This window comes from Neopsephotus bourkii, unplaced genomic scaffold (assembly GCF_033783945.1).
Source record: "Neopsephotus bourkii isolate Nb327-2 ecotype Australia unplaced genomic scaffold, CSIRO-AGI_Nbou_v1 NB_580, whole genome shotgun sequence".
Classification (NCBI taxonomy): Eukaryota; Metazoa; Chordata; class Aves; order Psittaciformes; family Psittacidae; genus Neopsephotus; species Neopsephotus bourkii.
In genome coordinates this window covers 1,425,310-1,541,099 of record NW_026901081.1, presented here as the reverse complement: position 1 = coordinate 1,541,099, position 115,790 = coordinate 1,425,310, and the positions used below count along the sequence as shown (strand labels likewise).

The window sequence follows — 115,790 nt, the reverse complement described above, 5'->3', positions numbered from 1 at the left end:
CTGAAGGGGAGACCTTAGAGCAGCTCCAGTGCCTAAAGGGGCTGCAGGAAAGCTGGAGAGGGGCTCTTCATCAGGGAACATAGTGATGGGATGAGGGGTAACAGTTATGAAGTGAAAGAGGGTAGATATAGATGTGATATAAGACATTCTTCACAATGAGGGTGCTGAGGCGCTGGCACAGGGTGCCCAGAGAAGCTGTGGCTGCCCCATCCCTGGCAGTGCTCAAGGCCAGGTTGGACACAGGGGCTTGGAGCAAGCTGCTCCAGTGGAAGGGGTCCCTGCCCGTGGCAGGGGTTGGGACTGGGTGAGCTTTAAGGTCCCTTCCAACACAAACCAGTCTGGGTTCCTGTGATTAACGTTATTAGACAGCAGTGTTTGCCTTAAGGAATCCACAATAAGAGTGGTTTAGGGATGCTAAGCAATGGCAGTAGGCACAGAGGCTGATATTTGCCTTGATCAAAGACAAGAGGAGGGCCACCCTGCCCTATGCAACCCCCATCATATCACAATGGAAAGCAGAGAGGCAAAGCCAGGAAGGATTTTGGGACAATCTAATGAGTGAAAATCAGCCAGCAATGGTGGGTCAGATCTCTGAGAAAGCATGGAACTGAAAACAATCAGAACATGGATGTGAATGCTCCATCCCTGGCAATGTTCAAGGCCAGGTTGGACAGAGCCTTGGGTGCCATGGTTTAGTGTGAGGTGTCCCTGCCCATGGCAGGGGGGTTGGAACTTGATGATCTTAAGGTCCTTTCCAACCCGAACTATTCTATGATTCTATGGATGAGGGTCAGATTCCCACCAGGTTTCTCTCTTATAGCCTTTTATAGCCTGTTAAAACATCCTCACGTCCAAATGTGCCAGCCTAGAAGGCATAAAGGTAACCACAGAGTAGAGAAAGCTCTGCATCAGCATTTTCTTCTTGCCCTTCCAGCTGCAAAGGGTGGTCCCATAGAGGAAGTAGGCAAGAAATTGCCCATTTGGACGATGCTCTGGATTTTCCTTTAGGAGGAAAAACCTCATTTAACTGAACTGTTGCCAAATAGCACCAGGATTCCGAGGATCATATTCCAGCATGAAACTTAGAAGGATTTGCACTGTAGAAATCCATTTGTTATTCCATTTGGTGCTGCTTCTTGGGCCAGATTGACTGAAGATTTACCCAGAGGGTAACGCATCCATTACTGCTCCGTGTTTCCTCCCTCATACAAGGCTGTTCCAGTCTGGCTTAGTGCTTTCTCCCCTGGCATCTCCCCAAAATGCTTTTCCTCTCTTGGAGTTCCTGACAGGCACCTCCTGAGGGCAGCATGGCCTCGCTTTTTATCACCTCTCATTCTGCTTCCAAACTGAAGCATAAATCACTGTGCACGTACTACAAATAGCACTGTTCTCCTTATTCGGCTTTAATTAATGAGGGTCTAAGAGCGAGCTGGTGACATCCCAGCTCATGACATGCTGGTGCTAGAGGAAATATTGGTGCCCAGCTTTGCACATAGGGAAAAAGCAGCTAAACCTAAATAAACCCATGTAACATAGAATCCCTATAGAATGGTTTAGATTGAAGGGACCTTAAAGCTCATTGAGTTCCAACCCCCTGCCACGGGCAGGGACCCCTTCCACTGGAGCAGCTTGCTCCAAGTCCCTGTGTCCAACCTGGCCTTGAACACCGCCAGGGATCCAATCCCTATGGCTGGCAGTCAAGGAGGAATAAACCCTTACCGTGGCCTGCACCCAAATGCCATGCTTTTGCCATCATTTTGGTGATGCACCCTTTTGTTCCAGTTCTGTTTGCCAGAGGCAGAGCTCTGATTTGAGGCAAAGGGGAAGGTGTCCCTGCCCATGGCAGGGGATTGGAACTGGATGAGCTTTAAGGTCCCTTCCAGCCCAAACCAGGCTGGGATTCTATGGAAATAGAAGAGAAACTATGTGAACGCATGAGGAAGAAGAGGTGACAGTGGAATGTCCCCCTCTTCCAGCCTGTAAGGTGGCCCCAACAGTTACAAAACCAGGTTGAAAGGCCCCACGATACTTTCCTTCCCTTCTTAACAGGACACAGGGGTTTGTGAGCCCAATCCCAGTGAGAAGGGAAGACAAATACATCTGTCAAGAAGGGGCAAATAAGAGAGTACAAGAAGACTGGAATACAGAGGAAGAGACAGATTTACCAGGACTCTTGCAGGTATAATGAGGAATGTTAGGAGGATAGGGAGATCTTAAAGCACTGGAGAATTACAAACCCACTTAATACCAAGCTAAACAACAGAAGAGGAGGGGAGGTTGCTGAGGTAAAGGCAAGACAGGTCCACAGGAAAGCAAAGATGCCCATGTCCCAAAGAGACTGTAAGAACAGCTTTATCAAGGCTTGTCTATCACAGGCAGGAGCCTACTTCTTATTATGGCCAAGAGAAGATACCCGGACAACAAGGTGACAAGAGCATAGCAATGCCACCCTGAGTGTTCCAGCAACATGGAGCATGGTCGCCACTGAGTCAGGGGTGCTAACTTTAACTTCTATTAACATTTAGGTTAGTTTTATGTTGTCTTGTTGTTCTGGAGACTGCTGCATCAAAGGCAGCCCCTGTGTTACATAGTCAAAGGCTTAAGTAGGAAAGCGTAAGTGCAGGAGAATGTACCCACAGTACTAGGACACCCCCAGTGAGTGGGTAATCACAATCATTGAACACACCACAAGCTAGAGATGGATTTTAGGTAAGGCTCTTGCTCCTAATATTGAGAGAAACAGCTCGCAAGGGGTCATTTGTCCATGGGCTGTGCTCAGATGGGTGGTTGGAACTTGTATGAGTCTGGCATATCCTGGGCTGATACTTTGGGTACAAGATAAAACCGAAGGAAAAGTCCCCTTTTATAGGTGGTAAATCAGTAAAAAAGAGCAACATTCAGTGGGAACCTCATATTAGACCTTGATTAAACCAAGAGTTTGCTCATGAGCAGAGTCAGTTTGACCTTGCACTATGGAGACTTGCAGGGCATTCATTAGTGCAGTGCTTGGCAGGAATGGATCCTTGCTTGAAATAACTCCCTCCATACTCTGCTTTAAGGGGAGATTTGCAAGCAGCAGCTGAGTTTCAATATAAAACTTGGTAACTGAAAACAGTCCAAGAGCTGATCTCCAGTTTGTGCCAAGGGTGGTTTCATAGAATGGTTTGAGTTGGAAGGGACCTTAAAGCTCCTCCAGCTCCAACCCCTTCCATGGGCAGGGACCCCTTCCACTGGAGCAGCTTGCTCCAAGCCCCTGTGTCCAACCTGGCCCTGAACACAGACAGCACCAGGTTTATCTTCTTTTCAAACTCCATTAGCCAAGCCTGCAAAGGGCAAAGAATAAGACTGGCTTTCACCTTGAGGAAGAGCAGTGTGAAAGTCAGCTGCACTGATGGACCACTGCCGCTGCTCATCACCCAGCCTGACAGACAACAGGTTAAATCCTCACTTGTTACTGAAAGAACCCACATGAACTTTACAACTCAGTGTGCTATTACTGGAGCACTTTGCACCTCCAGCAGTACAAAGCTGGTGGCTCTGACAAGAGTTGGAAGGATTTATAGCAGTCTTCCAGTGCCTAAAAGGGGCTACAAGAAACCTGGAGAGGGGCTTGGGACAAGGGCCTGTAGGGACAGGCCAAGGGGAATGGCTTGAACCTGCCCAAGGGGAGACTGAGCTGAGCTCTTAGGCAGAAGCTCTTCCCTGTGAGGGTGCTGAGGCGCTGGCACAGGGTGCCCAGAGAAGCTGTGGCTGCCCCATCCCTGGCAGTGTTCAAGGCCAGGTTGGACACAGGGGCTTGGAGCAAGCTGCTCCAGTGGAAGGGGTCCCTGCCCGTGGCAGGGGTTGGAACTGGATGAGCTTTAAGGTCCTTCCACCCCAAACCAGTCTGATTCCATGATGAAGGCTATTAGACAGCGATGTTTGCATTCTGGAATCCACAGTAAGAGTGGTTTTGGATGCTATGTAATGGCAATAGGGAGAGGCTGATATTTAGCTAGGTCACACACAGAAGGAGGGCAACCCTGCACTGTATGTCACCTCCAACACATCAACCCAGACCCGTCTGTTATTCCCTCAACTGAGGACCAGGAATGGAACCCAGCTCTGTGTGCTCAGCTGCTGTGAAGCCCAAAGTAATTCTCTAAAAGAAGCAATAGGGCATGAAGCTTTTCTGCTGAGTAAAGCAAGTCCATTAATATATGATGCCTTAGTTCCTTATATACCCACAGGCAAAACCCCATCCGTAAACCACAGCTATTTGCTTATCCCATCCTGGATGCCCCATGAAGGAACAGGACAGACCAATGAGGGCATTCTTTTGGACAGACAAACCAGTTTCCCCCCCCCAAAAGCCAAGGCACATCTATAATAGCAGTCTTCCAGTACCTGAAGGGGGCCTATAAGGATGCTAGAGAAGGATTCTTCATTAGGGTCTGTAGTGACAGGACAAGGGGTAAGGGGTTAAAACAACAGGGGCAGTGTAGATTGGATATAACGAAGAAGCACTTTACTGTGAGGATGGTGAGGCACTGGAATGGGTTGCCCAGGGAAGCTGTGAATGCTCCATCCCTGGCAGTGTTCAAGGCCAGGTTGGACAGAGCCTTGGGTGCCATGGTTTAGAGTGAGGTGTCCCTGCCCATGGCAGGGGATTGGAACTGGATGATCGTAAGGTCCTTTCCAACCCTAACCATTCTATGATTCTATCAGCACACAATTGTTCTAACATGAGCCCAACCCCACCCCACTGCACCCCCAAAGAGACCATAGCAGCCCCCTGGTTTTGCCCATTTATTTCTATAAATTTGTACAAAAAGAATCAATACTCTGCAATATAATAATCTATCAAATATGACAGATGAACATTTGTCTTTAGAGAGGCAAGACTCCAGGAATGTGAAGTACCATCCTCTTGCTTGGAAGAAAGGCACATTTCGGAGCTCAACCAACCATTGAAAAGGCAGGTCAGACATGCAAGTAGTGCAATGTTGCAGGTTTACACACAAATATGTTGTACACTGAAGAGATCTCACTACAGGCAGTGTTAACAACCAGGTAAACATCTGATAAAACACTTGTATAAGTCACTCAATGTCGATCCTACACGTGACAAGGCTACTTACTCCTTTACATTCACTGGACGGAATAGTTAAAAGCCATCTTTGGGCAGAAGTTACTCTTACCTTTCCCCAAATGCTTTTGAGATACAAAACCATTTACCCCTGTGGGTCTGCAACACCATTGCACCATCCCACTGCTCCCATAGAACTTGCCTTTGGAGTCTTGTGGCTGTGAAGCAGTCCCCTATTTCCAGCTATGTGCAAGCAGCATAGGGACAGACCTGCTTCTAACCTGACATTCAAAGTACAAGTGGGGAAGATACAGCCACCAAAGTATCTACCACATAATGAAGGTCCATCAGACTCATACCCTTTGGTTTCCCTGCACCATCCATGGTAGATGCCACAGCAGGCAGCTTCTGCTTGTGCTGTCAGAAAGGGTTTATCCAAAAGCAGAAATACCCTTGTGCAACATAAGCACATCCCAGCATCACTCTTGTGCAACACGCCTGTAATACTGCTGGTCAAGTCAACCAGATGGAGTCTACTCTCCCAAAATAGCCTGTGCTAGTGGGGACAGTAGCTGTGGGAATGCTTCTAAAAACCATTGCTGGCACTCCAACAGCGCTGTAGAGCAGATGACAATGGCAATCATTTCCCCCTATCCAAATCCTCACAGCAATGGGGAGTTGTGCTTTTGTCTCTGGATAGAAAGATGTTGGTAATGGGGTTTATCTAAAGTAAAGCCTTTCTTTATTTTTAAAGTGGTCTAGCAATACTTTAAACACTTTCTTGGAAAGACACATACACCCACACATGCTTTCAAGTACACGATGACAGCTTGGATTCCTGGAGAAGATGCGTTGATTCCGAGAGAAGGAGGTGATGCTCAACCAGTCCCTTCAGTTCACTTCCAAGACCTCAGTCTCTGGCAGGCCAAATTTGCTCTTGTACTTGTCAAAGAGTTTGATCAGGGAGTCCACATACATGCTGTGGTAGAAGTCCACTTCCTTCTGGGTTGGATTGCAGATTTTGGGGATGGTGATGGGCTCTCCAACTGTTAAAGAGAGGGAAAGAGCCATGTGTTAGGTTGAATGCTCCTGTACAACCTGGAGGTTTGTCCTATGGCCACAGCTATGGTCATTTGGCACATCCACAGCTAGCCATTATAGGAGATGTTTGCCTGGTTCCTGGTTTTGCTAGGCTCTGAAGCACAACTTTACCACCACCACCAACCTCATCACATCTGCAGCGATGCCCAAATCCATTTCAGCTACAGAGCAGAGCCTCTGCAGTGTAAAGGGTTGGGAAGTCCCGCTTGTGTCTGTTTACAGTGGCAAATCCCTCCTCAGTTAACAGGAACCAAGACCAAAAGCTGCAGTTCTTGTACATTCCCCTGTACACACCACATAAACCAACCAGCTCTTTTCTTTCCCACAAAGCCTTGCTGCTTTGGGTTGGAAGACTCAAAGGCAAGCTTTAGCTGACTCTTAAAGCCAATCCAAAGCATCACAGTGCCAGTCCTAGGAGGGAGAAACGGGCAGCTTCTGGCTTTGGCTAGCCAAGATCAGAGAAGGTGGCAGCTGGAGCATCTTTTCCTCCCCAAAAGAGCTTGCTTATGAAGCTCTCTGGCAATAGAGCATGATAGAAGGCTTGTAGCCTCTGCAGACTCTTCTAGCTCATTCTCAGCTTATGCTGGAAGGCTTTATATACAAGGGAAAACGGAGTTTTACAGTCAAGACTCAAGCTAGAGCAGGGGAATGGCATAAAGTATGCTGCTACCTAAGGAGGAACACAGAACAGGTTTATACTAAGAGCTTACCAACAGTGGTGATGGGCTTGGGGTAAGGTAACAACCCCCAAGTGTTGGAGGAGAAGAGACCACGGCCATGGAAGATGCATGGAGCAAAACCAATGTGCTTCTGGAACTTCTTCTGAACCCATCTTCCCCAGGAGCCCTCCTCAAAGATCACTTGCTTGTACACTTCGTTCTCCCCAAAGGAGTAGACAGGAACCAGGTCCGCACTAGAAGATGGAAAGATGTTAGGACCACTCACCCCTGCTCTGTGGTCAGTACAGCAGCATCTCACTGACTGCTGGGTGCTCTTCCAAGCTGCATATTTGCAGGTTCTATTGGCCAGAGCTTTGTTTGCAGCACAAGGCACTGACCTAAGTCAGACTTGATGTAATACAGTAGGTATAAGGCACACAGAAGTACTGAACTGGTGATGGGCACACGAAACACTTCCCAGTCAGGTACTGAATATCATATAATATCATGGGAAATGGTGGAGTTTCCATCCCTGGAAGTGTTAAAAAATCACATAGATTAGGCCCTCAGTGACACAGTTTAATGGTGGCCTTGGCAGTGCTGGGGAATGGTTGGACTTGGTGATCTTAAGCATCTCTCCCAACCTGACTGATCCTATGATTCTATACAATGGTTTGTGTTGGTAGGGACCTTAAAGCTCATCCAGTTCCAGCCCCCTGCCACAGTCAGGGACACCTTCTACTAGACCACATTGCTCAAAAATTTGCTTCCCTATATTCTCATGTCTGATTTTTGATGGACATCCCATTTCAGACACATGGGATCTCTGGAGCTGCATCAGCGCTGTCCCATGCAGGTTACAGTCACCTTGCTCTGGAAGCCGCCTGCTGTCTTAGGCATCTTCCTACCCCTGTGCCCTGCTCAGAAGCCAGAGGACAGACTCATATCTGGTGCTCTGGTCCACACAGCACAGCAAGTACAGAAAGGAGCATCCATCCAAGACACCAGTTGCTTTAGGGGATAAAACCACCCTCCACGTGCTACCAGCACTGCTCTAGGACTCAGGTTCCCTCTTACCCGTGCCGTAGGGCCAGCTTGACAAATCCCTTCCTGTTTTTCAGCGTCACAGAGTTCTTCCCTGGGGTGCAGTTCAGGGACTCTGCTGCTCCTCCAACCACGATGATGATGGCGTTGCCGCTGCCGTTCTTGGACAGGATGTAGTCTATGCTGTCACGGTTCACAGGACATATACCTGCATAGCCAGAAGAGATAGAAGGGTCAAGACACAACACTAAGATGATCCTGAAGCCGCATGTGTAGCAAGAGCTTTGTGCCTTGAATGCAAGTTGAGTTGTTCAATTCCCTATGGCCATCTAAGGTTGGGTGTGTGATCATGCAACCTGCTCCTCAGCTAAGCAAGTAGTTAACAGACCTGGACAGCACTAGACTGAGTCAAACTCCAAAACCAACCCTCAAATAGTTGCCTTAACACAAGACTTCCGCAAGGATCTTCTGAGCTTAGTGATGCCAAAGGCAATAAATAGGTTTAAGATAATCTCCCTCCAAGTAAACATTGCAGTAAGAGCTGGTTTATGCTTAGGGGGAAGCAGAGCAGTTGTATTTTGATGGGTAAGAGTCTGAATTTGACCAGTTCCTCACCAAAAGCAAGTAGTGGAATAGGCTGTTCTTTGGCTTTAGTGATACAAAGAGTAAATGGACAGATCTATTATGAGATCATTTGGAAGATGATTCATTTTCTTAGATAACATCAAGCTCCTTCATGACAATAGCAGAATCCTTGCTGCCCTGGGAAGAAAGAGATGTATAGGACAGAGTGCTCAGTAAATCCATACTCTGAGACAAGCGATTTGGAAAGGTCTTTCCCTCTATCCCAGACTGGGATAAGGCTGCACTCCCAGTCACAGCACTGCAGCTTTACAAAGCAGTCCCTACCTTAAAGCACCAGTCCCCACTCCACGATCTTACCATTCAGCCCAATGAAAGAAGATACCTTCAGTTTCTGTTCTACTGCTCTCAAAGTGCTAAGAGGTTTGATTTTCCTCTCCTAAAACTTGCGGTTTTACCCTACAGTTATTGTCAGAGCTTGCTCATGCCTCACACTTGCAGCCAGGATAACCCAGGGGAAGCGAGATGCCATCATTCCCATTCCCATCCACACGACCTGCCCGTGTTGAGCACTTCAGGTCATTGCACTAGGAAGGGCAGCATTACTCAGTTTAATTTTAGCAGCTGATTCTGCACATCTCCATTGCTTGCACCACGAGCTAAATGATGAATGGCCTCTGTGGAATTACACAGGGCAAGCCAGCAAGCCTTCATCTGTACCCGAGCATCAAGGTCACCGCCTAATCCCAGCTCCAAGCTTCCCTTGAGACAGATCAGCTGGATTTGAAGACGAAAAGCCCATTTCCTTCAGCACAGCTACACTTCTGACCATGCTTCCTTCGGAAGGCTCCGGCTGTGCTTGCTGCTCCATAGGACCAACAGAACCCTTTGGACTTCTCCCATGCTCCGCACCAAAGCTCACACTGACTGCATAGCGCCGACAGATTTATGTTCAGCCATTTCACACTTGGTAGGAGGAGATTACTACTGCCCACAGCACTGAAATCCTTCCTCCAGCAAATGCAATGAGACACGTAGACAAGGAGCAATCGCTACGTTATGCTCTTTAGCACATTTACACAGTATATAGGATTTTCTGGCCATCTAATGGCTTAGAGGGTCCCTGCTGCAGCTTTAATCTCTAGCAGGCTATAAAACACTGTCATATGCAGCAGTACTAAGCCAATTAAGGGAAATCCTAACACATATTACTGCACCAACAGACATATTTCAGTGGTTTATCCATTAAAGAGGATTGAGGGAACTACCAGCACTTCCTATTTCATAGAATTATAGAATCATAGAATAGTTAGGGTTGGAAAGGACCTTAAGATCATCCAGTTCCAACCCCCCTGCCATGGGCAGGGACAACTCGCTCTAAACCATATCACCCAAGGCCTCGTCCAACCTGGCCTTGAGCACTGCCAGGGATGGAGCATTTGATGTTAAAGCCTTTGCAGTGACATTCTTAAGTTCCAGTATAGGGAAGTGAAGACAAATTGTGGCTTTCAGACAGCTAACTGTGTCCATGAGATCACTATGAGCAAGATCACTGTTTAACCAAGATCCTATAGTCTTGCTTCAATCCTAAGCGCAGAGGAACCAGAAATTCCCACTGATTCCCCTGTAATGCTTAGGAATAGCCAAGCCAGCGCTGCCAGCAATGCTGCTGCTAACAGCTACTCCCACCCTCATTCCAAGAAGAGGGAAGCAGCTCTGGCTGCCCACAAGACTTGGTTTAAGCAGATTGAGCATGGTTTTGCATTTAAATATAGAAAGGCTGATGCTGCATGGCGATTGAAGCAACACATGGAATTTCACAGCCAATAGACTGGGAAGCAGATCCCGACTTCTCACACACTGCTATCCTGTGGAATTCCCAAGTTATGGGGACTACAGACTTCACACAGCAACTTCTGTTCAGGAAGATGGAAACCAGATGGAGATACTGCCCCTCCTAGGGACAAACACCTTTTCTGCTCTAAATCCAGTTGGTTTCCTTTTAAATGAAAGCAGTAATACTGGAAACAGTCAAACCTACCAAATCAGAGCCAAGTACAGCCACTCCTATCCCCTCCCTAGCCCGGAGTCAAGATCCAGCCAAAATATTATAGTAAGATACCTGTTTTAAAGTCATTTATGGGTGAATCTGTTCCAGGAACAGCAAACAGGGCACTGGGGGGTTCAGTTCATCGTCTAGAAATGTTACTCCCCCATCTCTGTGTAACCTATGAGCATCCTCGCTCTGAAAGGAAGCTCAGGTCATGCAAGAACAGTGTTTCTGGAGGTTGTCAACACTGTTTCCTCTGCCCAGTCTAGCATACAAGCCCTTCATCATTCAAATACTGGAATCCTTTAGAACAGACTATTAATACCATTCAGCAAACTTACATCACTGACTAATCCTTGTCATCTATAGGAGTATATTCAGGGAAAAGGCTCTTCTGAACATCAGAAACTATGTAATACCCCAGACTCTTTGCTCCTGATAGGCACCTAAAGATGTGGTTAGATGAAGAGGGTATTTGTCACCACTATAAGACCTTGATGCATGATAGTTCAATGTAGTAGTAGGCCCAGGAGCAGAGCTAACCACAGTATTCACATTTCAAAGGCAACTTCATCTACCAGAACCTCTTAATGGTAACCAGGACAACCTGCTTCCACATCTCCATCTTCTACACTGCAGATGCCTTTGGCCAGGAGCATCCTTGAGGTAAGAATGAATGCAGAGGAGCAATGGTCCCCACAGCCTAAGACAGTCGTATCTATTCACAGCTTCCTCTGGTTGACTATAGGGAAGCAATGTCTGTGATGCTACCAGAGCGATTACATGAGTTTCTGACACAGCTTTTCACTTGAAAGCAGGGAAGAGAGCTTAGAGACAAGTCTCTGCTCCCAAGGAACAAGGGATGGGACAAGAGGAACCGGCCTCAAGCTGCACCAGGGCAGGTTTAGATGGAGCTGAGGACCAATTCCTGCCCCAGAGGGTGCTCAGGCATTGGAACAGGCTGCCCAGGGCAGGGCTGCAGGCACCGGCCCTGCAAGGGTTCACACCCCATGGAGACGAGGCCTCAGTGCCATGGGGCAGTGGTGGCCTTGGCAGTGCTGGGATTGGCTGGACTGGATGAGCTTACAGGGCTTTTCCAACCTGGCTGATTCTATGCAGGACCACAGTGCACTCACCACCAGACATGAGGTAGTCCCTCAGAATGGGCATCCTGAAGTTCCCAGCCAGAGTAGCAAGGTATGGCCGGATCCCAGGGAATTTCTGGCCGACACCAGTGGCCTCTGTGCTGAAGTTGCAGAAGGCACCTAAGCCCATGATGCCGTGGGGGTGGTACCCAAAGATGTAATTCCTGGTGGTCAGCAGGTTGTGGGTTTTAACCAGCTGGGAAAGAAAAGAGCTCACATGAAGACAGGCATTTAAGAAGACCTCATAAATAGTAACAGCTTTAGATAATAAGAGATTTACTTAATAATTATGTATAATGCAATATGATAATACTAATAGATAATAAGAGCATAGGTAATAAGAGCTTTAGACCTCATAGAAGCTCTCCAGTACCTGAAGGGGGGCTATAAGGGTGCTGGGGAGGGACTTCATTAGAGACTGTAGTGATAGGACAAGGGGTGATGGGTTCAAACTGAAACAGGGGAAGTTCAGGTTGGATATAAGGAGGAAATTCTTTCCTGTGAGGGTGCTGAGGCACTGGAATGGGTTGCCCAGGGAGGTTGTGAATGCTCCATCCCTGGCAGTGCTCAAGGCCAGGTTGGACAGAGCCTTGGGTGCCATGGTTTAGTGTGAGGTGTCCCTGCCCATGGCAGGGGGTTGGAACTGGATGATCTTAAGGTCCTTCCCCAGCCAAACCATTCTATGATTCTATGAATAAGGAAAAATGGAGATAAAGCCACATTCCTTAGTTTTTGTTTCTGTTCCCATCAGGCAGAACAGCCTAAGAGCTGGGATATGGGCTATCCTGGGTTACAGAGGCTGTGGTAAGAGCAGCCACTTGGACTTCAGTTCCCCAGGCAGAGGGAGCAGCATAAACAGGCTGATTTAGCCACAAGACAACTGCCAGCCAAGCAGGAATAAGGGTTTGGATTGCAGCAGCCTGGGCCCTCTGGTTCCCTATTCCTCCCAAAGGGATTCATCCTCGCAAGCCTCTTCCCCAAACCAACCATGTTCTTCATGGCCCTGTAGCCACAGCTACGCCTCCTTCCAGGCCCTCTCTCTCAATGGCTCGCATCCCAGTATGTGGAAGGAAAAACACCATAAAAATCAGTGTCCCATAACAACATCAAGTTTGCTTAACACTTGAAAACAGACCTAACCACTTAATGTTCCTGCTGGGCACCCTCCAAGAGGGAAAGTGTGCTGAAGGGTGGCTTACCACTGGAAACCATCCCTCCTCTCACAGCAGGTTTTGCTCTGACCTGTATGCCAAAGCACCAACAAGACATCTCGAGCCATCCACAGCAGTGCTTTGATTGCTGCAGGGCTTCAGGAGCGGTGATCATATTGGCTTGGGGTTGTGCAATATTTCTAAACCCTTTACTCATCTGTTTCCAAGGCTGTTTTAGCCATGTACAACCCAACCCATGCCCTGGTTCCACTGCTATCAGCAGTTCTTGATGCTGCAAGTAGCAGCACCCCATGCATCAGAGCATCTTCCGCAGCAGCACACACGGATTGCTGCATCACCCTACATAAATCAGGACCAAATCAGAAGCTGGGATCAACTTTAACTTGTTTCATGCTGCAACGGTGCCAGTTTCACTGCCGACAACACCCCAACAGACTGGGGCAGCACCTACAAGCCCCTACATGGCACTGTTGGGATGAGGTGTTAAACAAGTGCACCCCATCCCTCAAACCACACAGGCAAAGGTCAGTCTGTGCGAGCTCCTATAGGAAAAAGTACAGCTTCCCAAGACATCACATCAGCATTACACACCCCCTGCACTGGCCAAGGAGTGCTTTGGCAGCAAGCACGTGCTTGACTCCTGTGCTGAGCAGCATGCCCAGAAACCTGATTCCCTCCTCCCCACGTTCCCTTAGCTGTGCTATTGCAGCCAGCAGCTGCAGGACAGGCATGACACAGCAGCGGGTGAAGCAAGTGGACTGCCCCATCTTCACCCTTCCCTTGAGGTCACACAGAGCTCCAGGAGGCATGTGCAGACAGATGCCTGTGGTTGCAGTGGCTCTCGAGAGCCCCATGGCTTGGGTCACACCAAGTCATCATTCCTCCCCTTTCCCTTCTTGCCTGGTTAGTAACGACTTTGCTTTCACTCCAAACAGTGGGAGGGGTGTTCCTCGACCAGTTAGGACACAACTCATAGAATACAGACTGGAAACCATGCTGCAGTCATTTCTAGAGAGGAAGAAGCAGCAATATGGAAGCAACCCCTTCATCTGTCAGCTTGACTCAGTTGTAGGAGAGACTCAAGGCTTGGTGACTACAAACACATGTATTGGATGGATAAGAGGCAACGACTCCTCCTTATAGCTCCTTAGGACTACTGCAGAGATCCTTAGGACTAGATCCAGAGAAGGGAATGGAGCTGGTGCAGGGCCTGGAGCCCAAGTGTGATGGGGAAGGGCTGAGGGACCTGGGGGGTTCAGATGGAGAAGAGAAGGCTCAGGGGGGACCTGATGGCTGCCTCCAACTGCCTGAGAGGAGGATGGAGCCAGGAGGGGCTGGGCTCTGCTCCCAAGGAACAAGGGATGGGACAAGAGGAACCGGCCTCAAGCTGCACCAGGGCAGGTTTAGATGGAGCTGAGGACCAATTCCTGCCCCAGAGGGTGCTCAGGCATTGGAACAGGCTGCCCAGGGCAGGGCTGCAGGCACCGGCCCTGCAAGGGTTCACACCCCGTGGAGACGAGGCCTCAGTGCCATGGGGCAGTGGTGGCCTTGGCAGTGCTGGGAATGGTTGGACTGGATGAGCTTAAAGGGCTTTTCCAACCTCACTGATCCTATGATTCTCCCATCAGGACAGGGTGGTGGTTTCCAGGCTCCAAGCCTCATCCCTTTACTTGCCCCAAGCACAGTTGCTTCCAAAGGAATCCGACTGAAGCAGAGGTTTGTCCTTGTCACTGGAGCACGAGGTGTTTGTGAGCCGAGCTTGGCAGAGCCACATCTCCCTCACACACAAGACACGCTGTTCTACCACCAGCGCCCTGCTCCAGCCCCTCCACCCCGTGCCAGGACACTCAGTTCCCAGTGGAGCCCATTGCTTGCATAACCTGTATGAGCCCAAGCCAAGCTCCAGCCTTATCACTGTGTTTGCTCTCCAAGACCGCCTGTTACGGAGCCACAGGGCTGGTGATGCTCTCCATGCTCGTAAGTAGTGTGGGGGCAAGGAACCAGCTCACTACATACACCCCTTCTGCCCTCCCATGGATGGGGTATCTCAGCATCACTGGAGCCTTGATGAGCATCAAGTAGTGGTTGACAGGGCTGAGAGTCAGCTTGGTGTGCATACACATGTGCTTGTACCCAGTTTATCCTATGTAGGCTGAAACTACCCTCCACAAGCTGTCCCATAGTAGATGGGTTAACAGAAGTCTTCCTCTTCCCAAGTTGAACCAGAGCAAATAAAGACTATCAGGCATCAGGCAAGTTTGTACACCTATCTGCAAGAGATTCAGGTCCTGAGATCCCTTCCGACCTGGTATTCTGTGATTCTTAGATCTGCTAATGCATAAGCTCATGGTCAGAGCCTTTACATCATCCTAAATTTATTTAGAAGGAGGAATTTCAAGTGCTGTAATAGTTTATGGCTGGTCTCAAGCAAGATGGAAGCTTTCTGTAGGAAGAAATCACTCTCCACTACTTCTCATAGAACCCCAGCCTGGTTTGGGTTGGAAAGGACCTTAAAGCTCATCCAGTTCCAGGGACCCCTTCCACTGGAGCAGCTTGCTCCAAGCCCCTGTGTCCAACCTGGCCTTGAGCACTGCCAGAGATGGGGCAGCCACAGCTTCTCTGGACACCCTGTGCTGCCCTCACAGTGTTCCCCTTGACAAGCACTGAGCTGCCTTAGGCTGGGCGAAGGGGTTGCTGTAGCTGCCATTTGACAACACCTCTGCAACTGTTCTGAGCCTTCCTTTTGCCTTCAAGCTCCCCTCCAGCCCCAGCTCCTCGAAGCCTCAGAGCTCAGTGGTTCAGAAGCAGCGCATCCCTGCTGCATCCCAGCTGGATGATTACAGTGCTGGGGCTGACGCTGGACCTTCACCCCACTGCCCTAACACGTCTGTTCCCAGCTGCTGGCTGCGACCAAGCCTGTTCCAGTGGGAGCAAGGTCCATCTTTGATCTTGTAATAGCAGATTTCTTTCAACAGATATAACCCTGCCAACAGAGGCAATAAAAGGGTGCAATAATGGTAAAACAGCGATACTGAGTGCCGCTGTGTCCAAAAAACTGCATTGCCAACTCGATTTGTAGGAACAGGAGAAGTATCACATTCAAGTGTGGAAGAAGGACACTGCTGCTCAGCACGAGGAGCCGAAGAGCTGGATGGAATTGAGTGCTTTATGTGGGTGCTCATCCTCCCTGCAAACAGAAAGTTGGATCTCATCCTGCAGGATCCAAGCAGTGAGCACGTAAGCTTGGAAAAGTAACTGAACAATTGCAATTAGCTGTGTCACACCCAACTATGGAACAAACTATCTCACCTTCCCTGCAACGCAGGCCAGGACCTGAAGACCCCTCCAGGCTTATCACTATGCTCCATAGAGTCCTAGAATGGTTTGGGGTGGAAAGGACCTTAAAATCATCCCGTTCCTACTCCATTCTATGGGCAGGGATGCCTTAGACTAAACCACATCGCCCAAAACTTCAACCTGTTGCCCAAGGCTCCATCAATCAGACACAGGAAGCAAAAGCCTCCATTTCCATTCTCTAACTCATCTACATTTCCATTCTCTAGGTTACCTACAACAGCTTCAAGAGAAGCTTGGCCACAAAGGCAGCCAAGCCACAAGTCAAACACTGAACACAAGTCAGCATCTTGGAGCAGTCCCTGCTCTAACCATCCCCACACCATTAGTGATATGGCTCAGTGATGGCCTTGGCAGTGATGGGGTAAAGGTTGGACTTGATGAGCTTAAAGGTCTTTTCCAACCCAGCTGATTCTCTGACCTCAGCATGAGACTGAGCTCTTACTTCACACATCTGAAGTGCTTGACAGAGGTGAGCCAAAGGTCTGCAGCCTTCGCTATCTGAAGTGCTATTGCCTGCGGAGATAAGCAGTGTGCACATGCTCAGGTGATGGTTTCTCTACCTAGGAGACCTTTAGATGGTGGCACTGCCAACATCACACCCTCAGATCAGCAGGGGACCTGGCCTGCATCTGTGGCAGCCCCATGCAAGAGCTTGGGCACTGCAGCACCAGGATTTAGCTCCCTGGAAGCTTCCTCAGCTGCCTCATGCACTGCTAAGCTTAAAGCACTGTTTGCAAGCCCAGCCACTAAGCAGCAGCCAAACGTAAGCTTCCAGTGCCCTAAAATAGCTGACTGCTGTCAGAGGAGCTGCAGGAAGCCCTCTGCATGTGGATAGCCCATGCTCAGGCTGAGGAACTGAGCAACATCCAGGCTGGCTCCCAAATCCACCTGGATTGGCCAGGTTGGATGGGGCTTGGAGCAAGCTGCTCTAGTGGAAGGTGTCTCTGCCCATGGAAAGGGGTTGGAGCTGGAGGAGCTTTAAGGTGCCTTCCAACACAAACCATTCCAGGAGTCTATGGAACCCAGCCATAAGCTCTAGCATATGGCTGAGGTCAACACTGATGGCAGACCCAGCCCTCATCCTCAAGACTGACTCACACCAGCCAGGTACAAAGGGGTACAAGGAGTACAGGTACAGCTCAGCCACGTACAAACCTGGCCTTCAGATCTGCAACCACTGAGGACATTAAACCAAGAGGCCTCCCCTCTCAAGCTGATGGTGCTGCAACTGTCACCCAGTGGGATCTGAGTCCCTATTGCCGGGAATGTGGCCTTAGGGCTCTGGGAAAGATGTCACCAAAACTGCTTCCTATTTATTTGCAGGAATAGGAGTAAAATCTGAGCTAATATCCTAATGCAGGTGGTACTTGTGCTGATATGGGTTCAGGCAGCACAGCTCTATACACAGAGCTTGAAGAAGCAGAGGTTAGCATTACAGGTGGCACTGGTGAGATTGTCACTGCAGTGATTTGCTCTCACAGTGCGCAGTGGACACAGGATGAGATGCAGCACATGACTACCTTAAACCATGAGGCAGGGAGACAAACCGAGCCCTAAGCCATTATAGAGACAGCTCAGGGTACAGTGAAGGTGTATTTGCAGACAGGTGATCCCCTGTAGACCAGTCTCCCTATGAACCTGATACAGGTGAATAGCTTATCCAAGTTGTTCCCATGCTCTCAGCAAGTTCCAGCCCAGGCCATTCCAGTGGTTGGTACCACTCCTTACAGAGATAATATTAATGGATCAACCTGTAAGCTCAGTCCCATGACTGCAAACAACCTCCAGCACCTCCCAGCCCCACAATCCCTATAGCAGCTTTTAACCATGCACTCATACCTGAACCTGGCAGTGTTCAAGGCCAGGTTGGACAGAGCCTTGGGTGCCATGGTTTAGTGTGAGGTGTCCCTGCCCATGGCAGGGGGTTGGAACTGGATGATGTTAAGGTCCTTTCCAACCCAAACCATTCTGTGATTCTATGATTAATAGCAGGGGCAGGAGTTATCCATAAGCTGTGAGCCCTCATGTTCTGCCTCTCCATACTATTTACCAGTGGGCTCTCAACCTTGCACAACTGTACCCCCTTAGTGACAACGGAGTTGCAGCTATAAGGGGTTCTCATGAATGGACTGCATGAAGCAGCAAGTACTTACCTAAAACCAGCAGAGAATCTGAGCCTATTTGAATAACCCATTTGTTAAACTTCAATATCTACAGTGAGCTAACCCCATGGCTGGTACAGAGCATGAAGACAGGGGCTACAGACACCAAAGGAGAGGTGAAACAAGGGGATCAGCCATTACTGGTGACCTTGATTCAAGTCCCCAGAAGAAGCTATCCCATTTTAGCCTGAAACACCAAGGCAGGGTTTGTTGTAATACTGAGGACTTCGCACTAGAAGACACCACATTTGAGACCCATCGTCAGCACTAGAGCACGCTCTGCTCTCCATCAGCTACGAGACAACAACCACTTGCTGCCTGTGCTGCTGTGCAGCATTTTTCCATGTCCACTTGCCAGGAATTACCTGTTAATAGCAGCAAGCTCACCAACACCGTGTTCAGGCACCTTGAAGGCTCAAGTGACTTGGCCAAGGAGGAATGCAGCCTATGCCACTTTGGCTTCCTTTCGGAACTGGATTCCCTACTGCTTTGAGGCAGGACCATTTTAGGGGTGAGTAGCTCATTACAAGCCCATAGCAAAGTTCCTCCCTGTTGCTCAGGCTGAGTAGCACTTGCCAACAGCTTTACATAATAGTCCTTTCGACTGGTGTCCTTCCAAAGGGGATCGAGTTCCCTCCTCCCTGAATTTGGACCCTGCGCCCTTCCAAGTCCCTCAGCTCATTCTGCAGTCCCCAGCCCTGTGCTTTGTGTGCAGGGAAAATACAAGAGAGACCTTAGAGCAGTTCCAGTGCCTAAAGGGGCTGCAGGAGACCTGGAGAGGGGCTTGGGACAAGGGCCTGTAGGGCCAGGCCAAGGGGAATGGCTTGAACCTGCCCGAGGGGAGACTGAGCTGAGCTCTTAGGCAGAAGCTCTTCCCTGTGAGGGTGCTGAGGCGCTGGCACAGGGTGCCCAGAGAAGCTGTGGCTGCCCCATCCCTGGCAGTGCTCAAGGCCAGGTTGGACACAGGGGCTTGGAGCAAGCTGCTCCAGTGGAAGGGGTCCCTGCCTGTGGCAGGGGTTGGAGCTGGATGAGCTTTAAGGTCCCTTCAACCCAAACCAGTCTGGGATTCTATGATGATAGAAGATGGGGAACTGGAGCTATTCCCATTGCTGGAAACCCCTTTGCCCTGAGCAGCCAGGCTGCAGAGCTGATTTCTCTGCTCCCTATGAAGCAGTAGGACTCTGTGCACAGGGTTCCCAGATATTCCTACCCAATACACTGCTGCCGAAGGGTGTAACTGGAAAACAGACCAGAACTAAGCTGCATTTACTAGAGGGGAACAGAGGCAGGGCCAAACACAACACAGGGCTGCTGCAGCACAACAGCTGGAGGGCTGAACATGGAGCCTCACTGCTCCAGGGCAGATTGCATCCAGAAGCCTGGTGACAAGACCATCAGAAGCTCCTACAAGTAATGATGCCATCGGTGGCGATGCATTCCATAGCCACAGCTCCAAACAGTAGTATAGTAATGGTAGGTAAGCTGTGCCCTGCTCACAGGTTAGGCTTATGGATAGGCTAATATAAGTACATCATCTCCACTGGGGTTATTATTACAAGTCAGCCTCAAACAGTCCCAACACATAAAGGTAAACTGTTACTTACTCTTATTGGAAAATAATCCCTGAAGTACCTCCATATGGCCCAGTTCCTCACCCACTGGGATCTTCTGCCCCCTGAAGAGAAAGAAGAACATGTTTTCCAAGCTCTTTCCACATGGGTGCCCACCAAGAAGCCTAAGGGCTGCCAGATTGTCTGCTGTCCCATTAGAGAAATCAGCAATCCCATTCCTCTGGGTGGAAAACCTGCATCCTTCGTTAAAATCAGATGGAAATATCCATGCTCAGGACTTCAGGGAACTACAGATTAAAGGTAGGATCTGATTTGATCTGCTGTAGTCATGAAATGGGCAATTCAACATAGAAACATCTCATTGTTAACCTCAGATTCGTTCTTTGGGAAAGGGCAAGATCCAGAGTGATTTTAGTGTCTTGGAACAGTGGAGAACTGGGCTAAACTGGCTATAAAACGAGTTGCCAACACTTATTGCCCTTGTTATAGTGGGTTCTCAGAGCTGGTTTCTACAAGGGTAGCTTTCCTACTTCATTTCCAGCAACACCAATTCCATAGGGAGCCACATCCTAATAGCCATGCCCTAAACTGAACCTTGCCAGAGCTGGAGAGGTCAGCAAGACCTTGAATCTTTATGCAGGTCTTTCTGACCTAAAGGAAGAACCTAAACCTTATAATTATGTTGCTAAAATCCACCTACGCCGTGATATTAGTGAATGTTACCCTGTATTACCCTCAGCATCAGTAAAACCTGCAATCACTGCTTATGCCAAGGGCTGACATCTGTGTGCTCCACTGAATTGTTTTGGTCAGTGATGCAGCCAGGTGCCACTGAGAAGGGAAGTCACCCACCATAAGGAAGCCCATCTAAATATGGCAACAGGGACACTTAAACAGCAAGGATCTAGTGAGCAATATTTACCTTTCTTTGGTGTGTTCCAGTCAAATACCAGCCAGGCTAAATAGAGAGCAGCAATGGCCCAGCAATCTGTGCACAGTATGTACATGAGGATTAAAGTGCAAGCAATACCTGCATAGGTCCAAGAAAGAGAAGAAAACAAGGCTGCATCAGGCTTTGGTCTGCATTTATACCCCTTGCCTTTTGACCCTTCTATACTGCAGTCTTACTCTCAACCTGATGTCATTAATCCCAAATCAAATCAGATTTAGCTGAAAACCCCTTATGGAGGAGTGAGGCAGCTTCCTCTACAGCTCTGAAGTACCCCAGCCTCCCCTTCATGGTATCTCCAGGTCTGTGTTCTATAATACAGACTGGTTTGGGTTGGAAGGGACCTGAAAGCTCATCCAGTTCCAACCCCCTGCCTTGTCCTGTCCCTACATCCAGGTTAGAGCAGCTGCTTCCAAGGGCAAGAGCATCAGGGTTGCTTTGTGACCCACACCAAGGGGGTATCTTCCACAGCTATCCAAAGCCTCCACACATTACAGCAGCCATCCCACCAGCGTGCCAGAGATCCCAATCACAGTTGGGTGGGATCCCACATGTCGCCTTTTAGCACAAACTAACTTGAGAAGGAACAGCAAGACTTGACTGACTGCAACCAGCATCTTCCTCCAGTTTAATCATCAATACTATGGAGCAGAGCAGCCTGAGGCTTCACATAACACAAGCACCCAGAAACCAACAGTCTTTACTATTTCACTGGGTTAACAAATGCTTCTTGCCCATCTCTGGTGCCTCTTGAAGGGGACCAAGCCATGAGAAAGGCATAGTTGCAATCAGTTGCATCAGTTGCTTCTAAGCAATCTCTCCTCTCTGGACATTCCCATGAATGAGTCAGGTAAGAGATTTCCAATTGCTTTAGTCCTATTTGTATGGTAGACACAGACTGAGCTAAACACCAGGAGGTCTTTCCTATGTTTGTCTGGAGCCACATCAAGTCACTAAGTGCCAAAACATCAGTGTCCTTTACAGCATCCCCACACACCCCCAGGAATTAATGCTTATACCAAACACTTTGATTCCATTTCTTCCAGAATTAAGGCAAAAATAAAGCTTTGCTTTAGGCCACAAGGTGTTGCTTACCCATGACAAGGAAAGTGAGGACCCATTGCAGCACAGAGATGATCTGGAGTTGTTTCTCTACTTTGGATTTCGATAGCCAGAACAAGTCCTGCAGAGCTGAAAGGATGCTCGATCCTGTGCCTAAGGGAAAGAAATGAGGTTACTGAGCAAAGAGAACCAACAGTTGCCTTTCTGATAGGAGATGTGAAATCAATGCTCGCACAATTTGCTTTTAGGCTTGTTGGAGGCTAATATTTCCCATGGAGTTCAGGCATCCTGGAAAGGGAAGGATTGCCATCCACAAGCATCCTGGTTTGGGGATGCCAGGGGGAATTACTGGGTAGCATCCGTTCCCACCTAAGCAAGCCTGTAGTTACTTGACCATAGAAGTGCAGAGCCATTAGCACATCATCCTAACACACCCCTCCACTTCCAAGTGCCAGTCCTTGGAAGTAAAGAGGGAAACCCATGATTTCACCATGAGATAAAGATCAGCTGCCCCAAAGCACAGGCGAGCTGTTGCTCATCCACCCTTGGCCAGATCTGTTGCACAACTCCTATGTACGTGCTTGAGCGCTGTGCTCCAGCTTTACCCAGAACAGTTAAAGGGCTGGTTGAGCAACACCTCATTCATGACCCCAAGGATCCACCTCTCTAAGGGTAAGGAAAACTACCAGTGGTTCTAAACCAGCACGTGAGGAAGGTAGAAGCTGAGATCCCCTCTTTTAGAAGCTTAAGATAATGAAGTGGGAGGAAAACCAAGTAAAAATGAAGGGATAGACCTGATTTCTGTATGGAACCACCCACTGCAGTCAGGATTTGCCTGTATACTCAGCAACCTCCAGAAAGAAGCAACTTGCAAATGGGTTTCCCTTCACTCCGTTATTTTATGAGCGCCCTAATAACTGGCTAAAACACAAACCAAGCTGCTGCCCTATGATCAAGCCAGGAGGTGTGTTCACATATTTCCTTGTCTGTTTAAGGATCAGCCTGTTATTAGAAGGGGTGTGAAGCTGCTAAGTAGATATTATATCAAATGGGTTCAGTCCTCGGTGGTGTTGGCAAGACACGGCACTGCTAGTGGTGATACCACAGCAAATGCTCACTCTTAGTCAAGTGAAAATGATGGCAAAGAGCTTTTGCTGTAGATATAGAAAGCACTGGAGGTTTTGGTAGTTTCTACAAAGCAATTTTCACTGGTGCACCCTTTAGACACATGAAGCATCTCCACAGTCTTTGCTAACTGTTGCCCTTGGTGATAGTTGAGGCAATAGCATTAATGTACTGCAGAGCTGCTGTAGTAGTTTTGCAGCCCCTTTTAAATGCCATTTACTGTTAAACCTTCACAAGTTCCTACAGTGACAGCTGCATCCCTCCTTGCTAGTAAAGGACATCAACAGGAAGCCACAGCAGAGGCTGCAGCCTTAATCTAGAGCCAGCCCTCACAGCTCAGACCCTGCACTATGCTTAGTCTACATTGAATGCACAGTCCTAGCAATGGGTTGGGTGTTAGCTACCCCAAAGATGTTGGACGAGGCTTTGGGTGATATGGTTTAGAGCGAGGTGTCCCTGCCCATGGCAGGGGGTTGGAACTTGATGATCTTAAGGTCCTTTCCAACCCTAACTATTCTATGATTCTATGTCATTGCAACTGCCAGGGAAATGCAACCTATAGCACTGATAAGAGTGAAGCAGAGTTGAAGAAAGAGTAGTACTAAGAGTGAATTCAGCAAGTATCTCTTCCATTTGAGATGAGACAGGAGAATGCATTGAGTTAAACCATCACCGTGCACTGATTGCAACACTAGAGCAGGAAGATTCAGAAGTCCCACACTGCTGCTCTTGGGCAGTAAATCCCCAGACTGGGGCAAGTGATGAACTCCATCCCATATCTTACAGAGTCAGAATCACCCTTACAAGGTTAGGACAATTCCATCATTCCTGCTGAGGGGCCACAGCTGAGAGACATCCTCCGTTGCTGTCCCAAAACCTGGCTTACAGATTTGCACAGGACAGACCTCATATGGTCTGAGGACTCATAGATACTAGCTTAAAGGAAGCTTTTAGCAATGTTGGTGTCCACGTCTATGCCCTCAAAACAAGCCAAAAGTCATAGAGGCAATTTGTGATCCATAATAAAAGCCCACCCCCATGTAATTTACCCTTCCTGCACCTACATACACTACCAAAACATCTTTGATGAATCCAACATTCCAGCCTTGGACATCCTAACTCCCTGTCTTCCTCCCCCATAGAGAACAACTGTTCATCCCTCCCTGCATTTGTACGTCAGCATTTCCTACATGCTTTAGCACATTGTAGGCATTGTTAGCCCTGTAAATAGACTGGCATTGGGTAGCAGGAGTCAACCTGGCAGCTTGTTTCCTGAACCACATGAAAGCTCTTTGTGCTGACATTCAACTCCTGCAGGCAGAAGGAAGGCTCAGGCCTGGCAGACAGGCAGGGCAGGGAGCTGAGCACCTGCCCTTGGACAAGTGGTGTCCTACGTCAGTTATGTGCTGAAAGCAAAAGCATCCTTCATAGATCGAGATACTCCAGCACCAAAGCCAATAGTTACCATGGGCTGGACACTAGCATTTAATTGCCAGTTAAGGACATTAAGTAGTCAAGGGGCAATGGAAAGGACATAGAGGTGTCACCTACAAGTGCATCTGCCTGTGGATGATGTGCCCCTGCACCAACAAGCTGTGTGCTCCAGATGGATCCAGTGCACATAGACTAGGAAGCTACAGATTTTAGTGCTGAAACAGCCATTTCCAGCCAGTCCTGAGCTTTGTGTTTAATAACACTTTGTGATTGAACCATCCCCATGCAAGCCCTGCCTTTCTCCTTCAGCTGAAGCAGGTCAGAGGCATTTTTGGGAAGACACTCCATGCTCTGCAGAGCCAGACTGGTTACTGGTGACACAGAGCAGAAGAGCTTTGATACCCCTCAGAAATAAGGGGTTTTGGGGCTCATCCACAGCACAATAACCCAACAGTGACACTTGGGTTCAGATCCCTAAAGGAAACCCTTGAAGCTCACCTGTGGGCACACACCAAGCATCATTCACACATTTAAAGCTCAAAGGAGAATTAAGCACAGGAAATACATTAGCCTAATGACCAAGTTTAATAAGGCCCATTAGGCATACCTGGGATTAACTTTGAGACAGAAGGATATATGGGACTGGAGCACCTCCCATATGAAGATCGGCTGAGAAAGTTGGGGCTGTTCAGCCTGGAGAAGAGAAGCTGCGTGGAGACCTCAGAGCAGCTTCCAGTGTCTGAAGGGGGCCTATAGGGATGCTGGGGAGGGACTCTTCATTAGGGACTGCAGTGGTAGGACAAGGGGTAATGGGTTCAAACTGAAACAGGGGAAGTTTAGATTGGATATAAGGAGGAAATTCTTCCCTGTTAGGGTGCTGAGGCACTGGAATGGGTTGCCCAAGGAGGTTGTGAATGCTCCATCCCTGGCAGTGTTCAAGGCCAGGTTGGACGAGGCCTTGGGTAATATGGTTTAGAGCGATGTGTCCCTTCCCATGGCAGGGGGTTGGAACTTGACGATCTTAAGGTCCTTTCCAACCCTAACCATTCTATGACTCTATATGGTGTACCCCAGCCTTTGGTATCCATTTGTATCAGTGTTTTCCCAAGGAAAGAACTTAAATCCTCAATCTTCTGCTGCTCAAGGCAGTTGCTTAGCCCATACTGGCCTCACAGGGAACCTGTTCTGGAACTGCACTGCCCAGATGTTTGAGATCACAGCCTTGGCAATCCATTGTGGTCAATCCAAGTGGTAAATACTCCATCTGTGTCAGTGTTCAAGGCCAGGCTGGACACAGGGGCTTGGAGCAAGCTGCTCCAGTGGAAGGTGTCCCTGCCTGTGGCAGGGGTTGGAGCTGGAAGAGCTTTAAGGTCCTTCCCAACACAAACCAGTTTGGGATTCTATGCCTACACAGTACAGATCTTAGCAACAGCTTTGCTGGTCTCAGATGAAATCCTAAGACCCTCAACTCCCACTGCATGCTGAAGCATCAGTGGTGATGCTCCATGCACTAATCCATGCCTGGCTCTCAAGGATGCTACTTGTCAACACAACCACAGAGTGACTTCTCTGGGAGACCTCATTGCTGCCGAGTGATAGGAGGCATGTGCAAGCCTCTCAAGGAAGCTCATTGAGATGACCCAGCTCTTCCCAGTAGTCAGTGATGGGCTCACTATTCCAGCCATCATCAGATGCAGAAGATGCTACTAATGAGATACTGGGGTCAATGAAGGGCTTCACCAGACTTTAGACTCATGCCTGCAACAGCATGTGGTGCACATCCAGCACAGTTTGCTTCAGATGAAGTACTCAGCCACTGTGATTTATCAAGGCACAGAGGCAGAACCAATGATCGCAGGAGTGGAAGTAAATAGGACTTCACACTCAGGCACCAGAAAACCCAATTGACAGCATTTAATTAAGCAGCAGCCAAATAAATTAGCTGAGGGGGAAGAACAAGTGTTAGAGGCAGTTAAAATACGCTGAAAGCTTGTTAAAGCCGAGCTTCATCTGCCACCTTTTCAAGACCACCAGTACATTAATTCCTGGCCCAGAGTGATACTGCATCACACAGCTTATTTAGAGGAAAAGCAAATTAGATCCTCCAAAGCATAAGGTTGAAATGGACATTTTCAGCCTTGTATTTGGCAGAGAAGCTGACACTGGAGGCACAACAAAGCTGAATTAGATACAGACCAACACTAGCATCCTTGTGAGGGCCCAGCCTCCCATGCAAGAGCAGGAGTCTGTGTGACAAGCTGCTACATCCAATGTGACACATGTAAAACCCCCTTGAGGAACAGCACTTGTTTTGTGCCTTGGGTTTACCCAGATGCCCCAGCACAAGCTCTCTTCACTTCCAGTTTCATTGCTGGTGGCAGGAGATAGTGACTCATATGTGAGAGAATGACAGATTACCAGTGTGGGGCATGGTTCTCCTGCCCTGTTTGCTTACATAGCAGTTTGCTCATGCCCCAGGAGGCTACTCAGTGATCCCACCTTATCTGTAGTTAAAAATGCCTACAACTGGAGGTCAACAACATAGTTAACAGGGATATGTGACAACAACATCCATTTCAGCCCCTGTAGGGAGAAGCTGGGATTGCGCGTAGCGAGTAAACAGATTCGATATGACGTTTATCTCATGTTGGATCAGCATTTACTCACAGCACTGAACTTGACCTTTGGACTCAGTCACCAGCAGGTTAAAGTGATGTAACCATGAGTCTAGACCCGGCTGCCCTAGGCCAGCCATCAGTTTAGATTAAGTCAACAAGGCTGAATAGTGCTCGACATGAGGAAGGGAAGCATCCTACAGCATCCTAGAGGCAGGTGGGAGCTCTGAAAGAAGGGCTCAGTCACGAGCAAGTCCAGACCTCTACCTCCTGTGTGGTTTTGTCAAGAGGAGACACTACAGCTAGAACTGATGTTCTACTCCCAAAACCAGAGCACCCAAATCCCCCCTCAAAGCAGAAGTGAGGTGTGCCAAGCATCAGGTACAGTGTAAGATTAGCTACAAGGTAGTTAAGCAAATTCATCTTCCTCACCCCAAACTTTGTAGAATAGAAACTTCAGCAAAGGACAAGCCTTCAATGCTCTGGCCACACTCGTAGACCCATAGATTAGAATCATAGAATGGTTTGGGTTGGAAGGAACCTTAAAACTCATCTGTTCCAACCCCCAGCCTGGCCTTAAAGGGATGAGGCATCCACCACCGCTCTGGGCAACCTGCGCCAGTGTTCTACCAGCCTCATTGTAAAGGATTCCTTCCTCACATCCAGCCTGAATCTCCCTCTTTTAGTGTAAACCCATCACCCGTCACCCTACCACTACAGGCCCTGCTAAAAAGTCTCTCCCCATCTTTCTTATAGGTCCCTTTTAAGAACTGAAAGGCCACAATAAGGTCTCCCTGGAGCCTTCTCCAGTCTGAACAACCCCAGCTTAGCCTGGCTCCATAGGAGGATGTAGTATCCTTCCTCAGGACAGTGAGGCACCTTCCCACTGCTCTGCCAGACATGAGGAGAGCGCCTGGACAGCCCGTGGCCAAAGTGGGTCAGGTCAGGATGAGGAGACGACAACCCCTCCTACCCAAAGGATCTCGAAGCTTCATCCAGCCCGAGGCACTGGTCCAAGGTCTGCTCTGAATTTGCAATCCTGGGTTGGTGGCCAAGAAAGCTCCCCCTGCACACACACACACAGAGGGATAAAGAGGGGCAGATGCCTCCACCTGGGTTATTTTTAACTAGGATCAGACTTAGAGCCAAATTCACAAGCCCTGGGACAAATCCAGATGCGAGGAAAGCAAGACCAAAGACACTAAAGGACAGTAGGAGCTGGGCAAGCAAGAGTGAGCACACTAAAGGACAGTGTGAGCTGGGCAAGCAACACTGAAGACACTAAAGGACAGCATGAGCTGGGCAAGCAAGAGTGAAGGCACTAAAAGGCAGTATGAGCTGGGCAAGCGAGAGTGCAGACACTAAAGGCCAGTATGAGCCATTCAGACTCTCACCCCATTAAAGCCAGCCCTTTGCATAGGCAAGATACTTAGCAAAGACATTCAGGGAGGTAAGAAACCCTAATGGGTTTGTTCTAAATGACCTGTGCAGTAGGGGAAATTACCTAGCACAATCAAGCAGCATGTGAGGTCCCATGTGCAAACCACTGCACCACATCATCCCTGCCCATCTTTGACCTATGGATACCCACATCATAATCCCTAAAGCCCAGCCTGAATGTGAGCTCCTCTGGCTTTTGCTTGGGCAAGGCAGGTTTGAAGCTGGCCCTGCACCGTGTCGCTCATGGCAGGCTGCAGAACCAGCAAGAGGTTGCGTTGGAGGATGCTGCAGTCACCAAGGCAACGTCTCCCATCTCCCCCTGGCAGAAGCACATGAAGAAATGAGTAAGGGAAGCACAAATACCACTGCAGGACACCCAGGTGGGGCCTCAGAGGAAAACTGACCTGGGGAGAGCTAAGGCAGCTTTCCATCCCTAAGCAGGATTATCTAGAGATGAGGCCAATCACTGTCCCTAAACCACAGCCCATGTTGAATTATGCACATGGCCTAGATCCATCGCTAACACACCGGTGCCAACAAGGTGGCCACTGAGGGCCAGCCCTATGTATTTGATAGGCTTCTTGAATCATTTATTCTCTGTGCTTGGCTTGCAGTTAACTCTGCAGAACAGTTCACATGCTGTTAAGTCAAATGACCTCTCTCAGCTCAAAACATCGCTTGTTTTCTGCTAGTTGCATAAGCAAGGACCAGATGCGAGCATGGATAAAAACATGTCGATCTTTCCCCCTACTTGGGTCACAACTGATCCCACAGGTCCATCTCTAATATTAGTGCTAATATCTAATTAATCAGTGCATGTCTAATACCTGAGATATGAGCACCACAGCTCTACACACCTGGGCAGGGCACAGTGTGAAAGCAGGAGCTCAGGGGTTAATTCAACACTTCAGGTCCTCTCAGCTCTACTAATGACTCCCTTGTTCAAGAGCCATTTCACAGGTGTCTTCACCCCAGGAGGAATTCGCAGCTTCCTTTGCCAAGGCAGAAAGCTTTCAGCAAGACACAGGGAGCAATCACTGCAGAACCCTCCACAGGGTAAAGGATTCAAGTGCATTGCCCTGCAGAGCCCCTGCTATTTGCGGGTCCCAACGCTTCCCCAGAGGAGCTTCAGACTTCTTGAACTTACACAAGAACCCTGGCAGTGCTCAAGGCCAGGTTGGACACAGGGGCTTGGAGCAAGCTGCTCCAGTGGAAGGGGTCCCTGCCCATGGCAGGGGTTGGAGCTGGATGAGCTTTAAGCTCCCTTCAACACAAACCATTCCGTGTCTCTATGCCTGATCCCTGGAGCTGCCTTCACACGCACACAATGGAGCAGTTTGGCCTTTCCCATATTGTCTCTCCAAGACCTTTAACATACAAGTTTCAGCCTGCAGCAGGAAGGGTTCAGTATCTGAGCAGCTCTGCCCATGATGGGTGCCAGCTACCGACACCCAACCTGCTCCTGCTGGTGAAGGAAGTGACTTTACCAGGGCACAGGGCTGTCGATACAAACCCGACTGTTCCGCTTCACATAAAACCTTCCTTTCACACCAAATCTCCAACTCCCCGTTGTAAATCAACGAGAACCAGCAGTGATTAACCCCCCCCCCCCCGTTGATGTAGATATGGGGAAACACCGCATTACAAAAGGCGGCTGCAACACTGAATTTCACATGCACGCTACCACTGTTTCCTTCCTGTCTCCACAAGGAGATAAAAGAAAGGCTCATTTGAAAGCAAGTGCCACACGCCCACGCTACACCAAGGTGCAAACTCACTTAAGATAAGCCAGACCCGTTTTGCAACAGCTTCAAGAGAGCGGCTCCGACCCTCCGAGCTCGCTCAAAGAGCTGTAATCCTCACCTTTAAAACAAGCTGCAGCAGCCTCCCCGCCATTGCACATCGCTCTTCCCCCCTCTTAAACACCCATTCCTGCAAGCAGGAAGAAGGGGGATATATATATATATATATATATACACATACATACATATAATACAGCCGATCGTTTCGCTGCTGCTCCCACCCCGTATCTTGTACCGCAGGGATGCGGCTCCCCCGCTGCAGCATCCTCCCTGGATCTGGACCATACAAACACTGCCCCCCCTTACCTCGCAGCACCCCGGAGTAGGCAGCGATGATGGTCTTCATTGCGGAGGGGGGGCTCAGGTCCCGGCCAGGGCCATGTGATGGAAAAGGGGACGCGGCTCCGCAGCACCGCTGCAGCGGCGAGTGGGAGAAGCACCGGCCGCGCATCCCTATATAGCCCCGGGAGGAGGAGGAGGAGGAGGAGGGCGGGCAGGGGCGGGACCCGGCAGGGCGCATGGGTTCCACAACCATAGGGATTGGGGTGGGGGGGAGTGTGTTGATCTTGGCTTCAGTGCTGCTGCTTGCAGCATGGGATGGGGATTTGGGAGGGGAGGACCAGGTAGGGGAATCCCTCCATCATCTGCAAGGTGTTTCCTTCCCTGTTTTCCTTCTTCTCATCGCAGGGTTAGGGGGAAGAATCCTCCCAGTCCTCACACACATGGGAGTTTTAAGACACTGTGGTGCCCTTCTTGCTGAAATGCTCTCCCACACCACTCTTGAGCATCCCCAGTGGGATGTGGGGGATCTGGGTACCTAAAGGCAGCGCGAAATCAAGACAAAATATAGCAAAGACAAAAGTTTAGGCTGAGAGAGCCGGGCTGGGTCAGCCTGGAGAAGAGAAGGCTCCTGAAGGGGAGACCTTAGAGCAGCTCCAGTGCCTAAAGGGGCTGCAGGAAAGCTGGAGAGGGGCTTGGGACAAGGGCCTGTAGGGACAGGCCAAGGGGAATGGCTTGAACCTGCCCGAGGGGAGACTGAGCTGAGCTCTTAGGCAGAAGCTCTTCCCTGTGAGGGTGCTGAGGCGCTGGCACAGGGTGCCCAGAGAAGCTGTGGCTGCCCCATCCCTGGCAGTGCTCAAGGCCAGGTTGGACACAGGGAGCTGCTCCAGTGGAAGGGGTCCCTGCCCAGGGCAGGGGTTGGTACTGGATGGGATTTAAGGTCCCTTCTGGCCCAAATCTATGATTCTATGACTTTATGAACAGAAGCTTTAATGGCTTCAATAAGTTTCACTTTCATGAAACTGAGCTGCAGTTACAGCCAAACCAGTGACCAAGCCTCATTTTCTTCTCCTAACAAGATGTTTAAGGATCTACTCAAGAGATCCCTTAGAAATGAGGTGTTATTTAGACCTGCATCAAGGTTTTCATGTACCTTACAGATTTCTATAGATTCTTACAGATGGTTCCGTCCCAGCTTCCATGGCATTAAACCAGATTCTTTATAACAGTCTCATGTCTGGCCCTATTCAAGGGATGATTTTGCTACACCCCTGGGCAAAGGATCAGGGCTCTGTCCCTTTCCTAATCCCAGTTTAACCTGCTGGAATTTGGGGAAAGCAACAAGGATCTGCCTTCCAGAAGCACTTTGACATCCCTCAAGGCAAACCCCATTGAAAGCACCAAGCGTGTATTTGCCGCATGTAGGTAGCAATCAATCCAACCCCCCAAAACTGCTTCGACTTTCAGCTGTTTTTCCAGGTGGGAGCAGGACCAGAAGTTGCTGAACCAGCATTTTCCCCTGTTGCTCCTGGGGCTGCTGCTGCTGCTTCCACTTTTTGGCACAGGGACATGCGTCTACCAGTGTGTTACACAAAATAAAGTTGTATTTCCAGCTGGGGAGAGCTTAAATCCGGGATTCGGAGGTGAAAGAGGGATTTGTTTTCCTTCCCACTCCCCCGAGGCATTCCCATAGCCATCGTTTTGAGTCAGACTGGCACCAGGACTTGTTCACTCCCCATTTGGCCCTGGGGCCGTGTTCCTGCTGTTGTAGTGGCCTGTTGAAATACCTATGGAAGGGGAAAACTGCAAGAGCTTGTCTGAAGGAAGGGTCTTGCCCAACAGCTCTTGGATGAGACCTCCAAAAGGGAGCTTAGAGCAGAGATAAATCACTGCTATAGCACTGCTGAGTGGAAGGGGAATGGGCTCCTGCCTGCCTGTGTCCCCTGTTGGCTTAAGTAGAGTTATCTGCAAGTCAGTGTAAGGCCTGAAGTAGCTTTCCTTATCATAAGCAGAATAAAAACTTGAATACATTTATCCTGCCAGGTTGTGACAGCATAAGATCGCAGATAGAAAGATTTTAGTGTGCTGGGACCATCCTCTGGCCAGATCCATCATCTTTGTACTGATGCATACCCACCTTCTCATGGATTTTGGGTGCAACTGCAGTAGATGTGCTTTGAAGGTCCCTTCCAACTCAAACTATTCTGTTATTCTATGATTTTATGATTCAAAGTATCCGAATCCTGATCATCCTCTTGCTTCATGTGCTGCAGAAGGGCCCAGCCTTGAAGGATATAAAGTAATTTTTATTATTATTAATAATTACTGTATTTAATTTTCTTTTTATTGTATTTGATATTATTATTATTATAATGATAATAGAAGCCCCTCAGTGCTGAATGGAGTATTGCAATATCTAAAGGAAAGGCTTTTTGACACGGGTCTAGTGGAAGATGTCCCTGACCATGGCATGGGGTTGGAACTGGATGAGCTTTAAAATCCCTTCCAACACAAACCAGTCTAGGGTTCTATGATTAAGGTTATTAGGCAGCAATGTTCACATTAAGGAATCCACACTAAGAGTGGGTTTGGGGATGCTAAGCAATGGCAGTAGGCACCAAGGATGTTATCTGGCTTGCTCAGAGCAGTCTGTGACCCTATGGTTCTACACCTTGCAGGAGTAACAGCACAACCCCACAGCCCCAGCCTGGGCAGCAGCTTCAGCGCCTGACCTGCAGGTTCGAATCACGACACCACCTTTCTTGGGAGGAAGGAAAAGCCAAGCCTGGTTCCGTGACAACGCACAGAGCCCTGGGACAGGCTCTGCCTTCACCCCATCGCGCAGCGCCAGGGACCTGGCTGCAGCCCAGCTCCCGGCTCGCTGGTTCTACCAGTTCTTGTCCTGCAGCATTTTTGCTGCCTTCTCCCATTCGGCTCTCTGAAAACGAGAAAATGGCCCCAAAGAATGGATTAGCAGGAACTTGGCTCTGCTCCCCACAAGGATATTCCTGCCCACCTAAAACACATGCATTGATAGATAGGTTTGGAACGGGTTTGTTTCCCTCCGTGCTTGCGTTGACGCAAGAGAGCCACCACCCTGTCTATTATTAACCCCTGTCTCTGGCACGATCATCCCTGAACAACAACGTCCTTCCAAACAGAATCATGGAATAGTTAGGGTTGGAAAGGACCTCAAGATCATCCAGTTCCAACCCCCTGCCATGGGCAGGGACACCTCACACTAAACCATGGCACCCAAGGCTCTGTCCAACCTGGCCTTGAGCACTGCCAGGGATGGAGCATTCACAACCTCCCTGGGCAACCCATTCCAGTGCCTCAGCACCCTCACAGGAAAGAACTTCTTCCTTATCTCCAACCTGAACTTCCCCTGTTTCAGTTTGAACCCATTACCCCTTGTCCTACTACTACAGTCCCTAATGAAGAGTCCATCCCCAGCATCCCTATATGCCCCCTTCAGACACTGGATATAATAAATACCCTACTATTACTTCACCTGAGCCTCAAAAACATAGATTGTGGACAGAGGAACATGGGCAGGAGGCAGTCATTCAGCTTTCCTCAGCCAAGAGCAATGCACAATAGTTTTACCCTTTATTTCTGCTCTTTAGCAGTAACCAAATCTACAGCAAAGCAACAACGTGCCCTTACACAGTTACATTGGGTGTTTTAATGCATATAATGAACTTTTAGGGCAATCCCTATTAAATAAAGCACTCAAAGACACATTTCTTTTCCTCTTCCTGCTCCTGTTAGGGATTTGAGGCTGTTTGTAAGGTGTGGAGCAGGTTTGCAGTACTTTGAGTCAGCTGTTGGTGCACAGCTCTGTAGCTTTGCTCCTCTATGGTTATTCATTGTTGGAATCAGATAATCTTTAAGGTCCTTTCTAACCCAAACCATGATTCTGTGATATAACAGGAGAAAATACCCTATTTTCAAAGCATCGGTGTTCAGTGTCTTCACCCAGAGGTAGGTGTTTGGATGTATGAATCTGCCTGTATTTAGCATGTTGGGACACATGTACTTAAGTTGGGGTTATCTGCCTTTTGACTTAAAAACACAGAATCATTTCCTTGCTTGTGGTTAACCCTCTATTTATGGATTTTGAAGCCTCTTTATTCCAGGCAGTAGTGTTTTTAGTTGCTTTTTGTTAATAGGGCTAATATAATTGTTAAAAACAGAGGTTTTACAGCAGCAGGGTTGCCCATTGATCCAGTCATCTATGCAAACCACAGCATCTGAAAAGGCCCTTTTCTCCCCTATTTCTCCTCCTGAGACCACTGCAAACATGATGGGTCCATCTGTATGGCAGAGCCCATAGCTTGGGTACCACCATCAGGTCCACAGTGTATTTCTTCTGCTGCCTGCAGTGTGATGAATTCAGGCTGGGAATAAGCTCTCCTATCATTGCAGACCACTTATAGTGCATGAGAAGCATCCTAACAGAAAGGGAAAGCCCTGTGTTGGGCAGGAGGACTTTGGAAGCACACAAATCTGGTGCTGCCAAGCTGTGCTCCACTGAAGATCTCCCATTGGACCACGGGGACATCCATCCACATCACTTCTGCTTTCATTCCTTCGTCATCCTTCGGAGCCACAATCATCCTCAGGCTGGGAGGGGTGGAAGCCTTATCATCAGTGATGTAAGTGACCAACCAGATGACAAGAGCTGTGATTGAACGAGGAGTTTGAACTCGAGTCAGCCAACCAGCAAGGTTTGCTTTGTGGAACAAAGAGGCAGAACACAGCAACAAGTCCCTCTCCCACTCCTGCTGAGGTTACTTTGCTACCTGACGTTGTGCTTACATTACATTGCACATCGCCTATGGTACTCTCTGCTTTCCCTCCAAGGCCTTGTGTCCTCTTCCTTTGCCAGTGAATTCAGCCATGGCAGCCCAGGAACTGCTCACATAGGCCGAAAAGGTAACCTGAGTCTCAAAGTGCCATTTGGAGGCACTCACAAGCAGGGATGTTGGCAAAACCTTGCTTGGTCATCTGTGCCCGCTTTGATGAAGGTCCCTCCGTCACCTCCCCATCCATCACCTCCCCACCCATCACATCCCCATCCATCACCTCCCCAAGGGTATTTTTAGCATTTGGTACAGAGGCAATGGAAAGTCATCTGTCCTTCCATCTTTTTTCCTGCCTTGATGGGAACAGTTCACATTCCAGGTAATATTTATGGAAATGTGCTGTTGGCTCATGCATCACCCGAGTGACGGACCTGAATTCCGAGCTAAGGGAGAAGAGGTGTGTTTCCACATCCCCATGCATCACCCACTTCTCCACAGAGCTTCAAATAAGCCCAAAAGCTTATTGGGTATGGAAAGGGAAACTGAGGCACAAGCTGGGATCTAAGCTGCTGTATCCATCTGAAGCAGCGTTGTGGGTTTAGGTGGTTATAGGAATTTCATGCTTGGTCCTTCACCCCTTTCCTTAGTCTTTAATTCATCCGCTTCAAAGCTCCCCGTGGTGTCTCCTGCTTCCTGCTGTGGCTTCTGGTGGAATCCTGCAGGTCCTATTCCTTGATGGAGTGGGGGGAAATGTCACAGCAGTGCCTGGACTCTCTTTTCTGTCCATGCTTTTGAGTGAGGTGTTTTGATTTCATTGGGCCTTTCCAATGCTCCATACCCACAGAAGTTTTTTCCTTATGGGCAGGAAGCAGCCACCTTTCAGACCTGCAGAGTAAGTGTTGAGCAGGATATCTCTGAACCCATCAACGAACTCTCTTCATGGCCCATCCCTCTTTGCATAAACAACCACTACAGCTCCTGTGTTTCCTAACTGGAGCGTAACAGGACAATGTGTTACCGATGCATAAAGTCACTCTGGGCAAGGCCATCTGCACGCTCCAGTGACATTGTCTTCCAAACGTGTAAAGACATCCAGCACCATGTCCAAAGCCTGAAGGAACTGAGTGAGCAGGGAGCACTGGTTGGCCTTTGCATCTAGAGCTGGATCCACCTCCTATGGCCAAAGACTTGTCAGCCAAATTGTGCTTTACACCCTCTTCAGACCTTGTCACAACAAGCTGTTATCTCATAGGTATTTATCAGGTTTGTCCTTCAAGGAATTTGCTTAGGAAGGGGATGTTTGCAAGGCAGAGCCTCACAAAGCCTTTTGTCCAGAGGGATTTCTGCAGGTAGCATGAGCACTTCAGGTGTGCATCAGCACATCCCTGGGACTTTTCCATCTGGATATCCCTAGGAAAGAAACGAAGGAAAAGCAAGCATTCAGCCTGCTTTCATCCTGACCATGGCAACTGAAGAGCAGCCCATAGGTGCAGGGAAGGGATGACCACAGGGTTAAACCCCAATGGGCATCTTCCGCCTACCTGTAGGATGCTGGTCCTGTATCCCTTCTGATGGCTCACCATAGTACAGGTACACTCTGGGGTAGGAAAACCTGTATTGCAAAGCCCCATCTGATGCTCAATGTAGACACAACCACTACTTTTGGTAGCACTGGGACAAAGACTATACGTCTTCTGCAACACACTGATGGACAGTACAACCATTGTGGAGCCCAAAGCCTGACTCAGCCATTTCCACAACACTTGCTTTTTTGGTCCTGGAGTTAAAAGTTATTTCACATTACAGAGGTCTTGACATTAAGCCACTTCTCCTCCTTTTCAGCTGCACTTACACCTCCTTTCTTCACAAGGGGAAGCAAAGTTCAGGCCAAGAATGGGAGAGAAGCTTCGGAGTGATCTTTGTGCTGAGGGTTTGGAACCCAAAATACAACATTTTAAATGCATTTTACCAAGGAAAACCTCCATCCTCACTTTCACCCACCCCACAGATAGGAAGATTTAAGCAAGGCACTGAGCCAAGCCGGATTTTGGCTGCTGGCAGCAAGGCAGGGTATAGCTGCTTAGCTACAGGCTAAAATTAGAGCGCCTAAAAATTAACTGTAAGGCTGAAGAACTTTGGTCCCTGTGCTGAGTGAGCACTGGGGAATCAGTAATAGACAGTTAACCCGCTCCTCTTGCATGCCAATAGCAAGGAGGGTGCAAAATAAGGGTAAGAAAAGGGGAAATAGAGGTGGTTGGAGGGGTTTCCTCAATTCCTTCATTAAGGGTGTGGAGAATGAGACGTGGGAAACTGGATATATATAATAGGGAAGAAAAAGCTTTTCCTTATTGGAAGGTGTGAGACTTACATATTCTTTTGGGAAGCATCGTGTTAATCTCATTATACTTCTCCAAAAGGAGCATTTTCATCCCTCCCCCATGATGAAGAGTGCCTTTTCCTCATGTGAGCACCTCAAACCTCTGTGTTTGCAACCAAACAGCCCTGAGACAGCACCAACCTCCAACCACAGTGGGGAAACTGAGGCACAAAGCTTGGAAGTGTGACCACGCAAACCTAGACCATGCATTCGGGATGAAACCGAAGCTCCTCCTCACCTCCTGCCTCCATCCCAGCTCTCACACTGGATGAATCCATCGCTGAAGCTTTCGCTTCTCTGTGCTACAGAAATAGCTGAAGGGAAGATTTAGGGGTCGTTTCATAGAATCCCAGCCTGGTTTGGGTTGAAGGGACCTTAAAGCTCATCCAGCTCCAGCCCAATGCCATGGGCAGGGACCCCTTCCACTGGAGCAGCTTGCTCCAAGCCCCTGTGTCCAACCTGGCCTTGAGCACTGCCAGGGATGGGGCAGCCACAGCTTCTCTGGGCACCCTGTGCCAGCGCCTCAGCACCCTCACAGGGAAGAGCTTCTGCCTAAGAGCTCAGCTCAGTCTCCCCTCGGGCAGGTTCAAGCCATTCCCCACTTCTTATCCCAACAGGCCCTTGTTATTGCTTCAGCTCCCATGTGCGCTCACCAGCCACCAGCTTTATGGGAGTAACACCCATTAAATTGAGGGTTACTGCAGGGAGGAAAAGAGTTCAGTTCTCAGTGACAGAACTGGAAGTTCAGCTGCAAAGTGAAAAGCATAAAACCACCAGAGCAGAGACCTGGGACCTACCTGATGTTCCTCCTCATGCTCTACCTGCTACTGGGGTTTCTACTTGGGCATCAGCTACTAAGAAAGCAGAAGACCCTGCTTGGTAGGGCTCTGCTGTTGAATGTCTCTGGGACTTTGACTCCCCTGTGTGCTTTGATATTTTATATTGGCTCTTAAATTTCAAAGCCCATCTCCAGAATCCATGCAGGGTTGGGAATGCCTCCCCCTGATGACTGAAGAAGGAGCTGGGAATAGAATTGTGGAGTCATAGAATGGTTTGGGTTGGAAAGGGCCTTAAGATCATCCAGTTCCAACCCCCTGCCATGGGCAGGGACAACTCGCACTAGACTATGGCACCCAAGACTCCATCCAACCTGTCCTTGAGCACTGCCAGGGATGGAGCAAAGAATAGAATAGAAATTCCCTTTGGAAATGGGATAACAAACCATCCCTACAGCACTCTGCAGGTCGTACAGCAGAGAGGACTTGTGGACATCTCACGTGCGGTTGTCTTTTGATTGCTCCTAGCCTGGCCAACCTGAGAGATAACCTGAGCCTTCCCATAGGAGGCCATATGAGGTGAAGCAGTGTTAGAATAGCTTGCAATGTATGTGCTATGGAAAGCACACCATTTCTGCAATATCTTTTACAGTCCTGCAATTACAGAGCTCTATGTAGAAATCAGGTATGATGGGTCATCGAATCATGGAACAGTTTGGGTTGGGAGGGTTCTTTAAAGGTCATTTAGTCCAACTCCCAATGGGATCAATGGACCCCGTGGTGTCAAACTTAGGGGACACCATGTTATTTTTGGCATCAGAGCCAAATATAGAACAACTCAGAATGAACAAACAGTGCAGGGGAAAGGTATCAGCCTTGTTTCACCACTCCTATGGCTCCCAGTGGAGCTGTTGCACAGATGCCTGCAAGCAGTTGGCACTGGCTAGACCCAATCTTGCAACCCTTTACTCACCATGGGAGTCATGTTGGCTGCTTCTGCAAGTGCTCTCTGTGCACCCCATAACCAGGATCAGGCCTGGAAATGCAGTATGAGAGTGGTACTTGTTGATGGCATCCAGAAACTGAAGGACAAAGCCTGATCTGGACAACTTAGGTTGTCTTTACTCTCTACAGAGCCCCTAAATGGCTCTTTCATCTCATCCTGTGATGATGGAGTGTCTAGAAAAGGTTTATATTAATCACAGAGTCATGGAATCCCAGCCTGGTTTGGGTTGAAGGGACCTTAAAGCTCATCCAGCTCCAACCCCTGCCACGGGCAGGGACCCCTTCCACTGGAGCAGCTTGCTCCAAGCCCCTGTGTCCAACCTGGCCTTGAGCACTGCCAGGGATGGGGCAGCCACAGCTTCTCTGGGCACCCTGTGCCAGCGCCTCAGCACCCTCACAGGGAAGAGCTTCTGCCTAAGAGCTCATCTACACCTGTGGCATCTAATCTGAATCTCCCCTCTTGCAGTTTAAAGCCATTACCCCTTGTCCCAACACCAACCCTTAGGGACAGCACTCATCACTGGTCTCCAGTTGGACACTGAGCCTTTGATTGTAGCTCTCTGAATGCAACCCTTGAGTCCACTCCTTATCCACCAGGTGGTCCATCCAACACATCCATATCTCTCCAGTTTAGAGACAAGGATATCACACAGGTCAGTGTCAAATGCTTTGTACAAGGCCAGGTGGATGATGGCAAACACTCTTCCCTTATCCAACTGAATGCAACTGAAGTAGCTGGACCTTTGCTCTGAACCAGTAAAACTGTTCTATCTTCTTAACATGTGGCTGGGAGGAGATACGCGAGGGCAGAGTTGAAGCTGGAAATGCTTTTCATGGGCTGGAGAAATAGCATCTGAATCAATGTGCCCTACCCAAACCTAATCAGTGTGGGGAGAAAAGAGATTTGGACTCCAGACACATGCTCTGTAGTCTTCAGAGAGATAAAGGCCATTACATACGTTTGAAAGCCCTAAGAGCGAAGCATAGAGTTCAAGAGTCAAGCACGGTGTTCAAGGCCAGGTTGGACAGAGCCTTGGGTGACATTGGGTTTAGTGTGAGGTGTCCCTGCCCATGTCAGAGGGGGTTGGAACTGGATGATCTCAAGGTCCTTTCCAACCCTAACTGTTCTATGATTCTATGGAGAAACGAAGAGAACAAAGTCCTCAAAGCCAGCTGCCTTCACCTCCTACACTGAAGGCCTGGATTCTGGTCCTCAGTCCACAAATAAGCTTTTTAATATTCATTGAAAGGTTTATTTTGGTAAGAAGGCCTCCTACCACATCTTCCCTTTCTATTGACCAGCGCAGAGCAGTAGAAGCAATGAAACCCAGTAAGGACAAAAACCACTGGACACTGGTGTCAGTAAGAAGGAACAAGTATTGATCACTTCCTAGCAGCTCATGCTAAAGCTGACCTCGCAAAAGGTCTACTGAAGCCTATTAGCTAAGGCACATCCTGTGGGAAATCCTCTTAGAGCAGTGGAGGTGAGAATGCAGATGATATTGCCATTCCCAGCACTGCAGTCAGAGAGAAACAGGGCTGGGAAGGGCTATTAAGAGGTCAGCAAGGCCATGCCCTTTATGTCAAGGGAGGATCAAGTCCATCCATGTCATATGTCGCTGGGCAGACACAGTGTTAACGTGCTTTTCAAGACTCTCTATGATGAGGGTGACACAATCTTTCCAGCTAATCTATTCCTAGCCCAAATCCTGGCTGCAGTTTAGCCCATTGTTTTTTTCCCATGCTGGAATACTGGACTATGGGCATGAAACAAGATTATTCCCTTCTCTGTATCTGTCTTTATGTCTTCATGTATCATGTCTTCTCAATCCATAGTTCTGAAGGCAATTCCGTGTTAGTTTCTTTGGCTGGATCCAACAAAACCTCCACAACCATCTAAATTACAATATACAATAATATATTATTATATATTATCATAATGTATGAGCATACATGTGCTTGTGTGTTCACATATACATGTGTGTGCATGTATGTATATTTTGGTGATCATCTCAACTTCTAGACCTGGACAACATGGGATTATCAGGGCTGCCACAGGTCTGAAAGTACTTCTGACATAAAAGAGCTGTTGGAAATTGGACAGTAAAAGGGCTATCTCCACTCTTCCCATTTATACCCCAAAGCTCTTGGTCTGCTCTTGGGCATCCCCAAAACACTGGTCCATTTTGGGCAAGAAATGTCTCATGTGGCACAGAAAAGTCCTGCAATGTGAAAATGGAGATGGCAGATGCAGGAAGGGATGAGGAAAGGATCATCAGGGCACACACACAGGGTATATTTCTGCTTCTTTCCTTCATATGTGTTTCTGAGCCAAATCCATCCCCATCCTCACTTAAAGCAGCCCTGAAGTTGCTCTCATTTCCATCCTGTTCTCCCAGTGTCTCCTCCAGGGCTGGGGAAGAGAAGCACTGGAGCACAGGATGCTGCTGCTGTGAGTGTTTGACACCTCAGGGACAACCTGCTACAAGCAGAGACCCATTATTCATCAGATTACCATAAACTACCCCTCATCCTGGCTCCCTTGGAGTGGCAGCCCAGGTTGGACACAGGGGCTTGGAGCAAGATGCTCTAGCGGAAGGGGTCCCTGCCCATGGCAGAGGTTGGAACTGGATGAGCTTTAAGGTCCCTTCCAACCCAAATTAAGCTGGGATTCTATGATTATGGTCACATTTAGTCAATAACATATATGCAGCCCCTCAACTTTCTAGTAGGATGATCTTTATCCTTGGAGGATTTATGGTGCAGTGGCTGGTTGTCCCAAGGGCAGTATCAGGAGCATCCTCTGGGGCTGTAGATGAGAGTTGATGAGTTAACCCAGGCTGAACATGACACTCTGTTGTGCTTATGGAAGGAGCTCATCTTGCTCTGGAGAGATGATTTCTTACTGTCTTGGGGCTGGGGGCCATCTGGCTCAATGGTTAGAGCCCTGTAGCCAAGACTTGAAGCAGGACTCAAGCTGAGGCTAGAAATGGGAATCTAAAGCAGAAGAAAACTGACATCAGTGATAAAATGAGGCAGTGAACAGGACCAGAAGACATCAAGCCCTGAAGCACCGAAGTGACCCAGGGAGAACATCAGGCCCCACTTGCTACAGACTGCAATGAAATGAATATGACTGCATATTCCCTGCCTCCAGCCCTGCCTCTATGGGCATGTCCTTGGATCAGTCAAGTGCAGCTGGGCCAGAATAGCCATCCCCACGTGCAGAGCAAAGACATCTTCAAAGGACAGGGCTGTTCCCATGGGAAAAGGGGGATTTGCTGATCCTGCTCTACTCAGCTTTACACCCAGGAGCTTGCCTTTATATAGGACTTGTGTAAGTGCCTCTAGGCATTAGGTCTAAATGTCCATCCCATCTTTACCCACACTGTGTGGCCTGTAGAGCCACAGGATAATAACTTCAGAAGACACAAGACATTTTCTGTGTTCCCATATAAAATGCTCCCTGTTTGGCCTGTGTTATGCAGGGACTCCTCCTTGCTGACACAATCACTGTTTGGAGATAGAGCAGAAGTGTGTGTTGCGCACTTTGGTCCTAAGGGCAAGTACAGAGGGAGAAGCTCCTTTGATTCAATCAGCTAATGCTGTTATTAGGGCTTACTCATCTACAGATATGTGGGATGTTAACTGGCACTGGCCATGAGTGATTAATAGCTGGAGGAGGAGGAGGTGGTGCTGGTGTGACTGGTGCTAGGGCACAGCATCACTTGCTTAGTCCTTGAGAGAGAAAACCTCTCTCTGTCTCTTTCATGGCTCCTTAGATCCAGAGATGCAGAGGATCTGGAGCAGTGTTTGTCCCATCCCTCTGGTTTATTTGTCAGGGCTTTGCAATTGGGTACCCTTCCCATGCATGATGGGATCCAGGCTGTCCAGCTGGGATGAGACCTGAACACAGAGCTTGGGCAGGAGCAGCATCGAGCACAGGGCAGTTAAAAGGATGCACTGGTTGCAAAAGATGGTTGAGTTGAGTCGGATATCTGCTCCCAGTCTTATCTTCAGGGTTTAACTAAAAGGCAGTTCTATGGTTAAGACCCCAGGACATGGGATGGGGGATTCAGGTCTCAGCTTTGTTATAGGCTTCTGACCTGCAGCAAATCAGTTGGGTCTGGATATACTGGGGATTTGGGACACAGGGGTATGCTTATTCTTGCTCTGGGTCCCTGTGACACTCGTGGTCTCAGGCTGACAGCAGCCCAGCATCAACAGAAGGGTTAAAGAAGCTCCCGCTCCATCTCTCCAGGGATTATGGATTGTATTTACTTACCAAGTGCTTGGCAGCTCTTGGAAGCAAGGCATGATGTGGGATTTGTAGGTAATGTCATGGCTCTAATATAAAACACAGCACGGAAAACCCATAGCCGAGCTCATTCACTCCGCTGAGGGACACTGACTCTGAGAGTGATGCTGGGGCTCTCAGGTCAAGATATGGGGTTACTGATGAATAAAAGGAGGTGCTTACATTTGCCAGATCCCAAGTGGCAGCAGCTTAAAGGATCTCCTTTCAGAAGGCAGAAGATGAGCACTCTGTAAACAGTTCTGAAACCCCTGGCCTTATGGTATCCCCTTGGTGTAAGAATCCTATAGGGAATTACGTGTTCTGGCAGTGCAGCGTTGTTCTCCCTGTCCAAAGTACTCTGTGATGTGGAGGTGAAATCCTCCAGCATCTACATGTACCCTTGGCCATGAATCATGTGGCTGCAATAAGGAACCGAACTGTGGGCTTGCTGATAGTGGTGAAGATAAAAGCCCTGCTTGCTTGCATTTGTTCCCCATCATTTTTAGGTGACCAGAAGAGATTAGCAGCACATAAACTGTCTTCTGCAATAATTAGGCTTGATTTTTATTCTGTGCATTATTTTTGCTGTGCATATGTATAGAATGCATAAGTCCATATGTGTTTCCAGTGCCTAAAGGGCTGCAGGAAAGCTGGAGAGGGGCTTGGGACAAGGGCCTGTAGGGCCAGGCCAAGGGGAATGGCTTGAACCTGCCCGAGGGGAGACTGAGCTGAGCTCTTAGGCAGAAGCTCTTCCCTGTGAGGGTGCTGAGGCGCTGGCACAGGGTGCCCAGAGAAGCTGTGGTTGCCCCATCCCTGGCAGTGTTCAAGGCCAGGTTGGACACAGGGGCTTGGAGCAAGCTGCTCCAGTGGAAGGGGTCCCTGCCCGTGGCAGGGGTTGGAGCTGGATGAGCTTTAAGGTCCCTTCAGCCCAAACCAGACTGGGATTCTGTGATTCTGTGTTTCTGATGCTATGTCTTTTTCTGTACATGCATTTTCTGTAAGCCTTTAATAAACCCAAGTGGTTTCAGATCATTTCCATAGTGCTTTCTGCATGCAATTTTCAGTGCATCTTGAGCTCCTTGCTGAAAGCATATTTGGGCTGCTTTTCGTTGGCCTCTTGCAATCTAATAAACCATGAATCCATTTAGTTCACAGGCATTATTTTGTACCCTGCCATTTAAAATGCTGCCTCATGACCACCCAGTTTTACAGGCATTTCCCCTCCTGATAGATCATGCTGCATGTTGAAGGTCTTGTGCTGTCTGTAGCACATGAGACCCCCCATACCCCAGCGATGTGGTGACTTCGACAGTTGATGTGCCCAAACATACCCTTATATTTCCTTAAGCCCAATATATACCCTCCTGCCTCATGCAGCCCCTTGGCACTGCAGGTTATTTCTCTTGTGGTGGGGTTTGGTACCAAAACCCTGTATCAGATGGTTCCTCCCAGAAAGACCGTATAAAGAGATGATGGGAGATGCAGGGAAGCAGCTCATTGGGCTCGAACCACACAGAACTCAAAGATCACCATAAATAAGTGTTCATATTCCTGGGCAAATCTGTGTTATTTAAATGCTTTCCATGCTTTTGAAAGCCGAGTGATGGGTTTCAGATGCATCTGCAATCCCATATCCCTTCTTGAAAAGGCGAAGGCTCTGTGGTGCGAGGGAGGGATGTTTAACATACCACAGTTAGGGCCTTTATTGAATTAGAAGGAGCAAATATTTCCCTGAATAGAAAAACCACACATTTTTCTAGTTGCAAACAACCTTTTAACCCCATTCCCAGGGCAGGAAAACAATCCTGCAGGACTAAAGCTACAGAAAGGCAAAAATAAGGCATTTTGCTTGGCTTTCCTCCTCCTGGGGAATTAGGGCTTTGTATTCATCAGTCAACGGAGGTTTCCTTCTGAGCCTCATGATCTGCACCAGCTAAGTAAGGCAAATCCAGATTAGAGCCTCTCACAACAGAAATACAGGAGAGATCATGAGGGGAGGAGCTGGAGGAAGAAACAGGCAGGATTTACCGCATTTTCCCATTTGGGATTTCAACTGAAGTCCCCAAAAAAGGCTGAAGTTTGGAATTTCTGCCAGAGATGCAATGAATTGACTTTTTCTCCTTGGACTTGTTTCAAATCAAAGCCAGTCACAGTGGCCATGCTGGAAGACAACACACTGTTGTGTTAGCTTTAAATGGTCCTTATTTGAGGTGAAAGCTTGGACATCCTCCACTCCTATTGTTTTTGCCTCCAACTGAACCAGTTCCAAGCTGGAGAGTCCAAATCCAAATGTAAGTTGGATCCGGGCACTTCTCCTTTCTTAAGGTTTCTCCTGCCTTGTGTTGCGTTGGTGGAGTTTTAATCCTCTGCACAGCTCGGTGTGAGGCTGAAATAGCACAAAAGCTTCTTGTCTTACGGTGTTTCAGCTCTGGCCTCTCGAGATGAGTCCTCTCATTGCCCTGAGCCCCCTGAGTAGCTGCAAGGATGCCTATGGATTATTATATGTAATGTTATATTGACCAGGAACCTCTCTGAGCATTGACCTCTCCTGGGTTATAGAGATCCCTGAGGGATCGGGGACATGTTCCAGCCTGAGGGACAAAAATGATCTTGAATGAAGCCTGTTATACATAGAATCATAGAATCATAGAATGGTTTGGGTTGGAAAGGACCTTAAGCTCATCCAGTTCCAACCCCCTGCCATGGGCAGGGACAGCTCACACTAAACCATGGCACCCAAGGCTCTGTCCAACCTGGCCTTGAACACTGCCAGGGATGGAGCATTCACAACTTCCCTGAGCAACCCATTCCAGTGCCTCACCACTCTCACAGTAAAGAATTTCCTCCTTATATCCAATCTAAACTTCCCCTGTTTAAGTTTTAACCCGTTACCCCTTGTCCTGTCACTACAGTCCCTAATGAAGAGTCCATCCCCAGCATCCCTATAGGCCCCCTTCAGATACTGGAAGGCTGCTATGAGGTCTCCACACTCTCCCCTGACTGCTCTTCTCCAGTTCTGCGGTCTTCTTTTGCCTTGAGTTTTGCATGCCCTTGGCCTCTGTGGGCAACTGGGGAGCACATCTTCTAATCACAGAATCCCACACTGGTTTGGGTTGGAAGGGACCTTAAAGCTCATCCAGTTCCAACCCCTGCCACAGGCAGGGACACCTTCCACTAGAGCAGCTTGCTCAAATGCAGCTTCTCCATGAGGCTGGAACAGATCCAACCCCTATGGTCTGTACCAGCACTTGCTACCCTTGCCCATTCTATGCATCCTCTTCCCTCCCTATTTTCTATATCCCCACAATATCACTGCATCCATTCGCCTATCTGATGTCCCCCCAAATCATGTCCCTCTTGCACTGCTCCACCCCAACAGCAGCACCTTTGCTCTGTTTCCCATTGCATCAAGATCTCAGCTCCTTGTCCTCACCCGCATCCCCAGAGCACCCTGCACTGTGTCCCTGAGGACATCCCCATCACTCCCCTCCAGCACTGACTCCTATCAGGATGTCTGTAGAAGGTCATGGCAGGATTCCTGGTATCTGTGGGTGGCAAATAGCAGGCAAGGTAGAGGAAGGGATAGGAAAGAGCAACTGGCATCAGGATAAAGCTTGGAATGTGATGAACACCAAAATAAAAAGGGTGAGATAGAATTATATTCCTGGTGCATAAATCTTCCTCCTGCTTAAGCACCTCCCTCCTTAAGGACAAAAGAAAAAGTCTATTAATAGAAAGCAAGAAGAAATCATAGCAGGTGACCTGCTTTATTTGACTGGATTAAGTGTGGGATTACAGCAGCGTTTAGAAATGTCGATAAGGGCTCTGTCAGATTCCTCCCTGTCGTTCCCTTGTTTTCTGGGAATAGCAGGGATTTGCAGCAGGTCATTCGGATTAAGAATCCAGTGGAGTGATTTGATGAGGGCAGGAGGAAAGGGAAAAGGAAGCGGAACACATTGAGGGAGTATTGTCACTATGGGGTATTGCCAGTGGAGAAACAGCTCTGTGTGGTTCCCTTGTTAAATGCAATTCTTGGGGTAAATCCAAGGAAGAGCATGTGTTCTGCAGGATTTCGGGGGGTTTCTTTCAGGTGGAGAATGGGATTTGGGAAGAGAAAGGAATGGAAAGGGAAAAGGTGATGGGGTAAAGGCTCTAAAACTTCCACATTGTGATATCCCATTCAGCCCAGAGTTTAGTAAAGTTCTGGATATCAAGAAGAAGCAGCTTCTTAAAGCCTTGATCCTCTGCCAAACGTGGCTTTATGTGTCATATTTCCTGCCCCAAATCACTCCTCCCTTCTCCCGTTTCCTGGCCATGCTCCCTCCTTAGGCAATAAGAGATGGCGCTTCCATAGCTGGTGACTAGTCCAAGGTGTTCCCATGAAGACGTGTCTGGGGTTAAGGAATAGTGGAGCCCAGGTAGGAAAATCCCTCTGGATGAGCCTTTGCCCTTCATGAATGCTTTATTTCTTTTGCCCTGTTGGGGTACAGCATCATGGTGCTGCTTGTGGGTACCCAGCACCATGCTACAAGTATGAGCTTTGTGATAACTGTGTTTTAGGTGATGGGAAAAGAGCCCAGAGCAACTAAAGGCGTGAAGAACACAAGCAAGCAATGAGCATTTGTTGATGTAGACAAATTGCATTTAAAAAGACAGATGTACTCAGCAGAAATTATGGCTCATCATTCCATTTCCAACTGAATATAATGCAAAGGAAACCTTGGGGAATTCCTATTTCCCTGGAAATCCCTTGAGAAACTGGCATCCAAGCCATACTGGAAGTGGGGGTTTTCTGCTGGGGTGTTTGAGTAATGCTGGCCACAGATAGGATCCTTTCTTCTTTACATCTTTTATGTGTCCTATAGGGAGAAAAGATGGAAACTCTTTCCCTATACCCATGCAAGTGATGGGAAAATAAAGTCTTTCTCCCTACACTGTACAGACCATGTGTTAACAGTGACGAAGCTGAGGTTGTTCCAGAGGTAAGGGAAAACTTGGAGCTTGATCTCCATGATTTCATCTTGCTTGAGGAGCTCTATATGAATTCCAGGTGTCTGTCTTCTGGGATGTTATATTTAGCTTTGTGCTCCTCAAAGAGCTTGCTCAATTCGTTTAGGTATTTCTCATGGACTCGATCCACCTCTTCCTTAGAGGGTTTGTGGTTCCTCTGCACTGGAATTGGTTTCCCAACTGGAAAACAAACACAGGCATTAGGAGGAGACAGTGTCAGGTCCCTCTGAACAGTTTGCACATCTTAGCACAGAGCTGGGGTCTCCAAGGATGCAGTGGATGGATTGATAGGACCAGTCATGTCCTGGAGTTTGGGGGGTAGCACAACCAAGGAGGTAAGGAGATGGAGGTTCAGATACTGGCTCTGATGTTGGTCTCGAAGGTCTCATCTATCTTTGCCTCAGTTTCCCCATCTGTAAAGCTGCTTAATGCCAAAGACCCTTTGTGTAGCATTATGAAGTAGGAAGTGCTGCATCCTAATGCGGTCCCTCCAGCCTAACATCTCAGATGTGCTGCACATAAAGACAACGTCATCCTAATGATGTTTCCATGTGGCCCTGGGAATCTGCATGTCAAATGGGGACACTGAGGCACTGGGGAGCCCAAGACCACTTAAATACACTAGTGACTGGGATGCTTCCACTTCACTCAGATTAAAGCTTCTGTGAAACATCTGATTTTTATTAGTGCCCATATATCTCTATGAAATCATGCTTTTTTCAAGGGTAAATCTAATTAATTTGATTCCTATCAACAGAAGAAGCTCCTTCCCATCTCCCAGAGCCACCAGCAGCAGGAGCAGGCACCTGCAAGGGACATGAAGTCCATGTGATGCCTCTCTTGCTCTGGTCTCTTACTCAGACTCTGTTTGTCAAGTGCAGGAGGGTTTCATCGTTGCGTAAGGCTGCTCCTCCTCAGGTTAATGAAGAGCCCTTGTGATACTGCACAGCTCATAAACCCCTTGAGACAATCCAAACAGATTGTAAAGCAATTAGAAGTAATTGCTGGCTGTCAAACATCATCAGTGGGGTGAGATCTGACCTTTCCAGACGGCCTCTTTCATTAGGCTACTTCCCACAGCATCAGTAGTGCTGATGGGTTTCAACAGCTCCATGAGGCAAGGATGGAGTTGATGAAACCAGGCAGAACTGCTTCAAAACCAAAGACTTGCTTTGAATTTGGCCTCCTATGGGCATGATCTCTGCTGGAAACTTCCTGCCATGAAATAGGTTGCGGGTTGCAGCTATGTCTGCATAGGACACTGAGCAAACCTGCAAATTGCTTAGGTGTTGCCCTATTTGTGCTTGTAAAATTGGCTTGGAAAAAGTATAACCCAATGTTATTGCAGCGGTTTTTATTACTGGGTTGTGCTGGGTTTGGCTGCATCCCACGCAGATAATGAGGTGGATGTGTATGCTCTAGGGCTTTGCTTTGATGCATAGATGGCCTGGGCTTTGTCTTAAGGCCAAGCCAGAGATCCAAATCGGTGAGACACATGAGCAGTTGAGGATGCTTCATTGCCAACATGTTTCTAGCCCACCACAGCATGATGGTCCAGCTTGGCATCTCCATCCAGGACAATAACACAACCCAGGGGATGCCCCTGGTTCCCCCACTGGCCAGGCTGAGTGTAGCTGTATTGTGCTGGCCAAGGAAGGACTTACCTACAGTGTAGATGGGCCGACGGTAGGGTACCAACCCAAAGCTGTACTGGAAGATGCCCCTTGCATGGAAGAGGGGAAGTGAGATGCCCATGATCTTCTGGAGCTGGTGCTGGACCCTCCGCAGCCAGGAGCCCTGGGGGTTTCTCACTTGCTCAAAGAGGTCATTCTCCCCAAAGGAAAAGACCGGGACCAGGGGGGTGCTGTGAGGAGTTGAACCCAATGGGAGGGCATGAAGATTAGCAAAGCCCACCCCATAACACCTTCCCCCTTCTCAAATAGTTCTTCTGCAGCGGGTTGGTACTAAATGATTGTAAGGCCCCTTCCAACCCAAACCATTCCATGATCCTATGATTATAAAACCAGCAGGAACACCCCATGAAGCAGCCACATCCCTCCCCAAGGGCCCCTTGAGCCCATCCCCTGCATCACCCATGCTCGATGGCCAGGCGGACAAATCCCTTCCTGTTCTTCAGCAGCAAGGTGCAGGATCCCGGCCGAGCATCCAGCGCCTCCTGTGCTCCACCGATGATGATGGCCAGCACATTCCCACCCTTTGGGTTCTTCAGTACATAGGATGCGCTCTCCTTGTCCGAGGAGACAAGGCCTGCGGGGCAGAGAGGAAGAAAGCATCAATATCTGTAAAACCCACACGACTGTGGTTTGCTCTGTGCCTTTTCCCCCCATTATCCAGCTCCAGAGGGGTGCTAGACACTATTGTCAGAGTTTTCCTACACTTTAGCAATCTCATCCCAGCTGCCCTCAAAGATGCTGGATTCATGGAATGATAGAATAGTTAGGGTTGGAAAGGACCTTAAGCTCATCCAGGGCCAACCCCCTGCCATGGGCAGGGACACCTCACACTAAACCATGGCACCCAAGACGGGCATGAACATCCCTTTGCTGTCTGGCCCAAGACTGAGAAACAGGGAAAAAGTAAACTGGGAACTAAGTGCTCACAATCCCCAGGGAACATCTGTTTCAGTTTGTTGTCAGATGAAACCAAGTTCGATCCTGACCAGCTCTAAAGCCAGGGAAACATCTGCTTTAGCTTAAAAGAAGCACAGATTTCAGTGGATGCTGCTGGAGGGGGCTTGGAGCAATCTGCTCTAGTGGAAGGTGTCCCTGCCCATGGTGAGGGGTTGGAACTGGATGAGCTTCAATGTCCTTTCCAACCCAAACCATTCTATGACTCTATGGATTTAAAGTGGAATTTTATGCAGAATTTGGTCCCTGGATGTTATTTCCTTGCAAAATCTCAAATCTTTCATTTGGGAAATGACAGAGCAACACGGGTTTGATTCTTTAAAGAAGCCCTTGTTTCAGGAGCAATTTAAAACCTCTTTGTCAAATGGATTCAATGGACCTGAAAATGAGCTCTGCACCCAGCTCCCACGTTGCAGTGATTAAAGCATCCCTCGCCTGGGCCAGATCTCTCCCATATCTCACTGTTATGATTCCTTGCTCTCCATGTAAATATTTTTCCAACAGCAGGAGCCAGAGTTTATGTGGAAAACAGGGTGATGACAGCCCCGGGGTATCTGAGGACCTGGATGCCTGTGTTTAGTCTATTGAATCCCACACACAGGATGAGCCCATTGAGCTGCAGAAGGGGCTGTTTCCCAAGCTCACCGGTGAGAGGAGGAGGTCATCTCTTGCTGGTGTCCATAAATCACTCCACACTCCCTTCCCCTTCTCTCCATCTATTTTTTACCTATTCCTTTTCATTTCTGCTTCCCCTCCTGCCATGTGGTTTTACAACAGTGCGAGCTGGTATTTGCATCCTCCCTTCTACACTTATACATACAGAATGGGCAGAGATTGGAAGGGACCACTGAATGTTGTTTAACCTCAGTCAGGGTCACCCACAGCACATTGCTCAGGATTGTGTCCATAGAGCACCTAAATATCTCCAAGGAAAGGGACTCCATAACCTTTCTGAGCAACCTATGTGAGCTGCTGGAGTAGATCCAGAGAAGGGAATGGAGCTGGTGCAGGGCCTGGAGCCCAAGAGTGATGGGGAAGGGCTGAGGGACCTGGGGGGTTCAGATGGAGAAGAGAAGGCTCAGGGGGGACCTGATGGCTGCCTCCAAGTGCCTGAGAGGAGGATGGAGCCAGGAGGGGCTGGGCTCTGCTCCCAAGGAACAAGGGATGGGACAAGAGGAACCGGCCTCAAGCTGCACCAGGGCAGGTTTAGATGGAGCTGAGGACCAATTCCTGCCCCAGAGGGTGCTCAGGTATTGGAACAGGCTGCCCAGGGCAGGGCTGCAGGCACCGGCCCTGCAAGGGTTCACACCCCATGGAGACAAGACCTCAGTGCCATGGGGCAGTGGTGGCCTTGGCACTGATGGGCAGCGGTTGGGCTGGATGAGCTGAAAGGGCTTTTCTGACCTCATTGATCCTATGATTCTGTGATTCTATTCCAATGCTCAGAAGTTCTTCCTCATGTTCAGGTGGACCTTTCTCTGGTTTACGCCTGTTGCCTCTTGTTCAGAGCCAAAATTAAAAGGTATGGCAGTGATTTTCAGTGCTGAACGAAATCTGAACACATATTTGTATGAAATACAGCAATACAGTCTGAGACTTCTCTGCCCCATGACATGTTTTGCAAATCACAGACCACCAGCAGAGAATCAGTGGTTTTCACTCCCCACAGTTCAAGCACTCACTTTGCACATCACGTGTTAAGTAGATCAGACAAATCTAACTACAAGAGAGAGAAGCTCCAAGAAACCCACAAGAAACCCGTTCTCAGCCTATTCATGGTACAAAGACTATTTAGTACCTTAAAAATAAACCAACAGTTCATGTTTATTGAAGGTTAGACTGGGCTTGGAGCAAGCTGCTCTAGTGGAAGGTGTCCCTGCCTGTGTCAGAGGTTGGAACTGGATGAGCTTTAAGGTCCCTTCCAACCCAATCCAATCTGGGATTCTGTGATTTTACCATGAACAAGTGTTGCTTAGAATACAGGACTTCTCTGACTGTGTATTTACCTTTTCAAGTACACCAATAAATGCTGCAGTTGTTTTTTTAGCAAACACAGTAAGTTAATGTCTTCCCACATTCTTCGCAATGGAATCCATAAGGTACATGGGATCCATTGGCAACAGATAAGGACAAACAGACCCTTGACTCCTCTTCCCCTCGTGTCTTCATCCCCTGTTCCCCCACCCATCCCACCACTTGCCGGAGGGGTTGGCTTGTGCTGTTTCCCTGCTTACCTCCACTCATCAGGTAGTCCCTGAAGAAGGGGATGCGAAACCACATGGAGAGCATCATCAGGTGTGGGGTGATGCCCGGGAAGAGCGTGGAAAAGCCCGATGCCTCCGTGCAGAAATTGAGAAAGGCTCCTGTTGCCAGGACCCCATGGGGATGAAATCCCATCAGGTAGTTCTGCCTAGGGTCCAGCTCCGCCGTCTTCACCAGCTGCACGCCAGATGGGAGCAAAAAGGGGCCATGAGTTAGTGCTGTTGTCTTATGGGGACGGAGCATTGGCTATGGAGAGCAGATGGGGGATTCTTGGAAGGGGGTCCATGGCATAGTTTTGTTCCTGCTGTACAACCAAGATGTGGATGGGCTGGAGAGGGGCCAGAGAAGGGCCACAAAGATGACCCAAGGACTGGGCAGCAGTGAGGAAAGGCTGAGAGAGATGGGACTGTTCAGCTGGAGAAGGCTCAGGGAGACCGGATCCCATGTGCCAGAGTGGCTACAGAGAAGATGGACACTCTCTTTTGACAAGGAATCCAATGGAAAAGCCAAGGGGTGATGGGCACAAGTTACTACTGGGAGATTGCAAATGGACACAAGAGGGAAACTTTTCCAGTGATAATGACCACCAGTGGAATAGTCTCCCTAGGGCAGTGGTGACTCCCCAGCGTTGGACACTGTTAAGATTGGGCTGCACAGGGTGCTGGGCATCCAGTCTAGGTCATGCTGTGCCTGGAAAGGTTGGAGCAGATGATCCTTGAGGTCCCTCAACCTGGGATTCTGCACTTCTATGACTGGATGCCTGCCCAAGGTTGCTGCAGTTTTACCGGGAAGAGGGAATGTGGAATGCCTGTGTCTAGTGTATAGGGATGGACAGCATGGATTCCAGGCACAGCCCTTGAAGGCTACCTAAGCAGCTGCATGAAACACTCGGCCAATCTGCCACTGGGTTTGAAGCCTGGGAGATCCTACATGGGACAGCAGAGGAGGGGATGATTAAAGGGAGATAAGGCACAACAAGGATCTGGAGCCTGTGGGTTACACTTGCTATGGACTTCCCAGAGGAGAGGGGCTGCTGTTCCAAACCCACCCTCCAGCTATGCCGCTGAGAAGACCCTGCTGTGCCAACACCAGCCAGCATGTGTATAACCCAACAGAAGCGGTCAAAACTGAATGGTTCCTGTGGGTGCCGAGGATGCTCACAGCACCAGGGAAGGATGAACCCTCCCAAGGTTAACCCTAACAGAGCCACCATGGATTTCCATTCAACTCAACAGCCCCTGTGCTCCAGAAGATCCAAAGCCCAGCGCCTTTTACCCTGTCACCCCTCCAGCACCCTGGTCCCATCCTCCCACAGGAGCAGCTCATGGTGCATGTGTTTTCCTAGAAGCAGCCAGAACCACAGGTTAATCACGAGGGTGCATTTTACTTTCTTACATCATGGCTAATTTCCCCTCTGGCCCGAGGCTCTGTTGACTGTACACATGTGCCCATTCAAGCGCCTGCTCCTAATGGGAGGAATGGACAAACAAGGGTTCCACCGCTGCCCGGTGCAGAGGTACCTAAGCAGGAAGAGGGGCAGATGGCTGAGTTACTGAGTGCCTGGGGCCCCTGCCTCCTTTTGAAGTCATTTCAGCTTACATCAATGTTTCCTGCATCCATCTTCTGCTTCCAAACAGCCTTTCATCCCTGTATGATTTATAGGAGGTGAGATGCTCGGGTGTGTTGGAAACAGGCTGTATGTGTGCAGCGTAGGAGAAGGCATGACAGCAGGTTCAGTGCCCGGTTGTAACCCAAGGTTGCAGCATCCTCCTTGGTAATGACGAGTTGAACTCAGGGTACCCACTGAGCTGTGCAGACTGCTCCAGTGGGAGTTCACCTGTGATAAGACACCTTAAAAACCCTCCCTAGGAGACATCCCAATGTGCTGGTGTTCTGGTTAATGTTTCCTGCATTATAACGCAAGAGTTGTCCCTGCAATAGCTCTGACCACATCTTAGTGACCAAGTTGATTTATTTGCCTCTGTTAGGTTTTCAAACTGGGCTCCTTCCAGGCATAAGGAAAGGATGGGAGAGAAGGTCCTCATTTTGTCATAGCGTCTGCTCCCATTTGGGTGACATGGGTGGGACTTGAAATCAAAGAGCCTTTACAAGGAAATCTGACCTATTTGAAGTTGTCCCTGCTCATTGCAGGGGGGATGGACTAGATGAGCTTTAAAGGTCCCTTTGACCCAAACCATTCTATGATTCTATGACCTGTAGCAGAGGAGAGACTTTGGTCAAGTGCTCTGGACTCTAAGCCTGGAAAATCTCCCTCTGGAAACTGTTTAACACAGAAGCTCGATCCTCCCACTTATTGTTCCCAGTGTTGGTTCACTTCTTCCCTGTCTTCATGCCAGAGGTCAGCCTCTGTTCCCAGACAGCCAGGGAAGTTAATGCTTGGCACCAGACAACCCAATTCTCCTGCACTGAAGAGCTCAATGGGGCCGGGGTTGAGGTGCAGAGGGGTGTGAATCCCCTCCCTCCTGCCTTGGGTGCGTTGCCATCTCCTCACCCACCGGATGGCATTTGCTGCTTTAGGTTTTCTGGGTGAGTTGAAGCTTTAATCATTGTCAAAGGACTCAAGGGTCCAGCCAGGCTGGTCCGTGAGTAAACAAGTGATTGAGCCAAAGTTTCCTTGGTGAGACAAGGCCAGTTTCTCATCTCAGGAAGCCACATTAATGTGTACCTCTGCTCTGGAGCCAGGCTGAGGGAGCTGGGCTGGGGCAGCCTGGAGAAGAGAAAGCTCCTGAAGGGGAGACCTTAGAGCAGCTCCAGTGCCTAAAGGGGCTGCAGGAAAGCTGGAGAGGGGCTTGGGACAAGGGCCTGTAGGGACAGGCCAAGGGGAATGGCTTGAACCTGCCCGAGGGGAGACTGAGCTGAGCTCTTAGGCAGAAGCTCTTCCCTGTGAGGGTGCTGAGGCGCTGGCACAGGGTGCCCAGAGAAGCTGTGGCTGCCCCATCCCTGGCAGTGCTCAAGGCCAGGTTGGACACAGGGGCTTGGAGCAAGCTGCTCCAGTGGAAGGGGTCCAGTTTGGGTGGGACTTCATCACCCTCATTCCCAGTTCTGGGTAAGGATGGCAGCTCCAAAAAGCCCAAGTGTTCTCTTGCTCTTGTGCGATGCTGCTCTTGGCGGTCTTGTAGGACCTCCTGTATCCTTATCCTTATGGATCCTTTCCTGTTAGGGTGCTGAGGCACTGGAATGGGTTGCCCAGGGAGGTTGTGAATGCTTCATTCCTGGCAGTGTTCAAGGCCAGGTTGGACAGAGCCTTGGGTGCCATGGTTTAGAGCGAGGTGTCCCTGCCCATGGCAGGGGGGGTGGAACTTGATGATCTTAAGGTCCTTTCCAACCCTAACCATTCTGTGATTCTATGATTCTATGGCAGGACACAGTCCTCTGGTGGACCTGACCTCAGCCATGGCCTCTCTCTTAATGTTAAAGAAGAGAGGGTCAAGAGCAGGACAGAGGAGTTCCTCAGGAAGGACACACTTGTGGCTCTGGGCCATTTGGCCATGTCTGGCTTTTGCCCTAAGGACCTCTCATCTCTCCTTCAGCCAACAGAAGGAAGCAAAGACCAGCAGTGCTATTTAACATCATGGGCTGTGACACAAACCCCCCAGTCACAAATAACACCATTCTTCTATGCAAAGAAGGAAAACATTCCTGGTTGGGCTGGGTTCACATGAAGTGGAGCTCTTCCCCCTCTGCATTGCCTTGTACCTCCTTAGAAGCACGATATGCCCTCAAATAACCCCCGTCATGGTTTATGCAGTTGTGAGAATGAATGAGTTATGGGATGGAGCCATCCCAAATCACAGCTCCTAGGGTTCAACGAGTTCTCTAATAACTCATTTTAGTTATACTAACAAAGAAGCCCAATGTAGCCTGTCCCCACGCACAATGACACAGGTTGGGACTCTGCCAGTTGCTATAGATATTAAGGTCCAACTGACACTTGGATAACCCCAAGGCTGGTGAAATGTGTCCTGTGGCTCTTCAGAAGGGGAAAAACAGTGCAGTGAAGGCCACAGCGACCTTGGCCACATAAAAGGCACTTTTCAGACTGCACTGAACAAAGCTGCTAAGATGGTGCCTGCTGGGGTTGCTCTGAACGATGACAGCACCCAAAGACAGAATTTGTCCCTCTAAGACCTTAATTTTAGCTTCCATCTGATAGGTTTAACTTGTAATCTAGATTGTGTGATAAAGGTGAAATGTCTTGTCTAAACCAAGCATCCAACCCTAACTTATAGCCAGCAAGAAGGATGGTGACTTCTGCTTGAGGACTACAGTAGAGATGGATCTCATCAAGCTTATGCTTCAGAATCATAGAATAGTTTGGGTTGGAAAGAACCTTAAGATCATCCAGTTCCAACCCCCTGCCATGGGCAGGGACACCTCACACTAAACCATGGCACCCAAGGCTCTGTCCAACCTGGCCTTGAACACTGCCAGGGATGGAGCATTCACAACCTCCCTGGGCAACCCATTCCAGTGCCTCAGCACCCTCACAGGAAAGAACTTCTGCCTTATATCCTATCTAAACTTCCCCTGTTTCAGTCTGAACCCACCACCCCTTGTCCTATCACTGCAGTTCCTAATGAAGAGTCCCTCCCCAGCATCCCTACAGGCCCCCTTCAGACTCTGAGGTCTCCACGCAGCTTCTCTTCTCCAGGCTCAACAGCCCCAGTGTTCTCAGCCTGGCTCCATACAGGAGCTGCTCCAGCCCCTGATCACCCTCGTGGCCTCCTCTGGACTTGTTCCAACAGTTCCATGTCCTTTTTATGTTGAGGACACCAGAACTGCACACAGTGCTCCAGGTGAGGTCTCACAAAAGCAGAGCAGAGAGGCAGGATCATTCCCCATTTCACCCTCATCCTCATCTTCTACACATCAATGGCTCTCCTCAGCTGAGGGTACCAAAACACACTGGCTGTGTGAAGGAGGTTGGTGACAGTGGGTTTACAGTATCAGAAGGTGATGGGGCTGGGAAGAAGCAGCAGTGAAGATGCACATTCCCATGGCCACGAGATGGAGACGTTTGTTTTGACTGTAATGCTGAGTGCATCCTTCCTAGGAATGATGTGCTGAGAAATTATCATGAAAGAACCATGCAAATAAACATAAGGGGGTTGACCTGGATGAGCTTTAAGGTCCCTTCAACCCAAGCCATTCCATGATTCTATTAAAAATATAGGGGGATGAAGCACAGATAACTTTCCTGTGCAATGCAATGGGTCTCACTTGAATTCTCACTGCTTTCTTGTCCTTTACCTTTCAAAACCACTCAAACTTATTCAGGTTCCGCCTGATCCTATAGCAAACCCCTAACTAAAAGCCGTCCATCAAGTGGAATAACCCAAGCAGCAGCGGTACTTGTGCAAGGGTGGTATCAGCAGAGGGTGCTGCTTGCACACGCTGTGCGCAGAGCCTGCCCATCCCTATATGCCAGACACTGCAGCACCGTGCCAACCCGTGCTGCTCAGATCCCCAGGGAACAGATGCTCATCCCAGCGCCTCTCTGCTTCCATGGCTGCAAACATGCGCAGGGATCCTTTACAGGCAGCATTTAAAGCCACTTCTAAAATGAAATAGGCAGATCCTCCTGTCTCCAGTCACTGGTGCTTGGCCAGGCTGAGTGCGCTGCTGGGACCGGGAGGATTAGGAGACACATTGCATCTCCCCTGGATGGCTGATTCTCCAGGGCTGAACAAACTCAATCTGTGCACAAGCACAGCCCAGGGAGGTGGGTGCCCACCCAGGTCCATGTCCCAAATCCCACTCCCCTTTTGCCCCTGTGCTGGATGGGGATTTGGGAAGCGGGGGTGTTCAGGCTGGAGAAGAGAAGGCTTCTTAAGGGGAGACCTCAGAGCAGCTCCAGTGCCTAAAGGGGCTGCAGGAAAGCTTGAGAGGGGCTTGGGACAAGGGCCTGTAGGGACAGGCCAAGGGGAATGGCTTGAACCTGCCCGAGGGGAGACTGAGCTGAGCTCTTAGGCAGAAGCTCTTCCCTGTGAGGGTGCTGAGGCGCTGGCACAGGGTGCCCAGAGAAGCTGTGGCTGCCCCATCCCTGGCAGTGCTCAAGGCCAGGTTGGACACAGGGGCTTGGAGCAAGCTGCTCCAGTGGAAGGGGTCCCTGCCCGTGGCAGGGGTTGGAACTGGAGGAGCTTTAAGGTCCTTTTCAATACAAACCATTCTCGGAGTCAGTGACTCTAAAGGAGAGGTCCAGCTGTGCATGTTCAGATCAAAAGCTCAGCTTAGTTCACCGTGACAGCAGTGTACAGGATGGTTAAAGCAATATTTCAAACGCTTAACTTCCATGCCTCTAGGCACAAATCAGCTCATGCCCAGTGCTACGGAATTAAATCCTTCCCATGCAAGGAAGCAAACACATTTGGGCTTTTAACTGGGAAAAAAAGCTGGCACATGTGGGATATAACAGAGTATAAAACCAGGAATACCCTGGGTATGTAGGGCAGGATTTGCATGGGCTAACCAGGGAGCTTCGAGTGAAACAAGCAGGGAGCAGGGATGTCTTCACGTTGTGTGGAACTCCTTGCTGCAGGATGCTGAGGATGCCAAATGCTTTTCCATGATATAGTGGCAAATGCATTCCAAATGGGCTTCTAAATCTTATATTCTGGCTTAGAAAGTGCAGAAGACTGAGAAACTGTCTTTGGGAAATGGCATTATGTGATTGCTTGGTTATAATACTCTTGTCATCGTGGTTTGGTTTCTGATGTCCTTTTGTGCACCCTCCTCTGACTTCTGCCATCCCAGCCATAAGAAAGGCTCCAGGGAACCTTCCTGGCCTTCAATCCCAGTAACCACACTCCCTCTATTGGTCTTACTGGTAAAGGTCTTACTGGTCTTCCTGTCTTGCACCCAGGAAAGGAAGGACAGACACTGAACCATGGGGTACATAAGGGGTTTCCATGTCCTTACAGAGGGATGGGAGGAGAATTGTTGTTGGGCTGAGTGGGCAGCCAGGATTTAGCAGAGAGGCTGGTTGGACACTGCCCAAGCAGCAGCTTATGGCCAGGAATAATTTAGTCTATACTGCATATAATCACTACAGCCACTTAAATAGCTCAAGGATTCTAGCATCTTCTAAGGGAAGCTTGAGAATAATTTATTAGGAACCCATTTTGTGTTTCCTATTAAATGTCATAAATATAACCTGTCCCTTATGACAAAACTCCCCACAAGCTTTCCTGGGATGTGTTCCCATTCCTCCTCGTAAAGTTACGATGAACCTTTTGGGGGCCTTGCTTTGAAGCTCATCCAGAGGCCCATGGAATCACCCAGGATGGAAAAGCCCTTTCAGCTCATCCAGTCCAACTGTTCCCCATCACTGCCCCATGGCACTGAGGCCTGGTCCCCACGGGGTGTGAACCCTTGCAGGGCCGGTGCCTGCAGCCCTGCCCTGGGCAGCCTGTTCCAATGCTGGAGCACCCTCTGGGGCAGGAATTGGTCCTCAGCTCCATCTAAACCTGCCCTGGTGCAGCTTGAGGCCGGTTCCTCTTGTCCCATCCCTTGTTCCTTGGGAGCAGAGCCCAGCCCCTCCTGGCTCCATCCTCCTCTCAGGCACTTGGAGGCAGCCATCAGGTCCTCCCTGAGCCTTCTCTTCTCCAGTGAACCCCTCAGGTCCCTCAGCCCTTCCCCAAACCGTATTTAAAGTTAATCTCAGAGATTAGCCATGTACAACCCACGGCAGGTCCTCGGCATCACTTTCTGCCTTGAAAAGAGCAAAGAAACCCGATAGCAGATGATCAAAGGATGTGATTGTGAAAATGGTGGTCTTCTTTTATACTGGGTCTTGCAGTAATCTGGGACCTGGGAAGATGATAGAATCATAGAATCATAGAATAGTTTGGGTTGGAAAGGACCTTAAGATCATCCAGTTCCAACCCCCTGCCATGGGCAGGGACACCTCACACTAAACCATGGCACCCAAGGCTCTGTCCAACCTGGCCTTGAACACTGCCAGGGATGGAGCATTCACAGCTTCCCTGGGCAACCCATTCCAGTGCCTCACAACCATTACAGTAAAGAACATCTTCCTTATCTACAACCTGAACTTCCCCTGTTTCAGTTTGAACCCATCACCCCTTGTCCTATCACTACTCTCCCTGATGAAGAGTCCCCCTCCAGCATCCTTGTAGCCCTCTTCAGATACTGGATAGAAAAGGGTGGATAGATGATCCTTCAACACTGACCTCCCAGAACCCTATGCCACAAGTCCTTGCCCCAAACTGCCTCCAAACACCAAAGACAAAGGCGGTCCTTATGGAATCAGTGCGTATGGAATCAGTGGTACTTACCGTGATGGGGAAATAGTCCCTCATGTACCTCCAGACGACACTGTTCCGGACGGCATGGATCCGCCTCCCACCCTTGCTGGGCTTCTCCCTGTCTTTGAACCACCACACGGCATAGAGGACGCAGAGCAGCCAAAAACGGGTGAAGAAGAGCGCAATGAAGGCAGCTGTGCAGCACTGTGCTGAGGGAAAAGCCAGTGGTGAGGTGGCAGTTGGATCAGGTGGGCTTTGGGAGAGGAATGATCATAGAATCCCAGAGTGGTTTGGGTTGGAAAGGACCTTAAAGCTCCTCCAGCTACAACTCCTGCCATGGGAAGGTACCCCTTCCACTGGAGCAGCTTGCTCCAAGCCCCTGTGTCCAACCTGGCCTTGAGCACTGCCAGGGATGGGGCAGCCACAACATCATTGGGAGCCAGTTCTAGTGCCTTAAATCCAACCTGAACTTCCTGTTTCAGTTTGAACCCATCACCCCTTGTCCTATCACTACAGTCCCTGAGGAAGAGTCCCTCTCTAATGATGCACTTGGAGAGACTCTGGTGCTGTGATGGAGCCCATCACTGGGCTTGCTGAGGGGTTACTTTATCATTGTGAAGGCATCTTTGATGCAGAGAAGGTTTCTTTCCTACCTATACCCTGGAGAGGAACCAAGCACCATCCTTCCATCAACCACCTATTTCTCAAAGCCCACCGTGTCTTCCTTTCCCCACACGAGCCTCGGTTTTCCTTGTGGATCACAGCTCTATCCCTTTGCTTTCTGGCTTTTCTCTGGACTCTGATTCCTGCAATGAAAATGTCCCTCTTTTACCCCAAACCTCCTGTTAATACACTCTGATGACACCCAGCATCTTGCAGTGGCAGCAGATCAGGGCACTGTGCCCTGTCTGTACAGTCCCCAACGGCTTTGTCCTGAGCTAATGAGTCACCATTTTAATTGTCCTTGATTTTTAATGTCTTATCTGCCCATATACGAGGTTTTACTCTTTATTGAGTTATTTCTTATTGATCTTGGACCTTTTCCTCCACTCCTTGGGTTCACTCTCAGCTCTAATACTGACCTCTAGAGGATTTTCAGCCCTCTCAGTTCTGTGTCATCGCTGATTTTAGAAGAATGATTTATTTCATTCCTTAAGACATTAATGATTTGAGACCTTCCCAAGCCATTAAAGACTTTTCTGAGCTGCTTCCAGTCACTGCTCAGCTTTTCCCTCCACCTTCCTTATCCTTCATGCCATGTTCTGGCATGGGAACAAGAGAAGAAAAGTGTGTGCAAACAGGAATCACTTGGTGCATCAAATCCAACCAAAGCCTGCAGTGATGAGGAACTGCTGCTGGCCACCCAATGCCTACTTAGTAAAGCAGATACCCTAAGAAGTGCCTGGGAAGAGCTGGGTCCTCTCCATCTGCTCCTCTGGAAGACCTGGTGCTGTAGACTAAAATGCACCATTGATCCAAGCCCTTTGCCATCCCCAGCTCATGGGTTACATCATGTGTGGTGGGTTCTATATAATGTTCTTCTCTGGGTCTTCATCACAGACCCAGCACTCAGGGCTGAAGGATGTGAGGATGGAGATGCCCTGTTCAGCTTCCAGTTTAGGTAGATGCATCCATGCCCTCATCCTCTGAGACCTGGATTGTCATCTTTGGGAGCCACCTGACTCCTGACCTCTCCATCTCATCTCAGCTCAGTCCTATGAGGGAAAAGGTACATGATGCTCTCATGTAAGACATCCTTGTGCTTCCTGTTTACTTAGGATAAATTAGTAAGTCTATTTTTTAGTCTTGCTTTTGGTGACAAGTCCCCTTATCCCAGAGCTTTGCATGTAAAAATAAATCCCTGCCCCTTTCTAAAACCTTGGCATAATCATAGGGAACATAGAATCAGACTGGTTTTGAATGGAAAGGACCTTAAAGCTCATCCAGGTCCAACCCCTGCCACGGGCAGGGACCCCTTCCACTGGAGCAGCTTGCTCCAAGCCCCTGCGTCCAACCTCAATCTCCCCTCTGGCAGGTTCAAGCCATTCCCCTTGTCCTGTCCCTACATCCCTTGTCCAAAGCCCCTCTCTAGGTTTCCTGGAGCCCCTTTAGGCACTGGAGATGCTCTAAGGTCTCTTTGGAGCCTCAAATCCCCTTAAAGCTGAAATGGGATCTGATGTCCTCATGTAGGTAGAGACACTGTGCCTGATCATCACTAGCACAGAGCATGGGGAATCAGTGCAACAGAGCAACAGGTCCAACCCACAATGCCCCTTCCCAGTCAGAACAAATCACTGCTCATGCCTGGTGCCACTCCTTTCAAACACCGCAGACACCATCGTTATAACCCTTGAGGAAAACAGCCCAGAGCATGAAACCCAGCTCCAGGGTCCACATGAGACATGAACTCTGCTTGAGGAGCAATGCAGAGGTTGCAGTTTTACTGCACATGGGAGCTGGGTCACCAGGTCTGCTGCAGAAGTGGCTAATACTCTATTCCCTCTTTATTGTACCATGCAGAGCTCAAAGAGCGCTCTGCAGAATGAAGCACTTATCACCCGAGTGAGGCTTTATCTTGCAATGATAGAATTATCCATCTCTGTTCATCACCAACTCAACTTCTGCCTTATTTCAGGGCAGAATTTGCACACAGAGACCTTCCCTCAATATTCAGCCTATTTTGCTTTCTATGCTTATAGAATACTACAAGGATGCTGGAGAGGGACTGCAGTAATAGGACAAGGGGTGATGGGTTCACACTGAAACAGGGGAAGTTAGATTGGATATAAGGAGGAAATTCTTTCCTGTGAGGGTGCTGAGGCACTGGAATGGGTTGCCCAGGGAGGTTGTGAATGCTCCATCCCTGGCAGTGTTCAAGGCCAGGTTGGACGAAGCCTTGGGTGCCATGGTTTAGTGTGAGGTGTCCCTGCCCATGGCAGGAGTTGGAGCTGAATGATCTTAAGGTCCCTTTCAACCCAAGCCATTCCATGATTCTACGTTCCCCATGATCGTTGCTTTCTTCCCTTTGAGTGTAACCCCAAGAGGCAAATGAGGAATAAGGAGGGTTTCTTGCCTGTTCCTGCCTGGCTGGGGACCATTCAGAGCTGCCTGGATGGGAGCCACATTCCCTCAGCATCTGCTCTCCTGCACATCACCCATCATCTGGGGGGCTGGCTGCCAGGCAAGCACTTTAAGGGATATCTTGAGCAAGGCATTAGGCTCCTGGCCAGGGAACCTCAGCACATCAGGACATCTCCCCCCTGGGGGCAAAGCCCAGCCTGTGTGCCCACAAAGGGCTGTTGGAATGACACTGGAAGGGATGGCAGCCTGTGTCAGGATGGGGATGGGGAAGTCTGTAAGTCATGCATTAGAAGCCCATCCTTGAAGCCCATCAGCTGCCAGGGCTCTGCAGAGCCAGACAAATGCTCCAGCTTAGCATCATGGAATACTTTGGGTTGGAAGGGGGTTTAAATGACATTCAGTTCCAAACCCAGTTTGGTCATGGGAGCAAGTTCTTTGGTAAGGATGGGAATATCAGGCACACAAATGGCAATGAGATGTGGTTATGATGAGGCTCTGCCTCGCTGCCTTTGCACTATTCTTCAGGGGAAAGGAGGGAGAATAACCTTTAGAATTCAGCCATAGCATCAGTATAATGTCTACCTTCCACTTTTCTGCCCCCATAATCATGGAATAGGTTGGGTTGGAACTGACCTTAAGATCATCCAGTTCCAAGCCCCTGCCATGGGGAGTGTTCAAGGCCAGGTTGGACACAGGGGCTTGGAGCAAGCTGCTCCAGTGGAAGGGGTCCCTGCCTGTAGTGGGGGCTTGGGACTGGATGAGCTTGATCCCTTCCAACCCAAACTAGTCTGGGATTCTGTGACTCTATGCCACGAGCTCCAAGTGAGCCACAGGCTACAAAGCATGTGGAGGACTTCCCTGGCCAAATCCAGCCAGGATTCATGTCCCATCCAAGTGCTGCTGGGCCCAGCATTGCTGCTAACCCAGCAGCCCAAAACAGGGAAAACAGCAGCCTATGGAGAGAGTTTTTTTGGCATCACAGCAGCCCCAGAGTGAGTCAGGTCCTTATTGCACTTGTCAGAAGGGTTTCCAAGATGCACATTGCTGAGGTCCCCAGCGCCAGCCCTGGCAGTGACAGCGTGCACTGAGGCTGTCCCAGGCTATGGACTACACTCAGCCTTCAAGGAGCTTGGTTCCCGCTGGCACCATGTGCCCTTTGAGCCAACCCTGCTGAGGGACAGGGTCCAAAGGCAGGGTGCTGTGCACTGGAGCTGCAGAGGCGACATGAGCAGGTCTCCTGTCTCTGCGCTGGGTTTGTCTGCAGGGGTTCAGCCGCACACTGATGCTTCTGCATGGCGCGTCTGGATTGGATGCTCTTGCCCAAGTCCATGGAGACTGGGAGTGAGAGGCAATGGGAAGCTATGTAGGAGGTTTGGGCATCACCTGCTCATTTTGGTGCCTTGTAGGGCCATAGAATCACCAAATCCCAGCCTGGTTTGGGTTGGAAGGGAGCTTAAAGTCCCCCAGCTCCAACCCCTGCCACGGGCAGGGACCCCTTCCACTGGAGCAGCTTGCTCCAAGCCCCTGTGTCCAACCTGGCCTTGAGCACTGCCAGGGATGGGGCAGCCACAGCTTCTCTGGGCACCCTGTGCCAGCGCCTCAGCACCCTCACAGGGAAGAGCTTCTGCCTAAGAGCTCAGCTCAGTCTCCCCTCAGGCAGGTTCAAGCCATTCCCCTTGGCCTGGCCCTACAGGCCCTTGTCCCAAGCCCCTCTCCAGGTTTCTTGTGGGTCCCTTTAGACACTGGAATCCTTTAGGTGTTAGAAGCCTGGCTCCACGGCATTAGGAGGGGGCACTTGTCAGTACTAGGATCCTGCAGCAGGAAGGCAATGTGGTCCCCACTCCATGCCCTGCATCCCATCCTTTCACTGTGCACTCTCCTCCAATCAGCTGCCGGCATCTGAAGCGAGCATCTCCTTTTGTCTCCGTGCCCTTTACTAGGAGCATCCTCCAGGAAACCAGCTGCAGGGACAATGCCTCTTGCCTGTTGTGAGCTGCTGCTCCCTGCTAGCACCGGGGTCAAGCTGCTCCAGTCATCCAGCACCCTGTGGGTAATGAATGAGCCCCTTACTCTGCTCTTGGCTTCTCAGGGGCTGCATTAGCACAACCATAGCAACAGCAGCTTGCAAGCAGTGCTGCTGGATCCCCAGCCAAAGGGCTGTGCAAAGCTCTGCCTTCGCTCTAATGTGTGCTTTCACGAGCCCTGTTCTAGCAGCAGATGCCACAGGCCTGTATAAAGGAGAAGCCAGAGGCCAAATCCTGACCATGGAAGGTCTGATTTCTGTGCCTGAGGGTTATAACATGGGGTTTGATGGCTCATGGGATGACATTAAGGGTATCCCATAGGATCGAGTTTCTACTGTTGCTAAACTGGAAGCTTTTGGATGAAAAGCTCCAAGCTTAAAGCAACTTAATGAAATGGATCAAACCAGCTGGAATTGCCTGGTAGGGTTTGGTTATCACATCTCTAATGCCTTTCTTATGGCATTTCTTAACCGCTTTGGCTTCCATACCACAAAACCCACCCAAAATCAAAGTAAAACTGTTCCAGAGATGATGGCAGTAATGTCTGGAAGTGCAGCTATGGAGGTCCTATGGGTTTGGGTCACTTCCTCATTCAGAGCAGGCTGCATTTCCCTGCAGGAGGCAGAGCCTGTGTTTCGAGCATCTCCGTGTTGTTACCTTTTCATTCCTCCCTCCTGATCATTTCCTGCATTTCCGCTGGCTCAGAAGTGATTTCTATCACTGAAAACTCAAGTGACAGCTTGTTGGCAACAGCAAGGAGGGAAAAACCTGAAGGACAAGTTGTTTTGCTGGAAAACACTGTAAAAGCTCTGTAAGGCCCAGCTGCATCTGAGATGGGAGCAGGGATGTTTTGCTGCATCCCTTGTTAACACTGCGGCTGCATCTCTGCTGCATCTCTACTGCATCCCATCTCATCCAGGCACCATGGAAGGAGATCCGGGTGCAGGGGCAGAGGGAGCTCCAGAGCACCCCACAATGTCCCAGTATGGAGGTTTGGATCCAAGGCTGCATGGCTTTGGTGTGATGTCACCTGCACTGTTAACAACACCCATGTCTTCTACTGCAAGGTGTTCCCCGGTGGGTTGAGTACATCTGGGATCAGTTCTGCACTGGAAGAGCCCCAGGGTCTATTAATGGCACTCTGCCATGCCATAACTCCTTTGGGGCAGCTCAGCTTCAACACTGGGGTTTCCTCATCCATCCCAGGTACCAGCAATGGTCCCTGCCCTCTGCCATTGCCCAAAGTGTGCCAACATAGAATCACATATAGTTTGGAAAAGCATTACTTAGCATGGGCTAAACCTATGCCATGAAGCATTCAAACACCTATGGCATCAGGACCAGTATGGCCCAGTGCTCCTGACCATCAGACACTGGTGCAGAGCTGACCATTCAGCTGCACGTCGGTAGCAGACTTTGGATGGAGCCATCTAAGAACCTTATCGAGGCTCTGAAGCAGAGCCTATGCCTCTTTGCAGGTATTGCTTTGCACCTATACATAGACAAAGATCTGCTGCCTCTAAGTATTGGGGTATTCAAGACCTCTCCTGCCACAGCAAAGCAAAAGCTTCACACAGATCCCATCTGAGATTAAGGATTTACATGACAATGGGAAACTCTGGGATGTCACCTTCCAGCTGGGCTCCTGATGGGCTGTAAATGGCCTCAGACTGCACTCTGATAGCTCACCTCTGGGTCTCCCATCTCCTTATTTCCCAGTGCATCCTATCCAAAACTGCCTGTTTCTCCTTTCCATCATCACCTGATGCCTTCCACACAGCAGTTTGACTGGGTCCCAGTTTGCTAGTGTGTCTCTTGGGTTTCCGTGGAAGAATCTCCTTTTGGGATGAGCAGGGACAAGTGCATAAAGCAAAGTGTCTGTTCCCAGGGTTGCAAAGCAGAGTCCTCCATGCTCCTCCCATTGTCCCACCCTCAAGCATGGGAATGCCATTCCTGAGGACAGACCCTGAGCAGGGCAGCACTTTAGATCAGGAAAACTGAACTTACAGAGCAGGAGAAGCTGGAAGTACATGGGTTTAGGAGCTGTGTGAGGCATGTAGGTGCTCCCATGCGCTTCCCTAGTGCCACCGTGCTCAGAAACAACAAAGCAACCCAGAAAAGGGGGCAAAAGTTAATTAACTCAATGAGAACAAGCCTCCCATCCTCCTCTTCATACACCGAGATGTGCAAGTGCAATGGCGACTCCTAATCTCTTGTCCTAACATGGCCTGGGATTCACTGCAGAAGACGCCTTTAAGGCCACTTTCCTTCCATTCCAGACCTTTGTACCCATACGTACCTGGGGCCGGGGAGGGAAGGAGTTGGGGTAAAGCTATTGTGGCCCCTCAGAGGAGAAGGTTTCTCTTACCTAGAGCTAGGAAGCTGAAGACCCATTGGACCACGGATGCCGTCTGAAGCCTCCTGTGCAGTGGCACCGAGAGGGGAGCGAACTCAATCTTCATCTTGGGCTCTGCACCCACGTCTCAGGAGGAGAAGGGAGCTCCACAATTGGTGAATGCAAAGTGCAAAGTCAGTGTTTACCCAGCCTTACAGGAGAGGGGATTGGGCAATGTACAGTGCTGGTGGTGGTGGTTGCACGCAGCCACCCTCCCACATAGGGAGGAGAAGGAGGCTGCCGGGAGCTGTAACCCGCTTTGTGCCAATGTGACTCAGCATGGGGCTAGAGGGCGAGGAGATCCTGCTTTACCACTCACACTTGGGAAATAAACTCCTTTCTGGACCCAACTGTGTCTTCAGATGTCCACATTCTGCAACATTTGGATGTTCATGGAGAGGATGAAGCATTCGGAGCAAGGCCAGAGGAGGCCACGAGGATGCTCAGGGGCTGGAGCAGCTCCTGTATGGAGACAGGCTGAGAACATTGGGGCTGTTCAGCCTGGAGAAGAGAAGCTGCGTGGAGACCTCAGAGCAGCTTCCAGTGTCTGAAAGGGGCTGCAAGGATGCTGGGGAGGGACTCTTCATCAGGGACTGTAGTGATAGGACAAGGGGTGATGGGTTCAGACTGAAACAGGGGAAGGTCAGGTTGGAGATAAGGCATTTGACCTGGCTCGAAAGGAAGCTGTGGCTGCCCCATCCCTGGCAGTGCTCAAGGCCAGGTTGGACACAGGGGCTTGGAGCAAGCTGCTCCAGTGGAAGGGGTCCCTGCCCGTGGCAGGGGTTGGAGCTGGATGAGCTTTAAGCTCCCTTCCAACCCAAAGCAGTGTGGGATTCTATGATCTGTGTGTGTGAACCAGGCCTTATTTCCCCCATTCCCCTACAAACAACCCTGTGCACGGCAGGAAGGGACAAGCATGGGCAGTTCAAATGTATTTGCAGGTGATAGGAGGTGAACAGATTTCAATCTCAGCCAAGGAGGTGGGGAAACAACACAAAGGCGTTGCACTGAGGGCAGGGATACGTGAGCAACATCACGCCTCTGACAAGACATGGATGGATGGATGGATGGATGGATGGATGGATGGATGGATGGATAAATGGGTGGATGGATGGATGGATGGATGGATGGATGGATGGATGGATGGATGGATGGATAAATGGGTGGATGGATGGATGGATGGATGGATGGATGGATGGATGGATGGATGGATGAACGGGTGGATGGATGGATGGATGGATGGATGGATGGGGCAGACAAGTACCTATGCACAGTTTTATGTGGTGTATGAGGAAAGGAATGCTACCTCCAACCGCAATCTTAGCCTCAGCCAAGGCACATACAAAGAGCTGTGATTTACTGAATGGAAAAACTGTAATTCAGAAATTTTGGGGAAAAGAATCCTCATGGAACACAGAAACTGCTCAGGTAAACACAGAAACCATCTCGTGCGGGGCCTGGGAAAACCAAGGGTCTGGTGGTGACCAGGATACAGCATAAGGCTGCTAAGAGGCTGAACTGAACAATGAGCCAGCCCACTGCTAGAGCACTGCCACGCATACAAAGGCATCGGTGAGGAAATGAACATGAGCCAGCTTCAGTGTGCGCTCGCAGCCCAGAAAGCAACCGTATCCTGGGCTGCATCAAAAGGAGCGTGACCAGCAGGGCGAAGGAGGTGATCCTGCCCCTCTGCTCTGCTCTCGTGAGACCTCACTTGGAGCATTGTGTGCAGTTCTGGTGTGCTCAACATAAAAAGGGCATGGAACTGTTGGAAGAAGTTCAGAGGAGACTACAAGGATGAGCAGGGGCTGGAGCATCTCCTGTATGGAGATAGGCTGAGAAAGTTGGGGCTGTTGAGCCTGGAGAAGAGAAGGTACTTGGAGACCTCATAGCAGCTTCCAGTGTCTGAAGGGGGGCTATGGGGATGCTGGGGATGGACTCTTCATTAGGGACTGTAGTGATAGGACAAGGGGTGATGGGTTCAAACTGAAACAGGGGAAGTTTAGATTGGATCTAAGGCAGAAGCTCTTTACTGTGAGGGTGCTGAGGCACTGGAATGGGTTGCCCAGGGAAGCTGTGAATGTTCCATCCCTGGCAGTGTTCAAGGCTAGGTTGGACAGAGCATTGGGTGCCATGGTTTAGTGTGAGGTGTCCCTGCCCATGGCAGGGGGTTGGAACTGGATGATCTTAAGGTCCTTTCCAACCCAAACCATTCTATGATTCCATGATTCTGTCATTCACTGGGCCAAGGTGTATTTCAGATCCCCAAACCTCTCCACCACCAGGAATTACAGAACAAAATGGAACACAGCCCTTGGCAAAAGCCAAGCAGAGATGTTAGGTGGAAAATAACCCCTTGTTTTTGTCAGAATATGAGGAATTTACATCTGCTAAACTTCATTGCTGGAGTCACTGCAAACAGCAGGGCTCCAGTGTAGCCCCAAAGGCTCTCTTCCTAAAGACACCAATTGCTTTAACTGATCTGAAACTGGCTTAGGTTTTGCATGAATCTTTCCCCATCCTTTGTTTTCTCTTGCAAACATCAGGACCCCTCTGCTCTTAAAGCAAGGAGGCTTTTAAGTCTTTCAGCTCTTTTGCTTGGAGATGAGACGTTTCCTATGAGGAACCACCAGCAATGCTGGGGGCAGATCTGCAGGTCCAGAGCTCCTCATCTTCCTGAGCTGTGCAACCCCCAATACAGTCATAAGATCACAGAATGGTTTGGCTTGGAAAGGACCTTAAGATCATCCAGTTCCAACCCTCTGCCATGGGCAGGGACACCTCACACTAAACCGTGCCAAGGGGGTTCATGGTGTGTCCAAGGAGGGGAAAACCCTTGCAGGGACACCCCTGGTCCAGAGGTGATGCTTCAAGGTGTTTTCCATCCTGAAGTCCTGGTTGGTACCAGGCCTTGCCAGGGACCTCTTCTGGTTTATTCTAGTGCAAGTGGTCATACCTGAGCCCTGGGAGCTCTGGCCCAGTTTAGCACCTCAGACTACAGCCAAGGCACTGAGCTCTCTGCAGGAACCCATCCCTGGAGGCCTCACCTTGCTCTTTGCCACTCACATTGTCCTGCTCTGCTCCTTTCCCCTTGCTTTCTCCCCCTGTCACTGTCCAAACTGTGGCAGGGGAACTGCAGATGTGGGTGATTGTCACAATGGTGCCATCAGCTCTAGCACTGCTTTACAGGTAGGTCCTGTCCTCACATCATCAACCCCATCCCTACCAACGGGTGTTGCTACTGTTGGAACACCCTTCACAACTCATAGGATCATCTTAGAGGGCTGGAAGGCAATAGAACCAAACCTCAAAACCAACCTTATGGAATAGACTAGTATAAACCTATCAGGTCAAAATAGGAAGGAGTTTAGCTCTACAGTGATTTCATATGGGTCTGGGCTGGAAATGGAGAGGGAACCACACTTCAGAGTGTCCCATACCATGTGATGGTATAACCTTTTATCACATCTGCCCTTATAATACCCCAATCCCCATCTTCCGTGCTCTGGGGGAAGTGATTATATGGGATGAGAAGGGTTTTTACTGGGAAATGAGAAGATAAGGATTTATTCCCAGGCCTTCTGTGTAATTTTCAGCAAGTTCCTGTCTGCACACGGGTGATGATTTGCAGTTTAAAACCAATGATAACAGTGGAGAAAACCTCACTTAGATGAACCTCTCCATGGCAGGACCTACCCACCAAAAGGGCCATCCAACTTCTCCTATAGCCACGTGTTTCTCTGGTCACTTACATCCTCCTTCTCTTGTTCTCTTTGCTGACTTGGGTTTCAGTTGCGGATAGGGTGAGGGTGGATGGTCCCCATGGCAGCATCAGAGATAGATCATAGAATCATGGAATCCCAAATTGGAGAGGACCTCAAGGATCACCTGCTCCAGCCTTTCTAGGTAAAGCATGACCTAGACTATATGGCCCAGCACCCTGTGCATCCCAGTCCTAACAGTGTTCAGTAGAGCATCGCTGACCTGTGACTGCAGGGATGGAAGGGACCCCTGGGACCAGCCATGATCACTAGTAATCCCTACAATCCCATGTTAGCCCATGTTTAATTTACCCCCATTGCTTAATTCTCACCTCTACGGGTTTTAAACCTCATTATCTGTAATTTTCTCACCATTTCCCCTTGTTTCCTAACATCCACTCACATACACGTGGCCCCTGATGTAGCTCTCACTCCATCCTCCTTGGCTTTTCCCTTTGCAGTTATTTATAGTCATTTATCCAATTTCTTTTGCTTGCATTTAGCCTGGAACATTAAGTTCCTTTAATCCCTCAATAGGTCGTTCTCTGTAATCCCTTTATCACTGACCTTTGGACCAATGGATCAATGTCCATCTCTGAGTACAAGGAGGAACCCATAAAGCCCTGAGTCACCCAGCTCTTGGCTTCCACAAGTCACTGAGCTTTGCAGTGCAGCACAGTGGGATGTGCCCATGAGACTTCATGAGTGGAGCAGGATGCACATGGAGACCTGGCCATGCTCCAGGATAGGGGCTAAGGAAGGCTAACACTGAGGACATGAAGGGACACATGTAAGGGGCAATGCAATGGCATGTACAGGAAGCCAGGACAAGGCATAGGTATCCTGCTTTCCCTGCCAGAGGAAGCTGGTCGTGGCTCCTTGATGAAGTCCCACCATGTGTAGACCCTATGGGACTTGATGCTCCATCAGAAGAGATAGAAGGGCTCTCAAAATCACTGCTCCTCTCTTCAAATCATAGACAATCCACTTTTTTCCCCCTAAAGCCTTTCAGTCGCTCATGGTATCATAGAATCATAGAATCCCAGACTGGCTTGGGTTGGAAGGGACCCTAAAGCTCATCCAGTTCCAACCCCTGCCATGAGTAGCTCATCAAATCCACCCCTTTCCCATCAGTGCCAAGGCCACCACAGGGACAGTGCCTGCAGCCCTGCCCTGGGCAGCCTGTTCCAATGCCTGAGCACCCTCTGGGGCAGGAATTGGTCCTCAGCTCCATCTAAACCTGCCCTGGTGCAGCTTGAGGCCGGTTCCTCTTGTCCCATCCCTTGTTCCTTGGGAGCAGAGCCCAGCCCCTCCTGGCTCCATCCTCCTCTCAGGCACTTGGAGGCAGCCATCAGGTCCCCCCTGAGCCTTCTCTTCTCCATCTGAACCCCCAGGTCCCCCAGCCCTTCCCCATCACACTTGGGCTCCAGGCCCCTCACCATGCAGCATCGTGCTCAGCTATGGCCTTTCCCAGAAGAAGCTGGAGAAGGAGGGATCTGTTCCTGCTTTCCCCCATGGTGGTTATTTAAACTCTTGTGTCCATTCCCCTCCCATCCTCCCCCGGAGGTTTGCAGCCAGCGAATCAATTTCACTGATGGGAACTGATGGATTTCGCTTGCCTTGCCTATTCCATAGCCAATTCCTGAAAGTGAACTAGCGTCAGGATTCATACATCACCGGTATCAACACTCAGCCATTGATCTCCCATTCCGCAGCTCCGAACTCCATCCAGGTCTGCAGTGAGGAGGCTCCTGACGCTGCAAAACCTCCCGGAGCAGCTTCATCCATGGCCATTCTTATCAAAAAGGGACATAAAAAGATCTGTTAAAACGTGAAATAAGGGGAAAACAGAGAAAATAGAATAATAAACTATTGATAACAAATCAAATAATGGCATGTGTATGGCTTTATCCGTGAAAACCCAATAGGGAGAGGAAATGAGTTCAGCAGGGTGATGCTGCAACTGCTCACTGAAGGTGTCCATGTGCATTTGTACATACATGTGTGTTTTGGGGTGCCCGGGTCTGTGTGTGCATGTGTCGGTGTACATATTTGTGTGTGTATGTGTGTCTGTGCACATGTATGTGTATGTATGTGTGTGCATGTGTGTATGTGTAGGCATCAAAGTGCATGGAAGAATGGGTGCGCACGTGTGTACCCATGCGTGTGTATCTGTGCATGGCAGATGAGCTTCCAACCCAAACACGTCTGTGTTTCTATGATTCTGTGTGTGTCCCTCTACATGCGTGTTCATGTGTGTGTATGTATGTGCAGCTAAGGGCATTCAGCCATGACAACGTGTGTTCTTGCATGTGGGCATGCATGTGCGTGTGTGCATATGGGTGAGTTTTTATGGTTGTCCATGTGTATGCATTGGTGCATGCGTGTGCACGTGTGAGTGTGCATGCGTGTGTTTGCATGTGCATGGATGTGTGTGCACCCATATATGTGCATATCTGTCAGTGTGTGTGAGCGTGAATGGGTGTGCACACTTCTGTGAGTGCATACATGTGTGAACGTGAGTTTGTGTGTGTGTATGTGCATGTGTCTGTGTGCATGTGCATGCACGTATGTGGTGTATGTCCTGTGTGATTACACATGTGTTCATGGGCACATATATGTGTGCAGGTGTTTGCATGCAATGTGTTTGCATTCATGTGTATGCACATGTATGTGCAGATGTCAGTGTGCATGCACTGTGCAGCATACATACATGCATGCATGTATGTTCATATATGTCTGCATGTGTACTGCGTAATATGTGCAGGTATGTGAGTGACCACGTACATGTGTATTTGTGCAGGTATGTATGCATGCACGTGTATGCATGTAAATGTGTGTGCATGTGTGTTGCCCACGTGTGTCCATGTCTGCTGTTTTGCACATGTATGTGTGTATGTACATGTGTGCATATGTGTGCATGTTTTACATGTATGTGTCACTGTGTGTGATTGTGCATGTGTTCATCCATGCATGGGTGCATCTCGTGTGTGCAGGGGTGTAACTGTGCATGTGTGTGCATGCATGTATGTGTGTGTGTCGAACACGTGTATGCAGGTCTGTGACACTGCACATATGTGCATGGGAGTATTTCGCCTGTGTGTGTGCAGGTGTGTGATTGTGCATGCGTGTGTACATATACATGCGTGTGTGTGCATTAGTGTGCACACATGTGCATAAACGTGCCTTTTACACATGCATGCAGCTGCGTGTGCATGCTCACGTGGGTGTACATACATGGGTGTGTCTTACATGTATGTGTGACTGTGCATGTGTTCATGCATGCATGTGTGCATGCAGGTGTGTGCTTGTGCATGTGTGCGCATCCAAGAGTGTGTCTTACACGTATGTGTGACTGTGCATGTGTTCATGCATGCAGGTGTGCGTGCAGGTGTGTGCTTGTGCATGTGTGTGCGTGCATGGGCATGTATTGAACACGTGTGTGCAGCCGTGTGACCGCCCACACATGTGCATGTGTGTCTCACAGTGCATGCCTTGTACATGTATATGCACACACAGGCGAGTCACCGTGCACACGTGTGCATGAACACGCCTTGCACATACACACACACACACACACGCCTTGTACATGCAAGCACACACGTGTTCACCTCCGCTCCCCCACCCCACCCAAGCCCCGCCCACTCCGGTTAAGCCCCGCCCCTCTCCCGTTACGTCGCGGGCGTGCCCTGTGCGTGCCGTGCCCGGTCCCCCCCCACCCCGCATCCCGCATCCCTATTCCCGCATCCCGCCCGGCGGTCCCGGTTCTCGGCTGCCGAGCGGGGAGGCGGCGGCGCGGGGCCGCCATGGCGTGGCCCTGCATCAGCCGCGCCTGCTGCATCGCCCGCTTCTGGAGCCAGCTGGACAAGGCGGACATCGCCGTCCCGCTCGTCTTCACCAAGTACTCCGAGGCCACCGAGCACCCCGCGGCTCGCCCCGGCCCCATCGACACCCAGCCCGGCGCTGAGGCTGCGGCTGCGGCTGGAGGTGCCGGTGCTGCTGCTGGTGCTGGTGCTGGTGAAGCGGCCCCCGGTGCGGCTCGGCCCGGCCCGGCCCCTCACGCGTCCCCCCCGGCTGACTCGGTGATGCGGCACGACTACAAGCCGTGGAAGGTGCAGCGGCCGGAGCCGAGCTGCAAGCCCAAGAGCGAGTACCAGCCCTCGGATACGCCCTTCGAGAAGGAGACGCAGTACCAGAAGGATTTCCGCGCTTGGCCCATTCCCAAGCGGGGAGATCATCCCTGGATCCCTAAACCGGGACCTTCCCCCGTGCTCGCCCTGGACCGTGGGTCGCCAGAGAAACCGGCTCAGGAGAAGCGGAGGAAGGTGCTGCCCGGCGCCGAGAGGAAGGAGGAGGATGGAGAGGCGGAGGATGAGCATCCCAAAGCGGTGCGGGCCGGGGATGGCAGGGACAAGGCTCGGAAGAAGGTGGAGGAGACGGAGGTGGGCAGGGGCAGGGCGGCTGCTGATGCCCTCAACAGGCAGATCAAGGAGGAGGTAGCGGCGGGGGTCAGCTCGTCATACAGGTGAGACCCCCCGTCCCCATCCTTATGCCAACCCTCATCCCCATCTCCATCCTCATCCCCATCCTTTCAGTCCCCCTTGCCCATCCCCGCCTTGGGAGCAGGGTGAATGCAGTTTACAAACACTGTTTTGGGGGATTTGCCCATCTCCCACCCAGAAAGTTCCTGGGGCGTGTGTGGCATGTGCAGGCTGTTCCCCAGCAGGCTCCCATCCCTCTCATATCCCCAGATTCAGATGCATCCCCAGCTTGGTTTTCATCAGGAGAGGTTTGGGTCACCTCTCTGGGATGTGCAAGTCAACCCTTGTCCTTTCCAAGTGTATCCCTGGCTGTTGTGGGGAGGCTGATCTGAAGGACCAGCATCCCAAGGGTCAGCATTCCTGCATCCCAAGGGTCTCAAGGACCAGCACCCCTGCATCCCAAGAGTCCCAAGGGCCAGCGTCCCTGCATCCTGAGGGTCCCAAGGGCTAGCATCCCTGCATTCTGAGGGTCCCAAGGGCCAGCATCCCTGCATCCTGAGGGTCCTTGGACCAGCATTTCAAGGGTCCCGAGGACTAGTATACCTGAATCCAGGGGGTCCCAAGGACCTGCATCCCAAGGGTCCTTGGGACCAGCATCTCTGCATCCCAAGGGTCCTTGGGACCAGCATCCCTGCATCCTAGGGGCCCCACAGGCAGATGGGGGTCCCGCACACGAGTGGGGTGCCCCACACACGGGAGGGTCCCACACATCCCCCTAGGCTGGTGTTATTGCCGAGACAAAGCATCCCAGGGATGCAGCGGGATGCGGTTGACACGCGTCCTAGGCCGCTTGGGTGGGGCAGCCTTCGGATGCTGCCATGTTTAACGCAGCACGGCGGGGGGTGGCACATCCCTCTGCCCCCATCATCCCCATCCGGGGCTTACAAAGGGGGTGTCCTTATTTCACCCCAGGACGAGCCCCAGTTTGGGATTCGGAGCGGGAAACTCCTCGCTGGGAGATGCTGTTGTTTGTGAAGGGGTTGGATGTGTCGGGAATGCAAAACAAAAGTGATGGGAGCCGGGAGGAGAAGGGGGGGGGCTGCTCTGCACGTACGTGTGTGAGGAGGGTTTGCAGTGATTGTGTTTTCCAGAGCTTTCCTTGGCGGATCCCACCCGTGGAGGTGGCAGAGAGCAGAGCTGGGGTTGGTGGTGATGGAAGTGGAATCAGAGCCTTTGCTCCCTGTTCCCGTGTGAATGCGGAGGGGGTTTTAATGCCTTGGAATGGTTTATTTTCTTCCCTAGGGAGATGTAGAGGTGGCTCCCTGCCCTCAAACAGGTAGTAAGTTCATATGGGTTTAAAATGAAGCTGGGATTTGACTCCTCTGTCCCACTGGATGTTGTTCCTGCTCCGTGGGAAATGGTTTAAACAGGGAGATTTTGCCCTTTTCTTGCTGCATTTTGGCATCAGTTCTGGCTCTTACTGGGGATGTGAGTGCTGCTGCGGGCTCAGCTCCATCCAGGTGTGATGGTGGGGACTGGGATGTGAGAAAGCAGGCAGGGATTTTCGGGATCTGTGTTTTTCAGGGATAGGAGGTGTAAGGAGAGGCTTTTCCAGCAGTGACACAGTCCTTTCATTGGGATCTCAGCTTCCTGTCACCTTACAAGGTGTGGGCTCGGGGCTGGTGATGGCAGGACTGAAGCAGAAGGCTGTCCTAGAGCTGCAGAGCTGTTGTGTTGCTCTCTTATAGTGGTGCAAGGGGTAATTACACTTATTTAATGTGGATTTAAACATGGATTTCTCACCTTCCCATCCCTCCAACCTTCTCCAGTCTATTTATACACCTTCTGATCCCAAGCAAAGGGGTTGGGTCAGCTCAGACCTTAAACCTAAGAAAGATTCAGCCCTCCTTGTGTTGCCCCTTGGCTGTCAGGACACCCTTGAGGCTTCTCTTTCCCCTTTGGGTGCTCATCTGCTCTCCCACTTGTTCTTCCTTGAAACACATTGGAGGACAAGTGTTTGCTCTGACGCTCAGCCTTGGAGCGTAAGCGCCTCTTCATTAATGCAGAAGTGATGTTGTGCTTAATTGTTCTCATTTTCTGTTCAAATGAGGCATCTTTTAAGTGCTGTTTGTTGTTTGGGTTCTTCTTAAAAGCCACATTCTCCAAATCCTTATTACTATCAAGGACCTCGCTGCTCACGGGAGTCCCTCCTGGGTGGGTTTCCAGCATCTGCAAGGATGGGAGACTCCATGTGGGCAACCTTTGAGGCTAAACAGCAGCGAAAATCATCTCCTAGTGATGTAGGATGGCTCCAATGCTTGCAGGGTCCTACAAGGAACCTGGAGAGGGGCTTGGGACAAGGGCCTGCAGGGCCAGGCCAAGGGGAATGGCTTGAACCTGCCCGAGGGGAGACTGAGCTGAGCTCTTAGGCAGAAGCTCTTCCCTGTGAGGGTGCTGAGGCGCTGGCACAGGGTGCCCAGAGAAGCTGTGGCTGCCCCATCCCTGGCAGTGCTCAAGGCCAGGTTGGACACAGGGGCTTGGAGCAAGCTGCTCCAGTGGAAGGGGTCCCTGCCCATGGCAGGGGTTGGGACTGGATGAGCTTTGAGGTCCCTTCCAACCCAAACCCATCTGGGATTCCATGGCTCACATGGGGCTTGTCCTCCGTTGCCTTTGCTGAGTTTTGCATGGATGAAGGCTCCCCAGCAGAAGAGACAGGAGGGGATTTCCTTACAGTCCTTTCTTACCACTGCACATCAGTGTAATGTGATGCTCCAAGGCTGGGAAGCAATTCCTTGGTGAAACCAAAGAGCACACCAGGAATGGGTTTTAAACTTGCTTTATCCACCTGAGTATTATTTCCAGGTGAGGGAACAGAGATTGGGATAGAGCAAGCACCTAGCCCAAGGTCATCAGGGAAATCCATGCAGAAGGGAGGGATCCCCTTTTCCAGCCTCTTTATATCATAGAATGGTTCTGTGTCACCCAAGGCTCTGTCCAGCCTGGCCTTGAGCACTGCTAGGGATGGGGCAACCACAGCTACCTGAACCCACACAATGTGTCAGGACTGGGGTCAGGGTGAAGCTCTGGGGCATCATCCTCCAGTTTGTTCTTGTTCTTCTGGTGTCGAGGTTCTGGATGCCACCATTGTGACTGGGGGTGCTGTGGTGTGATGCAGGTCCCAGCACCAAGGTGCTTCTTGCCTCAGTTTCCCTTCCTAAAGCATGTGCTGCTCAAGCAGTGCTATGGGGCAGGTTGCATCTCTCTTCACCCTTATCTTCTCTGCATTCTTGCTCCTGATGGCCTGTGGAGCTAGTAATGACAAAGTTGAGTGGGAACACTTGGTCTGTGTGATTGTCCTGACCTCTAGATAAGGCTCAGGACCCAATGTAGGGGTTTTTCAGCTCCTTGGAAAGCTGTTGCTGCTGGATGAAGCCTTTTCTTGTTCAGTTCTTTGATGTCCCATAGGAAGATCTGGTGGCGTCCTTGAGGGTTTTATCTGGGCACAGAGGTGGCCCTTGTGACCCCAGTTCCCAAGTGATTGGGGTTGAACTACTGAAAGGGATGGGCAGAGCTCTTCTTGTTGCACCCAAGGATGGAGGGGGGTGAAGCCATTCTGAGGGTATGGAACCAGAGGGAATCCATGCTAAGACGGACAGACAGTGGCATTTGCTGCTGGAAGTGGCAAAGAATGCAAGAGAGAATGACCATTTTCCATTTTTCATTGGAAAAACTTGTAGAATTAGGTGTTTTCTGGCTGCTTTTCCCCCCTCCTCCTTCTTTGTCTTGCACTCTTCTCCTTTTATTATATTATTCCCTGAAGAAAAAAGATATACAAGGGAAAGGGGGAGCTTCACCCCCTTTGCAGTGTCAAAGTGCGTAGCAAGGTGATGAATTTCCCCCCGAGAAGTAATATTGCAAAGCCAAGGTTTCATGTTCTTCACCCAAAAAAAAGGTCTTTTATGGGCTTTCTTTTAACCAAAGCAATTATTTTTCCCCACCAGTCTCCTTTCCTACCAGAGGAAACAAACCAAGAAAGGCTTAGATGGAAAACTTGGGCCTGCCTCTAGCATTAGTTGTTTGTTAATGTTCTTGTCATTCATCTCAAGCCCTGGAGGTACTAAAGATGCAGAGCAAATGAGAGCTTGTAGTAGCTATAGAGATGAATGAGTCAGTGCTGGGGACTTGCTGTTTGGTTTCCTGAGATACAGAGGAGAGAATGTAGGGAGGGATGTCTATAAAGGAAGGCTGGAGCAAGCTACGTGAGGGCAAGGAGTTCGTTCTCCGTCGTTATAACTAAAAATATAGGGATGGAAGGAATTCCTGTGATCCACATCCCATTTCTGGGGAAGGGAATCATATATCTGCACCACACCAGGGTGGTTTTATCTAACCTATTCCTGCAGATCTCCATTAGAGGAGATGTCCCATCTTGGTGAGATACTTGGAACACTGCTTATGCTGGCAGTTGTGTCAGATTTGGTGGGAATTTTTCCAATGCCTCCTGAAATTTCCTATCAGATCCATAGGCCGGGTCTGTATTAGTGAATGAAACGGGTCAGGATGCATTCCTGGGCATGGGAACACGATCATCGACACTCTTCATTTGTTCAAACAGTCCCTAGCCCACTTCCCAAGTTGAGTTTGGGAATGGATATGAGCCAAGAACTTATCCCAACAAGCAGTTTGGGTGCAACCACCTTGATTTGGGAGCTAAAGGACTTTAATAGTGTGAGTGAAGGGTATCCCATACTTCAGTGCCGGAGAACATTCCTGGGTAGACACCATTTCCCAGTGTTTCAGCTCCAAGCAGTGTCATTGAAGTAACCCATGTAGGCAAATGGATCCAGTTTTGCTCTCAGCTGGAAGGGAAGGGGCAGGATGTTTCCTCCCATCCAGAAAGGGCTGTTCAAAGAGCTGTTTGGTGGCTTTAGCTGAGCTCTGGCTCAGCAGTTATTTGATACCTACCTTTAACAGCAGGAGGAGACACGATGTCTGCTCATACCACAAGGCCCAGTTATGTGAGTATGTAATAACCGTGTATGGAGAAAAGCCTTTTATTTACTAAGACATGAAGAGGATGGGGTGGGTTTTGGAGACAGGCACCTATCCTGCCCTCATCTGCACCTTGATCTCCTCTGGCTATAGTCCACCAGGCTCAGAAAGGCTGGTAGTATCTCCAAGTTGGAGTAGTTGTACTCCAACTACTCGGTAGTATCTCCAAGTTGGAGTAGTTGTACTCCAACTACTCAGTAGTATCTCCAAGTTGGAGTAGTTGTACTCCAACTGCTCGGTAGTATCTCCAAGTTGGAGTAGTTGTACTCCAACTACTCGGTTGTATCTCCAAGTTGGAGTAGTTGTACTGCGGCTACTCGGTAGTATCTCCAAGTTGGAGTAGTTGTACTCCAGCTACTCGGTTGTATCTCCAAGTTGGAGTAGTTGTACTGCAACTACTCGGTAGTATCTCCAAGTTGGAGTAGTTGTACTGCAACTACACGATAGTATCTCCAAGTTGGAGTAGTTGTACTCCAACTACTCGGTAGTATCTCCAAGTTGGAGTAGTTGTACTGCAACTACTCGGTAGTATCTCCAAGTTGGAGTAGTTGTACTGCAACTACTCGGTAGTATCTCCAAGTTGGAGTAGTTGTACTGCAACTACTCGGTAGTATCTCCAAGTTGGAGTAGTTGTACTGCAACTACTCGGTAGTATCTCCAAGTTGGAGTAGTTGTACTGCAACTACTCGGTAGTATCTCCAAGTTGGAGTAGTTGTACTGCAACTACTCGGTAGTATCTCCAAGTTGGAGTAGTTGTACTGCAACTACTCGGTAGTATCTCCAAGTTGGAGTAGTTGTACTGCAACTACTCGGTAGTATCTCCAAGTTGGAGTAGTTGTACTCCAGCTACTCGGTAGTATCTCCCAAGTTGCAGTATTTGCCTGGATCTTCGCTGCAGTCACATTAAGGTGGACAATATCCAGCCCCAAAGGTCAGCTGGAGGTTGAGCTGACTGCTCAGCAGTGTAGACAACACTGAGTTTGCTACTTCAACTGTGTGCAAGCTGGAGCTGGGCTGTGTATGTTCTGGAGACCTCATAGCAGCCTTCTAGTATCTGAAGGAGGCTTATAAGGATGCTGGGGATGGACTCTTCGTTAAGGACTGGAGTGATAGGCCAAGGGGTAATGGGTTAAAACTGAAACAGGGGAAGTTTAGATTTGATCTAAGGAAGAAGTTCTTTACTGTGAGGGTGCTGAGGCACTGGAATGGGTTGCCCAGGGAAGCTGTGAATGCTCCATCCCTGGTGGTGTTTAAAGCCAGGTTGGACAGAGCCTTGGGTGCCATGGTTTAGTGTGAGGTGTCCCTGCCCATGGCAGGGGGTTAGAGCTGGATGATCTTAAGGTCTTTTCCAACCCAAACTATTCTATGGTTCATGTTCTATGTGTTCAGGATGGGGCTGAGCAGGAGGAAGAGATGGAGGTGGCATTCAGGTGATGGAGTCAATGTACTTGTGCAGTTTTTCCTCTGCTCCTGCTCTGCTGTGTCACCTCAGCAAGGACCTTTAGGCACATGAGACTGGATGGGGCCATCTGAACCAGTAAGTCCAGTTTGTTATTTAGTCTCTATGAGGAACACCTATGTCTCTGTCTTGGAAATAAGGAATTTTCAGTTCCATGATGCCAGTTGGAAGGGTGTATCAAGTCCTTAGTCTCTGATGGTTTCCAGCCATCATCCCATGTCCAGTCTGAGTCAGTGGATGAGTTATGGTTTGGTCTTTTGTTGGCACTCAGTGCACTTCTCCTATCTAGAGGTCGCTGCTCAGTGTCTCCAAGTCCAGCATCCAGCATCCACATCCTTCGGCTCTGTAGCTAGCAAGACAAAGTGGTTTGGTCTCCTTTTTTACTCCCTGGATCAACCATTTCTCTCCAGCTCTTCCTGGATGAAATCACTGTTTCTTACAGACAGATGCAGACTGTTGCCCTTTGGAGGTGAGGTCCCCATTTCTGCTGAGACACTCATGTCACGTTTGGGCATCACAGGTGCTTTATGAATCCATCACCCTTTCATAACGAGGACCTCCATGTCATTGTCCTCCTTAGGTTGTTACAGCCTTGGAGCTCCCATCCCATAGCAAAACAAGCCCTAGTGATTAATACCAAGCCTAGAATTTAATACTAATAATTGTCATCCCACAGCATCAAGGACAATCCCTTTCTTCCTCTGTGATATCTCTGCCCCTCCTCCTTATTGGTGCTGCCGACAACATGTCATTAGGACATTGCCCTACTTATTAGTGCCAAAGTCAACCTTAAAAATGGTAAGCACTGCTAACCTCCTTCCAGGCTGCAGCTCAGCCTTCCAGCACTCATCCATGTCATCTCCCTGCCCTGTTTCCCATTTCACTGATGTTCATGCTCCCTGCTTTAATTAATAATGTCCCACGTGGCTCTGTATTAAACGCTGTACTGAAAGCAGATGGATTTGCACATTTCTTTTGTCTGCTAAGTCTGTTATCGTACCAAAGGACATGTCAAACATCTCTTCTTCTCCCCTCCTGGATACTGCTGTGCCTGTTGGGACCGCAGCTTCTCCTGGATGCCAGAGGAGATGCTGTAGGTCAGACTCCACTTTAACGTGGTGACTTCAAGCTCTTGCTGTACCAAACAATAAATAAAGAGGAGAGGGATCAGCTAATTTAGACAGCAGGACTTGCACTGTCCTTCCTTTGCCAGATAAATCACCCACAGCCATTGTAAATTTGCCTTCTCTCACATTTAGAGCATGACCTTTGCTTTTCCTGTCTCCCGCTGCCTGAACAAGCCTTCACTTTCTAAGTACTTCTGCACTCTGTCCTACATCAATCTCACTTCTCTTTGCTCTTAGCTGAATGTGTTCACAGCACTAATGCTAGTGTCTTCAGCTAAGTCACATCTGGGCAAGGGCATGGATGCTTTCCTTTAGCAGGAGCATCACCAGCCAGGAGGGGAAAGGGAATTTTAGGGGAAGTTTTATAGGATGGAAGTTGTATTTCTCATTATTTATTGGCATTCTGGGTATATTTCTGATGTCCTTTATAGATACATATAAAAGGACGTATATATGATTCTGTCATATACATATATATATATATATGTATGCCTTCTATTCATAAACTCCTTTTGCTCCAGTGGTGCCTTCATCTGCAGGGACCCCGCAGCACGTTGCAAACACTGTGTGTGTATGGAGAGAGTCCTGCTGCTTTGGGGGCCTGGCTGTGGGCTGTTGAGTATGGAACAGAGGGGTTTGGTGCTGGGAAGGTGGGGAAGCTCTTTCATTAGTAGTAATAGTAATTATAGTAATAATAACTAGTAATTGTAATAAATTAATATATAATAATATAAAATAGTAATCGTAATAATAATGATGCAAAAATTGGTAGGGTAGGTGATGTGAAATAATGGACCTCATTGCAGGAAAGCAAGGGGCTGGCTTCAGCGCTGCTGCAGCCCCTATGACACCAGCAGATCTACCTGGAGGTGAGGACACAGCCCTTGGGCATCCCACTGCACAAACCTACCTTGAAATGAAGAATTCACCCCGTGTTCCCAGGGGAGCAGCTTGTTTTATGAAGCACTTTACACTGCTGTGCTGGAGAGCAGGTATTCCTGCTTCACATCCTGGGATGCGTGGCTGGGGACAGTGCAAGATGTGGTGATGATGCAGGGATGGGCTGGAATTGGGGTACAGCTCAAGGACCCAGCATCACCATCTGCAGGGACTCACCAGGGTCTCTCTTTCAGGCTGCAGTTCAGGAGCACAAAGTAATATCCCCAGCAGGGATCTTTATTGTTTTATGATCATGAAAGCATCTCCTTGCTGCCAGCAGATTTGTAAAACCCTGACGTTTGGCTGCTGCGTGGTTGCTTAACGCCAAGCTTCACATTCACTTGGTTTTAACTCTAAAAATACCACCACAGAGCCATAAATGAACCATTTCAGCATCACTTGTTCCACCTCCACTGAGCAGGCAAGGAAAGCCAGGCTGTTGGGAGCTGTGGGCTGGCTCCTGGCAGCTCCGCATCCATCCACAGGACTCCCACTGACTGCAGGCGGCTTCCTCCTGCATGGCAACATCCTCCCCATCTCAATTAGCTCTTGCACGGTGTTCATCTGCCCAGCCTTGCAGGTGCCTGCTTGGGAAGCAGCCAGATTCCTCACTGAAATCCTTTGCAAGGTCACTGGTGCTCTGCTAGCATTGCTTGGCTGCTGCTTTCCTTGCTCTTTAAAAGGGGTGGAGGGGTTTGGGGATGTGCAAGTGTTTTGCTGCTTCATCTGGCTCAGAAAGGGGATAGAAAATGGTGCTTAAAGAAAGCAGCGGTCTTCTGGAGTGGAGCTATGTGTTAATTGAAAGTGGGAATGTTATCCTATAAGACTATTCCCTGGTTCAAGGCCAGGTTGGATGGGGCTTGGAGCAAGCTGCTCTAGTGGAGGGTGTCCCTGCCCATGGCAGGGGTTGGAATTGGGTGAGCTTTAAGGTCCCTTCCATCCCAAACCAGTCTGGGATTCTATGATTCCCAAGAGTGACACTGTTGGCACTAACCTAGCCCAAAGCCCAGATCCAATCTCCTTTCCCCTCCCCAAAGCCCTTCAGGATCAGCATGTCCTTTTGCAGGAATCCCTGCCTTCCCATAGGATTAAAAACTCGTGCCCTGGTGTAGATATCTCAGATCTCCTCCACGCTCATCCCAGTCTTGCTTCCCTTGTGCAAGATATGGAGCACTGTGTACAGTTCTGGTGTCCTCAACATAAAAAGGACATGGATCTGTTGGAACAAGTCCAGAGGAGGCCACGAGGATGAGCAGGGGCTGGAGCAGCTCCTGTATGAAGATTGGCTGAGAAGGTTGGGGCTGTTGAGCCTAGAGAAGAGAAGCTGCGTGGAGACCTCAGAGCAGCTTCCAGTGTCTGAAGGGGGCCTATAGGAATGCTGGGGATGGACTCTTGATTAGGGACTGCAGTGATAGGACAAGGGTTAATGGGTTCAAACTGAAACAGGGGAAGTTTAGATTGGATATAAGGAGGAAATTCTTTCCTGTGAGGGTGCTGAGGCACTGGAATGGGTTGCCCAGGGAGGCTGTGAATGCTCCATCCCTGGCAGTGTTCAAGGCTAGGTTGGACGAGGCCTTGGGTGCCATGGTTTAGTGTGAGGTGTCCCTGCCCATGGCAGGGGGGTTGGAACTTGATGATCTTAAGGTCCTTTCCAACCCTAACTATTCTATGATTCTATATGGACAATGTTCTGCTTGTGGGATTCCTGTGTGTAAGGTCCACTTGATCATTATGATGATTACGTGAACTGAGTTATTAGATGAGTTAGTTCATACCTTCCTTCACTCTGTCCTTTTTCTCCTCATTCCTTCCCATTAAACCATCTCCAGAAGCTATCATGGCCACACAGATGGAGGAGAAGATGGGCAGAGAGCTCATCTCCCAAAGTAGGCAATTCAGTCTATTTCTTCCAAAGCAAAGATGAGCAGGCACCTTTGAAAGCACACATTTATGGGGGGAGCTGGACGGGTTGGGTTTCCAGAAACCCAGGCAGACCAGGTGAAAACTTGGCTTTGGGAAGGTTAGGGCTGTTTAGGCTGGAGGATTGCAGTAAAGAAACCTCAGTGTTGTGAATGGCAAGAGGAGGGGTTATCAGACACAGGAGAGGGATGTTCTTCAGGATCAGCCCTGTTTCTGAGCTTCAGGCTTCCTCCTGCCCTTCCCTTTGCCTTTCACCTTGAAGGAGGCTGAGCATCAGCTCCCAGGAAGGCAACTTGGCCACAGAGAAATCAGTGCATCATGCTCCAGTGGGCTGGAAAACCAGGCAGGGATATGAACCCTGACTGATCCCATTCCCAGATTTGGGCAGCAATGGTTGGTTTATTAGCTGAGACGTTCAAGGAGAAGCTGCAGGTGCCATTTCACTGCAAACGGGGTCCCTTTCCCACCTCCTCTCCAATTTCACTATGGAGCTCCATCAAGCTGAGACCCAATGGGAGGCTGAAATGATGCTCGATATCTTGCGAACTCTTGCAGCCTGTTTCACACTTCACTATCAGTGCAACAGAGCAAACTCTATTGACAAAGTTCCTAAAACTAAAGGGGGAATTGGCTTCAAAGCTCTAATTTTTCCACTCTGCTGGAATTTTGGAGGCCCACATGCTGGGTTGTGGATCAGGGCTTTGACCATGCTTTGCACTCTCATTGTCTGCGTATAAAATGGATGTGCAAAGGGTCTGAGATGAAGAAGAAAAGGGGGATTGGAGGTTATCCATGCAACACCCTATGAAAGTACGGACATTCCTGGGTTGGTTTGCATGGGGCTGACGTGCCATGGCTGGGTAGCAGCCTCCCACCAGGTACCCTGTGCATCCAGGGGATGAACACAGCAGTCTCGGCCAAGCAGCAGAGCTTAGAATCACAGAGTCAAGTGGGTTGGAAAAGACCTTTAAGTTCATCCAATCCAACCCTTCCCCAGCACTGCCAAGGCCACCCCTAACCCATGGCACTGAGGCCTCGTCTCCACGGGGTGTGAACCCTTGTAGGGCCGGTGCCTGCAGCCCTGCCCTGGGCAGCCTGTTCCAATGCCTGAGCACCCTCTGGGGCAGGAATTGCTCCTCAGCTCCATCTAAACCTGCCCTGGTGCAGCTTGAGGCCGGTTCCTCTTGTCCCATCCCTTGTTCCTTGGGAGCAGAGCCCAGCCCCTCCTGGCTCCATCCTCCTCTCAGGCAGTTGGAGGCAGCCATCAGGTCCCCCCTGAGCCTTCTCTTCTCCAGACTAAACAACCCCAGTTCCTTCAGTCACTCCTCATAAGGTTGTTGCAGTGTTGGCCAGTAGCTATGGCAACTCGCATGGAGGATGCCTGGAGAGGGATGTGTTGGCAAGCAGCCCGACGGAGGGAGGACATGAGGAAAACCACACGCTCCCTCTGGGGAGCTGAGATTGGATTCAGCAGCATCATTGTGCAGAGAGTGTGGAGATGCTGTCATTGAAAGGTGTGGTGCTTGGAGCAACCTGGTCCAACGCTGCTGCAGTGCCATGGTGCTGCCAGGGGCTTTTACCTATGGAGGAAGAATCATGGAATCGTGGAATGATTTGGGTTAAAGGGACCTTAAAGCTCATCCAGTTCCAAACCCCTACCTTGGGCAAGGACACCTTCCACTAGAGCAGGTCTGCTCAAGCTCACAGCACAGAGAAGAAGCTATTTCATCCCTTCTGCATAGGCTGCAACCTGCCTTTGAGATCCACTTGGCAATTTGAATGTACAGCACTGCTTTATCCCATGGCTGTAACTGAAACCCTATTGCAGGTAGGGTATTTGTAAGGGGCATTAGGACCACCCCATCTGAGTGCCTGTACAGTGCCGTATTTCATCCATGGAATCTTGTGTGCAGTCCTCCACTTGTGTCTGGCTAAATCCTTCTGGATGCTGGAATTGGAATCCAAAGGGAGCTTGATATTGTGGAGAAGCAGCCTGAAATGAGTGAGGAGCAGTTCAGGAGAGGTGAGGACAGGGTATAACATAGAGGTAGGAATCAGCAGCAGCACTGGTGCAGATGGGAGCAGCTGGTGCAGCAGCAGTTCTGCAGTGAAGCATAAATCACATGTCAGCAAGGTTTGTTCATTTAAAGTAAAAATTAGCCAACAAACCCATTAAAAAAGTACTTTTGGGCAAGCAATGTGCTGAGAGGAACTGGGCATGGAAGGTGTGACATCCTTCCATGTTAGTAAAGCCTGAGGTAGACTGTTACTCAGGTTTTGGCTTTGGTCTATGGAGCAGAGAAAGTCCTGAGGACACCCATTAGAGAGGTCAGGAGTGCAGGGGATGTGGTGGTTGCAGGAAGCTGGGAAGTATTGAATGGTTTTGGATAGAGAACAGGATGACACGGGGAAATGGAGACTTGTCTTTGCATCTATGAGACCTAATGGTCCGTTGGGATGCTCGGAGCTGCTGTAGTCACAGTCAAGAGGAGCAAGCGTTGGATGGTGCAAGGTAAAATGGTACGAAGTGCTTCGCTGGAGCAGATCCGAGGGATATTGTGCATCTCTGGAGATGGCAGCAGGAGGTCTCCACAGTAGGGGGATAAAAAAAGTCATTACCATTCATTCCCTGCATTGATTTTCTGTCTGCAGTGACCTTGGCACTGCTGCTTTTATTTATGCTCCCCAGGGCACAGGTGGGATGGAGCAATTATAGTTTTAATAAAAGGTGCCTGGGTGTATCTGGCATGACATTTGATTTATATCATCTTGATGGCTTCTGATCCTCAATCATTACCCTGCTACCCCCTCACCTCGCCACTGTGCTCCTGGTCCTTTATCCCCTGTTGGGGTCCAACTCTTGGAGACTTATTCCATGTTGGGCCTTGTGCAGTGTTGTGTCTGAGACCAAATAACCTTTTGGTGGGCTCAGAGCCTCCTAACATAGAATCACAGCTTGGTTTGGGTTGAAGGGAGCTTAAAGCTCATCCAGCTCCAACCCCTGCCATGGGCAGGGACCCCTTCCACTGGAGCAGCTTGCTCCAAGCCCCTGTGTCCAACCTGGCCTTGAGCACTGCCAGGGATGGAGCATTTACCACTAAATGAAACCACTTCCTAAGAGCTCAGCTCAGTCTCCCCTCAGGCAGGTTCAAGCCATTCCCCTTGTCCTGTCCCTACAGGCCCTTGTCCCAAGCCCCTCTCCAGCTTTCCTGCAGCCCCTTTAGGCACTGGAGCTGCTCTAAGGTCTCCCCTTCAGGAGCCTTCTCTTCTCCAGGCTGCCCCAGCCCAGCTCTCTCAGCCTGGCTCCAGAGCAGAGCTGCTCCAGCCCTCGCAGCAGCTCCATTCCCTCCTGGACTCCCTCCAGCAGGTCCAACAGAGCTGGTGATTTGGAATCAAAAGCAGCATCACTGCTTGATGCCAGAGGTTAATACGGGACTGCTGACCCTGCCCTGCCTGGCTGAGAACCATGCCCTGGGGACAACATGCATGGACACAAGAGCAGGTTCCATGTGTATATTGATGGAAAAAGCCCTGTCATTGAGGCAGGACCAGGATTTGATCCACCAGAGCACTGAGTGCAGCCCCTTTTCACTGCTTTAGCTGTGCTCTCCGCAGACACAACCCGATGTGCCAGCTTCAAGGCAGTCATTTTCCCCACCCTCCTTCGGGTTGATGTTCCTCTTGGCTGGAACGTGAGTTACTCTTTCTGTAATGCAATATTTAGTTATTACTTAATATAAACATTTTATGAGCTGCTACAAGGGCTGAATTATTGATGGGAGGGGAAGGAATGCTTTTCCTGAGCCTTTCTGCTCTGTCAGCTGCAATAAACACCCATCTAGGAGTGTGCTTAAAACATGCTATGCCTGGGAGACAAGCGCAGTGCCTCCTTCCCTCATCTCTCTCAATTAAATACCTTAATACATTTGTCCCTAGCATGTCTTCTTTCTTCGTTAAGCTTGGAACAGCTCCAGGAGAAGAAGTATTTGCAGATTGTCTCCTTTCTAAATACATATTACTTGCCCACTGGATGGAAATGGCTCAGGGAGGCTGTAAACATTTGCTCTGCACACAAAAGTGCTTAGTAATAACAAATCTAACAAATCCTCCTTTCAGTGCTTTGCAGGACACTTATAAAACCAGTGCTTTTAATTTCCAGGCCCCTGATTTATTGCCTGGGAGCTTTTGGTTTGGCTTTAGGAAAGGGATTGCAGAGCATATTCTGTGTGCAGGCAGCTGGGGTTGGGGTTTGGCAGGCAGGGCTCTGATTGCAGCTCTGTGATTGCAGGTAGGGATGTGATTGCATATAGGGCTCTGATTACAGCTCTGTGATTGCAGGTAGGGCTGGGACTGCAGCTCTGTGATTGCAGATAGGGATGTGACTGCAGCCCTGTGATTGCAGGTAGGGATGTGATTGCAGGTAGGGCTGGGACTGCAGCTCTGTGATTGCAGATAGGGATGTGACTGCAGCCCTGTGATTGCAGGTAGGGATGTGATTGCAGGTAGGGATGTGACTGCAGCTCTGTGATTGCAGATAGGGCTGTGATTGCACCCCTGTGATTGCAGGTAGAGCTGTGATTGCACGTAGGGCTGTCATTGCATGTAGTACTGTGATTGCAGCCCTGTGATTGCAGGTAGGGCTGTGACTGCAGCCCTGTGATTGCAGGTAGAGCTGTGATTGCAGATGCTTGCAGTGATTGTGTAGTGAGAGGGATGCTTTCCTGCAGTCGTGCATTAACAATACCCTGCTTGGGAAGTGGGTTTCCACGATCAGGTGTATTTTTAGGGCTATTTATGGCCACATTTTCCTCTAGATTGCGTGTCTCTGGACCCATGAGCATCCATGCAGCACTGTGTCAAAGCACCCAGTCCTTTTGCAACCTCCTCCTGATGCTAGAGGTACCAAAAGACCCCAGGACATCAGACCCCTGGATGGCAACATCCTATTGGCTTCCAAAACCACATCAATGCAAGATGCTCCTGAAAATGGGAATGGTCTCAGCTCTTCAGGCTTTGTTCCCTGCACACAGCATTTCTAAATCTCCTTTGCTGGCCCAGGCATCCGTGCACGTATCCTGGGGTTTTCTTTCATCTCTTCTTGGTCTGAGCTCCCCAGAGCATGTTACACACAGGCTGCTTGCATCTGGAAACAGAAAACCACGTCTCTGCTCAGCTTTCTCCTCCAAAGGGAGTAAATCTTACCCTTTGCAAGCTGCTTATAGCCACGTGCCGTGCCTTTATGTTCCAGATTCTCCACTTTTAGGGCTTCTTTCGTCTTCACACCTCTCCTTTGGAGCAGAGCACAGGGCTGAGTGCAGGGTGTGTTTCCCTGCTCATTTCAGTGTGCTTGGGGTGATGGTCTGGATCAAACACACTGAAGCCTCTGAACACGAGCACCGTTGCTCTAAAGCCACAGCTCATTTGGTCTGTGCTTTGCTTTCAGGGCTTTCCACTCCTTAAAAGCACCGGAGAAGCCCTTAAAAAACAACCAATTAATCATAAAGTAACCTTCCAGAACCTGCTTTCTCACTGTTTTCCCATACAAAGCTTTCTGACAGATTCTCCTTTATTCATGATGGCTTTCGTGTGGGCAGCGTGGTACCAGCAGTGACCAGTAATTGCTGCATTCACTCCCATCAGTCCCCATTTCACCTAATTAGAAGGAGATTTCACAATGCAGCCATCTGCTCCACTGCCTTGTGCTGTCTCTTTCCCAGACTCCCTTGAGACAGCTTTGATGGGCCCAGGATTTACTGATTCAGTATCACGGGATCAATCCAGTTGTTTGGGAGCCGGAGTCAGCGTTCCCCATTACACTGTTAAGGATGCACAAGTGATGCTGATGTTTTCCCAAGCTCACAGAGATGGGATGGGGAAATGGAGAGAGTTTCCTATGCTATTTTTCTCATTCCCAACAATTAAATCTATTCTTGTGCCTCCTGCAGGCATAGATGCTGAAGAAAGAAGGGCTAACTGGAAGCGGCATGGATTTGAGTATCATGCTGTTAGTGATGCACTTTAATGGACCTCATTCTACTCCTGTTACAGCCGTGTCACTTGTGGTGTGTTTCATGGTTTCCTATAAGGTTCTTCCCAAAGAAGCCTTTCTACCTCCCAGTTCTCCCCCTAAACTGTGCTCATCAGCTCAGCCCAGTTTAGTCCATGGTGCTATTAAAGCATCCTTACCGCAGCACCCAGGGTAATTTCAGTGTCATTTTCCTCCTCAGTCATTCCACATAGATTTGGAGCAGGATTCTCTGCACTTTACCATCCACTGCACAGCTCAGATCTACATCTTGATTCTGCAGCCCTTGAAATAGGACAGTATTAAGGGTAAAGGGGAAAATCTGACTCCGCCTTTCATTGCTCAGTAATCCTTTATCTTATAATCCATGCTCTCTTCTTTCATCTCCTTAGTTCCCACCCAGCTCTGTTATGGTTCTTTCAGTTAGGAAAGCATTACAACCTCTTAGTTTTGACTAAATTAATGTTTCTTTGACTAAAGAAACATTCAGTGGGTACATTGCATGGGAAGGTGTATAATGGAAAGCAGGACTCAGCCCACTGTCAAAGCCAGCAACTGCCTTGTCGCTTTTGTATGCTAAAAGAATACTTTAGCTTCATTATGTATATAAAATCTTGTAAAGCAATAGCACGAGCTCAAATACACCCACAAAGGCACAGCAGAGGTGATGGGGCTAAACGTGGGTTAATCCATGTTCATCCGTGTTCGGTATTGCGTTGTTGGAGTCTGTGTGGTGTTACTCTTGGGGTACAGTAGAAATACAGCTGTGAAGCATTCATCCTGCTGGAGCTGGTACCCAGCTGATGGATTCTGAGTGGTTCTTGTAAGAAATAGCTGCTCCCATCCATGGGAGAGCACAGACCTGTGTGCAGTGGGAATGCCACTCAGACAGCCCTTGTGATGTATAAACTGGTGTGGGTTTGAATTATCCTTCCTTTTCTGAAAATAAGATGCATCCAAAGCATATGCATGTATATACATATAATATATATATATATAAGACATTTGGTTTTATGCTATTTTCTATGCTTTACTTTGTGTACCAAAATAGGATAAACTCGGGTGTCTCTGGAGCCTGAGCATATGTGTGTGCTTTGCTTTCTCAGGCAATATTTTGGCTGAGCTGTTGAGGTTTAAGGTCACTTGGGAGATACCTGCTTGTTACAATACCCTGCTTTCAGTGGTCTGACAGAAAATGAGGCCATCCTCGTTGCTGGGTCTCTAAGGTGAGCTGCAGGCTTCTCTATGCTGTAGGCGTCTAGGACACGTATCCATTGGTGTGAGTAGCCACTGAGGCTGTGACCTTGCATCAGTATCTCCATCAGCGAGCATTGAAGGTGGAGGGGGGATGCTGGTGGGAGACCATGGAGTTAAATCATGTATTCACTTGCATGGGCAGTATGCACACAAGAAACTATAGAATCGTAGAATCCCAGAATCCCAGGTTGAGGGACCTCAGGGATCATCTGCTCCAACCTTTCCAGGCACAGCATGACCCAGACTGGATGCCCAGCACCCTGTGCAGCCCAATCTTAACAGTGTCCAACGCTGGGGAGTCACCACTGCCCTGGGGACATTATTCCAATGGCTGCTTGTTCTCATTGGGAAAGGTTTTCCTCTTGTCTCCATTGGGAATCTCCCAGCAGTAACTTGTGCCCATTACCCTCAGCTTTCCCATGGGACTCCTTGTCCAAAGGGAGTCTCCATCTTCTCTGCAGCCCCCCTTTACCTCTGGCACATGGATCAGTTCTCCCTGCGCCTTCTCTTCTCCAGCTGCACAGTCCCAGCTCTCTCAGCCTTTCCTCACTGATGCCCAGCCCTTGGACCATCTTTGTGACCCTTCTCTGGACCCTCTCCATCCCAGCTACATCTTTCTTATACAGCAGGACCAAACCTGAGCACGGTATTCCAGGGGTGGCCTGACCAGCACCAAGCAGAGTGGGACAGGGGCATCTTTGTCCCTGCTGGTGATGCCCTTACAAAGAGAAACATGGTACTCAGGAGCTTCTTTGCACTGGGTTGTCAGGAGCATGCTGCAAGGGAAAACTTGAATACCACATATCTGGCCACTAACTTTGCCCTTTGGGCTTGGTTTGGTTCTCTTCTACTTAGTGGTTAACGTATTTGTTTGTCAATGCTCCCTCCATGGATGGTCATGGGGATCCTGATCCATGATTTCGTAACATTTGCTTTGCTGCCATTTCAGACATAGAAACCTTTTGAAATCTGGTTACCACATCTCCTATTAAAGCCCACAGCAGAATTGCTTCCATGTATTAACTGAAACTCACTGTGACCAACTCATTGCTTCATTTTTCATGTGTACAATGAAGCTTCAGGACAGCTGGTGCCCAATCAGCATAGGAAGGATATTCAGGTATAGTCATATAGTAACTAAGACAGCAAGGAGCAAATAATAATGCCCAAAGTGACTAACACAGTGGCAAAACAATGGCTGCTATTTAAGCATCACCATCTTCCTCCTTTACCTCCTTTACTGCTGCATCTATTCCTACTCCTGTGCCAGGATGAGCAATTACACTGTCGCACAGACTAGAAATGAAAGCAAAGAGCCACACTGATTGTGAACTGCATTAGAAACAGAGAAAGAAGGGAAGTGATGATTCCCTAAAGGGAGGAGAGAATACAGCCAGTCAAATAACATTGCTGCAACAGAAAAGCTATTTCATGTCAAGCAGCTATAGCCTGACCTTCCTCTGGGGAGACCCATCCTTCTACATCCCTGATTTGGATGATCATTGACCACATTAAGACAAAATCCTATCTGTTATCCACCACTACCACCCGTCTCCATCATTTGCCTCAAGGGCAAACCTTGCAGTTCCAATGCAGCTGAACTGCAGCATCACTAAAGCATCCCCAGCTTGGAGAAGGGCCAGGATTTAGGGAACAGGAGCTGGCCATGAGTTCCAACAGAGCTTCCAGGAAAGTCAGGTCCCTGCCCAACACTAGAAGGGTAAATGGTCTTAATGAACCGCCCCCCAGCAGTGTGAATGGAGCAATTTGGACCAGAGCTGTTGTGAAGCAGAGCGGGTCAGTGAGATGTGCTGTCCTTCATCTCCTTGGGCAGCAGCTTTTCAGTTCTATAACCATCTGGCCTATCATTGATGAGAGGTGATGCTTTTATGTTCCCTTCCCACCCTGCTGCTGCTGGTCTGATCACACTGTGAGTTTGTGGCATGCATTTGCTTCATTTGACCTAAAAAGCATCATTTTCCACAGCCTTAGGCAGCACTTCTTGCTGCACCAGATTCCCCTCTTCCCATGGATTCATAGAATCCCAGCCTGGTTTGGGTTGAAGGGAACTTAAAGCTCATCCAGTTCCAACCCCCTGCCATGAGCCTCACACTAGACCATGTCACCCAAGGCTCTGTCCAACCTAGCCTTGAACACAGAGGGATGGAGCACGGATGGTCCTCAACTCTCCTCTTCCTCTGTGCTGAGACATGAGCAGTGGCAGGGCTGTTACTCTTGGGGTTGCTCTCCCACAACTACATTGCTTTTTCAGCTCTTTGGCCCTCTGCAGCGTTCACCATCACCTTCAGTCATGTACTTGTGACATTTGAGGTGTGACGGCATGTGGAATAACTCTGCCTCCTTGGAAGGCCGTGGTGCTCCGTGGTCCTCAGGCAATGCAGACCCATGATTTGTGGGCTGCTGATTCAAGCAACTTTTATAAACGGAGCACAGCATGGTTCTGCTCTGCCAAATGAGTTGACTTCATCCCTTTCAGTACATTAGTCGTGCCTTTCTCATAGCTTGCTGCAGCCAGTGCTAAAGTTGCCTTGCTGAAGGCTCAGCACTTTCCTCCTCTCCTATGCCAGTGCTGTATGTGATGGGCTCTGACCAGGAATGTCCACACACACTGATCCCTCCCATCCTGCTCATACTTACTCCTTTGTGCATTGTCCAGGTTTCAAATCCAAGCATTAATATATCACATTGTTGTAGTCTTTGCACACAATTAGATGCTGGCTTTGTCCAAGCTGACTTGTTCTGTGTATGTATGTACTTGTGTGTGTGTGCATGGCTTAGAGGTTGAGTCTTAATGTTAGGGAACAAAATAATCTTGGGCACCAGGAGCTTCATTATACCATTCATAGTGCAGACTTACAGTAAATTATTGTGTACAACATAATAGCATGGGCACTAGAGGATAAATCTGTCATTAAGCATCCCTGTAGGAGTTAGAGACAGAGCACTTGATGCAGCAGACAATGAGAGGGCACTTCTTGCTCTTGGGGTGGCAAATATTATGTGTTGAGAAGAAGACTGCAATAGGAGCTGGTTGGAATTGACCTTTTAACCAAAGGGGCTGGGTTGAGGTGTGATTCTGGGCAATCTGATCTAGTTGAAGGTGCTCCTGCTCATTGCAGGGGGGTTGGAACTGGATGAGCTTTGAAGATCACTTCCAATCCAAACTATTCTATGCTTCTGTGGGATGAAGTGGTTGAAGCTGGTGTCTTAGGGTGCAGGGGTCATAGCAAGGCAAGGTTGGACACAGGAGCTTGGAGCAAGCTGCCCCAGTGGAAGGGGTCCCTGCCCGTGGAAGGGGTCCCTGCCCGTGGCAGGGGGTTAGAACTGGATGAGCTTTAAGGTCCTTTCCAACCCAAACCAGTCTGTAATCTAGGATTCTGTGTTGCAGTAACATGTCAGCCTGTCAGAAGCAGCAATTTTAGAACGAACGGAACATTTCAGACCAAACATTCTGTAAAGCCTTTTTTTCCCCCAATGAAAAACCTGAGTAGTTTTAATTTAGGTTAAGCCATAATTTTCCAGATTAAGCTGGAAATATCCCTTCTGTGCAGGACTCCTTCATGAAGTTCCCGGTCTCCCTTTTCTGCACCCCTTGGACGTGCACATTGGGATGAAGGAGTTGGGCTCAGAGCCTGTGCCACTGCTGTCAGCAGAATACATTTAACATCCTGTGCTGATTCTGAACAAATGTAAGCTCTCTTAAAGTCTTTCAAAGACTCTCCTGTTCCTTCCCCCTCTCGGCTTTGCTGTGACACCAGTAGGTGAAGGCAATTAGTGCCTACAGAAGTGCTGGTGAGCATCTCCGGAGATGGCTGCATGCCATAGCCTGGAGCTCACATCAACCCCAAGTTCCCTGGCTGGGGTGGAGGAGGGTGTTCAGGTCACCTTCCACCTTTAGCAACCTTCAGCCAAGGGGAAGATGCAATTAAACCAGGGTGGATGAAGCCCTATGCAAGAGCTGTGTGTGGTATCCATTGATGCATGTAGAGAGCAGCTCTTGGCTTTAATGAATATAGATCAGGCCACCACCTCCCCAGGCTGCTGTCATAGAATCACAGAATGGTTTGGGTTGGAAAGGACCTTAAGATCATCCAGTTCCAACCCCCTGCCATGGGCAGGGACACCTCACACTAAACCATGGCACCCAAGGCTCTGTCCAACCTGGCCTTGAACACTGCCAGTGATGGAGCATTCACAACCTCCCTGGGCAACCCATTCCAGTGCCTCACCACCCTCACAGGAAAGAATTTCCTCCTTATATCCAATCTAAACTTCCCCTGTTTCAGTTTGAACCCATCACCCCTTGTCCTATCACTACAGTCCCTAATGAAGAGATATATAAGGTAATTATAAGATGATCTTCTACCTGTTCATTTGTAAGGCATCTGCCCCATCCTCTGTAGCCCTGTGGAGGTCTACAAATGGCTTAAGTCCCTTTATCTTCACTGTGTATTTTCCCTGTTGGGCTTACAAAAGGTCATCTCATGCCTCATAGGCTCCTTTTTGCTGAGTTAATTTCAATTTCCATTTCAGGTCAGTGCTGGGTTCATGATGGATTCTTGTTATTCTTTGTAAGGCTGGGACCAGAGGTAGGCAGAAAATGAGGAGATTTGTTGCTATTTCAGTTCAAGCCCTGTGTTTCATGCCAAGATAGCAATTCTTAACATCTTCCTCAGCGAAATGAAGAGCAATGGAAATCCCTTAGATAAAGAATTAAAGAGAGGGCCTAAGCTCTGCCTGTTGGGTACATCCATACTGGTTCTGGTCCATGCTGACTCATCTTTGCAGTGTGAGCAAAGGCTTTTGCTTAGTTTTTAGGTGAGTTTGAGGCTGTGCTCTTTTAGGATGGGGTCTGGCAAGCCCCTAAAATACATACAGAGCTAATTTTGTATTTTATGTTACATGAGCTGTTCTCAAAACAGGGGGAAATAAGATTTTCAGGGCTTATTTCAGGTTGCAGCCAGAATTTGTAGCTTTGGGGGACCTACCCTGCAAGTTGGCCTTGGGATGTTAAAGGGTAATCATAGAATGGTTTGGTTTGGAAGGGACCTTCAAAGCTCATCTACTCCAACCCCCTGCGATGAGCATGGACACCTTCAACTAGCTCAGGTTGCCCAGAACCACATCCAGCCCAGCCTTGAATGTCTCCAGGGATGGTGCATCCACAGCCTCTCTGGGCAACCTGTGCCAGTGTTTTATCACCCTCATTGTAAAGGATTCCTTCCTCATATCCAGCCTGAATCTCCCTCTTTTAGTTTAAACCCATCACCCTCCATCCTATTGCAACAGGCCCTGATGGTCTCTCCCCATCTTTCTTATAGACCCCTTTTAAGAACTGAAAGGCCACAATAAGGTCTCCTTGGAGTCTTCTCCAGGCTGAACAAGCACAACTCTCTCAGCCTTGAGATGAGGGAAGTCTCAGAACTGAAGGGCTTTTCTCCAAAGCAGGAGATAGCCATTCGATGGACATTCACCAGACCTGGGAAGGGGATTTCGGTCACCTTCCTGAGGCTTCCCCCTCATCCCTACAGTCAATACTGATGCAGACCTCAAGCACGGCACCTGCCTCCTCATTCCCACTTTGCATTAGTAAACTCAGTGTGCCTGGTGCTCAGATGTGGGGATGCAGGCTGTGAAGGTGTTAGCACGCTCCTGCCTACCTACACTGTGGCTCAGGGTAGCTAGTACTTTTCCAAGCAATTGTGCTGGGTTTAGGAGCTGGCACATTCCAAGGGCAGTTCCCAATGGGCTGTTTTCCCTCACTCATCTGTGGTGGAGATGAGAGGTTTGGGAATTAGTACTTTTGTGCTGTTTAACCGTGACAAGTTGAGTTTCTGGGCCTTGACACAACCAGCACAGAACAGGCTGTGCCTATTCTAGTAACACTTCTGCAGTTTAGGTGTTGACTGACTATCAAAACCAGGCATTAAGATCAACTGCTTCACCAAACATAGCTGTAGTAAATGGTCGGAGTTTTTCTCCTCCTTCCATTGCTCTGCATAGTAGGTAGCCCATGGCAAGGGGTTGGGACTAGATGATGTTTACCATGTGATGTGACATGCATATGTGCCTGAAAGGGGTTTAGGATAGAATCCCATGCTGGTTTGTGTTGGAAGGGAGCTTAAAACTCATCCAGTTCCAACCCCCTGCCACGGGCAGGGACACCTTCCACTAGAGGAGGATGCTCCAAGACCTTGTGTCCAACCCAGCCTTGAACACTGCCAGGGATAGGGCAGCCACAGCAGCATGGGTCCACCTATGAATGGCTGTTAGTCTGTGCTTTGCCTGCAAAGCCAGGCTCATCCTGGCAGGCACAAAGTAGTCAAGGGTCCTGTTGCCAAGTGCAGTGGACCTGAGTAGTCACAGGATTCTTATGTCTGCAGTAAGAGCAGCAAAGCAAGGATGGAGAGCAGCAGAGGAATTTGTGCTCATTTTTAACAGTCAAATGAGACTGGTTATTGCATCAACAGCCCAGATCCATTGCATGATGCGAGTGCCCACTCACTGATTTGAGGAAAGGTTGTGATTCTTACCTGTGAGATTTCTACCTCTGCTACAAATACAATAGAGAATAGCTAACAGGTTCAGAAGTTTCTAGGAAGGAATGTGAGTGACAGACAGACAAGGAGAATTAGTGCATGATTTTATTGCCTTTTGGAAAGCAGTTGGAAAAACATAGTCTGTTTTGTGGATGATGGAGCCTAGGAAGAAGCCTCTTACCTTGTGAGTAACTTAGAATGAACTTTGATTTAGTCACTGAGGTATTCATATCTTTAATTCAGTTCTTTAAAGATGTTTCCTCTTCCTTTCTCTCATCCCTTCGCTCAGGAGGGGTGTTTTAACAATGGGCTGCAGAGACAAGAGGGAGGCATTCACTGAACAGGAAAGAAGGGGACACAAATGACCCCATTCACTTCATTCGTTCAGTACAACAGTTTCATGAAGGATAAAAGGTAGCATCCTTCAAACAGGCAGTATCCTTGGGGTTTGACAGTGTTATCCAAGGCCAAGAAGGGCTGAAGAGTAAAAGAAGGGGAGAAATGAAGAAATACAGTGAAAATAAGAAGTGGATGTAGGTAGAGTCAGTATGAAGGAAGAATGGAGAGTTGAAGACAGGATTTGGCTCATAGATTGGGATACCTACATTTAGGGATGTATGTGTGAGTGTCTTCACATGTGCTAGATGTTTGCATTCCCATCACTGGGCATCTAGTCAGATGACAGAGCCCAAAGAGGCATTCAGCTCATCCTAAAGCAGTCACCCATCTCTGCCATAGGGAAGGGCTCTCCAGGCCCCACTGACCCCACATTGACAATCACAAGGACACAGACACCCTGCAGATGTGATGAGACCTTAACACAAGTGTCTTAGGAGGAGAAACACACCCAGGAGACTGTTGCAAGCAGCAGTTATCTTGGAAGGGAAAGGTCTTTAACAGCTATGTGAATGGGTAATGCAGTACTGGGTGGGCAGGGAGCTGCCCTGATATCTTGCACATGAAGGGATCGGTTATTACTGGTCCTTGAGGACAAGAGATGAACTTCTGCAGCCTCCCCATCTAAGCAGATGCTCTGATGATGACTGAAGGGTGTGTGTCCATGTGAAGCTTTCCTGAGCCCCTGGATTCAGTCCAGCTGCTTATCTTCTTATAAGTAAAAGCTGAATATCTCCATGAGCATTTGTCCAATTTGGTAGAAGTTGATTAAGATGTTCAAAGCTATTATGGGAAGGGATTGACTGGCGGTACCCTCACACAGAGGTCATTTCCCTCAGAAACCAGGCTGAGGATGAGCAGCATAACCCAAAGGGGTTGATGGAATGGGGCAGGAGGGACAAGGGTCTGCAACTTCAAGGTCCCATTGCTTCAGAGGTCCCAAAATTAAGAGAAGGGCTTTGATTTTCAATGAGAATTCAGCCCTTTGAGGAGGGCTTGGATCACCACTGTTAGGGTAGACACTGGCTTGCATTGGAGGATCTAAACACTGCCTGGGAGCATGTCTGAGCACAACCTGTTTAAGGTAGCAACACCATCGGGTTCTCTCCATCCCCATTATAGGGTGAATGGCAATCCTTCGAGGGAAAATGGAATGGTTTGCTTCAGAACTAACTGGTAAGGAGTTGGTGGTTTTGGGGAAGAACTACAAAATGCAAGAGAAGGGGTCTGTGCATGGGAACCAGAATGTGTCCAGATGCTGAAAACCTTTGAGATGTCTTTGGGTAAAGTTGCAGCTGTGTCCAAAGGAAATGAAAGATGATGATATTTTCATTAACTCAGTAATAGAGAGAAGCCAGAACTCAAATACCTGATAAACAGAATTTTCTGCTCTGCTGGAGTTTACAGCTAAGACAGTTTTATCTTAAACTGTTCCTTCATGCAATTAACAGAATATTGTACATAACATAGGCAGAATGGTACCATTCACTATTTAAAGGCATGGGTAAGGGAATCTTGGCTCCTTACATTTCTGAGTCACCCAGCTCTCTTGCCTGCAGGGAAGTTTGATGAGAAGTGTGTCCTGTGTTGAGTTGCAGAAGATGAATGTTAGAGAAGAGAATCAGAGCAGCCCCGTGGAGAGGGACTCGGGGGTGTTGGTCCATGAGAAAATGAACATGAGCCAGCTTCAGTGTGCGCTTGCAGCCCAGAAAGCAACCGTACCCTGGGCTGCATCAAAAGGAGCGTGACCAGCAGGGTGAAGGAGGTGATCCTGCCCCTTTATTCTGCTCTCGTGAGACCTCACCTGGAGCACTGTGGGCAGTTCTGGTGTCCTCAATATAAAAAGGACATGGAGCTGTTGGAACAAGTCCAGAGGAGGCCACGAGGATGAGCAGGGGCTGGAGCAGCTCCTGTATGGAGCCAGGCTGAGAACATTGGGGCTGTTGAGCCTGGAGAACAGAAACTGTGTGGAGACCTCAGAGCAGCTTCCAGTGTGTGAAGGGGGCTACAAGGATGCTGGGGAGGGACTCTTCATTAGGGATTGCAGTGATAGGACAAGGGGTGATGGGTTCACACTGAAACAGGGGAAGTTTAGATTGCATATAAGGAAGAAGTTCTTTCCTGTGAGGGTGCTGAGGCACTGGAATGGGTTACCCAGGGAAGCTGTGAATGCTCCGTCACTGGCAGTGTTCAAGGCCAGGTTGGACAGAGCCTTGGGTGCCATGGTTTAGTGTGAGGTGTCCCTGCCCATGGCAGGGGGTTGGAACTGGATGATCTTAAGGTCCTTTCCAACCCTAACTATTCTGTGAAGTAAAAACCGAGCTGTTGGGAGCCAGTTTCTTTAAACCTGAGTGGATGGAGGCAAAACCTTTTCCTTGTTGAACAATGGGGGATGCCGTTCCCACGTTGTACTACTCTCCTGTCGGCTTTACTCCTAAACCTCTTTCTCTTTTGATCCTCAGAAATGAGTTCAGACCGTGGGTAGACGTCAAGCCTGTGAAAGCTATAAGAGCAAAGCCCCAGTACAAGCCACCAGAGGAGAAAATGACCCATGAAACCAGTTACAGCGCTCAGTTCAAGGGGGAAACCAGTAAGCCTGCTCCAGCTGATAACAAATACTTGGAACGCCGAAGGATACGCACTCTCTACAGTGAGCCCTATAAAGAACCTCCTAAGGTGAGAGACATGGTGGAAGGAGCCCAGGGCCTTCACTGCATCACTGTCCAATAGGGTAAAGCTGCCTGTTGTCACTCCTCTTGTGTGGCATCTTCATTTCCAACCAGTGAGCACATCTGGGGATCCACCTGGGAGACGGTGGTGGATGGAAAACTGAATATGAGCCAGGATACATGGCACAGGCAGCCCAGAACCCCCCCGTGTGCTGGGCTGCACCCCCAGAGCGTGAGCAGCAGCTCAGGGAGGGGATCCTGCCCCTCTGCTGTGTGAAGGGGAGACCTTAGAGCAGCTCCAGTGCCTGAAGGGGCTGCAGGAAAGCTGGAGAGGGGCTCTGGACAGGGAGCATAGAGTGACGGGACGAGGGGAATGGCTTGAACCTGCCCGAGGGGAGACTGAGCTGAGCTCTTAGGCAGAAGCTCTTCCCTGTGAGGGTGCTGAGGCGCTGGCACAGGGTGCCCAGAGAAGCTGTGGCTGCCCCATCCCTGGCAGTGCTCAAGGCCAGGTTGGACACAGGGGCTTGGAGCAAGCTGCTCCAGTGGAAGGGGTCCCTGCCCGTGTCAGGGGTTGGAGCTGGAGGAGCTTTAAGGTCCCTTCAACCCAATCCAGTCTGGGATTCTCTGGGCTCTGGTACAGGTTAATGCACGTTAAAGATGGCAGGTTTTGACAGTAAATGCAGATCAATGACGAAGGGCCTGAGCTGAAATATGTTCCAGCCTTATTTCCTAGGAACAGTGGAGGATCTGCATGCATATAAAAGGAGTCGGTCTGTGCCGGTTTACACCTAGGACAGTTAGTCCTTCCCTAAGTGCTTATGTTTGTGAGGTGTCAGAGGATGCCAGGGTCAGCATGGAGGAGCTGAATGCTTCTGTTCCTCCTTAATTTTGAAGCTATCCTCCCTACTTTGGAGCCTGCAGAAACATGCTGATGCCACACACTGCTGTGGACTTTGCTCAAGTGCCAATCCGTGTCCCAGCTATCCCCAAGTAATTTTACTCCACTGTGGCATGTATTAAGGGACAAGCATGAGGAGTCAAGTCCTGAAAGAGAGGTGGGGATTTGTAGCAGCCTCTTTGTCCTGAGCATCATTTCTCTGCTTCAAATCCAGACAGGAACAATCCCCTGTGGGCTTCCAAAGTCCCTCCTGAAGTCAGAGAAAGAGATTGTAGTGATAGGACAAGGGGTGATGGGTTCAAACTGAATCAGGGGAAGTTCAGGTTGGAGATAAGGAAGAAGTTCTTCCCTGTGAGGGTGCTGAGGCACTGGAATGGGTTGCCCAGGGAGGTTGTGAATGCTCCATCGCTGATAGTGTTCAAGGCCAGGTTGGACAGAGCCTTGGGTGCCATGGTTTAGTGTGAGGTGTCCCTGCCCATGGCAGGGGGTTGGAACTGGATGATCCTAACGTCCTTTCCAACCCAAACCATTCCATGATTCTATGATTCTATGAATGGATAAAATGACTGATGATATTCCCTCTCCTGCTGTGTCCTGGTCTGGATTCAATGCCCTTTGCTGGCTTCAGGGTCATTGTGCCTTTAGGGCATCCACACCAGGAAAGGAGTTGGCCGTTTGCAACTCAGCGTGCCCCCAGCTGCTCCCCTCCCTTTGTAACAAGGCATAGTTGAGGAAAGAAGTGCTTTTCATGCTATTTCTGATCTAAATCCTGTTTCCCACCTGTCCTTGTGTCCCTCTTTCTCCGTCTCTCCATCTCTGTGTTGTCGTTTTGCGTGTCGCCCTCCATGCAGGTGGAAAAGCCTAGCGTAAAGCCTTCCAAACCAAAAAAGACCGCAACAAGCCATAAACCCCTGAAAAAGGCCAAAGACAAGCAGATTGCATCAGGCCGGGCTGCCAAGAAAAAGAGCGCCGAGACCTCCAACACAGCAAAGCCAGAGGACAAGGAGAAAAGCAAAGAGATGAACAATAAACTGGCTGAGGCAAAAGAGTAAATGTCACTGCACTTTCCTTTCTCTCTCATTTTAGTTTCCTTTCCTTTCTTTCTTCCCTTCCCCCTTTTTTTTTTTCCTTTCTTTGATTAAATAAAGGCCACAAAATTAATTAGAGGCTTCTAATCTGCTTTTTGTTCTGATTGTATTAGAAGCTGTTCTGTTTTATTTCCAAGGAGGATTAGGGAATCCTTGTTTCTGAGGTCAGGTTGTTCTGCTTTGCCTGCACAACACGGCTCTGCACAGAGTGAGGGACGTGGGAATGCACAAGTGGGGTCATAGGAGATGAAGGTGATGGATCAGCCGTGATTGTGTCTAACCTTGGCTTGGTCCTTTAATGCTTTGATGGTGTGGAAGTGCCCATTGAGCCATGGAGGGGCTGTGCTCTCATCCCATGTTGTCCTTTTGGGGTTGGCCTTTATTCGGTCATCTCCCACTGGTGTCAGCAGGTGGAAGATTTTGGAGGCAGAGAGAGGAGCAGAGGTTCATTCGTGGTGCTGTGGATCCACTAGAATCAGTGGTGTGGCCAAGGGCCACTTCCCCTGGTGACGCTGGTGGGACTTCTGCTCCAAGAAGCAACAGGAAAGGAGATCCAGTGCAGATAAAAGGCCAATCCCCCCCTCCAGAGTAGCTGTGGGTAGGTCTAGCTGCATCAAGGCAGCTTCACCCAACACCTCTTGAAGTCCTTGGTTTAAACAAAAAGGGAGTTGAGGAAAGGCACAGAGAGCAGTGAAGACTTCCCAAGCATGTGGCAGGTCAGGCTAGGTTATCAGCAGGCTGTTCTTCCCTATTGCTTCCCCTAGGTTATGGAATTTTTTAGTTATTCCTGGTTTGGTTTGGATCTTGGTCTGCTTTCTTCACTTCTGGGGTGCCAGTAGACAGAGCTAGGTTTCAGAAAGAGGTGTAGTTTGCAAAGGTGACCTTCCAAAGGGTAGGAAGAAGTGAGTCAAGCAGGTTGGCTAAGAGCTGTCAGTGCCTGTTGTGTTGACTCTACCATCTGTTGGAGTTCATGTTGGCTTATGCGCATCCAAAGAGGGCCATAAACCAGTTGCTGGGATCCCTAGGCTCCCTCCAGGCAAGATCTCAGGGTTTCAATCCTTTTTACTGTGCTCTTCCTATAGGAAATCCCCATGCCCAGCAAGACCAGTTTGGAAGCTGTCAACACAGTGGGACCATTTGTCAATGAGTATGAACTGGGCCAACAGGCTAGCATTGCATCCCCCAGAGACTGGGTCGTTGAGTCAATGGGAGCTGGAAGAGGTATGGTCCCAAACCAAATTTATGTGCCTAACTTCTGGATTGGGACCTAGATACCTACCTATCAGTCTTGGTCCCACCAAACTGAGGTGTTGAAGTCTCCTTTAGTGGAGTAGCTGCAAGTGAAGATGAAAGGTTCTTCTTTTATGCAGCTCAGTATTTCCATCCTAACATACGGTCCAGCTTGAAGCTTTCAGAGAACAGACGATTGGGAATAAGGAAGAGAGAGATGGGAATTAGGGTAGGAAGATGGTGGTGAAGGAGTAAAGTATCAGAACTGTGTTGTTGTAGAGAAGTTTGAATGAGGGAAGTCTTTCTGCTAAGGTATTGTAGAGATGTGAAGCTAACAGAAGAAGTGATGGGCCATGAGGATGAGGAGTCCCATTTTTGGTGTCTCACCCCATTAGAATTGGTTCTTTTGGAAACATAAAGGAGTAGTGGGCTACAAGGCTGTGAGGAAGTTTCCAAAGAGGAGGAAAGCTCTGTGGTGCACAGATAGTGACATTTGCTGGCCTTAGTAATGAATAAATGCCAAGTTCAGTGTGTCGTGTGATGTGTCCTGTTTGCATTGCGCTAACGGCCTAAACCTTTGAGTATAAAGTAAGTGTAGTGTTCTGAATTCCGTGGTGTATTTCCAAGCTTAGCTGTGTTAGAACTGTGTGCTATGAGCTAGTCAGGTTGTGTATGTGGAAAAGTATATATTCATATCTAGAAATATATATATTTAAAACCTCCAATGTTTAGGAGGAAACCAGGGAAATCCTCCAGGAAGTAAAACTGTGGAACTCTTTGCCAATGTAGTGCATTTTCTCTTGGATGTGCATGCTCCATGGAGACGCTGACCTGTCCATATTGACCATTGCTTTTCTGAGTGCTCAGAAGCCCCTGCAGCAAAGCTCAGCTCTGCCTCCAGAGCGGCTCAGTGAAAGGCTTGTGGTTGAGCTGGGTGCTCTTCCCACCCCATCGCACAAGGGACAAGTGGCCAGAGAAGCCTGAGCTTCCAAGACTTGGTGTGATTCCTTGGCATTTAGATGCTTCATGCGTCTTCACACTCCTCAGTAATGTCCTTTCATGTCACAGGATATAGAAGCAGTGTGAAGATGACGTGTCACAGCAGGCAGAACATGTCAGGAAGGCATGTAGACAGATACCAATAGCCCAACACACTGATCTCGCTACACATAAGGAAAGACCATGCCAAATAATTCTCCTTATTGGGCTTTTCAGCCCTAAGTTTCACATTGAAAGAGACACCACACTTGGCACCACTTTACCTTAAAGTCAATGGGAGTTTAGCCCTTGACTTCAAGGGTAACCAAATTTTGTCCAAGGAACATCATTCAGTGTTCAAGGCCAGGTTGCACGGGGCTTGGAGCAACCTTATCTAGTGGAAGGTGTGCTTGCCCATGGCAGGGGGCTGGAACTGGATGAGCTTTGAGATCCCTTCCAACCCAAACCATTCTACGATATTGATTCTTTGATTAGGATGCTCAGACAGACCACATAATCCAAGCATCTCCATGCCTCTGGATCAACTGGTTCTCATCCAGGGCTTCAGGATTGCTTCTTCTCAATGAAGAGCATCCATCACTGTCTTGGAATGAAACATGCACAGTGGGTGCTCAGAATATGGGTACTTAATACATGAAGGTTTTGGGAGCATCTCACTACAAAGCTAGGTATGAAGTGGTCTAAATTCCATCTCTAGTGAAGGAACTTCCAAGGGCCATTGAACTGCCTATTTTGGACACGTCTCTTTGAGTGGGATGAATGATCCTTGGAAGCTTCCAATCTTTGCAGAAAGAGCCTGGGAGACTGATAGGGCCCTCTCAGACAACAACAACTTAGGGATATAAATCCTGGCCTTTGCTCCATGTGTACCAAGTGCTCAGCACACATCCAAGCACAGTTTAGCGTTGCATCAAATACCAGGAACTGCAGCAGAGCCAAGCCTCAGGGTGAAATCCTGCATTGCTCTTACCTTCCACAGACTTTATACCCATCCACTCAGGTTTATCAGAAAGGAGACCAAATCCCTGCTGTTTCAAGTTCACTTTGGACTCTGAGCTTGTCGATCCCATTGGGAAAGAGTGCTCTGCTGTTCTGTGTTCAGCTACCATGATGCTGATTCTGTTTCACTGCTGATCTGTAATACGTTTTGCTTTCCTTGTAAAAACAACAGAAGAAATGGTTTGCTTTTTGCCCTGTGACCGTTCCTATGCTGTCTACTGCTTGCTTTTGCATTTTCACTGTATTTCACTGTTTCTCCTTTCTGCAAAATGGTGCTATTTGCTGACTGATGCTCCTGTTCCCTGACTGCTTCGCACACCGATCACCTGCTTCTTCATTCGCAACGCAGCCACTGTGTATGGCTCCCATCAATTCCACAACCTCTTGCCTCTTGGAGGCAGATCAGAAGTGTCTAATTAATCTTTTGTGGCCTGGGTTTGGTTGCATATCGCCAACGTGTCTCTTGTAACGTGTTTAAGCGCCCACGGCTCCCCCGTGGTGCTCTTTTCTTTCCATTCTTGCTGTTCTGATGAGAGTGACACACAGACACACTCACACACACACGGATTAATGTATAGCCAATGGATTGTGATGTGCTTGTGATCTTTGCTTGCTCAAAGGGTCTTTTTTTTTCCAATGATAAATAAATGCTAAAGACGAATAACCACCTCCTCGAGCTTGTTTTCTCCATAAGAAGCACCCTTCCAACCGTGATCAGGTTTGTGATGCTTAAAGCCACCACTTCCCTGCCTGCCATAGGGACAACGGAGCTGTCAAACCTCACTCCCTTTAGATGGCTCCCTTTAGCCTGAGAGCCAAGTGTTTGCAAAGGTGAAGATGGACATGAAGCCATGTAGATGGAGCAGAGAGTTTGCTTTTGTATCCTCTGTCTACAAGTGTCATGAACAGAGGGTGAGTGCTCTGCATGCAGGATGCTGCTGTACCTCATGGTGGACATGAGGACTTTGTGTCCGTGCTGCACTAGGTCAGGGAGCAGAAGATAAGCCCCATGTTTTAACTGGATGACCTTAAGGTCCTTTCCAACCCTAACTATTCTATGATGCTATGAAGAGCTGGAGGGAGGGGATGTGGATGAGGTTACTTAATCACTCTTTCCCAACTTGCTTTGGTCCCGAACCACCTGAAAAGCCCAATAAGAGGGATCAAGGGGCTATAAATCATTGAAAGGAGGTAGTAAGCTTTTGGGTTGAGCACTCCCAGGGTGCTTGACAGTGACTATGGAAGTCCAAAGCACTGATTTTGTATTAATGAAGGTGTAGTCTAGTGAATGTATTAATGAAGGTGAAGGCTCATGAATGTATTAATGAAGATGGAGGCTATGTGGAGAAATTATAGTGGAGAAGACAGCAGGGATGAGGGTGTAATTTCCTTTTAAATGGTGAGCCCTGATCTTGGCTTAATCTCAGTTTTAATTACCTATAATGCTTATTTTCAATCATGTTTTTTCTCTTCTAATGGGTATTCCAATAACATCCCCACCAGCCTTGGGGAGAACTGTCTGCATTGGGCTTGTATTTTGAAGCCTCTCCTCCAATTGTTGATCATGGAGCACCAACCCTTCTCTGCCTCACCATTTCTGAGTGCTGTTTCTCATCCCTGCCTGGTTTACAAATCACTTCCTGGATTTATTCCACCTTTGACTACATGGTGATGACAAGTGCTGCTTCCTCATGTCCTGATGTATGCCCCTACCTTCCCTCTCCTTTTCCTACCAGCTCCCATCCATTCAATGATCACACATCACTATATGGTGTTTAGGTGTTTCAGCTGAGCTATAGGTGCAGGGATTTATCATTTCACCCCTCCACAATTTGATATTGGAGATAATGTTCATTTTTAATAGATGGGTCCTTGATGGGGCTCATCTGTGACATCATCCAGGTTGGCCAACAGTGTTTCTTCCCATGACACAAAGGTCTTTCAAGCACGGATGGATGATCCAGCGGCCCCCACTCAGAGCTGGAGAACATGCCTTTGCTTCCCTGTTCCTCACTGAGGTTGCTCAGCATCACAAAGCCTAAACAGCCAAAGGAGAAGGATGGGATGTGGTGGTAGGCGAAGGGACCTGGATCCTCTGGGCTTTAACCATCACTGTCTGAATCTGCTGCTCCTAACTCCTTTATAAGTCATTAGTAACTTGCACTGCCCACCTAATTCCAAGGGCTGTTGTGAGAATCATGTCCATGCAAAGCACTGGAGGTGGGTTACTAAACATGAAATGCTTTGTCTCGTAAGAGCATTTAGTGTGGAGGTGCTGGCTCCTGATAGTCAGTGTTGGTGTCTGGGTGAGGGGACAAGGAGAGGAGAGAAAACGTTGGTGTGTTGAATGTAAAGGGTCAAGTCTGCATCTCAGACTCTTGATAATGGAGCATCTCAGTGCAACTTTGAGGTGTTGCTTTGGCTGCACAGTGTGAGCAGCACATGAGGAGATCCTGGTTTTAATCAGTTGGTTTTGAATACTTCGAGCTCTGAGGGCTGCAGCAAAACACCCAAGAGTCTTGTGCAGGGGGAAAGAAGAGGTTCTTGCCTGATGGAGAAGAGAAGGCTCAGGGGGACCTGATGGCTGCCTCCAAGTGCCTGAGAGGAGGATGGAGCCAGGAGGGGCTGGGCTCTGCTCCCAAGGAACAAGGGATGGGACAAGAGGAACCGGCCTCAAGCTGCACCAGGGCAGGTTTAGATGGAGGTGAGGAGCAATTCCTGCCCCAGAGGGTGCTCAGGCATTGGAACAGGCTGCCCAGGGCAGGGCTGCAGGCACCGGCCCTGCAAGGGTTCACACCCCGTGGAGACGAGGCCTCAGTGCCATGAGGCAGTGGTGGCCTTGGCAGTGCTGGGAATGCTTGGACTGGATGAGCTGAAAGGGCTTTTCCAGCCTGGTTGATTCCATGATTCTATTCAATGATTCTATGATGTTCTCCATCTTAGTCCTGTGGCCAAGCCACTTAAGCTTCCATCTGATGCAAGGAATGAGATTTACCAGTTTTGCCACTTCCAAACCTCTGAGCTTCCTTTGGAAGCCTGTTATCATTATTGCATCTGTGACTGGTAAAGCCAGGTCAGGTGAGTGCTGATACTCCATCAGCTGACATATGCAGCTTCTTGTACCACAATATCCTTTGGATTTAGGGTTTATTTAGGGATGTGCCAGTGCAGGAGAAAAAGGGGCTTTTTAAGATGTCTCTGTCATGGTAGTACCTGCCAGCATCCAAGGAATACCTGCCACCATCCCCAACAGCAACAGCAAATACAGAAGAGGAGCTTATAGGAAGAAGAAATACGTCATATGAACATGGTGACATGGGCATGTTCAGCACTAAGAACAGTGTCTTTTGCACAGCTGGAAATAACTGTGATGTTCCAACATGGAACATCATGGGCTTCAGATCCCTCTGCTTCCCTCTGCTCTGTGTCATGGTAAGTTTGATCCAGTTGGAGATCCGCTTCCATTTACCCTTATTCACACAAGCTTCAGGGCTGGGGGCAATTCCACTAATGCCACTGGGTCTGTGATGCAAGGTAACATCTCTAAGTACTTCAGGATGGTGATTTATCACGAACTATGGGTTTGCTTGTAAACAGTGTTCATTTCTATTGCAGGGTGCCTTGCAGTTCCCTACCCACGATTGTGGAGGTCCCTAACCATGGTCCCTAACCATGTGGAGGAGATGGGAGCCCAAGAGTTAAAGAAAAGCCTGCTAATGGATTGAAGGCATCTTAATGCTTTCTAAACCACCAGCTTTCCCTGCAGGTAGTCTGCTCCACGGACACCAACAGCAAGGACCAGCCACCAGAAAATTATGGATGAGGAGCAGTGACAGCTCTTAGCACAGAGGAATGATAACCCTTAACCTTGGCAGTTCATCAGCATGAGAGATGGAAATGGGGGGGATGTTTCTGACCCCCCCCTTGTTGTCATCTGCCCACCTCCCACCCCAACCTAGCCTGAGACATGCACCAACCTCAAGCTCCCAAGCAAAGCTGGGTCTTCCCAAGTCTTCCTGGGGATCCATAGACCTGCATTCCCTGCCTGGCTCCGAGAGAGGTCTGGAGAGCTGGGTCACAGCACTTGGAAGGGTGAGGAGCACCCTGCATGGTACACGGTGGAGGGGATCTCACCACACCATGGCTGTGGCAGATGGGTCTGTCCTCATCAGTTAACAGCACCCAGGAGCACTTGGTGGTGCCAGTACTCAATGGTCAGGGTAGAGAAATCCTTAGAGCATCCCTTGGCATTGACCTGACCTGCTCCTTGGCCTGGTTCAGGAGTTAGTACCCAAGTGAGGACCAGTGCAGCTGTGGCCACCTTTGAAGCCAAGAGATTTAACATCAGGGACATGAACCAGCAATGAAATAGTGCTTTGGAGTCGTAGGGCAGTGGATGTCCTTGTCCCCATTGCCCTGCTCCCTCCACTCCCTGTTGCTGACCAGGCTTCTCTGTCCCCGTTGGTCCTTCCCATGCTGTCCTCAGTGCCCCATCAGACCCCATCCACCCACCATGGTGCTATACCTTCTATTCCCTTCTGAATCATTCTCCATCTCCCCTGCCAGCTTTCCCATGTCCATCCCAACTTCTCCAACCTTTTCCTTTCTCCCACCTGTCCCCCTCCACATCATCCTAAATCCCCAGCTCTACCAGGGATCTTCTCCTCCCCATCCTCCCCAAGTCTCTGTCTTGTGTCCTGTCTCCCTTGGACTATAAACCTCTTTCTTTGCCTGTACTGTGTGATAACAATCACTGCTTTGAATAAATAATACCTCACCTCTCAGCTGCCTGTTATCTCTGTCCTTTCTCAATGTGGCTTCAAGTAGATGTGTCTGCAAGTGTGCTGTGTGTCTGTCCTGGTGGCCACTTGAGCAGTCGGTCTTGTTGCCACAGCTCTGTCCATGGTCTTTTGGGATGACTCTGCTCATGTTCTTGTTTCCTGGTACTATTCTTTATTACAGCCACAGAGTTAAGCTTTGTTGTCTGTGTAGGAACCTTCCATGACCTTCTGTCCTCTGCCGTTCTGGTGCATCTGATATAGAGGTTGGCCTTTCTCCAGCTTCATGCAGAGATGTCCTGGGCTGGCTCATTAACTGCAGCAATTGAGGAGAATAAAGGAGAAACCTTGCAGCCCAGAGCAGAAGCAGCTGATGGTGAAGGCCCTGCTTTTCCCAGTGCCATACAGAAAGCAGTGGGCAGAAGTGTGTCAGTGGAAATACCAGCAGATGCATCTCTCAGGGGGAGAACCATAGAATCAGAGGATGATAGAATGGTTTGAGTGGAAAGGACCTGAAGCTCATCCAGTTCCAACCTCTGCCACGGGCAGGGACCCCTTCCA

At 49.3% G+C, this 115,790-nt stretch overlaps 3 protein-coding genes across 3 annotated transcripts; 1 reads left to right on the top strand and 2 right to left on the bottom strand.

Annotated features, from left to right (window-relative positions):
• Nucleotides 1–5,789: 5,789 nt before the first annotated feature.
• DGAT2 (diacylglycerol O-acyltransferase 2) lies at nucleotides 5,790–30,802 on the bottom strand. Its single transcript, XM_061351364.1, has 8 exons — nucleotides 30,645–30,802; nucleotides 21,956–22,075; nucleotides 20,834–20,941; nucleotides 19,945–20,015; nucleotides 11,641–11,845; nucleotides 7,906–8,080; nucleotides 6,880–7,082; nucleotides 5,790–6,114 (listed from the first exon to the last, which is right to left on the bottom strand). The coding sequence occupies exons 1-8, from the start codon at nucleotides 30,787–30,789 to the stop codon at nucleotides 5,960–5,962; spliced, it is 1,182 nt and encodes a 393-aa protein (XP_061207348.1). The 5' UTR covers nucleotides 30,790–30,802; the 3' UTR covers nucleotides 5,790–5,959.
• A 17,701-nt stretch (nucleotides 30,803–48,503) lies between these two features.
• On the bottom strand, nucleotides 48,504–69,702 carry MOGAT2 (monoacylglycerol O-acyltransferase 2). The gene is made up of 6 exons (XM_061351425.1): nucleotides 69,565–69,702; nucleotides 62,122–62,300; nucleotides 53,776–53,980; nucleotides 50,987–51,161; nucleotides 50,558–50,757; nucleotides 48,504–49,073 (listed from the first exon to the last, which is right to left on the bottom strand). The coding sequence occupies exons 1-6, from the start codon at nucleotides 69,656–69,658 to the stop codon at nucleotides 48,919–48,921; spliced, it is 1,008 nt and encodes a 335-aa protein (XP_061207409.1). The 5' UTR covers nucleotides 69,659–69,702; the 3' UTR covers nucleotides 48,504–48,918.
• A 7,375-nt stretch (nucleotides 69,703–77,077) lies between these two features.
• MAP6 (microtubule associated protein 6) lies at nucleotides 77,078–115,235 on the top strand. The gene is made up of 4 exons (XM_061351420.1): nucleotides 77,078–77,877; nucleotides 105,031–105,244; nucleotides 106,987–107,183; nucleotides 114,067–115,235. The coding sequence occupies exons 1-4, from the start codon at nucleotides 77,159–77,161 to the stop codon at nucleotides 114,119–114,121; spliced, it is 1,185 nt and encodes a 394-aa protein (XP_061207404.1). The 5' UTR covers nucleotides 77,078–77,158; the 3' UTR covers nucleotides 114,122–115,235.
• The last annotated feature ends 555 nt before the right edge of the window (nucleotides 115,236–115,790 follow it).

What these genes read in the sequence shown, in the direction of transcription:
- DGAT2 (XM_061351364.1), bottom strand. Translation starts at nt 30,789, where the DNA reads ATGCGCGGCCGGTGCTTCTCCCACTCGCCGCTGCAGCGGTGCTGCGGA. An exon ending in CTACTCCGGGGTGCTGCGAG is followed by an intron (nt 22,076 to 30,644) that starts GTAAGGGGGGGC and finishes TCTTTCCCTTAG; the next exon opens with GCACAGGATCGAGCATCCTT. An exon ending in AAGCTGGCCCTACGGCACGG is followed by an intron (nt 7,083 to 7,905) that starts GTAAGAGGGAAC and finishes TCCATCTTCTAG; the next exon opens with TGCGGACCTGGTTCCTGTCT.
- MAP6 (XM_061351420.1), top strand. Translation starts at nt 77,159, where the DNA reads ATGGCGTGGCCCTGCATCAGCCGCGCCTGCTGCATCGCCCGCTTCTGG. An exon ending in CCTATAAAGAACCTCCTAAG is followed by an intron (nt 105,245 to 106,986) that starts GTGAGAGACATG and finishes CCCTCCATGCAG; the next exon opens with GTGGAAAAGCCTAGCGTAAA. An exon ending in AAACTGGCTGAGGCAAAAGA is followed by an intron (nt 107,184 to 114,066) that starts GTAAATGTCACT and finishes TTTCTATTGCAG; the next exon opens with GGTGCCTTGCAGTTCCCTAC.
- MOGAT2 (XM_061351425.1), bottom strand. Translation starts at nt 69,658, where the DNA reads ATGAAGATTGAGTTCGCTCCCCTCTCGGTGCCACTGCACAGGAGGCTT. An exon ending in GGACTACCTGATGAGTGGAG is followed by an intron (nt 51,162 to 53,775) that starts GTAAGCAGGGAA and finishes TCTGCCCCGCAG; the next exon opens with GCCTTGTCTCCTCGGACAAG. An exon ending in TCGGCCCATCTACACTGTAG is followed by an intron (nt 49,074 to 50,557) that starts GTAAGTCCTTCC and finishes TTTGTTTTCCAG; the next exon opens with TTGGGAAACCAATTCCAGTG.